The following is a 144,179-nucleotide window of genomic DNA, read 5'->3' as shown; positions in this document are numbered from 1 at the left end:
GCTTAAATATTTGCATTCATTACTAAATTTTTTTTAATCAGAACTTTTTGAGTCAGCGTCATGAAAAATATCTTCAAAACAAACTTTCTCAATGGGAAAGAAATCATGTTTTCCTCTGATCTCAAACTATTCAATTAACGATCACCAGAAGACCAATTTCAGTGAAATACCAAAATTAACCATCTGGTTTGAGGAACTTAGAGACAGCAATTTCTTATTCATCTCAGAACGAGAAAAACAACAACAACTGGGGTACAACCAAGAGATCAGTGTCCACAAGCTTCGCTTTTCTTTAATTATTAACATTAATAATGGAATTTATAATGGAAGAAATAAAGCTCCTTCGTTGAATAGACTTTTGAACACAAAACATGGTGCATATTGAAATTCTCTAGCCGAGTCTCGTGCATGTGTCAATTACCACAAACAGTCACTACAATAAGAGTGTTGTGTTGGGTGTGACTTTAAAAAAGGGTATTTTATCAAGCTGTGTTGTGCAGAGCTGAAGATGCTACAATTCTCTTTAGGAGTAACCAGGACTGACAGGATTTTAAATCAGTGCATCAGAGGGAGAGCTCAGGTTAAGCAGGGAGACTAAGTTAGGGAAGCTGTGCTGAACTGGTTTGAACATGTGCAGATAATATGATATCACTGTGTTGGCCAGCAAGCACCCACCAATGGGGTAAAATGTCCATTTTTATTGTGCATCTATAATTACCTGAGACCACATCCTCCAAGTGTGGAGGCCTATCTCCCCTCACCACACTCCCTGCCGGTGACTGATGCCCTCAGGGGTCGGTGCATTGTTGGTTCTTGGTGTCCAGGGCTGGGCGTTCAGGTATGTACCAGCCCACTCCCGGTGGCTACTTGGTGGGGCCTGGCGCCTGTTGCTCGGTCAGGCCTCTTCCGGGGCGTGGAGGGCCCTCGGGCCTCCGGCCTCTGTGCCTGCGGCTCGGTTAACTCTGGCACAGCTGGCTGCCGGCGGAGCCGGCGGGCACGCCGGTGCAGCCCCCTCTAGCTTCTGCCCAGTGGCTACTGGGTGACCCCTCGTCTGGGGATCCTCAGCCCTTCCCATGAGGGTGGCACAGATGCCCCTCCGGTGGTCCTCCTTGGGCTCTTGCACTCTGGGGCCTCTGGATGTCTGGGGCCTGGATCTCCTCCATGCCTGCTTCATGCCCTGGGGGACAGGGCTATGGCTCTCTACATCCTCTTGCAGACCATTACATGGGGAAACCATTTGAATACAAGCGCGCTGATCCACACAGGTGTGCACACGGGTGTTCACTGTTCGTAGACTTAAATCACACCTTTCTTGGCTGCTACTTCAAAGCACATTGTGCGCTGTCTGTCCTGCGTGCTGCACAACAACATTCAATATTTAGTATTTACTGCTGTTTACACTTAGCTAGATTAATGTGATGGTGTTGTTTAGTATGTTGCTTTGTTTTTTTGTTTTTTTTGCTTGTTTTCTATTCTTTTTCTCTCAACAGGTGATCCAGGAGATGTTTTTTTCCCCCCTTTCTCACTGTCCCTCTCCCCTTCTGTTTTTCTTTTCCTTCCTCTTTCTTTCTCCCTTTCCTATCCCTCACTCATGTCTGTCCCATCTGTAACAACTGAAAATAAAATAAAATAAATAATAAAAACAAAGGTCGATCAAATGGACCAATACGGCAATGCCATGATGATCCATTTGGCAAAATAAATCCACTGGGTATCCTTGTTGTTCTTCAGACAACAATTCTGACGGCTAAAGAACCAAATGGGACAGGCAAAAAAAAAAAAGAAAGAAAAAGGAGTAACCAGGACTGACAGGATTTTAAATCAGTGCATCAGAGGGAGAGCTCAGGTTAAGCAGGGAGACTAAGTTAGGGAAGCTGTGCTGAACTGGTTTGAACATGTGCAGATAATATGATATCACTGTGTTGGCCAGCAAGCACCTACCAATGGGGTAAAATGTCCATTTTTAATGTGCATCTATAACTACCTGAGACCACATCCTCATTTCCTGTAGATTTGGCAGCATTTCTAGTAGATAATGGCAGATGGAGTAAGGATTCATTGACGCTGCCGTTTTGGGAAGGCCTCAGCATGAAAATGAAAACAAACACCTTGTAGTGCAGAGAGCACAGGATATGTAGACGAGACCTGGAAGGAGAGCGTGAGCATTTTGAGTTTATTTTGTATTTTTGTATTATTTTGTATTGTCTCTGAGTTTATTTGTGATATATTGTCTGTCATCCTCAGACCTTTGTTGGTGTCTGTTAACCCTCCCTCATGTCTCCAAGGTATTGTCAAGTATTTGTACAGTATAGTGATTAGTTCCTTGTTAATTTGGTTTTCCTGTTTAGTTCACGTTTTGCACCAGCCACAGTGAACGGCTTGCTTTTCGTTTAGTCCAGCCTCTGCGTTTGGATCCTGACGGAGAGTGTGTAAGTTGTGGTTCTGCTCCTGATTCATATAAATTATCCCATTTAAAATCATGACAATTACATCTAATTTGAATATTATGATAGGTTACGTCACATCACCTGGCAACCACCCAACAATGGACTAAAATTACACTTATATAGCAAAGTAGGACCTGAGCATTGCAGGGTACCCAAAAACAGGCTAATTACTGTGCTTCATCACAAGTTCTTAGTAAGATTAAATACAAATTTGCCAGCCACAGCTGTCTTACATTAACAGCATTACCATAATCATTTTTTATGCGTTTGGAGTGAGGAAGCTTAATTGGGATGTGTTACAATCAAAATGAAATTTTTAATGCCAGAATATAACTGTTGCTGTTATGGAATTTTCCAATTTACTGTTTTACAAACAAAAACAACAACAACAAAAGAAAAGTGTAGGCTGTGCTATAATACACATTACTTTACAGCTGGTACTGTAGAAAACTTGTGGTTTTTTATATATATATATATATATATATATATATATATATATATATATATATATATATATATATATATATATATATATATATATATATATATATATACTTTGATATATATATATACTTTGATATATATATATACTTTGATATATATATACTTTGTTACCTGGCTATATATTTATGTCAGCTAGTGTTACAGTTTTTTCTGATTGCTTAAGCACATTTTTTGTAACTATTGGCTATTTTTGCAAAACTCTACACACAAATAAGAAAACCTGTCACCCAATTATCAAAACATTGTAGTTCTCTTGCAAAAGCGAACACAGCTAGATTAACTCTTCACACCTTCGTAAAAATGGTGTTTTCGTATCAAACAGTACACACAAGCCATCATCTACTAAGCACACAATGCGCTAACTGCACACTGATGGTATGAATAAAAAACACATCTGGCTTTTGCTTTCTCTGTGCACAAGGTAGGCTATGTCAGTTAACTTCAAGTACTATTATTCACACACATCAAAACAAACATAAGTGTTTATTTCCAAGTATAGGATTATTTGCAATCGCCATATTGACTATATGGGTTTCTTGTTCTGCAGTGAACATGCTTCCTCTGCCCCCAGCATCTGGTCGTCTAGCAATTCTGTAAAGTAACAATTTCAGTATTTTTACATCTATGGTATTGTTGTGCTACAAATCTTAGTGCAAAGTGACTGTACTAACTGATTCTCATTTCAAAATGTCCTTATGATGCTTGCTACAGAGTAGTGGCTCGAGTTAGGCTGAACCCGTTGGCCAGCTTCCCTCAGGGTCATTCCACGGTTGATTACATGGTCCACTATTGTAGCTCTGATGTCATCAGCAATTCTATTTCTTACTCTTCTTACCCTTCCTCTCCCCCCTCCTCGTCCTCCTCTCCCCCCTTCTCATCCTCCTCTTGCTCCTCCTTGTCCTTGTCGTCCTCTTCATCCTACTTCTTCACCTCCACGTCCTCTTCCTCGGCCTCCTCTACTTCTCACTCTTCCTGCTCCCTCCATTGTACTCCACACACAGAGCTTACCTGTATTATAGTGCTTAGGCTGATTGCAAAGTGAACTAATTATCTAAAAAAGTTTTCACAAGTGAAAGTGTGCCAGACAGTTGGCAAAATAGTGTTAATGATAGCCATACATGTGTATAATTTTGCTAGGAGTGTGTTGGAAATTTGGTAATTGAGTGTAAGCAGTGAGTTGTGCCTACAGTTTTGCAAAGTGTGTGTTACAAAATTGCAAACTGAGTGCAAAGCAGTGTTTGTGCTTTTAGATTTGCAAACTCAGTGAGTGGTTTTGCTATAAGTATTAATAGTTTTAGGAATTGTGCTATAAGAATCACAGTTAGGGTTTAAGCATTCAGAAAAAACTGTAATACTAATAGCTACATGTGCTCATTACTGACCCGGTTTTTGGGAAACAGATGTCCTCAAACAAAAATTCTGTATCAGGTCTAGTTAGATATGGCAGGAAAAATGACTTCAAGCAGAACTTTTGGGGTCACAGTCAACAATACAACAAAAGCAAAAAAAAATACCACCAGTTTTGATTCCACTCTCTCAAGTCTGTTCTTGTGCTGATATCGAGAGGGGTTGGCAGGTATCAGGTGCTGTTTCTTGTCTCACTTTATCTCTCGATCAGTCCTTAATACTGTGCAGTATCTGAACACACTGGACCTGACTTTCAACTCTGAAGTTAGAAAGCCCCATGTAAGTAAAGACCATTTAATCATGTGCAGCACATACGTTGTAGGTTTAAAAATTATTCACACCTTAATGATTCATTTTGTCGCCATGGTCATGTCAGGCTCTCCAAAAGCAGTCCAGATTAAAAATAAACAAATTAAAGGTAACTCATATGTTTCCTACAATTTGATTAATGTACTGAAAAAAACATGTTGGCTTCTAGATTTACTTCAGTATGTTTATAGTTAAGTTTATGCTTGGGTAGAAACACTATTGCAAGTTTCAGACACACAAAGACTTCTTATACTTAGAAATTGTAATTTCTTTGTCTAACTTTAATGTGACATTTAATGTCACAGTTCATCTACTCAACTTCGTATTTTGAAGCTCGCAAAGTGTAAATGTGTCAGATTTTATCTGGCATGTGCTGCTTTGTTAAAACAAGTGGAACTCTAATAAATACAAAGTAATGTGACATTTGTTGCTGCTATAAACCACCATTAGCACCTCTGGTGTGATGGCTATCTACCATCCTGTTAGTTGAATTTACAGTGCTGTTACAGCTTCAGCCCATTTCTTTATATTTTGTTAGGAAAATGGGAAATGGATGCAGTGATTTGTTGATTATTGGACAAATAGTGAATAAGGCAAAAACAAAGTTTGTACATTTCTAACAATGTTGAAAGTCAATATTTAGTATGATCACTTATATTCATCAGCACAGCCTGAACTCTCTTAGGCAGCCGTCTCACCATTACTTTTAGTGGTCTTCAGGAATAGTTCCCCAGACTTGTTGTTCATTCAAATATATGCAGTGGCTGATTTTTTGTCCCAGTTCAGACCTGAATCTGACAAGACAATACTCTTCTGGGTTCATAATCTCAACAGTTTTTTCTCTAACACAACTGGCTGAAATGCAGCCCCAAAAATGTCAAATTTGGAATCATCATTACATCAGACCTGTTTCCACTAATTTTCAGTGCAGGTCTTATATAATTTGGCATTTCTCATCCTTTTCTCCCTGATTTCCTTCCTTAAGAATGGCTTCTTGACAGCCACACTTCCACTGAGACCATTTCTGATGAGGCTTCAGTGAACAGTAGATGAGCTGAAGGACAGATGCATCTCTCAGGTACTGTGAAGCTTTTTTGTTTGTTTGTTTGTTTTCTTCTTCTTTTGTACTCCAATCCATTTTCTTCAAATTAAAAAAAAAAACACTGTACACCATGTACATCATATCTCAACATCAGCATGTTGAGATAGGATGTCTCCTGGATTACAACCCAAAATCCCTGTTTTGAAGACACATGAAACTCTACACATATAAAGGCTAATTTATATCACGGAGCCCTGCTCTCAAGAACACTGTCTGTGACGCTGGGTTTAAGAAATAAGTGCTTTAAGTCTAAGCTGAATTTGAGTCACCAGACTGACAAGCTGAATAAGGAAAGATTATTGTATTTTATATAATAGCACTGATCACATCAGCTACTTTCGCCGCTCAGTATAGTCGGACAGGAGAGAAAAAAATCAGATGCTGACTTAAGCTTGTCTGTCATGATCTGGGTGAGTCTGAGTAACTTTCCACAGCATTGGCTCTCCTCTCCTGGGTGGAGCCCTCCTCACTCCTCCTTGCTCCTCACCTGTTGGCAATTACTCCGCAGTATTCATGACCAGCGCTCACAATGAACCTTCACCGGATTGTCTGCTTACTATAGGCAGTCCTCTGCCTCACATTCTTTCTTGTCCTCCTCAGCGTGTTTTGCTTAACCCTCTTCTCCTGTTCCCTAGTCGGCACCTGGATATATCTTCCAACTCTCGCCACAGTCAAGCCTCGGGATTCTGGTCTGTTTGCTGCTTGCAAACTGCCATCCTCACCTGCCTTCCTCCCTGCGCACCCACATCACACTCTTTATTCACTCGGATGTAGTTCACCTCCTCCTCAAGCTAATCTCCACCTGCAGCCACATAAGACATCTTAGTTGTTAAATCTTGGATTCATTCACAACGCTGCGGACCATTCTGATTATTATCTCCTTTGTTCCAGTGTCCCTGGTCCGCTATAGTTTCCATCGGCCCATTCCTCCCCCTGCCGTTCCTGTGACCTGACTCGGTTTATGTTCTGGCCTTAGCTCTGCACTTCTCATAATACCTAGCTATTGCTCGCTGTTGAATTTAGTTGCTATTAAGCGTTCTCTGTCAAGAAATAAATAGTAAAATAAATTTCTGTTCAAAGTCACAAAGCCTCCGGTTTTTGGTTCTGTGCTTGAATCCATTCCTTTTCACGGGTCATTGAGCCCTGACTTTGTCCATCTGATGAACAACCTGTTACCTGACTCAAACGGGCTCTCCTCTACAAAGTCCTCTTTTATAAAGTGCTTTACAAACCCAAACACTACTGCTAACAGACGGATTTTCCCATTTGAGTGCAGCTAGCCAAATGACGACCAGCCAGCTAAAGAGACAAACAGTGAAAATGGACAGCATATCCGTGGTTTAACATCAAACTCATTATTCCAGCCGGGGCAGCACAAAAGTGACCCCCTTAAACTGATTTGTAGTTTTAGTTCTGGCACTAGTTAGCTAACAAGTCTATTAGCCACAATCAACCAACCAACGACATGGCATCACATCCCATGCTGACAGAAGATGGCGCTAAACATGTTTTTACAACTTTAAGCACTTATTTCTTAAATCCAGCTTCACAGACAGACTTACATCTAGAGGGCTCCATGATGTGAATAAGTCATTTCATGTCCTGTTTAATTTTAAATCGCTTTCCACCATTCCACGATTAAAATGGGTGGATGACTGGATATGTAAAGCGCTTTGGGGTCCTTAGGGACTAGTAAAGCGCTATACAAATACAAGCCATTTACCATTTACAGGCCATTTAAATAGATATAGAAATTAACTTTTGCTAAGTCCTTCTTTACCTGCTATTGGAATCTTTTTATAACATTTTTCAATGAAAATAGGCACCGACTTACAAAACAGATGGTTGCTGTTAAATAGTAAATACTTAATTTTCTAACTGATAGCTCACTGTTATGACATTATAATCAACATGCATGAAGAAACAACTGAAAGTTGCTGGAAGAAGTACTCAGATATACGGGTGATTGTTGTTGCATCTAACCGTAATTAGTCATAAAAGTAATATAAACCAACCTTAATACACTAAATGGGATAGAAGAGAGTCAACTTAATGAAAATCAAAGGCATGTGAAGCTCATTACTCACTGTCACAGCGCGAGTGACAGCTACATCAGCCCTAAAAATGTACACTGTGAGCCATTTATAAATAACAGTGATAGGAACTCAAAATTGATGTCCCACTTGATGTCAAATCCCTCCCACCATCCCTGCCATGTTTCTTTTCTCTCAACAGCTGGTGCAGATGCAGCAGAAGATCCCATGTGCAAATACGTCAACATAATAACCTTTTTTTTTAAGCTGTCTTCTCCCGGAAAACACACATACCTATGATGAGCTCCCTTGTCCACCTGTCACCAGCTGGCGCGTAATCCTTCCTGGGAGCATCTTCCATTCAAGGTTATTTTAATTGGTTGCTGGTCTCCCCAGAGAAGGAGCTGTGTCTAACAGAAGACTCTGTAATGGTTTGCCATGGGAGCTGTGCATTAAACATACAGTCCAAGTCACCAAGGAATACTTGAGCACATCCAGTAACATTCCATATGGTTGCCGGCTCTTTGGGTATCATCAAGTAAATGCGCCACATTACCTGAGGTCACAATAATTAATCTGTTGATGTTTTACTATTTCTTCATCTTTAGACTTCGGTCACAAATATTCAGAGAATTGATGGAGTGACCTTGAATTGGATTTTGGGTATCAAAGTACATTGATTGTTGTTCTTGTTTTTTAAGCACTTACTGGCTGGAGAATGAGGTTACACTCATTCAGTTATCTGTTTTTATATCAGTGGGAAGTTATCTAGACTTTAGCCTAGACACGTCCCTATGTTGTAATTTCTATATATTTCACTATAATTCTGCCTTACATACTTTGCATTTCCTTATTTCATGCAAAAGGTCTGGTGGATATATCTGGAAAGCTAACTAAAGTATAGAAACTTGCTGTAGGGGTAACTGATTTGGAGGCAAAGAAACAGTGCAGTAGCACGCATATCTGAGACTCGTACAAGAATGAGCAAAATCCTATTTATGTGGTACAGAAACCTTGAGAGAGACTGACCTAACTATTGTAGCTGACGGGCAACTCATTGTTACCAAAGACCACCTTTTGTGCATTCATGGTCCTGACCCAGTCTTGTCCCTGACACAACCTTGTGTTGTGCATCAGACACCACACAGCTATCTATTTTTAATGGATTAATTCTAAGTTTACGAGAATACATCAGTTCTCACAATGGAGTTGAATGGAATACAGTAATCTTTTTTGGTTTTCAAATAATCCCGAAAAATGACTGCACCTTTAACAATATTCCTTAATCATACATATAATAAATATATCACACTTCCACAACAATCAAGGACCAAATGATAATATTAAGTCTGCTAATGTAACTTTAACAACAAATAAAGTGGCCAGTGCCCTGAGCTTTTCTACTGTCTGGTGCAAAACTTGCACCATTTTTTTCAGACTGTTCTCTGTAAACCATAGAGATGGTTTTGTGGGAAATTCCCAGCAGATCAGCAGTTTCTAAAATACAATCAAAAGCCACGTCCTATTCAAAGTCACTTAAGTCATCTTTCTTCCTCATTCTGAACCTCAGCAGGTCATCTTGACCATGTCTATATGCCTATAAGTCTTCATCTATATAAAGTTGAATTACAACAAAGGTCTTCTCATTTTATATTATAAGAAGATCTGCAATGACAATTGCATATGCTTGCACACGCCGTTCACTTTGATGGAAGACTGACTTTAACAATAAAACGGAACATAACAGACATCAGTGCTGCAATTGTTGCTTTTCTTCTTTTATAACTCAGATTTGTTTGCCAAGAGTTGGTCTGTTTATGATTCATCCTTGATGTAGATGCCCCCACAGTGACTGCTTCTTAAACAAGCCTTTGTCAGCTATCTAAAAAGAACAGAAGCTTACAACACAAAGCCGGTAGTTTCTTTGCCGCAGTCAGGCCTGGTAGCCAAATTTGTTTGAAATTCAGTTTTAAGTCAAGGCCGTTGTCATTGTTTGGTAGGGCTACAGTGAGTTACATTGTTTCATATTACTTGCAGGCAAGAAATAATCTGTGTCCAAAAGTCCTTATCAATAAATCAGATGTTTTTGTAAACAACTTGAAGTACAGATATCTTTCACACACACACACAATATCATATATGAAAGTGCATGACTTGCCCTCATTCTGTTGTTCCATTAACTGCAAGCGTGTCCCTGAATATGCCCTGCCTGGTTAAATCCACCCCAAGCCTCAGAGACAAACAAGTAAATAAATAATAACAGAGCTGCTCTTCAAAACTGGGTTTAATTATCCACAAGGAGCTTAACGGGTGGGGGGTGAGGGGGCCTTCCGAAGGGTGACAACCTTTGTGCCTTGAACCCTCCCACATACACGCAATCACATGCACACATAGAAATCCACATCTAGCGGATTCAAAGCCATTCATCATGATGTCAGTGAGAGGCCTGTGGGTTGGACTCGGGGGGAGGTAAAAACCTCTCGAATTAGAATTCTATTTCACGAGTTTACTCGCCTCTCGCTTGTCTGTGAGGTCTGGTACTGTTAGCTTGTGTGTGTGTGTTTGTGTGTGTGTGTGTGAGAGAGAGAGAGAGAGAGAGAGAGAGAGAGAGAAAGAGGGGGAGATGAAGAGGCCATTCATGGGGACACAATGTACCGTACAAACTCCCTGCTTCCATAACAAACTGCAGCTTCGTTGTTTTCAGAAAACAATAATAATTTTGTCAGACTCAAATATGCATTGTTAGGCACATAAAACATCACGATCGATGCTTTTGTCCAGTGTGATCTTGGGCCCCCAAGACTGACTCTTTCAGACAAGACTGACTGAATCTAAGGATGCAGACAAAGTTATGCTTGATCAGTGTGTGAACATGTTCCATGACAGAGATCACAGTCAGCAAACCAAATGGAGACAGGAGCTCAGTTATGCTCAGACACGGTAGGGATCACAAAGTGATCAGTACCTGAATTCTATGTCATGTGATTTGATTGTATTGAATTATGCACCAACTATTGAACCATAGGTTAAAATCATTGGTTCCAGGTACCAGCGAGTTCTTCCTCTTTCTGTTAATAAACAACACTTATGATATTGTGAGAAGAGGTGAGCACTAAACGTGATTTAGAATTGTCCTTAAAATCAGAGTCGCAGCATAATCCTTTCCTCGCTCAAGGATTCAGAGTTATTGTTAAAAATACAACTTTTCTACAGAGCAAGGTTTGTTTTTTACAAGAGCGGTTTTACTACAGTCAGTGTATCATTTTTATTGCTGCACTTCCTGTTTACAGCCCAAAAGCAAATAGTCTTACAAGGGAATCTGCCTTATATATTGTCATCAAAAGTTTTGTTTGTGGAAGTTAAAATAGTTAAAATATGCCACTCTGTGTACTATCCCTCATTATTAAAGTTTGTAGTTCAAAACAAATGGGAATTTTAAATATAAAAACTTACCCATGCATCAATTTTCTTATGCTTAATAATATTGCCATGTTGTGGGTGCAGCAGCTGAAGCACAGAGCCCCAGATCTCCCTCTCCCTAGCCACCTCCTCTAGCTTGTTCACGGAAACACCAAGGCGTTTTCAGGCCAGCCGAGAGATATAGTCTCTCCAACTTGTCCTGGGTCTGCCCCGGGGTCTCCTCCCAGTGGGACACCTCACCCAGGAGGCATCCTTGTCAGATCTAGTCCATGTTTCATTTGTACCTGCATGAAAACTTGCATAATTTACATATTGCCAAGCAGTGAGATCTGCTAGCAAGCCTGTTTGTCCTGTTGTCAGAATAACCAATAACCAGTATAGGCTGGGATGTCTGCACAGGGATGTCTCCCATCAATAGAGGGAGGTGTAACACATTAACGCTCGGTACTCTGATGGTTATTGAGACTGCATAAAAAAGCTCCAGTGCAGGGAGATCAAAATAGTTAAAACGGAGTGGTTAAAAGGTCAAACACCACCAACACATTTGCATAAGGAAACAGTGAGCTTAACTTGAATTCAGGCACACACAAAAAAACCCACATTTGCACAACCCTAGAAAATTGGATTCACTTGCATTCTCTCTCATTCTCTTTGTATTTTCTGCTTTTCCCCACACAGACCATATGCTCTGGGTGTAAAGCCAGCATCTTTAGACCCTCTGTCACAACAAGGACAAATGTGCTGCAGCAGAAGATACCTCATTTAGAGATTCACTTCAGTGCTGCACCACAGACAGCCATTTATAACCTCTTCCACAGATCTTCACACATTCACACACAAGCATACATATACATGCATTGCACATAAGGCAGTGCCACCGCTGCCTGTGTAGAATATTTCCTACCTAATATTTCTGATGTTATTAATTCTGCACCGTGACACAGTTGTGTTTGCTAAAGGTAGCAGCTGAAGAGTGATCTAGCCTGGACCCTGTAGTGGTTTTATCAAATTATCCCTGACACCTGAGTCCATTCTCAGACTTATGTGCGAACTCATTACTGTCCAGATTTTTGTCAAAGGTGACTGTGTGCTTTGACCCTTCCCCTTCCCCTTTGAAGGGAAAGGTGAGCTGCCTGCACTCGATGTTGAACTATGTAAATGAAAAGCACGCTATCTCTTTCAAATTGTGGATCTTTCATGGGTGAAATAGTCTTTCATGTTGGCAGGATGCAAAAGGCCAACGAGAAGGAAAAAAACTGACAGACAAAACTTTCAGCCATGCTCATTAGATGGTTTTTTTTATTTTGTATTTTTTTCTTGTTTGAAAGTCAGCTAGTGGAAAAATGACATTTGCTTCTGAAGCGATATGAGGAAAAAAAGGTTAACATTCAAAGGTGGAAAAGTTGGATCTGTGATTACACATCAAATAGGTAATAATGATGTTACTGAACAGTCTTACATCACCAGTGAGGTAACGTTTAGTACAGTACATGTTCAGCTGCTGGTTATGCTCTGGAATTTTGTTATATAGCAAATGATGATTGTCTTGAAAGGCGTTTTAAAAATAACATTTTACTTACTTACTTCACCGATCTGTATTGGAATTTCTTTCATTTGTTTATAATGCATTGGTGCCACTGGGTTTTTAGCACATCTGCTAAATGTCTCAGTGTTTCACGCCTCATTCACGCCGTTAAACAGCTGGATGAGTTTATCCCAGGAAGTTGGGGAGGAACATTCACTCAGGAAGCCTGGCACCAGTGTTGGAAGACTCCACAGGTAAATGGTAAATGGCCTGTATTTGTGTAGCGCTTCACTTAGTCCCTATGGCCCCCAAAGAGCTTTACACTACATTCAATCATCCACCCATTCACACACACATTCACACACTGGTGATGGCAAGCTACGTTGTAGCCACAGCTGCCCTGGGGGGCACTGACAGAGGCGAGGTAGTGGAGTCTGTTGTTTCTCTTTAAGGATGGGGGACAAGGGAATCAACCACTGCAGGAGGTAACAAGGGAGAGTGAACTCTTTCTCTGGGGGAGACCAAAGGTGTAAAACGGCTGTTTTGCCTTTTGTTCTGGTGGCCGCGTGCTCCGAGATGGGTGCTCTCTCACCGAGCTTGGTTATGTTCTTTTTTATACATGTTATATTTAGGATATTAGCTACCGCTCACCGTTTGTCTGCAGGTTTTATTAAATGAAAACTTCCATAACACATCCTATAAAAACGTAACCAAAAGCCCACCGACATTTTGAGTGTGAGGTTTACTTTGGCAAACTTTGATGGTCACATGTGCAATGAAGTCCAATAACAAAGAATGGTCAACATTTATTAAACAGTTAATCAAATCAAGGTTATAATAGTTAACTAGCACTAAACGCAAAACTAACACTGGATGTAAAGACAAAGATGAGATTTAGCAATTGAAATCAAAAAAAGAAAATGGTTTTGTCTCTTTGGTCATTTTTTAAAATCACTCTCAGACCAGATCAGTGGGGGATCTGTCTTTTTAAAATAATAATAATAATAAGACAATATCCATCTCCTCTGCCTTATTCTTTGTCCTCCATGGGTCATCCCTAAGGGTTTTCATGTTGAGTGTTAAAAAAAAGCAACAAGATACTGATGACCAAATATCAGGTTCCATGGGCGAGTGGGTAACTCCACAGTCTGTGATTAGTGTCTGTGATTTGTTTAGAATAGAATTCAACTTTATTGTCATTGCACATGCACAGGTACAGGGCAACGAAATGCAGTTTGCATCCATCCAGAAGTGCTTTAGCCATGATATAGATATATTACAATATATATTAGCAATAATATAGATATGTAAGTATATTACAGAAATGGGTCTATTATGGTATGTTATAATGTACACGGTATGAAGTATGTTATGAATATTCTATAACTATAAGTATGTACAGGCTGTAGTGAGTACAAGCTATGTACAGGCTATGAACAGGATATAAATATGAAATAAAAAACTATACAGAAATCTGAGATATACAGTTATTAACAGTTGTAGGATTAAAAATTATCGTATGTACAGAATGAATATTTACACAGAACTATACAGTAGTGCAGTTAAGATAAGTGAGATATGTGGATAATTTCTACAGAGGCTATATAAAGTGCTGGTGGTTGTGAGTGGTGGTTCAGTCCATGTTATTATTGTGTGTTTGAGGGTACAGCTGTCCATTGTGTGTGTGTGTGTGTAGGTGGTTGTGGGTGTGTGTATGTTCAGTCCATGAGTTTAACGTGGGTCAGATGTCAGGAGGCAGAGTTCAGGAGTCTGACAGCTGTGGGGAAGAAGCTGTTCCGGTACCTGGTGGTCTTAGTCCGGAGGCTCCTGTAGCGCCTCCCAGAGGGCAGGAGGGTAAAAAGTCCATGTTTAGTATTCTGTGTGTAGTTAGCTAGTTAGCTATGTTTACTACTGTAATTTCTTAATTGTCTAAAAACGCCAACAGAAACTGAGTAATATCAAAATGTTGTAGATTAAGTACCGTAACTTTAAAACTAACATTTGGATATTTGCATTTACTTCAGATTAAAACGTATGCTGCTTGCAAGCAGGCACAGACTTAAATGTCAACAATGTAGATATATTGGCCTTGTTTCAAAGCCCACTTCAAATTCCACATCTAATTACATGACTTGCTCATGGGAGTGAAAGACAACAAGACCTTTCTATCAATTCAGTCTGTGCTAACAGTCGTTCCTCTTAGAAGATTAATCTGTAGATTGTCTAAAACCTTTTTAATGAACAAGTCAATCACTTAAGTCCTTTTGAGCTTGTGCTGCAAAGCTAGCTCAGTCAGGATCTTCTCCTTAATCTCAGCTTTTTCATGTTAGTCATGGGATACAAGACTTTATTGACGAGGGCCTTCAAAAGATCTCAGCGTCAACTGCATGTAAGGCTGTAGCAGTGCATGTTGCAACTGAGCCTGAAGGTGTGTCATTGATATTGGACCCTTAACTACAGGGATAAAAATAGATAAAAATAAGATAAGGCAGTAAAAACTAGATTAACTGGGACTGCAGAAAGAAGAGAGAGGGCAGGGGAGAAGATGAGATGAGAGGTATTCCCTTGAGACCTGGAAGCATGCTGAGCCGAGGCCCATTAGTTCACAGCTGCCCCCATTAATCTACTCTCACCTGCAGGTGTACATAGCCTATATGTAGACAACTTGCTTATGTAGAAATACACATCCATATCTTCTAAGGAGAAAGTAGATGTATTAACAGTAACATTCAGTTGTTATTCTGAATTCTGGGTTTGTAAGTTTATTTTTGGTTTTAGTTATTACATTATTTTCGTACTTGGTTTTATTTATTTCTTTGCTTTAGTCAACTACAATAACCTTCATGAGAGAGCCCGCATTGCTTGCATATATACAAAACTACAATATTTGCAAGTGATGCAGTCCTCAGCTTAAAACACCGCTAATGTTACAAAGCGCAAGCCAGTTGTTTGCCCGACACAAACATGGTTTATTAATAGGAAATGTCTTAAGTAATACACAAAATTATGTGATGGAGTATTAACAAAACTGTGGGATTCAGAAGAGAAAACACTTTAAAAGAAAAATGGTGATGAGATAGAAACATTAAGCTGAAGCAGCAGCACAGACACAAGACACCTGTTAGAATTAGGCAATGACTAGAGGTATTTTAATAAGACAGGTACACTGTGACCGATTCTGGTTTTATCTGTGCCGAAACATTGGTGAGGCAGTTCCGATGTTACCAGTTGTGCTGTTGTATCGCTCTAACACCAGAGTTTGTCAAATGTAGAACAGACTTCACCTTGATTTATAGTTGCCGTGAATTTATGTAGAGCCTACGTAAGTGGCTGACGTCGTTTCCAGTATTTAGGATTTCAAACGAGTTTGTGTTTAGGACGTGCAGATGGTATAGATCTAACACAGAAACATAAATTCTCTATAAGCAATGAAGAAAGCATGAGGCCGTTTAATTTATGCTTTGTAATAATGAGAGTGGCAGCATGCTGTGAGCAGGAGAGGGATATGAGTAGAGCTGGGTTTCGTCGCTGATTTCTAGAATCGATTTGATTCCGATTCACAAGGTCCTGAATCGATTCGATCCACGATTCGATTTGAATCTGGGAAATTTTGCCTCAGACAGTCAGAAATATTATAATTCAGATCAGTACATTTACATATTTTTGTATCTATAAAAAGGAAGCTGACACTTTCCGGACTTTATCAAAGGTGTGAGCGTCACAGCAGATGCCTTTGTGTCAAAGTAGCTGAAGATAAAACACAGAAAAACATGAAGGTGATTTTCCTGGCCTGGGATTTTATAAAAATATTCTGCAGTAGATCAAAAACAAAAGAAAACCATTAATCAACTTATGAACATTACCTCTGAAGTTACAGAGGTTTTATTAGAGACACGGCTAAGCGTTTTGCATTTTGCATAATTTTAAAAAGTTTAAATTTGTTCAGAAGCCTATTGAACGGCAGAAATTAGGTTTTCTTTTCGGAAGTAAGTAAAAGAAAAAAAAAACATTGGCTGACAGCGCTGTAAATAATGGTAGACTTGTAACAAGCAAGCAAATAATGCAGAAAACAGATTTCGGGGATAGACGGGAAACTGTTCTTGAAGTACAGAGAGAAAGAGAGAGAGAGAGCTGTGCATGAAGTGTGATTTTATTGTGGTGGAAGCAAAACAGCAAAAGTAAGAGGGAATTCATGACGATGTTTATGTGAAGCTTAGTTTGGATCTTCTTTTGCTGCTTGTTCGGTCAATATTGTTTGGAGAGAGATAAAACTAGCAGCTTTAGAATCAGCGCAAAAAGGGCGTAAACCAGGGGTGTTTCTAGGATTAGAGCTTTGGGGGTGCTGAGCACCCAGAGAGCTGCCCATCCAGGCAAGATAAACTTTACACGTCACGATGAGACTTCTTCCCTGTCTCTGTCAGTCCCTGCATCCTTAAATGTCTCCAGTTGTCCCAAGTTCTCTATGACTGTCTCCTTGGTGCATTTAAACCCCTGTTCCTCCCTGTCCTCATCGTCTGTTGTCTTTGTTTCCGTTATCAGTCATCATAATTTTACCAACTCTGTGCAAGTCAGCAAATTTCTTTATTAAATCATAAGATTCTTAAATTCATCAAGTCTCTCTGTGCCTGGGTCCTCGTCACAAAACATGACATCACTGTTTTGTACATTTTAACACAATTTATTACCTTAATTACTGGGGGAGAATTATGAATGATGCTCATAGTGAGTAAAAAGTAAACTGAGTGCATTTTTTGGACACAGATTTACTTTTAATGTGTATGTATAATATAATACAGATACATAAAAACACTCCCAAAACAGAATAAATTATTACAAATAAATTATTACAAAATATTAATAAAAACTATAAAAATGGAGGCAACTTTGCCTGTGGTAGAATATATACAATGTATGAAAAATCTTTACTGCAGACACTAACTTAATAATACTAATTTTGTGTTGTAAGATTTATGACTTTCATGCTTTCATAGTGGTACTTGGGAGAACTTGACATTTTTATCATGTGGTACACACTGTAAAAAGTTTGAGAAACACTGATAAGTGTATGTGTGCTTTTGGAAAACATTTAAAGCTGCTGTACAGAATCTTTGAAACAAGCTTAAAACATTTTTAGAATATAAACAGAGCATCTGCTTCTCTTTACAGCTCCTCACTCCACCAGGGCTGTTTGGATCTTTCTGATAGTGTGATGTACGTACTGTGGCAGTCATACAGACAACTGGACGGTCCAAAAGTTGGCCTACCTATTACTGGCTGAGGTTTCAGTAGAGTTGTGGCTGAACCACATAAAAATATATCATTAATTTTAATCTCCCCAATCAATGATAATGTTATGTTGGAATGTTGTTAAAGAGGGTCAAAAATGTTTCAACCCAGTTTGTTTTGCAGATTCTGTATAGCAGCTTTAATATAGGGAGAACAAAACTTCCAGATTGTGTGAGTAAAATCAGGTTTTTTCTCTTTGTCAGTTTAACAGTTTCTGTTGTGCCTGTCACTGTTCCCTGTCTGTTTTCTTACCTGGTTCTTCCTGACCTTGTACTTTCTCCTCACATTCCCCTCTTTCCTCTCTCCCTCTTTGGACTGGCAATCATACACAAATAGATTGTATTCAATTAGATGAAAAATTACATTAATATGAAAAAGATTCTATTAAGATCGCTAACAAAAAGTCCTCTCTCAGTGTACTTTCAACCAAAAGGCAAATAACCAAACCACATGAACATCTAATAAAAGATATAAACATTGAAACACTGATCCAACATTATTCTTGATTGACAGATCATTTGATTTTACACTTGAATGTGGCTCCTTTTTTTGAAAAAACTTCCTTATATCCATTATGAACCTGGCTGTCTCTCCGTACACAAACACACACACACACACACACACACACACACACACACACACACACACACACACACACACACACACACACACACACACACACACACACACACACACACACACACACACACACACCAGGAGTTATAAGGTTAATGGGCATCCAGTCAGCATTCAGTTAGCTAGTTAGTATCCATTTCAAACAGGACAGTGGCAATAACAGCAGGCTACGGACAATTTAAAGTTTTAGATTTTAAATAGGCTGTATACATTTCAAAGGGAGCAACAGGACAGTCAAATGTTGCTGATTTTACTACAGAGCGATCTTGTTTTACTTGAAACAAGGAAGTTCTGAAGAAGTTTGTAAGTTGTAAAGTTGACTTACTGGTTGTCAAGGGGAAGAGAAGTGTGTTTCAGATGTGTCCAAATTTTTTAAAATTTAGCAGTTTTAAAAATTTGAGTTTTTTGTCAATTTTCAGCATATAAATCATTAAGCTGACCTTGAAGTCCTTGGTGGATGTAAGCTGGATTTTAATAGATTATTAGCATGACTCCAGTCTAATCCCCTACCAATTTTTTAATCAATTCATTCAACACTGTAGAGACAAAAACATAACCATCCTGGTGGCACTTCTTGCCGTTTCAGATCAATGTTTTCTGTCTCGTTTGTATTAAAGACGTAATTTAAAATACATATCGGTGCCAAATGCTATAAATATGTTGCCTTACAGTATAGCGATCAAAAAACCAAAAGGTTATTTCTTGATGCATCTTGTTTTTGCCTTAAAAACAGACTACGTCTGTGTTGTGTTTTTAAAACTTAAAAAGAAAAGGTTGTAAAACTGTAAATTTTCAGCCTGATATTAAGTTACTTGAGACTCTGGAATATCTTTGCACAGCTACTGTAACACTTAAGGTTAATGTTTTGAGTCATTTAATGTTTTTGAGTGCTTTGAGTTTCTTATACCACACACCTGCTGCATTATACTTTAGGAGAAAGGGGCTGCAGAGTTCTTTTTTTAGTAGTTATGATGATGTGAAGGGAGAAGATGTCAGAAATAATACTGCTTTTTAGACGAAAGCACAAATAGCGTTTCAGAGGGAGTGAGCAAAAAGAGATAAAGAAGCAGAAGAGGATAAAGAAAAAGTCAAACACACACTGACAAAATTCTCTGACTCTGCTCGAATTCCCAATATAAATTCAAAGATGCCAAAGACAGTTGGGTAAGATATAAGAAAGAAGAAAAAATAAAGAGGTCTAAGGTGAAAACGTTGCAGAGAAAGTACATTCAGACCCCCAACATTTCCCAAAGAACTCCAACTTCTTATCTCCACCTATAGATTCAGTACATACTGTACTGTGTGTTCGTCCTGATGTGTTTCTCTACCAGTGTCCTCATGGCAAGCATGGGCTTCCATCATGATTTTCTTTCTCCTCTATGCTCTCCTCACTCTACTACATTTTTTTTCTTGCCCTCTCCTCACTATCTCCTGTCAGCGCTGCTCACTGTTTTACCCATGAGCCCTGGGCGTCCCTGGCAGCTGTTCACAGCACTAATGGGGCACTGAGAGAGAGAGGCACGTGTAGAGGAAGAGAAAGAGGCCCCATGGGCAAAGCAGCACGCTGGTCACACAGCAGGTAATACTATCAGTAAGTTTACACGTGTGTCAAGTACCTGCTTGAACCAGCCATTCAGACCAGCCCATCAGCAGCAAATTCAAACAGTAACTCATTGTAGCATTGTAATGGAGTTTTCTCTTCTAGTGTGTACGACTGAAAAAATCTGCCTGTGACACTGATCCATATTCCGTGCATGCTTCACAGCACCCGCGTGTAGTTATAGAAAGTGAACAATATAAAAAGCCATAAATACAGAAAAGAATCAGACTTGGATTCTACCCCTGTGGATATCAAATTAAAAGTGGTGACATCGCTGCAGCCACTCAATATTTGTAGCCGGCTGTATGTACGCTTCAGGCAACCAAAGTGAAATACCGATGCAACAATGTGATGTAAACTGTGATAAACTATGCCGTACATAAACAAAAGTAACGCTGCCGCATCAGTCCTTGAGGTGCTTTCTACACTCTAAACCACCGTAGAAGTTTCCCAGAGTGTAATTGTTTGAGCAGGTTAAATGAAGATGAGAAAGTGCAGATATGGGCCTTGCAGTGAGTCACGTTGTATCTGTTCTGCTTTGTTTAACTGGGTTGGATAGGGAGTTGGTGAACAGGTGCATGGGATTTCATTTGTTGTTACTAAAAATCTAGTGTGCAATCTGCAGTATCTGACAAAGCAGTGTTCTTAACCACCACCATCTGCCTGACTTTGTACACTCTCCAATATTCAGAAGAAAATATGTTCAACTTAACAAACACCAGATTTCACATGATAAGTTTTACCAAACGAATCCTGCCTGAAGCTGGTTTCAGTAGGTATTGGATTTTTTGTTGCTTGGAATTGGAGTTGTTATATTTCACTGTCATCAAAGTGCCAAGGCTGTGTTATCATTGAACAAGAATGCCTTTTCAATTCAATTCAATTTTATTTATATAGCGCCAAATCACAACAAATGTCGCCTCAAGGCGCTTCATAGATACAGAGAAAAGCCCAACAATCATATGACCCCCTATGAGCAAGCACTTTGGCGACAGTGGGAAGGAAAAACTCCCTTTTAACAGGAAGAAACCTCCGGCAGAACCAGGCTCAGGGAGGGGCGGCCATCTGCTGCGACCGGTTGGGGTGAGAGAAGGAAGACAGGATAAAAGACATGCTGTGGAAGAGAGACAGAGGTTAATAACAGATACGATTCAATACAGAGAGGTCTATTAACACATAGTGAGTGAGAAAGGTGACTGGAAAGGAAAAACTCAATGCATCATGGGAATCCCCCGGCAGCCTACATCTATTGCAGCATAACTAAGGGAGGATTCAGGGTCACCTGGTCCAGCCCTAACTATATGCTTTAGCAAAAAGGAAAGTTTTAAGCCTAATCTTAAAAGTAGAGATAGTGTCTGTCTCCCGAATCCAAACTGGAAGCTGGTTCCACAGAAGAGGGGCCTGAAAACTGAAGGCTCTCCCTCCCATTCTACTTTTAAATACTCTAGGAACAACAAGTAGGCCTGCAGAGCGGGAGCGAAGTGCTCTAATAGGGTGATATGGTACTACAAGGTCATTAAGATAAGATGGGGCCTGATTATTTAAGACCTTGTATGTGAGGAGCAGGATTTTGAATTCAATTCTGGATTTAACAGGAAGCCAATGAAGGGAAGCCAAAACAGGAGAAATATGCTCTCTCTTTCTAGTCCCTGTCAGTACTCTTGCTGCAGCATTTTGGATTAACTGAAGGCTTTTCAGTGAGTTTTTTGGACATCCTGATAATAATGAATTGCAGTAGTCCAGCCTGGAAGTAATAAATGCATGAACTAGTTTTTCAGCGTCACTCTGAGACAGGATATTTCTAATTTTAGAGATGTTGCGCAAATGGAAGAACGCAGTCTTACATATTTGTTTAATATGTGCGTTGAAGGACATATCCTGGTCAAAAATGACTCCAAGGTTCCTCACAGTGTTACTGGAGGCCAAGGTAATGCCATCCAGAGTAAGAATCTGGTTAGATACCATATTTCTAAGCTTTTCAGCGCCGATTACAATGACCTCAGTTTTATCTGAGTTAAGAAGCAGAAAGTTAGTGGCCATCCAAGTCTTTATGTCTTTAAGACATTCCTGCAGTTTAACTAATTGGTGTGTGTTATCTGGCTTCATGGACAGATAGAGCTGGGTGTCATCTGCATAGCAGTGAAAATGTATGCTATGTCTTCTAATGATGCTGCCTAGGGGAAGCATGTATAATGTAAACAGAATTGGTCCTAGCACTGAACCCTGTGGAACTCCATAATTAACCTCAGTGTGTGAAGAGGACTCTCCATTTACATGCACAAACTGGAGTCTATTAGATAGATATGATACAAACCACTGCAGTGCAATACCTGTAATACCTACAGCATGTTCTAATCGCTCTAACAGGATATTATGGTCAACAGTATCGAATGCTGCACTAAGGTCAAGAAGGACAAGCACAGAGATGAGTACACTGTCAGAGGCCATAAGAAGATCATTTGTAACCTTCACTAAAGCTGTTTCTGTGCTGTGATGAACTCTGAAACCTGACTGAAAATCTTCAAATAAACCATTCCTCTGCAGATGATCTGTTAGCTGTTTGACAACTACTCTTTCAAGGATTTTTGATATGAAAGGAAGGTTGGAGATTGGCCTATAATTAGCTAAGACTGCTGGGTCTAGAGATGGCTTTTTGAGTAAAGGTTTAACTGCAGCCACCTTGAAGGCCTGTGGTACATAGCCGATTATTAGAGATAGGTTGATCATATATAAAATCGAAGAATTAATCAATGGCAGGACTTCTTTGAGCAGTTTTGTAGAAATGGGGTCTAAAAGACACGTTGATGGTTTGGAGGAAGTAATTACTGAAGTTAACTCAGAAAGATTAATTGGAGAAAAAGAGTCTAACTTAACATCAATGGTACTAAGAGTAGCTATAGATAATATTACATCTGTGGGATGATTATTGTTAATTTTTTCTCTAATGATAAAAATTTTATTTGTGAAGAAGTTCATGAAGTCATCACTAGTTAACGTTAAAGGGATGGTTGGCTCAAAAGAGCTCTGACTTTTTGTCAGCCTGGCTACAGTGCTGAAGAGAAACCTGGGGTTGTTCTTATTTTCTTCAATCAGTGATGAGTAGTAAGCTGTTCTGGCTTTGCGGAGGGCTTTCTTATAAAGCAACAAACTATTTCTCCAGGCTAAATGATGATCCTCTAAATTTGTGACACGCCATTTCCTCTCCAGATTACGAGTCATCTGCTTTAGGGTACGTGTTTGAGAATTATACCACGGGGTCAGGTACTTCTGATTAGAGACCTTAGTTTTCACTGGAGCTACAGTATCCAGAGTCGTACGTAGTGAGGAGGTGAAATTATTAACAAGATAATCGACCTCTGTTGGGGTAGCGTTCAGATAGCTGCTCTGCTCTGTGTTGGTACAGGGCATTGACGATGATAACAGTGGCTGGATTATATTCTTAAACTTAGTTACAGCGCTTTCAGAAAGACATCTACTTTGATAAAGTCCACTCTCCACTGCTGCGTAATCAATTATTGTAAATGTAAATGTTATCAAGAAATGATCAGACAGGAGAGGGTTTTCAGGAAACACTGTTAAATGTTCAGTTTCTATGCCATATGTTAAAACAAGATCTAGAGTGTGATTAAAGTGGTGGGTGGGTTCTGTTACTGGACACCTTTCCCTGTCCAGATAAGAGACAGGTAAAGAATTTAACTGGAATATTCATAGAGCACCAACATCAGGATCACCACAGTGAGCCAGAGCATGTGAGCAGTAGCGGTTTTAGATACGGGCGACACGGGCGGTTGCCCGGGGCGGCATCGTGGTGGGGGGCATCGGCAAAAAATAAATAAAAATGCTGGTACTCGTGCTGCCCCGACGTCAGCCAGCGCATATTGGGAATGGCATAGGCACCGATCGGTTTTCTGTCGCCCATTTCCTGGGAGTAAGGGCGCCCTCCGTTTGCGAGGTGCGCCTGCTGCTTGCGGCGCAGAGAGGAGAGGGCGGCTGGAGCAGCATCTAATAACCAACTCACAAAATAAAACATAATAAATACAAAACAAAACCAACAAACACGAAAACACCAGACATTATGATACAGCCTTATAATTTGCAACGATGTTTTTTCGAAATTCTATACACGAAAAGTTAGTGTGAGAGCCCTCGGTGCGCCTGCTCGCTGCTGAAGTCAAAGTAAACTTTATTGTCATCTCTGCTACAGTCCAGTATATAGAGAGACGAGACGACGAGGCTCCAGTTACAGCAGTGCAAGTAAACAAACAATAAATATAAGAAGAGTAAGAAAATAAATATACACTTTAGGACTAGGGGTAAAGGGATCAATAACAATTTAAAATTTACAGTTTGATGATTTAAAGTCTCACACACAACCCGTCGAAAGGGGAGGGGGGCCCTGCTGCTTCCAAATAGAGCGCATTTCATTTATAATGTTGTAAATCCAAGCCTGTACTGTAAAAATGTATTCATGATTTGAATCCTGGGTTGTGTGAAATCTCAGAAATGCACCTTAGACAAAGTGAATCTGTAAACTAAGGTGTAGGTGTGTTAGATCATGTTGTGGTGATCCTCGAGTTGAGGGATGGGTGTTCATACTGGAGTGCAAAATTAAAACCAATGGAAGATGGGCAAGAAAAGAGGGAGTGTTCGCCCAGGGAGTGTTCGCCCAGGGCGCCAAACAAGCTAGGACCGCCACTGCATGTGAGCCAGTGCTGAAGAGGGCAGGTCAGCTTCACACTGGGTTGTTACCAACTTCATGAGGCCCACTTAGCAGAACGTTAGGCAAACTATAACTCTTTCCTGAGGATATTGAGAGATTCACAGGCCAGACGGGATATATAATTCCCTAATTACCTATAGGAATCAGGTTGTGATCATCACTGACATGATTTAAAAGTGAAGAGAGTAATCCACAATTTTCTACTGAACACCATCACCCCACACTTAGAGTCAGATCACGAGAGTCTTCACACAGTGGCTGTATGTTAATATTCATTTTTAAAAAGTTACAAGGTGAATGCATCTCAAGGCACGGCACAATCTGGCTTGTGCCATATGGTGACAAAAAAAAGTTCTTAACTTCCTGCCACAAATATTTATTCAATATTTATTCAGAGCAGTTCATAGGAGGACAAGTGTTATCTGCGCTATCATCCAGCATTATCTTCCACAACATAGCCCAGGGCTTGTCCAAGTCCACAAACCATATGTAGAGTGGATGAGTCTTTCCTTTCCAGTCACCTTTCTCGCTCTCTATGTATTAACAGACCTCTCTGTATTGAATCATATCTGTTATTAATCTCTGTCTCTCTTCCACAGCATGTCTTTTATCCTGTCTTCCTTCTCTCACCCCAACCGGTCGCAGCAGATGGCCGCCCCTCCCTGAGCCTGGTTCTGCCGGAGGTTTCTTCCTGTTAAAAGGGAGTTTTTCCTTCCCACTGTCGCCAAAGTGCTTGGTCATAGGGGGTCATATGATTGTTGGGTTTTTCTCTGCATCTATGAAGCGCCTTGAGGCGACTTTTGTTGTGATTTGGCGCTATATAAATAAAATTGAAATGAATTGAATTGAATGAGTTAAGTCTCAGAGTCCCTCCAAGCTACCTTTAATGATGCTGCTCCTCCTAAGCCTTTAAGGTCAGTAGTTGGTCATAGAGTCCTTTGCAGTGGTCATGCATAAGCTTTTCTAATGACACTTAGCAGCGTGGCACCCCTTGTGGGACCTTTGGATGCCACAACCTGTCAAAGCATTTGAAGGTGACAACACGGTTGTTTGGGGATGATGCCACAATTTGCTCCAGCTATTTGGGATTATTTTGTGACCTCCTGAGCTCAGGTGTGGTGCTATAAAATACTGGAGCTCAAAATAACTTGCACCAACACATGCACATGCTTGGTGGAGCTGTGGCAACAGTGGATGGACATACAACGTGGCAGGTTTATGTACATTAGTCATTTATGACTGAGCATGAAATTAAATTTAAGACTAATTTTACCACACTAGCTCCTCCTCTCAACCTCAGGTTCATCTCTACATCTCTAACAGTCAGTGTCAGACGCTACAAGTCTCAATTATTTTTCACCACTGAATGGTTATTCTCTCGTTCTTTCTCTCAGAAACACATAAAATGATTCTGGATTGGTGGTAGAATAGTGTAAATTCTAACTAATTTACATTGGGGGAGAAATTATAATGTGCTTAATGTTTTATGCAATGCTTGATGTAATTTGCCAAAATCTATTTAACTGTAAATACATGCAAATTTTCTCAGAATTGTCAAGAAATGAAGAACCTTTAATATGAAATGCAAACAGGAAATGTTCAGTCTGTATACCACACATAAGGTGCAAGTACCATGTATTTATGTACAATTTGCAGGTAGCAAGTCAGGTTTTTGCAGGAAACAATGACACAATTAAGTACTCTCTGGGGTTATTATAACTTAACCTCGACTGTGACTTCCAGGTATTTTACAGGGAAGGAGACAAAAATTGTACTGTAAGTAATTTTAAGTATTGAATTATTCATTTTAAGTACAGCATAAGTAATTACTAAATAAGCGCTGAGTAAGCAATTTTGTGCATAATGGATGCTTTACTATTATATTATCTTAATATATTAAATAACAAAATGATACAGTGATAAGTACTTTGTATAAGCATACACTCATCTGAGCCTGTATTGGAGACAAGGTGAGTCATTTCCATTAAACTTTAATTAAAAGTCATCCCAACTAGTAGAATACCACACCAAGGCTTTCTCCTTCTCCAGTGATGCCCACCTGTATAGACAGAAATTGAGATTTTCAACACTCTTTAATACATTTTTCCACTTTAGCATTAAAATCAAAATAGATTATTTGTCATATGACAGTTGGCATAAGATCCACTCTCCCACAACCATGAATTGGACAAGCAGTTATAAATGTAAAATGAATGTTTTTCATTATCATTTGGAGACCCAAGAAGTACAATGTACAATGTTGAAATCATGTATTGTATTTTTGGCTTTTTATACAACCAAACCATTACTACTACACGTACTGGCCACTCCATTAGGTTCGTCATGCAAGTAACTGGCTGGACCCCTTTTTCCTTTAGAACTGTCTTACTTATTTGTAGTACAGATTCAACAAGGAAAATATTTTTCCACCATATTGACATGACATCCACATCCATGATGCAAATATCATATTTCACTGCATCAAAAAGATGCCGTATTGGATCAAGACTCGATGGGTGTCATTTAAGTACAGTGAACTGACTGTCATGTTCAAAGAACCGGTTTGAGATTATTTAAGATTTTAGATTTGGCAAGTCCTGCTCCTGCTAGAAACATCCACACCAACATGGTATTTTGACACAGAGAAATGATGCTCACTGCATAGCTTCTCTTTTTTTGGACCATTCTCTGTAAACCTTAGAGGTGGTTGTGATTTCAAAACTCCAGTATAGCAGAGCAACCATGCAATGAGCAGAGTCAATTCAACTACTTTTCTAACAAGGGGCAAATGTGCAACAATTTTAGAAGTTGTATTACAAAATGAATGTAAAACATCAGACCTAAATATAACACCATCAGCCTTGTATGGCTTTGTTTCCTTAATGCCATAGCTTTAATCATCTGTGTTTACTTTGTGTCAACATGTCAATGTTTGCATAATATTGTCAGGCGTTGTGGAGTGGAGGCGAGGAAGAAGGAACCCAAACGCAGGACTCGCAGGTAGGTGAAGCTGGGTGATTTATTGATGATGGAGTGAACACACAGAACAGAGGAAGGACATGGCTGGCTGGACGACTGACTGAACGAATGAACGAAGGACGGACTGACTGACTGGCTGACCGAACACTGGCGGAAACAACAACATAACCTAAACATCATCAATGACACGACAAAGAACGAGTAGAAACAGAAGACTTAAATACACAGACTGATGAGGATGATAATGAGAGACCGGTGAGTACACAGCTGAACATAATCTGGCTAATGGCACGAGACGAGGTGACAGGAACAAACAGGAAATGAAACAGGAAGTGGCAAAATAAACTGAACATGAACAAAACGGAAAGCACTGGGTCACCGACCCAGGAACCCTGACAGTACCCCCCCCCTCCAAAGGCCGGCACCCGACGGCCAAAAGAAAGAAAAACCAGAACAGGCGGCGGCCGCTGAGCTGGTCTGGTGGGCGGCCGCGCCGGTGATGACATCCAGAACGTGGCTGGGGCGACGGTGCGGCAGCCGCAGGACCAGGCGAAGCAGAGGCTGGCGACGCGGCAGCCGCCGGACCAGGCGAAGCTGAAGCTGGCGACGAGGCTGAGTCCGGCCCAGGCGAAGCAGACGCTGAAGCTGAAGCTGAGTCCGGCCCAGGCGAAGCAGACGCTGAAGCTGAGTCCGGCCCAGGCGACGCAGACGCTGAAGCTGAAGCTGAGTCCGGCCCAGGCGACGCAGACGCGGAAGCTGAGTCCGAGGCTGGCCCAGGCGAAGCAGACGCTGACGCTGAGGCTGGACCAGGTGACGGCACGGGAGCCGGGGGTGACGGAGCCACAGCTTTAGGGCCAGCGGGCGCGGAAGCCCCTGGCTGGAGAGCGGCAGGGCCAGCGGGCGCGGAGGCCCCTGGCTGGCAAGCAGGAGGGCTCACAGCTGGCTCTGGGTGCTGTGGCTGCAGGTCCGGGAACTGAATTGACTGGACGGGAGGCGACTGGACTGACTGGACGGGAGGCGACTGGAGGACGGGAGGACGGGAGGGGACTGGAGGACGGGAGGACGGGAGGGGACTGGAGGACGGGAGGACGGGAGGGGACTGGAGGACGGGAGGACGGGAGGGGACTGGAGGACGGGAGGGGACTGGAGGACGGGAGGGGACTGGAGGACGGGAGGGGACTGGAGGACGGGAGGGGACTGGAGGACAGGAGGGGACTGGAGGACAGGAGGGGACTGGAGTGAAGGCTGAAGAGCAGGTGAGTGAACTGACTGGAGTGGAAGCTGAACAGCAGGTGAGGGAACTGACTGGAGTGGAAGCTGAACAGCAGGTGAGGGAACTGACTGGAGTGGAAGCTGAACAGCAGGTGAGGGAACTGACTGGAGTGGAAGCTGAACAGCAGGTGAGGGAACTGACTGGAGTGGAAGCTGAACAGCAGGTGAGGGAACTGACTGGAGTGGAAGCTGAACAGCAGGTGAGGGAACTGACTGGAGTGGGGAAGCTAAGGGATGAACAGAGGTTGGCGATGCTAATGGCTGAGCTAATGACAGAGTTACCGAGGGGGATAAGATTGCGGCCTGGGCTAATAAGGCTGGTGCCTGAGCAGGGGACACCTCAGCTAGCCTAACCAGGGACAGTGCGAGGGCGTGAAAGGTTGGATCAGGAGGTGGATGAAGAGGTGAAGTAGTAGGTGGGCCGGTTAGCCCTTCCAAGCCTCCAGGGAGGTCAGGCTGGGTTGAGGCTGCCCTCAGCCTGGGCGCTGGGACAGGCACGGGAGGTGGCTGGACACCAGTCACCCCCACCCGGGAAACAAGAGTGGATGTGGAGGTAGACTGCGTCGCAGCTGCCTTCCTCCTGGGAGCTGGCACCGGTGTGGGTGTAGGCCGGGCCCTAGACATCTGAGGAGGTGAAATGGCTGAAGAAGAAGGCCAAATCTGGGCTGCCGTGCTGGTGGGGAATGGCTGAGTGACGGGTGTGGAAATGGTGACCGGGTGTGTGCTACTGGCAGGTTTATCAGAGTTCGGTCTGTTTTTTCTGCCACCACGATTTACAGTCTTTGTGGGAGCAGCGCAGAAAAAAAATCTTCCCAGTCGACATCCTCCAGGAGGGAAACTCCCCATGGATCGGTGGTGGATCTGTTATGTGTTTTATGGGAATAATCAGATGATGGATGTGGAAAACAGTTAGTGGAACTCACCACCAGGAGTTGTTGAAAATAGTCCATATTATGGCGGCGTGTGCGCCGCTTTCTTCGGGAAGAGGAAGCGGCCGGGGTAAACAGCTGAGCCTCTGGCGCGGTAGCCTCCATTGAGTCGAGGTGGGAGGCGTAGCCGCGGTGCCGTGGCGAAGGTGGAGGTCCGGCGAATGAGGCGGCGGGTGTGCGAACGAGGAGCGGAGCGGCGAGAGAGGGAGCGGCCGAAACGCGGCATGAAACGTCCGCTCTCCGCGGCAAATGCTCCGGGGCAGGTGAGGCAGCAGGTGGGGGAACGCGGCGTCTCCGAGGCCCGCCCAGAGCCAGGCGAGTCCCCTCGAAGACGTGCTCTCGCTCCGCGAAGAGCCGCTGTTTTCCCCTGACCAACTCTGCCCAACGGGAAAGCGCTGCCACCTGCCGCTCGTTGAGGTCCGAGTCCGCTGGGTCCCAATCGTGTCTTCGTGGCACGGGTCGTGTCATTCTGTCAGGCGTTGTGGAGTGGAGGCGAGGAAGAAGGAACCCAAACGCAGGACTCGCAGGTAGGTGAAGACTGGGTGATTTATTGATGATGGAGTGAACACACAGAACAGAGGAAGGACATGGCTGGCTGGACGACTGACTGAACGACTGAACGAATGAACGAAGGACGGACGGACGGACGGACGGACGGACTGGCTGGCTGGCTGGCTGGCTGGCCGAACACTGGCGGAAACAACAACATAACCTAAACATCATCAATGACACGACAAAGAACGAGTAGAAACAGAAGACTTAAATACACAGACTGATGAGGATGATAATGAGAGACCGGTGAGTACACAGCTGAACATAATCTGGCTAATGGCACGAGACGAGGTGACAGGAACAAACAGGAAGTGGCAAAATAAACTGAACATGAACAAAACGGAAAGCACTGGGTCACCGACCCAGGAACCCTGACAAATATTTTACAAGACAGCAAGATAGTACCATAACTTTGCACATACTATAGCTAAACAGTTGTCTGTGACAGGGTTGTCTTGTTCACACTGTCATACTTGGGTGTCTCTGCTGCAGACTCAGGGCTTTCTAGCATCTTTTCATAATAAACTTGTACCTGTGGACCACGTGGACCACAGGGATAGCCACTAAAAGAAGAAACAAATATTAAACAGATTCATCCTATTTACTCATTTTGTTTATTTTAGCACAAATTTGATGCTGAATATACTGAACATAAATAATCATTTTGTCCATCTACAATGGTTCTGTAGATTGCCAATATCTTGATCGAAAGGGCTAGTTTTAGTGCAGCGCATAATATGAACCTAGTAAGCAGTTGTGAACTGGGACTACTTTGTGATGGTACAGCATAGTGCATCGCCCGTTACAGGGTCCTAGCACCTTAGTCGCTCCGTAACACAGCCTGTGCCCTGAAAAGTACAGGGTACTTACAGCGTAATTGTTTTATTGTTTCCTGCAAAAACCTGACTTGATTACAGGGTATTTGCGCCTTATTCCAGGATCATATTATAAAGTGTTACCGTTTTATTGTGCTCTTTCATGTTATGGGGCACATTAGTTGATGTGGTAAAGCAGTCAACACACCTTAAATATGATAATAACACATGACCATGTAATTTTTCTTTATATCATATCATATCAAATTTATTTGTATAGCACATTTAAAGACCAAGGTACACCACAGTGCTTTCCAGTAGAACCATGATACAGATAAAATCACAATATAAAATATAAAATAATTACATAATATAAATGCAGAGCCAGATAAAAAACACACTAATTAGCCTTAAAAGCCAAGTTAAATGAGTACTTTTTTTAGACATGATTTAAAAGATTGAATAGAATCTGATGCGCGAATGTCAATAATTTATATCCCATATTAAAAAGATTATCGAAGTTTTAAAAACTGATTGAATCTCATTCAACTTCTCTGGCTAAATATAAATAACTGGGTGTCCAACAGGGGTGTCCAACTCCAGGCCTTAAGGGCCAGTGTCCTGCAGGTTTTAGATGTGTCCTTGATCCAACACAGATGATTTAAATTGATAAATTTCCTCTTTACAAAAAAAAAATTAAATCCTCTTTCTCCACTGAGCCACTCTTTCAGCTTCAGGTGACAACAATCTTTGAAAAAAAAATGTCTTCACGTGCTGAGTTGATCTTTATGCTGTTTCCTTCTGTCACTTTCTGGGAAGAGACCAGCTTAATAAAAACAATTATTTGCTTCCTTGTCTACAGCTTCTTCTTTTGGTTTGTAATCATGTTAGACCACTTCACAGTCAGTGTACTTGTTTGCTGGCTATGCTGCCCTATTGATGTACTTATTCCCAGTAGAGAGTAAATAAAATTGCTTTTTCTTTTGTTTTTGTCATGGGTCACAGGGGCAGACCAGCTTAAATGCACACTTACATGAAATATTTCTTTACAATGAACAGTGAAACTGGATCCTATCATAATAGCTTTGAATCTCGTAATTCAAAGCTATTGCGATAAATCAGCAAAGGCAACATGTGCAGGCAATACAGATAAGATAAGATAAGATAAACTTTATTAGTCCCACACGTGGGAAATTTGTTTTGTCACAGCAGGAAGTGGACAGTGCAAAAGTTATGAAGCAAAAATTAGAATACAATAAGAATAAATACAGTACACAACTGTACAGAATAGAATAAAATAAAATAAAATAAAATTCTTTTATTTAATTTTAATAAAATAAAATACTATATACAGTAGAATAAAATAGAATAAAATATACAATAAGATAAAAATAGAATACAAATGCTATATACAACTGAGTAAAAATACAACGATGCCAGAAAAGATTATTGCACATTAGCATATGTTGCTAGGAAACCGGCATAATCACATGTCCATCATAAACACAAGGTAAGAACAGCGTAAGTAAGTCCAGGGTTGTTAAGTAAGTTTGGCAGATGCAACCAATATAAAAACCACTTTCAAGACTAAACAAAGTGCAATTCTGTCTTTATCCTTAAAGACCTCATGGTGATAACGCTTTATAGATATTGATCTGTGGGCAGTTTCTTGTAAACTTAATGGCATTTCTAACAGAAGTTTAATCATATATGAACAGACTACAAGTGAGTGTTTGTTCATTTGCATCATTGTTAAACCACAATACTTCAAGGAACAGATACAATTTAAATTAAAAATGAGGAGAGAATTATGGATAAATTTTTTTTTGCATGATAATCCAGAAGTTTTCAAATGTTAGGAAACATAAAAAATGAAAAAGTTAAAACTTTCACATGCTACATCACATATAGTTAGAACACTAATGGAGGTCCCAGTTTGGCAATAGATGCGGTCCTGCACAGGAGTGATTCTAGGATCAGAGCTTTGGGGGTGCTGAGCACCCAGAGAGCTGCCCAGCCAGGCAAGATAAACGTGTCTCTGTCAGTCCCTGCATCCTTAAATGTTGTCCCGAGTTCCCTCTGACTGTCACTTTGGTGCATTTAAACCCCTGTTCCTCCCTGTCCTCATCGTCTGTTGTCTTCGTCTCCGTTATCAGTCATCATAATTTTACCATCTCTGTGCAAGTCTGCAAATTTTTTTATTAAATCATAAGATTCTTAAATTCATCAAGTCTCTCTGTGCCTGGGTCCTCGTCACAAAACATGACATCACTGTTTTGTACATTTTAACACAATTTATTACCTTAATTACTGGGGGAGAATTATGAATGATGCTCATAGTGAGTAAAAAGTAAACTGAGTGGATTTTTTGGACAGAGATTCACTTTTAATGTGCATGTATAATATAATACAGATACATAAAAACACTCCCAAAACAGAATAAATTATTACAAATAAATTATTATTTATTTGTAATAAATAATATTATTATTATAATATAAAATATTAATAAAAACTATAAAAATGGAGGAAACTTTGCCTGTGGTAGAATGTATACAATGTATGAAAAATCTTTACTGCAGACACTAATTTTGTGTTGTAAGATTTATGAGTTTCACTCTTTCATAGTGGTACTTGGGAGAGCTTGACATTTTTATCAGGTGGTACACAATGTAAAAAGTTTGAGAAACACTGATAAGTGTATGTGTGCTTTTGGAAAACATTTAAAGCTGCTGTACAGAATCTTTGAAACAAGCTTAAAACATTTTTAGAAACAGAGCATCTGCTTCTCTTTACAGCTCCTCACTCCACCAGGGCTGTTTGGCACTTTCTGATAGTGTGCAAATGTGATGTACGTACTGCGGCAGTGATACAGACAACTGGACGGTCTAAAAGTTGGCCTACCTATTACTGGCTGAGGTTTTAGTAGAGTTGTGGCTGAACCACATAAAAATATCATCATTCATTAATCATTAATTTTAATCTCCCCAATCAATTATAATGTTATGTTGGAATGTTGTTAAAGAGGGTCAAAAATGTTTCAACCCAGTTTGTTTTGCAGATTCTGTATAGCAGCTTTAATATAGGGAGAACACAACTTCCAGATTGTGTGAGTAAAATCAGTTTTTTTCTCTTTGTCAGTTTAACAGTTTCTGTTGTGCCTGTCACTGTTCCCTGTCTGTTTTCTTACCTGGTTCTTCCTGACCTTGTACTTTCTCCTCATGTTCCCCTCTTTCCTCTCTCCCTCTTTGGACTGACAATCATACACAAATAGATTGTATTCAATTAGATGAAAAATTACATTAATATGAAAAAAATTCTATTAAGATCGCTAACAAAAAGTCCTCTCTCAGTGTACTTTCAACCAAAAGGCAAATAACCAAACCACATGAACATCTAATAAAAGATATAAACATTGAAACACTGATCCAACATTATTCTTGATTGATGGATCATTTGATTTTACACTTTTACCTGAATGTGGCTCCTTTTTTTGAAAAAACTTCCTTATATCCATTATGAACCTGGCTGTCTCTCTGTACACAAACACACACACACACACACACACACAGCAGGAGTTATAAGGCTAATGGGCATCCAGTCAGTTAGCTAGTTAGTATCCATTTCAAACAGGACAGTGGTAACAACAGCAGGCTACGGATAATTTAAAGTTTTAGATTTTAAATAGGCTGTATACATTTCAAAGGGAACAACAGGACGGTCAGATGTCGCTGATTTTACTACAGAGCAGGACGGTTTTCAGAAAACACGTTTTCAACACTGCAGGTTACCTGGTGTAATGTTTTTCAGCTACAAAGAAACATGGTCTGACTCCTACCTAACTATATAAAGTGTAACTGAAGGTTAAATGCAGCTAATATGTCCTGTTTTAAGCCAGGCACTAACACCTCCGCTCCGCTGCGTCTCAGCCACCATCCTAGAGCCAGAGTAGGGGAAAGGCGAGCTGGAACAAACCATTTTGGGAGGGGGGGTTATCTATACTTTTGTTGTTAAAATGTTACGTCTCAAACAAGTACAGTACTGTATGCTTTTTATATTTTTAGTAGTGTGTCACACAAACAGCAAATATTGTCAAAAAAAGTAAGAAATCTTTGGGGTGCTGAAGCACCCCAAAGATTGGTCCCGCATCTCATTCACATCATGGCTGGTATGATAGCAGAGCCTCTCTAATGTGTAACTGATGCACAGTGTTGGGGAGTAACGGAATACATGTACCGCCGTTACGTATTTAAAATACAAAATATGAGTAACTGTATTCCGTTACAGTTACCGTTTAAAAAGGTGGTATTTAGAATACAGTTACTTTGTTGAAATAAATGGATTACACGGCGGTACTTCCCTGTTTCATATTGTGGCGGGTCAGGACTGTTTGGGTTTTGTTTGACAGCTACGTTCTGTTGTTCCAGGTGGCAGCGTTACGGTTGCCATGGTTACAGAGTGCCGCTCTCTCTCTGCGTGTTTCCTGGGTGAGAGAGCGCCTGTTGTTGTTGTTGTGCTAAGCTAATAGGCAGAATGCTACAGGTATAGCTCTAAAGAATGTAGCATCATAGGCAGTGTAGTCCGTGCTGCAGGGAGAATGGACTGCCATACACGTTACGTGTCTGTGAGCGAGGGAGGGAGAAAAAGGAAAAGTACGAGCTGTCATCGCGCAAAAACGGGAGCTGGAAGCATGTAAATATAATAATAACCACTGCAGCCAAGAAGAGAGCCTGACGAGCCCAGTTGTAAGTAAGCTATTAAGACTCGACTGTACACCGTGTTCGTGTTTTCCTCCGAAACAATAAGTTCTGTTGGAGCAGCCTTTCAACGCCTCTCTCTGTCTCTGCTAGCAAACTTGACCCAGACAACAAAGTAAAGCTAGTTTTCAGCTACGAGCCCGACACAGAACCCACCGTATTAGCCAGAGGTCCCTTTACTACGGTTCGGAGCCGCGGACCTTCAGTAACAGTAATAAATCACAGCAATAGTACATTCATGTAGTTGTAAACAGCATGATAATATATTAAGTAATCCAAAGTATTCAGAATACGTTACTCTCATTGAGTAACGTAACGGAATACGTTACAGAATACATTTTGGGGCATGTATTCTGTATTCTGTAATGGAATACATTTTAAAAGTAACCTTCCCAACACTGCTGATGCATATGCTCTATAAGCACACCAGTGCATGTAGGATGAAGTACTTGTGACCAGTAATGTTAAAGTAATGTTTTTAAGACATTTACAGGAAGAGTGTATAAGTAGTTCTATAGTTGCTAAAGTATTTGAATAAACAAAAAACATTGAAATCCATTTAAACTGTGAAATCAAGGTAATTATAGCCACTGTTCTCCGAATTATTATTATTATTGTTGTTGTTGTTGTTGTTGTTGTAGGGTCTTTACTTTACAACATAAAGCACCTTGAGGCACCTGTCAATATGATTTGGTTCAATATAAATAAATATTTAATTCAATTGAAAGAAACAGATAAAGTGTAAAACTGCTAAAGAAATTCTCCCTTCGATGCTCATTTTTCTGGTGAAGTATCCTGTAAACCACCATACTTATTTGAGCTATTTTAGCTTATTTCAGCTAGTGCACTGCATACAAACAGTAGACATCTGTTATAATTAAAATGTTAAATGTGTTGTTCAACACTATTTCTTAGGCTGCCCTGATAAACAGTTCATTTGTTTGCTGAATCAATTTAACATTCCTTTTACATTCACACTAACGCTGATAAGTTCAGGTACCCAGACACAAATGTTTTCTTTTTCACTTATGTATTTACAGACTGTCTCTCACCTGTGCAGACAACTTCCCAATCTTTTGTGTTCCTTTCCTGCTGTGAGAGCTAAAAACTGCTTTGTCTGATACTTCTGGAGAAACTTTGAGGATCTTAGTGCTTGTACATCAGAAACTAGGCCCAAGTCAGCCTGGGTCTGGCTGCTCTGCTCTGCTTTGTTCTGTACTCCTCTGTTCAAGACAGATATAAATGGACAGATGGCAGAGGAGAAGCAGGCCACAGTGGTGAGGCTAGATGTTTTATTAGCTTTGTTCTTTTTGATGGGGTTTATTCCCTGATAGAAAAGCCTCATTTTGTGTTATGAAGAATTTACGTATCACATTAATAAAGCATATTAGGTCTAAAAATTCAACAGTTAAGGTCAGATGCAGAACAAATGAGTCATCTATATAATATTTATCCAAAAATGACACTGTTAAATTGCAATTATGCTAACTGACACTGTGTGAGAGGGGAGTGTGTCTTCTAAAAAGACTTTCGGTTTGACTTGCTATATTCAAAAAATATTCAAGCCATGCTAAAATCATTAAAAAATCATTTCTCCACATTTGTAATAAGGGTTCTTTTTGCTTAATAAAAAATGACAAACTTCTTTTGCATCTGAAACTTATTTTACATTTAAGCAGTTCAGCCTTACCTTCAGATAAGAGCATCAATGATTTGCAAACCACACACGGCCATATTTTATTCACTACAAAACATATGAAACATATCAAATATTTAAACTGTGACATTTTACTATTTCATGAAAAAAAAATAGCTCATTTTGAATTTGATGCCAGCAACATGGCTCAAATAAGTTGGAACAGGGGCAAGAAAGGGCTGGAAAAGTAAGTGGTTGTGGCGTGGGCGTGGTCTCTGGCCAGCTGCAGAGGAGGGGTGACGCAGTGAGCTCCCGCAGGGGCGGGGTGAACAGGTGTGCTAGGATCTGAATGTGATTGTGACTCTTTACATAAATAAATAAAAGTATTGCTGTCATCACACTCGTGTCCAGTGTATGTATAACGGGTCAAACGTTACAGTGGTTCTAAAAAAGAAACAGCTGGAGGAACATTTTGCAACTAATTAGAATAATTGGCAACAGATAAGTAACATGACGGGTATAAAATGCACATCTTAGGCAGAGTTTCTCGGAAGTAAAGACAGGTAGAGGTTCAAAAATGCAAATCAAAATGAAATGTTCTAGAACATAAAACACTGTGAGTACTCTGAGTAATGGCAATGCCCGACCTGGTGTCTTTGGATGCTCAGATTAATTATTCAGTCAGAGTTGACGCCCACCTTTCTAAACAGTCAGCTTTACCTTTAAGGCCCAGGTGTTGACTGAAACAACCACAGTCCAAATATTTGGCCACATCCCTACTACATCTGTATCAAGGGTAGGCAACTCCAGGCCTCAAGGGCCGGCATCCTCAGGTTGTAGATGTGTCTTCGAACCAACAGAGCTGATTCAAATTGCTACGTTACCTCCTCAACATGTCTTGAAGGCTGTGTCCCATTTCAGGGTCTGCACGCTTGAAGTACGCGCACTACGCGCACTACGTGTACTACGTACGGTGCGTACTATAAGTACGAGAAGTGCTGAAGTGAGAGGCTTGTGAAATGGGACGGTATATGCTTCGTCGCGCTGTTCAGGTTGCCTAGCAACCATGATACTAACCGCGAGACACGTTACATACAGCTTTGTTTGACAGAAATGAAGGAGAAAATTGTTTTGTTGGTCAATCATTTTTGTCATGACATCACTTTGATTAGTTGAGTATCTGAGGCTGAGACCACAGGACTGTAAAACATGATTCAAGGGCTTCATTTCTGTACAGAACAGTCATTTAAGATTAGCTAGTAAATAATAATTAGTTAATGTTGTTCATGAGATTAAAGTCATCTCACTATGGTAATGTAAATATAATATGGCCAATATTATAGTATTGTCAGATTATTATGATATATATATATATATATATATATATATATATAATCTATATCACTGACTTTCAGCTTGTTGTGTTTGTGGATATATGACGGACTTTAATTATCCATAAAATCATCAGATTCTCTGTAAGATTAAGGTCGACTATATGTATATTTAGAAGTAGAGGCTTTAAAACCAAGTTAATGCTGAAAGTACAAACATCACTAGTGTCACATAACTTTGCCGACATGTGGCCAACAGCAATGTTTTAATGTTCTTCATTATTAAACATTCGCACATGAATAAGTGACGTCATATTCAGTACTTACTTTTGACAGTTCACTTTTCGGCCGCTCCCTTCTGCCGTATTTTGCGGCAAAATTATCCACACCCACCGCCGCGCTATGAATTGTGTGATATATGGGACCACGAAGCGTGCACCGGACCACGCTTGATATTTGGGGAAATCGACGGCGCATTTGGAGTATGCATTTCAAGTACACTTCGAATTGGGACAGCCGTCGTCGCGTGGCGGTGACGTTACCGCACTTAAAATGCGTACTTCAAGCGTGCAGACCCTGAAATGGGACACAGCAGAAGTTCTCCAGAGGCTTGGTAATGAGCTAATCATTTAATTCAGGTGTGTTGACCCAGGGTGAGATCTAAAACCTGCAGGACACCGGCACTCAAGGCCTGGAGTTGCCCACCCCTGATCTATATAGTGGTGGCTTATGACACCAGCTATCAGCCACCTACAATGCAGTCTTGAGATCCCTTCCCATATGCTTCAACCCCACTCACACCTTTCCTCAGGGGACCCCTATTGATGGAGCGAGGCAAGAATCCTCTGGGCGAGAGCTGAAACATCTTCACGAACTCAAAGAAGTCCGGTCAGTTGCTTTTTTTTAAGCTCTTGAGACTGCATCCTGGCCACTGTGCTCACCCAAGTCACGAGCTACTTTTGATGGTTAACCCAATGTGTGTCCTTGTGCAACAGACCTCTCCTGTATGTGTCTTTGATGTTGTAGACAGTGCAGGCGAGTCTAAGAGTCTGACCATTAAGGAGCATATCTTGTATCACCTCTGTTTACGCTTTACCACTCGAGAAAACCACCATCAAAAAAGTTGCAGTACTCCTGACATGAAGTCAACAACAGACTAAGGACAATCATTTGTTGAAGATGCCAGTATGTGGGTGTTATACAGTATATGGAGGTCCTACTGCCTCCTTTCCGTTCACACACAGCAGGAAGCAGGAATGTCTTGGTTCTCCAGGACAATGTGATGTCTCTTCTGACAGCTTTATTTACTGTGATTTTTGCAGCTCAGGCAAAAAGTAGAACTGTGTGTCAGCTTTCAGAAAGGAGAACTTACAAGAACTTTATTTTAACTGACTTTTAACTGAATTCAGCTCAACTTTTGGTCCACTTAGGTTAAACTAAACAAAAGTTTGTGGACGAGGTGCAGAGATCCTGACTCTTGTTATGTTAGGGGCTTTCAGGAGCCATGACATTGAGCTGCTGACAGAGTTTGTGTATTGTTTCTTTTTCCCCGGTGATAATAAGAACGAAAAGATGACAACTGCCAATGGAAAACTATTGCATAAGGTGCTCGGTGCACATTAAGAAGAGTTTTACCTAGGAGTGCAGACGACCCAGAGAGTGTCTGTGCAGGAGCGTGAACTACTTTGCAGTCTATGAGCTCTTCAGTTTGCTCTGGGGTCCACAGTAGTTTGGCGTGATTGAAATTCTGATGGTACAATCTGAATAACTGCCTGGTCAGAAGTGCTTCAGGCAAGATGTACCCTTAATATAGGAAAATACTGAAAAAAGTTAATATTTTGTCCTTACGGGTTGGAAAGGTAACCAGTTCCAGTTCAAATCAGCGAGAATGGAGATTGCAGACTTGGGATGTCTGGAGTCCAGTTGTGCAATGTGCTCCTCTGATAAGCATCCCATTTCATCATTTCTTGCCTGTGGGTGAGATGTAGATGCCAGCTGAAATTAAGAAGTGAAATTGTCTGACAGAGGAGACCGGTTCCCAGGATTAATGACACGTAGTCGGGGGTGGGGGGGGAATCATAAGCCAGCATCAATTTGAGGCTCACAACAAACACACTGACTAAACCAGAAAAGCAGGAAACGTAAAACAATTTAAACCTGTTCAGTGATTTTTAGAACTACCAAAATTATTTTGTTGAAGATTCATTTTAATTACAGAACTTAAAGGAATCCACTATAAAACTCTTGAGCCCAAAGATGTCTGACTGACAGGTAAGAAAATAATATGAGCTTCAATCAGCAATGGTTTGACATTTTGGGACATAATTTATTGCCTAGAGCTAGATAAGATTGCTAATTCTCTCAGACATAGTATGAAGCTATAGCCAGAATGCAGCTCAGCATAATGATTGGAGGAAAACTCAGCAAGCCTTACTCTTACTTACACTGTCGCCAAAGTGCTTGCTCATAGGGGGTCATATGATTGTTGGGCTTTTCTCTGTATCTATGAAGCGCCTTGAGGCGACATTTGTTGTGATTTGGCGCTATATAAATAAAATTGAATTGAATTGAATTGAATTGAACTCTGGTGAGTTACAGAGAAGAGACAGCATAAAACAACCTAGACACAGGACTGACGGCTTAAGGAGTTAAAGGTCCCAGGTCCCTGGACTCTGTTTAAAGTGTCTGTCAGTCAAACGGCCACAAACACACTGAGAACAGTCAGAGAAACAAAATTAACAGGAAGTAACTGAAAATCAATCGCAAACACACTCAAGAAAAACACAAAACAGCCCTTAAAAAGATCACGAATGGGCTAAATGAATAATAAAATGAATACAAATTATAAAGTTGTAAAAACTGCAAAGATGTATAAGAGATTTAAGGCTTTCATAAGTGTCTCCCTTTAGGGGCCCCTTGTCTCATAATGGATTGACGATTAAAGATAATGATTAGTGAGCTTTGGAGGTGCTGCTGCTCAGTCTGACAGACCAGGGGTGGCTAATTTATTCCCCCACAGGGCCTTGTGAGAAACTGGAACTGTTGTGGAGGGCCTCGGCAATAAGCTGAACACATTCTGTTCAACATTGATTTAATCTCTTATTAAACCACTACCAGTAAGAGAAGATGTTATAATTAGGCTCTAATTGTGCTCTAATTGTGCCCCTTTGGGAAAATTAATTGCACATCCATACTTTGGATGATTGCCGCAAAGCAGGAACGAGATGATGACGATTTCTGTTTCTACATTACTGCTGACTGTGAACCAACCACTGGCTGTAGGTTCATGAGACTAGTACAAATAACGCTTCTAAACACATTTCCAATAACTTTTCCACAGTGTACTGACACTGTGTGTTACTGCATAAATATTAAACTGTGTTTAAGGCAGTCTAATACAACCACTGTGGGGAGTGAGGCAGACAAACTGATAATATAATGATCATGAAGATGGAGTGTTTGCATGTGTATGTGTGTAAATGGGAAAACTGACTGCAGCCAGCAAACACTGGAATACAAATAATGCTTAAACGCTTTAACGTCAGTGATTCGGCTTAATCGATGGCACAGGTGTCTGAACATTATTCTTTTGCTTTTAGGCTTGAGCTCATTAATAAAGTGGCAGGTGCACGGTGGCGTCAAAGTTCTACAAAAACATACACGATACACGATACACGAGCAGCCGGGACATTATAAAAGAGAAAACGTTGCAGTTTGATTGGTCCTTTAGTCAAGAACGACAATATTTAAAGAACCTGTTTGCGGGGGATTTATATTAAAAGGTTTGTCACTGTCAGCTCTCATTAGAGCTGAGTAATTATTGTTGGTTTGATCGTGATAATCATAAACACGATCACTACCGAGAACTTCACATACTACATTAGAAGAAAACGCCCAGCCTCATGATCAGACCTGGGGAGTATCAGCTAACACTTGCTAGCTACTTAGCTTAGCAAGTTGCTAACAGTAGAAAGCTTTAATAAACAGTAAAGCAGTATATATTTTCCGGAAATAAACCATAGCAATCTTCTTAACATGTTTTTAAAAAATATTTCATTTTTTTTGCTTCCAAATAATCTTTTGTTATTTAAAAAAAAAAAGAAAGTTATGTAAGTTTTCTACTTAAATGTTTTCTTTAACTGGGGTTAAACGTCACATTTAGCTGCTGTTAACCCTCTCAGGCTCAAATTAAACTTTTTGTTGCTAATGTACAACCAAGTCCTGCAGTGGTACTTCTGAGTAAAAAAAAACGCATAAATTATGTATGTGGGGTAATCAGGTTGTTAGTTTTTAACTGTTGCAAATCGGCAACGCCTGCCTCGAGAGGGTTAATTAGCTCTGTGGACCACGGGCTTGATGATGCACCTGGATCATCTCACACTGGGAAAAAAGACGGTGGAGGGAGTAGAAGCTTCACACAGAGAGATATCTAGCCAGAGGGAGAGATGAGAGAGGCTTCCCCTTCCTCTGTAGAAGCTCACACACAAGAAGCGTTGGGGTTTTTTTCTTCTCAGTCTTCCTCAAACCTGAAAGTTATTTTTGTGTTTGTGCCAATGTTGTGATTCACTTTAGGTCCCAACACCAGGCACGTGCAGGGGGGGGGGGGGGGGGGGGGGCTTGAGCACCCGCCCCTTTCCTGATGGATGCCCAAAGTGCCCTTTTGTTGAGGCAACTTTTTTTTTTTAAAAATGTATTTATTTTTTTTAATGTGTGTGGGCGTGCGGAGTCCTGTCTGTGCCCCTCAACAATAATATTTAACTATTAATCACAGTTTTGCTAAATAAAAGGATCTGGCTTGCATCAGTCACATGATCACATTTAACCAATGATCGCCCTTGACGGCAGAATGCGCTGGTTACGAGCCGGGAACGAGCTCACAAAGAGCACGCGCATTTTTTGCGGTCCGGAGCTGTAGGAGAAACACAAGTTAACTCAGAGACACAGACTGATGCGACAAAACCAGTAAGTAGGTGTACAGTGTACACTGTCTATAGCACACAGGAGTATTAGCTTATTATGTACACGTTGGTATGTTGAAACAAACGAGCGTGCTGCGTGTGCAACAGCGTGACAAACATTACCTGTCCTTTTATTAACTGCACAAGTAGTGCTGGCCATAGCTGCTGGCTACCTGTGTAAGGCTGTCATGGGTCTGTAGCTCTGTCCACCGTTTTAGGGAACATATTAAGTTTTAAAGTAAGTTTCCGAGCTTTTCCTGCCTTTCTGGAGGGATTATATTTCACTAAAAAACGATCTAATATGCATGTCCACATAATTATGCAGTATTATAATTATAATATATTAAAAAAACACACGCTGTATTTTAAAGAACATACATTAAGAAGCAGCAAATTATTGTATCTCTACAGTTTAAAATTTAATAAGCTTTGCCCCTGGACAGAGTGGATAGTGAAACAAATGGAATCATCATAAATACATTATTTCATATTTATTGCTTCTCCCTCCTCATTGCTTTATTATTGTAGCTCTAGTAATAAATAATAATGTAAGGATTCTGGATCAGCGCCATGATGCCCATATTATATACAGTATTCTGAAGAAGGTCTAAAATGTCACTGTGTGTACGTGCATGTGTGTGTTTTATTTAGATGGATTTAAAAAAAAAATATTACTCATGATATAACATTGTCCAGACATGGCTGGTAAGGACATGAGGAGGAAACAGTAGGAGCTGTGTGAGGCTACTAAAGGCAGTGCTATAACATTTTTCTGTCATCATTAAGTGCAAGAGTTGTTAGGTGTGGATAATTAGATTATAGTTTATTGCAATAGCAAGTTGTGCCTTGTTCTCAGATAGACAGCAAGTGGAGAGATATGTATGAAATGATGGGATGGAAGGAAGAAGAGAAACAAAGAGTGATTCACAGGCAGAGCCTACATTATTTCTCACAGTTTTTTGTTGCCTTATGGTTCCAAGCGCTGTCACCAATCTTTGCATTTTGTTATTATCTCATGACACTTGTTTAATCAGCTACCATCTCTCCTATGGACTTTTTAATGTCTACAGTCTCAGATCAACACAGCCCTGCCCTCCAGCACTATCCACAGCAACCCCTCTACAGCAACATTGTACCCATCAGGTAAAACATCGGCTACGTTTGCTTTGCCTTGTTGCCCATATTAGATTCTTGATGAATGTGTGTTGTTGTTATTCAGCCTGGTTCAATGTGCCCCTTTTTAACTTTGAGCACCCGCCCCTTTAAACCTCTCTGCACGGCCCTGCCCAACACCTATATGTAGTATTTCAAAATTTTCCTTAATCTTTTAAATGTTTAACATCTTTGTTTGGTGTCTATTTTAATAGTTTGGATTGCTTTTTTCTCATAAACTCATAGGAGCAGAATAATTCTTCCTCAAAAGAAGTTAAAATAAAAAATTAACTTTTTATCAATGTTATGTTTAGTTTCCATATATTAGCTGTACAGTCCTTATACTAGCTTTTACAACTTCAGCTTTGTCTGAAGAAACAATACAGGAGGTTATTACTTCCTGCCGTTATCAAACTCTTGAACTCATCTACTTTGGTTTGAACCAGACGATACACAGCTCACTGTTCTCCGTCACGCCACGGTGTGTATTTGCATACCTACCAGCATCTTTTACCTGTTAATGTCTCAGAAGCATTAGTCTTAATACTAGTGTCCCTTTACATTTGTATCTCTATTTCTACACTTCTTGCTTTGTTGTCTGTGGTATCTCTGCTGCTCTGACAACTCAATTTCTCTTTAGTACTAATAAAGTTTCTCTGATCTGACAAGACTAAAAGTATGTGTCATACTATGATTTACTTATAAAACTAGCTTAATTTTGCATGGATGAATGGAAATCACAGTTGCTTCAGTTATACTTACGGTACGGCAGAAAGAAAAGAAAAGCAGTAAGGATCTCAGCCACCTTGTTAGGATGCACACTGCCTCTCGCTCAGTAACAGTAGAATGAGACTTCTTCTATGTCTTTTTCTTATTGGCGTACATCTGACAAGAATCATGGGTGAGAATCTTTTCAAAGTAATGTCACCTTAGAAATGATTTTTCTTTTAAACACACATCAAATGTAACATTTCTGTCCTCTCCCCCACTGTACCTGTGAGGGAGAAATCTCAAATCAAATTTGAGTTTTTGCAGCTCCCTACAAGGTGAACAAACTATCGACTCTTTTCTATCAAAAAATGTTTTAAGACTCTTCACTTCTGAAAGCAGCAAAACTCTCTCTCTTCATAAAATGTCATTTTCTCCTCTGCACTTGTTACTTCCTGCACCATCTGTCTATAATGGCTTATTTTTGAAAGGCTTTTCTGTGCTAATGTACTGTAGCTTGGTTTGGACCACATTTCTAAATCACTGAAGGGTCAGTTTCTAAAACAGTGGCCTCGAGGGCTCCGTTTCCCTCTTTTACTGAAGCATTTTCCCATTTCTCTTCCCACCATCCAAGTCCTCACATCTCCCCAATCAGCTGCTCCTCCTCATTTCTCCAGTTTTTAAAGGAAAAAAAGCTCCCATTTCTTCCTCTTACCCTTCACCACCTTCTCCTGCAAACTCCCTTATCACGCTCCCTCCTCCTCCCATCTCCTCTCCTGTCATTTCTTTTTCTTTACAATGTGATCTTCTGTAAGGCTTTTTTCCCCCGTGCCTTGACAAAAATTGCAGTGCGTTTGCTAAAGTTTTCTCTTTTTCTCCACTATTAATACACGTCTTAACTAATTACAGTCAAGAATTTGCCACAAGGGAAATCATTTTTCTCCATTTTGTAAATTAGTATGTAGAAATTGCTGTCAAAATGCTTGGCTGACAGAAAGTGTAATGACATATAAAGGAGCTTTGTGAGAGGTTTTGTTGGCACAGGAATATCATTAAAGCAACTATGCAGAAAGACAGGATACGCATGAATGTCACTGCCTTCTTATATTAAGGCACAATTGCTTTTCAAGAACATGGAGCCGCCCTGTTTAATTTACATGAACAGACAGAAGTCGCTGCGGCACAAAAAAAAAACGTAGACAGTGTGGTCTTTTTAACCTGCAGCTGTGTGACTGTAATAACATCACACCCCTTCGTCTTCCTTCCTTGAAGCCACCGCTCCTGCACATTTCACGCGAGCACCTGCTCCATACAATATGTCTACAGAAATCCAATTACATCCATGACTGGAGGTCGGCAGTGGGAGCGTGCACGTAACGTACAAATGTTAGTCATTCATGCGCCCCACAACGGGTCCCTGAAAATTTCACAGCTGATGTTCCCATATTTATGTCTCATTATGCCAAATGACAGGACATACCGCTCAGCATAATTGATTGCATCATGTGATGTTCAAAGCAGTATTGGGATTAATTTCAGTGTGAGTCAGTATTATGATTTAAAAGGTGAAGCTTTAAACAGCATGTATTGAACTAAGCTAAAAGGTCATTAGTTGTAAAAGGTTATATAATCCTATAATGACCTACAAGGTCACGGGGACATTGAACACAAGGCTACCTATGGCCATGATTAATTGCTCTTGTGGGCGTCGAAGTTCATTATTGTGTCCACACTCTCAATGGCAAAACACGCTCTGTGTTTTCACTCAGCCACCCAAGTAGACTTGGGAGTCAGTTTCATATACTCTCCCTAAGCTTTACTGATTGGTCCACCTAAGGACAGGACACAGTTTACTGCACTGTTACTGAAAATTCTTGAAAATAAATCAGTTTTTCTTTAAAGACTGTCTTCAAGTGAATCCAGATTTTTATATTACCAATACTCTAAATCTAGTTCTGCACTGCTCCTCATTGCTATCTGGCATTTTAGCCTCTTTCAGTCCAACTTTTTGTGCTGATTTGCCTGTATTCATGCTGTTATTTGTTTGACCTTACTGTTTTTATATTTTATAGAGTGCCTAAAAAAGTATAGCATCAAGTCAGTTAAACTTCTGGGATATTGATCTGGTCATTTAAGTAGCAGAGGCTGTTGTTAAACAGTTTCAGCTGCTTTGGTGTTAATGAAATTAATAACCGGTGTTCCAGTGGGGCAACAATGAGACAACTCCTCAAACAGAAATGGTTTTAAAGGTGGAGACATTTTCCCTCCTCATCTTTTCTGGGTGTTTTTCAATAGTTTTGCATTTGACTAGAGTCAGTGTCACTGCTGGTAGTTTGAAGCGTTACCTGGACCCTACAGAGTTTGCACCAGTTGTTCAACATGTGCCTCCAAGATGTCACATTAATACATACCATTGCCAGAAAGTTTGCTGTGTCTGCCTTCACAGCCTCAAGAGCATTGAGGAGACTGCAGGAGACAGGCAGTTACTCTAGGAGAGCTGAACAGGGCCGTAGAAGGTCCTTAACCCATCAGCAGGATTAGTATCTGCTTCTTTGTGCAGGGAGGAACAGGAAGAGCACTGCCAGAACTACAAAATGACCTCCAGCAGGACAGTGGTGTTAATGTGTCTGACCAAACCAACAGAGTATGTAGGCAGTTCCTAATGAATTGATACTATTGACCGCACCCACGCTCCCCTGACCTTAATCCAGCAGAACACCTCTGGGACCTTATGTTACACCACAAGGTTGCACCTCACACTATCCAGGAGCTCAGTGATGCCTGATGTGTTTTTGCAAATGTTCTTTTAATATTTTTTGAGAAGTACAATTTCCAGTGAGCTAAATGGGCAACTTTTTTTAAACTGCAGAAGAAGACCTAAAAATATTCACAACTAAAGTGTTAATTACAAACCAGTTTGCATTTGTCCATTGCTGTTTCACACTTCTTGGTCTAGAGCAAACCAGGAGTCAATTTACAAACTAACTGCAGAAGTGACAACTTGTTATTTTCACCATGACTTTCTCTATCTTCCAATAAAAGTTTAAAAAAGACAGCACTCACATGTCGTAAATAAAGGAAAATGACCTCATCATTAAGAGAAAACGTACTACATGGGGAGAGCAATAAAGGGGCAAGAACTCTTCATAATGTGGCTGAGAAACGTGAGGTTTTTAAAGACATCCTCACCATCAAAGTAATTCAGTAAGAGTCGTCAGTATCATTTGTAGAAGTCAGGACCCATTAGTTTTTCTTAGTATCCTCGTGATAGCAAAACTAGGTATCAGTAAGCAAATGACAAGTGTGTGTTTGTGCGTCAGAGACAGAAATAGGAAGGAAAGAAAAGAAATAGAGGGATCCATGTAGGTAGTGCACCTCCATTTCTCCCTCAGTCCAGTCTCCAGTCCCTCCATCTTTTGTGATGTTTTTCTTCCCTGCTCCGGCTTCTCGAGCATCTCTCCTGTGCATCTCTCTTTACCCTGTCATCCTGTCACTACTCTCGCTGCTCCACAGCCAGCCGATCCATCGCGCACTCAAGGTTCGTTCCTGTGCTACAGTGTGTGTGCTCAGCTCCGAGCTAAAGTTTCAACTCCGAACTACAAAGGAGATGGCGAGGAGCGAAAACGACAGGTTTCAAGGAGAAAAATATACCTTTTCTTAAGAAAGAAAAAAGAAAAAGGGGGGAAGAAAGCAAAGGCAGATACTGGAATCATATTCTCTAAAGCAAACGGTACACAAACACACACTGACACATATATAAATGCACATTCCTGAGGATTGTTTTTTCCTTTGGCAAAAGTTACATTCTTTATCTGCTCTTTTGGAGGCTTCCCAGCTGGGTTTACTTTGTCTCTCTTCCCTTTTTATTTACCCTCTTCTATTGAGATAATTTCTCAGGGGAGTCCTCTATGAACCCTCGGCTATTGTGACCAACACAACTGGAACACCAGACATAGGGAATGAGAAACAATAATGTGCACGCACACACAAACACACCGCCAAGTTGAATAGAGGGCATACAGGGCCAGCTCTCATTAGCAAGCAGGACTTCTCTGTGTGCAGCAGTAAAGCAGAGCGTCTTTCAAGAAACATGACAGTGAATGATGTAGAAGGAAAAAAGATCAAATATGCTTTTTTAATTTAATTTGTGACAGTGTATCCTATAGGCAACTTTGTTCCATTATATTCTGTAGTCCAGTTTCATTGCCCATGAGACAACCACAATATCAATAAACAAATGAGCCAGTTATATGCACTTTTAAACCCTAACGCACTGGAAACAGATTGTAAACCCTCAGTCACCAAGTGCTCTGCGCTGCAGCTCCTGACACGAATATACAAGATGAAGGTGAATTGATAGGTTTGTGTGATGGATCAATACGGTCAACACGTCCAACGCCTGGGATTTATTTTCTTGCGGCGTTGCATTGTCAGAACATCTATAATCACGGTCATAAACATGGCCTCATTGACTCAGATTGATCCGCCACATGTAACAGCACAAGGCTGAGGGAGAATATTAATCCACAGCACAGCTGATTAACTTAGATTTACATTGTCTTTATTGATTGGAACCTATATTTAGTTATTTTAGCCCCCAAAACGTTGATAAATACTAAACCTGGAGATCAATTCAACAATAGCAGCTCGTGTCCACCAACTATTTAACTGTCGTTCAGAAATGTAAAGACTGAAGAAGGGCTCAAACCAGCTCTTTGGCATTGCAGTCACACCTCTATTGGCTCAATAACCCCGGACTTTTTCTTTTAGCATGCTGATGTTTTTGTGTAAAGTTTCTCTGCACCTATCGACCGATTTTTCTTTGGTGATCTCATTTGTTTTCTTCATAGAAATAATTTCAGTCAAATTAGGTTCAGGATTTTTAACACTTATTACAGTAATATACCAAAAAATATTGGGCTTACAACCAAATGTCGCTTTTAAAATTTGATGATTCAAAGTAACTAGATACAGTGCATAAAGTACAAAGAAAAAGTCATCATGAGACATCCTGTGGAAAATGCTTTGCAGTCTGTGACGCTCTGAGTTCTTTGACTCACGGTTATCAGCGGAGGCTTTGTGTCTTTTCCCTGGTGAGGCTCTCCTGTTCACTTCACACAGCCTTGGCTCTTGTTTGATGTGGCGTCTCTGCCACTGATCTGCAGTCGATGCATTGCGATCAGCTGATTGACTCACCCAATTGACCGTGCTTCACTTCTTCAACATTAAAAGCTCTTTGTTTGCACTGGGTAAGACAGTAAGGTGGTCGACGAAATGTTGTAAAATAAGTTTTGTGTTTTCTACTTACCTACTGTCCTAGTGAAGTTTTTTTCATCCTCTCTCTTTCTCCTTCACACACACACACACGCAAAGCTGTTTCCTTCATAGACATTACCTGCTCCAAAGGCACAATTTTAAGCAATTTAACGCCTTTCTCTACTGCCAACAGACCGGATGTTGTGCTTCATTTGAAACACTCCCCTCATCCCTTGAAGTGTTTGCTGGGATGTGGTTTCACCTTACCTGCTCAGCGTCGTGATTTCTTCCATTTCCACTGGCTTTTTCCAACCTCTCATGGAAAAGATTATCCTTAATCGTGCTGTTTACAATAAACACAACTCAGGTTTCAAACTACTGTTTACACTCAAAACCTCAGAAAAAGGCAGTGTCTGAAATGTCTCTCACATAAACATATTTTGTCTGTGAAATATGTAATCAGTTTTTGTATGTCTGTATATGTTAGGTGGGGATGACATTTTATTATGAATACCGTACTAGTACTTGGTTGAACCCTGGTTTGCCCTCAGAAGTGCCATAATTTCTTGCAGGCAAAGATTCAAAAAGGTGGTGGAAGCTTTCCTCTGAGGTTTCGGGCCATATTGAAATGACAGCATCATGCAGTTGCTGCAGATTTCTCATCTTCAGCTCTGTGATGTGAATTTCCTGTTCCACCACATCCCAGAGGTGCTGTATTGGATTGGTGACGACTTGGTAGATGCCATTTAAATACAGTGGACTGACCGTCATGTTGAGCAAATCGGTTTGATTTAAGTTTTGTTTTTTTGGTGAGTATATGAATTGTAGTCTCAGCTTCCTGTTCTAAGCTGACACGAGTGGCACCCAGTGTGGTCAGCTACTGCTTCATGGCTTGATGTGTTGTGTCTTCAGTAGGGATGAGTATCGTTTAGGTTTTATCCGATACCGGTGCCAAACCTGTGGCAGCACGGTGGCACGGTGGTTAGCACTGTTGCCGCACAGCAAGAAGGTCCTGAGTTCAATTCCAACATCAGGCCGGGGTCTTTCTGTGTGGAGTTTGCATGTTCTCCCCGTGTTTGCGTGGGTTCCCTCCGGGTACTCCGGCTTCCTCCCACCGTCCAAAGACATGCAGCTTGTGGGGATAGGTTAATTGGATAATCCAAATTGTCACTAGGTGTAAATGTGCGAATGAATGTGAGTGTGAATGGTTGTCTGTCCCTGTGTGTTAGCCCTGCGACAGACTGGCGACCTGTCCAGGGTGTACCCTGCCTCTCGCTCTATGACAGCTGGGATAGGCTCCAGCGCCCCCCGCGACCCTGAAAAGGATAAGCGGAAGCGAATGGATGGATGGACGGTGCCAAACCGGTACTTTTGAAACAGTGCCGATGCTCAAACCGGTGCTTAAAGAATGGAGAACACAAACTTTGTCCAAAAACCTCTCATGTTCAGCTGTTTTTTTGTAAAAAGATAACAATGTTAGCCTTTTCTGTAGCTATGGGGCATATATGGTATCATTCTTGGCTGGAAGCAGTGCTAACAATGGAAAAAACACAAACTTTGTCCAAAAACCTCTCATGTTTAGCTGTTTTCCACTTTTTCTTTGGTCATTTTAGCCTTTTTGGCCAGGGTGAAGGGAGTATCTGCCATCAAACAAGAAGACAGCCGCATGTAGCTATGATGATGTTTGCTAGTTCACCTTACATGCATTAATGTAATAACGTGGTTAGCCTACTCAACGTAAATTACACACGAACAACATTAAGCTACTCACGCAGAGGAGAATGGCTGCTGCTGCCATCATCATCCGTCATCATTTCTGCTACACCGGCAGGGCTAGGGGCCAGGAGTCTCCTCTTTGGGTTTTTGGGGGATGTTGCTAACTCCGGGTCCGATAACAGGCAACCCACCCGCAGTAGATGTGCTCGGTGTGAGGTCTTGCAGCAAGCTATCAAATACGGCGCATTTCTCGGCTTTAAAAAAAAAAACGCTATGCGTCGCCAGGTGTTTCATCAGATTCGAGGTGTTACCTCCTTTGATAGTATCACAGTATCAGCTTAAAGCACTTGTTGCAGGCTGCTGAGTTTGCATCTTTTGCTGTGAAGTACAGCCAGACTTTTGACCGCTTCGCCTTGGGCATTTTTAATCTGTAGCTCTGCTCTAAAAGAACGTACGTATCTGGGCCTGCCTACTATCCTCAGAAACGTAAAATGATTGGCTAGAATCTAAAGTGTATGACATCTCAGGGAAAAAAAAGCACAGAAATAAAGCACCGAAATGTGCGCTGCTTTTCAGTCTGGTTATTACTGTTTATGACAGAACCGGTGCCATCATGGCACCGGATACCGGTACCCATCCCTAGTCTTCAGAGATGCTCTTCTGCATACCTTGGTGGCATATGAGTTGTTGGTTATATGAGTTACTGTTCCTATCAGCTCAAAGTAGTTTGGCCATTCTCCTCTGACATTAACGAGGCATTTGCACTTACACAACTGCCAGTCAATAGATGCCTTGACCATGTTGGCATGGATTTTCTTAATGAACTGAGTAGGTGCCGTGGGATTCACTTGAATTAGATTAACAAGCAGATGAATAGATGCACCCAATGAAATTGCCAGTGTATATATACCAATAGGGCGCAAGAGGTAACTGAATGGTTTGATGAAAATAAAATGAAAGAATTTATTATGGCTTTGCAGTCTCCAGATCTCAAATGGAACACATATGGGAAATTGTTTTTCCTGGTGTAACATCAAATGTGCAAATATCTTTTGGTACAGCCACAGACATCCCACCTACAGCAGAAGCATCACTGCAACCTTTCTCCAATCCAGCTCTTCCAGCTGTGTCTGACTTAATGTCATATCTGTTGTCATGAATGCCTGCTCTGTTCTCTTCAAAGTTGGTGGTCCAACTGTAATATCACATGCTCTTTGGCTACCAACTTGTGATTTATGAGTCATTAGTCAACAAGTACATCCTGGGTAATCTTCCGTGAAGAGTGAATGACTGTAATTTACCAGACTAATTGTTCTGATCAATATACCAAACCCATAAAATAAGTTATGTTCATCTGTTGTACCTTCTGTTGTTCTATGCTTTAATGCTGTCACTTTAGCGATTACGAGTTCACCATTGTGACAATTTTAGTAAACACATAGTTTATAGTTTGGGCAAGATTAGGTGACCCTGAATCCTGCAATAGGCCAAGGCTTCTGGGGGCCTCCCGTAATGCACTAAGCATTTCTTTTTCATTCACCTTTTGTCACTCTCTCTGTTTATATACCACTCTGCATTTCACATTATGCTGTTTGTACCATCTGTCATCTGCTGTGACCACCCCCCCAGACGGTCACAGCAGATGACCGTCCCCTCTCTGACCCTGGTTCTGCTGGAGGTTTCATCTTGTTAAAAAGTCGTTTTTCCTTCCCACTGTCACCAAATGTTTTCTCATAGTGGGTTGTCTGATTGTTGGGGCTTTCTCTGTATTATTGTAGGGTCTCTACCGTACATTACAATGTGCCTTCAGGTGGCCGTTGTTGTGATTTGGTGCTATATAAATGAAGCTAAACTGAATTGAATCTTGCTGCTGCTCACCTCACCTTAGCTATTGTGAGCTCACTATATGGATTTCAGTAAAAACAATGAACAAAACAAGTTAAAAAATAGTTAATTCTTTAGTAAAAAATACATTTATAAATTCCGCAGCATGATCTTCATTTCCATCCATGACAATAACAACCAACTGTACAGTAGGCATTTACAATGAAACACATTCTGGGAAGGCAAATACATCAAAATGAGGAAAAAATATGGCCATTTGAAGGAGAAACAGCAAAACTAATAAAAAATAAAGATTTTAAATGAACACAGATTCAGGAAAAAAACCAAAACAGATCTGACTGTTTAACAGAAACAGAACATCAGAGTTTCAACACCCTAACAGGAGAACTTTGCTTTGGATTCACCAAAACACCACAAGGTTAACTTCAGTCCTTCTAATACAACTACAGCAGCTCGGTATGAAGACAAACAACACGTGAACAGACTAAGGAGGCAGCACTCACATGCAGCTGTCCTTATGCACTGCTTTCAGTCAGCTTCACCGCGTGACTTTAAAGGGAAAATGGCAAAACTGGCCCCGAATCAGTGCTTAAGGACAACTTTATCTCACTTTGGGTCAGAAAAACAGTCAACAAACATTTTACACTGAAACACAGCTTTTCTTTTGATTTTTCTTTTTCAATTAGCAGGATAGATTATAACAGATAAAATCTCTGCTTTTGCTACTGGATGGTACTGACGGACAGGCTGGGAGGTTAGAGGATTGACAGCAGCCCTATTGCACATGGGAGAAAGCTTTTACTGGAAGTTTCTACAATCAGTCCTGTACATCCTTTAAAAAATATATTTCAAAACTTATTTCAAAGCCTCTTAATTTTTCAGGTTGTTATGACTCTATGTTAGCTTTTTTATTCTTTTTTTTTTTCTTTCAGTCGCATCCTTGGAGATTTGTAGACATATTGAGCTCTGGTTTGGACCAAAGCCAGAGCATATGTGCAGTCTCACACATGAACACACATATTATGTGTTTTACATGTAATATAATGTAATTCAGAAAGAAAAATAGATATTTTGGCAAAGACAGCTTAAAGAGGAGCACCACAGAGATCACGGGAGTTAATGTAAAGCACTGCTTTCCAGCATTGGTTACTTTTGTAACCAATACTTTTGTGTGGTTGGCCACACAAAAGTATTCAGTCTACCTTACTGTAGATTCTCCTTCCTTTCACTGGCGTCATCCCCACATACTAAGAATAAATATCAGGAGGAGCCCAACTGCTGCAGTGACAATACAGTCAAAAAAAAAAAGAAAGTGCCATGTCATCGAGCAGTCAGTTCACCCAGAGCAGACGCGTCCTCTCAGGATTAAATTATTACCCCTAAAGCTGCTGACCAAAATATCACAGTTGTGGTCTTAAGTGATGATTATGGGATGGGATCTGCGCCTTGGGATAAATTTCACAACACCGCTGATATTAGCTGCCGGTGTATTCTGGGTGCACGGAGAAAACCGCACGCTGGCAGGACTTTTCGGTTGATGCGCAGGATTCTGTGTAGGCAAAGTGCTTAGAGGGAAGAAATGAGGAAAGACTAAACCTGCAGTGAAGAAAGTTTCCACTGGATGAGTATTTTTTGTTTTTTTTGCCACATGTGGCAATAGAGACAGAAGAAAATGAAATATTTTTTAAAAAGATGGTGTCACAAGTAATGGAAATAACAGTCTTCTCTCATCTCTGAGGACTATGTTCAAGATATATTAAACAATATCATACACACATGCATGCCTCCTCATAAAGAGCATATTGTATATACCCTCGAATGTAGGTGTACAAGTGTACAAACTTCTTCTGCCGTCTTATATTTCCATGAATTGTCTTGATTTGATGCTTATCTCCATATTTTCACTTTCCTTTAATGGGCAGAATAATCTCCTGTACAATACAGAGTTGTCAGCCAATTAAATGGCTTATTTTATTGTGCTTGGATGTTTCAGAGGTACTGTGTGAGCTTTCACAAATTATTTTCCAAGTGATGCAATAGCTGCTAATACAGGAGGTTTAGCTTTAAAGAACTGTACGCACACGGTACAGTTCTTAGGTTCAGTGCTGATATTGTACATCATGTGAGCTCTCCAGTAAACTGTGCATTGCTTTGAGACAACACAAAGACTTTTTTTGTTTTTGAAAGTGCTCCTATGTATATTGCGCTAGCCATCTCATTTTGGCCTCTTTACATTTCCTTTCAAACCATTTCTTTTTCTATGCAAGTAACTCACAAGACAACGTCTGAGTGTGGCAGCACCCAGAATCTGTGAGACATTTCAGGCTAACCCGCTGGTCCTGAAAATACAAGTACAGTCATTTCTTGCCCTTGGGTGGGCACACCAAAGTAAAAATATGACCCTACACATCCATGTTAAGTACAAACACAGCCATAATGAAGTTTGGTATTTTGTGCTCCGTTCTCTAATACAGTCTTGATTGGAAGTGTGACTGAACCAACAGACAAAAAAGGTCAGGAGATGATTCATCTCTGATGATGTTTTACTGCGGATGAAGTTCCAGTCAGAGCTCAGCAGCTTGAGATTTCTGTCACCGTCTGCAAACAGAAAGAACTTTAGAGGTGGCGAAAAATGATGAATCATGAAATGTTAAGACAAGACTTCACCTTTTTTGGGGCTTTTAAGTGAGATGAACACTGTGCTGGCATTAAGGACAAGAGTGACAAGCAGGCGGGAGATTCATCTAAATAACGCAACACAAAGAGCTATTGCCGTTGGCTCCCACTTCTTTCACAAACCCCCCCAAAATACTACATATTTGAAGCAAATGTAGACAAATATAGAGCACCATTTGAAATCATGTAAATAAACCATTTCAGTTTGTCTCGTCCTATCTATTAGATGTGTTTAAATCAGCATAAAAAAATTATAAATCAATGTTTGAACAGCGAGCATCCGTAGATCAGTCTGATTGATCTCAAAAAGCACTTCAGTGCCTGTTGCACACAGCTCCTTTATCAGGCATGAAATGCTTCCCTGCTGAGGCAAACCGAGCACACATGTTGATAAACCTGCGGGACGTGCAAATGTCCCGCAGATAAATTATCTTTATGTTTGTTTGACTTTGAAAAAAAAACAAACAAACAAACAAAACACAAAAAAACCCCAATTATCTTTATCAAATCACATTCAAATGGTGAACGGACTGCTACAAAATAGCTCCCTCTGCTGTTGTGAAGTCATGTTATTGCCGCTCAACTCGTGCGTCGTTATTTTTTTTTAAGGGCTTACACCCCCTCGCCCTCCCCCCTTCCAACACCTCCTAAATCTAGAAGCCACATATGAGCCTCTCATTAACGGCACATCAGCATTGCATCACAATACTGCCTGCTTACATTTTCCATATACTAAATAAATCTGCAGTAACAATCTCAGCAGCTCCACTAGGAAGCAGATTTTAATTATACGTTTTACAAAGAGATACGAAAAATAGCATTATGTCAGCATGAAGTTCCTATTAAAATTCTAGTAGCAATCTCTAGAAACTATTAAATGAGCATCAGTGTCAAATTGAATGAAGGGAACTTTTTTCCCCCTCCAGTGTAGATAGGGTCAAGGAAGATGAATAGTAATTGCTGGGCAGTAATATAAGAGTACGGTCCATTCAAAGTAATATATGCATTCTGGGAAGTCACAATCATTGCAAAATCGTAGGAAACACTACCTTTGCCTTGTTGTAGATCCATAGTTATCCAGCATGTGAGTGCTGGCCACCTCCAGGTTCCAGTCACACATCTCCAGCAGCTTTAGACACTCTGATCTGCTCCTCAGGCCCAAACAGAACAACTGTTCTACCTGTAGAGAGGCAGGTCACACGACATTGTTCAAGTGACCAAAGAGTTATCAAGAGGGAAAAAGATGGGACTGTTAAAGAGAGTTCAATGGGAAGAACAGTGAGTGTAAAATTATTTCTGTCTTCGTCCAAGCTCAGCTTGTTCAAACACATTCCTGTAGCTTAGCAGAATGTGAACCACGTGGTTTTTTCTGTGTCTCACAGACGTTCCCACCACCATCAAGGAACACTCAAGTGTTCCCTTGAGTCTACTGAAGTCCTCACAAATTGTCCATCCTGCCACGTTGGGCAAAACCACAGCCAGTTAAGACGGTGTTAAAACCCACCCTAAAGTGTCTACATGCTTTTTCATTTGTAGCTGCTCGCTGCAACTTTTCCTCAAGGATGAATAAAGTTCTCTTATCACATCTCGATATGAGCCTATAGGGTAAAAGTGTAACTGACTGTATTCATTTGCAGATATACCCTGTTATTACACAAACAACTGACCTGAGACTTGATGAAACAGATCTGGTAAGCACTGAAGTGTTTACTGCTGAGGTAACGGATTTTCACGCAATCTTTGTTTTGATGGCCTGAGCCGTAAAATGTTTTTTCCTTTTATTTGTGCAGTTTTATTTTATAAAGGTGTTTCTGCCAGTTGTGTGTATGCAGTACTTTAAGACTATGGAACCTGACCTTAAAAACAAACTTTTTTTTTTCCCTTTTGCTATTGAGCTTTTTTACTTTTGTTATTTAAAATTCGTTTGAAACTTTATACGGACTTTTTTCCATCTTATGACAAAGTAAAGATTTAAATAAACACCATTAAAAATAAACACCGAACAGAATTTTCCATTTAGGGTTTGTAGCCATACTTATTACTGATGATCCATACATGCAGTTATTACACTTTACATGCATATAGTCATGTGCAAATTGGAAATAACGCCTTTCAAAAATAACATTTCAATATGCAACAACACTAGAAAAGGGGAATAAACAAAAATTAATAAAAAGTCAGTAAAAGTATCTCAAAAAACTAAAAATGACTGAAGCTTAAAGGAGCATTTTTCCTATAATTTCTGAAACAACTCAACAGTCATAGTGTGCCAACTATGGCAGGAAATGCATTAGCTTTCAGTAAATGCACAAACCTTTAGATAATGCACAGCTTGCTGAACATTCCAGTTGTGGTTCTGGAGGGCGGCCTGGCATTCCTCCATCGTCACACCGTGAACCGCCTCCTGCACCTGAGACACACAACAACACTGAAGTTTAAACCCCTGATTCCTCACTTCTTCTTTTTTTGGGGTCACAGTAATTTTTTGGTATCTTTTTCTGATGATGAAATCATCTAAGATTAAAGCTCCATGTACATCCTTTAGGTGGACAGTGGATTTACTGCTACAGCTGGATTTAAGCATCGCTGCACAGATCAAGTTTTAAACGTTCGCATCTCTTTTCAAAAACCACCTTGCTCAAATTTCAAGAAGATAAGTCTGACACAGTGTTTCTGTGTGTACCGAGACTGTGGCAGCATAATAACCAGTTTTGGTTTTTTTTGTCAGTACTTCTCTTCGCATGAACTTGATTGAAACCCATGTTAACAATTTCATGTTACCAACCACTGCAGTTTTACGCAGATATTACGGCTAGTAAACTCATAAGGCGCTATATACATTATATTCTTATAATACTCTGTCTTGCACTGAACTCCTCTGCAATGCAGCTGAGATATCTCACATTCTTGCTGCACTACTTTTTGCAGCTGTATCAACTACAAAATGTCAAGTGCCTGAGCCTTCAGAGTTCACAGCATTTCTGACTCCAGCCAAACTCGAACAATGCTAGAATCAATTGACCAACCTAAAGAAACAAATGAAACTTTGAAGTTTCTTCAATCTGATTCTCACCAAATATTTATATGGCCTTTGTCTCATAATGAATGCCAGTGTATTTTTAATAAGTTATGAGAAAATTTTTGAGAATGCAAAAGAAAAAGCTAAAACATGTATTCTAACAATTTTTCTACTAAAAGTCATATAAAACATTCAATTTCCAATTTAATTAGTTAAATTTGATGCATAACACATTAATAAAGATTGCCTCCAGTTGTAAAATTACACCGTTTCTTAATTTGGTTGTCACGATGATTTGAAGGTGAAATAGAAAGTTGATCTTTTCAGAATCGTGTCATTAAAAGCTGCTGTATCACCTTTAATTCCTCACTCTTGCTGTCAGTGCAACAGGAAAGGAAACACACCGCCGTACACCCACCGTGCTCTTCCTTACAGACAGCATTTACACATTGAATATGGAGCTCCAGAAAACAGCATTACAATTGAGAGGAATCAAGCAAGCCATTCATGAAATATGTACTGCAGACTATTTAAAGCTTGTTTAGACCGATGCTAATGAATTACACCGAACAATGGGCTCATATTTTAGTTCTCTGATGTGTGATAAGGGATTTAGGATAAGGAACCGATGCTTTCATTGCCTTAACACCAGTGATACTGAACTACAAACAGATGACTATCTGCTTAATACTTCTTACCAAATGACAAAAAGTAGCATTAAGAAGGACAAGTATGTATAGCAAGCAGCACATCTTCCTGCAGGGGTTTCATATCCATCATGGCCAACACTTTCAGTGTTTTAAGTACTTTGCAGTTCAAATAACATTTTTTAGAGGCACTTCATCCATCTTAGACCTTACCATCTTGACCCTATCAGCTGAGTTCCCTCCTCCGTCTGTCCTGGTACAGAAAGCAGTGACTGCTGGTGCTGTCAGCCCGTCTGAAGAGACGCGAGGAAGACTAACTGAACTCTTCATCCCTGACCGTGGCCAACCCAGATTGCTGTTATTATTGGAGGAGAAATTGGCTTTCAGGTCACCACCCGGCTGGACCAGCCCCTGCACCTGGGTGTGCCCCTGCAGTGTGTGACTGCTGACCACCATCGGTCTGACTGTGGCTGTGTTGGCTTGCCGTACATGCTTTTCTTCCACATCGTTGGCAGGAAGGCTTTCAGCCTCCCTGAAGAAGCGATCGAATCGATCGAGATACGGTGGCCTCTCTGGCAGAAGGTAATAGTGGGTGTTACTGACTTTACGCCCGTCACGGACGATGGGCAGGATACAGGGGCCCTTGCTAGCAGCGTCCCTCCCCTGCACCTGGGCCTGGATCACTTTGGGTGCAGCATATTTGGGGTCTGAAGCAAAGCTGTGTGTAGTAGGCATGAGTTTACCCGGAGAGGTAGAGAGGTAGGAGCTGTAGGTGTGTGTGGGTGGGCAGGTTGTAATGGCAGCCTGCATTGTGTTGGGGCTGACAGAGTAGAGCCTCTGCTGGGGGGAACCCACTACCAGACCCATTGGGCTTGGAGTTCTTGATCCAGGCTGAGACAAAGGGTCTCTGGGAGGGATTTGAGGTGGTCGTTCCTGTCCTGCGCCTGAAACGTTTTCCGTGGCTTCAGTCGGCACTGGAGAAAGGGAAAGGTCCCTTGACCAGCGGCCAGAGGTGTAGTCACCCTTCTTTATGGGGCGAGGGGGGATGGGAACTCGTGGGGGGATCTGGGGTCGGTCCTCGTTACAGGAGAGGACACTCTGCTGTTGTCCCTCATGGGTTTGGAGACTTTGAGGAGTCTGGGGACACAAGACTGAGCTCTGCAATGGCGAGCACGAACGAGGAGCACTTGCTGCCGGTACATTGAGCCTCCTCATGCACTCTTGTTGAAGTTCTTGAAAGATCTCTGCAGACTGTGAAAAAGAGGTGGACAGGCCTTGGCTGTGCTTGCTGGGGAGAAACAGGTTGTCTTCCAGACCTGGTCTGTCTGAACCTCTGGAGACTAGAGCCTCATCATCGACCTTTTGCCCTGAGAACAGAGTTTCTTCTGGATTGCGGCCATCACTATGCTCTGCCTCATTCTGCTGCTCCGAGCTGTTGATGGAGCTCACCTTTCGGAGAAAGAAACAAACTCACTGTAATATTACTTCAGGCAACAGAAAGACAAAAGAATTCCACTTTTATAAAATTTTGACATAGTGTTAAATGCATTCTGTAGCCCTACCTCCATATCATCCTCATCTTGTGCTACATCGTCATAAGCTGGGGGTGGGGGTAATGGCCGTGCATCCCAGTCCACTACTGGCGTAGGGTGAAGGGGGCGGGGCAATGATTTGGATGGGCTTTGAGGTGGAGTCCTGTCCAGGAGATTTTCGGCTTCCAAAGCCAACTTGGCCAATAGAGGAATCGGAATTTCAACCACGGGAGAGGGGGACGGTGTGGATATTGGGTACTCTTCCCCAAAGTCAATGAGGGAAACTTCACTGTTAGTGTTCTGGCATGAGCCTAAAGTCCTGCAACCTCCCTGTTTGGAAGCAGAGACCCACACGGCCGGTTTAAGTTTGAGGCCTTTGACAGAACCCGTTTTCCGAAGTGATAATCTCTTTAGTCCCGCAGAGGTCAGATCCTCCTCCTCATTTACTGGGTCATAGGAAGGTTCTGGAGATGAAAACACAACATATTCTTGATGCAGTTTAGAGATCATTGACACCAAGATCACTTTAAGATCACTTAATACCACTAAATGCAAGACACACAGCTCCAAAAAAAAAAAAAAAAAACTCGCCAGGTGTGACTGGAGAATACAATGCACAGCAAGGACACTGCACACCTTTTAGAGGGACAAAGGTGTAGAAAAGAACAGGGGGGGGCACTGCAAAGACAGGCAAGGAAAAGATGAAAAACTCTGAGATGTACCTTTGAGGAGTGGAACTAGGAGGGAACAGAGGGGGCAGGAGCAATGGGTGAAGAGCTGCTGAGAGAAACCAGACTTACTCTTGATTAACACTGCTGGTTGAGGAGGGCGGGGAGGAGGCTCCTCTGGGGAAAAATAATAACAGATGCCACCAGCGCAAAGGAGAAACAAAGAGGGGAAGAAATGACAGCAGTAAAAGATATTAAGACAAGAATAAAAACAGCAAGCGCCATTACATCTTAAAGCTCTGTTAGGATAAAAGCAAAGCGAGCTCTTCAGTGTCTTTTTGCACAGCAGCAGCAGATCTTGAAATTTCAACCAGCAATGCATAATGGAAATAAGAAGAAGAAAGAAGCACTCTATAAAAATTAGGAATATGATCATCTGCTCAGTCTGTCAGTGAACTGAAGAGGTATTGAGGCAAGCTTTTTGGTAACAGTTATACATCATACAGGTATATATTTCTATAAAAAGCTCTTTCACTCACTTTTAGCTCGTCCTGCTAGCTGTGTGGGCTGTGCAGCACTGAGGTCCAAGCCCAGAACGTCAGGAGGATCCATGGGATTCCCGAGGTACAAACTGTCAGCAAGAATGAGACATGTTAATGCAGGAAACATCAGTGGACTGCATATAACTAACTCACAGCAGGTGCTGTAAATCACGTTGCAAAAGCAGCTTAAGCAGCCCGCTAGTGCCATCTATTGGTGAGTGCTTACTATCACTACAGCCCAACCGAAAGACCATTTAAAACATTTCTAGATGCATGATATGAATGCCATTTTACGTTCATTAAATAATCAAACTCAGCTTGAAAATTAATAAACAAAAGCTGTCCCTTACTCATCGATCCTGTCAGGGAAGCCCCAGCAGCGATGGGGGTTGGTGTCTCCATGTCCTGTGTGGATGAAGCTGTTCTTGAGTGGACGACTGATGTCGTGTGCAGACAACCCTGCTACAGAAGTCACCACATTCCTGGGGAACTGTCCGACCTTAAGGGTGCGCTTATTTTGACCTCGCCACCAATAATTCTCTGCCCTGAAACGTATTAGGACAGATAATTATATTGGGTATGAAAGCAGACTGCCACTTTTTGACATTGAGAGTCAAGGATGTGTTTTTTCCAGCCCATACCATCCTTGCATTAGCTACGGGCCCATCTGTTGGAGGTAAATGTGGGGGTTGCAGCTGGTACCAGCTGACACTGAGTGGCAGATGGAGTAAAACCTTGAATTCACGCTCACATTCACACCCGTGAGCAATGTAAACTTGCTGATAAACAAACACATCTTTGGACTGTGGGAGGACTCTGAAGTGCAGCCTTGCACACTTCTCTGCACTGCACTGTGTTTGCATTCAAGACAATATTTATCAGTAGTGGGGTTGGTATGTTGCAGAGGAGAGTTTAGACCCATTTTGGGGGTCCTCACTCATTCCCAAATTTAATCAGAGCACCCCTAAAAATATTAATAGTACTAATAACAGCGTATTTTAGTATTATTTTCTGGAAATATCTTCAAATGTCTATCTGTCTATTTATAACAGTACAGGATAGAATAAAAACAGTAGTCTGCTGGTATATCAGGAGCTGCCAACCAAGGAGCTGCTGTACTTTATTATTTTACTTAGAAAAGAAATATTTACCAATTCCAGTCAAATTGGGCTCCAGTGTTTGTTTACAGTACAGCATCAGATCCAGGTGACAGCAAGTCAAAAGGAGATTACCTGTCTATGTCCAGAAGCCTGTATTCACTTTGAATATTGCTACAAACTGATATGGATCATGTAGATCAGTTTGTCTTTTATTCACTGTAACATTTAACTTTTGGGTGACGGCACAAAGACTGAGAGAGGATAGAGAGGGAGAGACGAAGACAGCAAAGAGAGCAAAAAGAAACAGGTAAGAGTGGACATGTAGTCGAATTCACCAGAAATGATAATGCTGTAGCTTCTCTTTTACCCACATTCATTCATGATGAGTTCACATATCTAAGCAGTGTGTTTTCCTGTTGTCTGTACCTCATGTAATAATTATTATAAGATTATATTTTTGTCATTTTCTAGTCGAGTGAGGAGGCTAGGGAGAGAAAAGACAGAGATTGTAGAAGAACCGCAAGAATGAGGGAGCAATATCAAATGCTATTTTTCACAAAGTAGCACTTAAAACATGCCAGTGGACATTCTAAAGAGAGCATATTGATATATGATGCTGTGTGCTGAGTCTGCTTAATAAATGAGGGTTTGTATTAATATAAAATAGCTATTAGCAGTTTGCTTCGTTTGCAGGTCTATGGACTGGCAGTGTGATTTTCCAGTGTCTGTACTGAGTAAATGGTAAATGGACTGGTTCTTATATAGCACTTTTCTACTCTTCTGAGCACTCAAAGCGCTTTACACAACTTGTGCATTCACCCATTCACACCCATTCGCACAAGCACATTTCTCTAGGTGCTTTCTAGATAACATTCACACACATTCATACTCCGATGGATGCATCGGAGTATGAATTTGGGGTTAGTATCTTGCCCAAGAATACTTGGCATGCAGACTGGAGGAGCCAAGGATCGAACCACTAACCTTCCGATCAGTAGATGACCTGCTCTACCACCTGAGCTACAGCCACCCACACTGAGTGAGAGTGACGAGCTGGTGGACTGCCTCTATGTTGTTAAGAGGCTGAAATTTTTTTTGCATGTTTTTCATCTTTTCTGCTTTGCCACAAATGGTTCTTTAATGACTGAGCCTTTTTATCGAGTTTGATAACTAAAGGCTCCACCCTAAAACGTGTGGAAAAGATTGAAAACTCTGATTGTTGACACTGAATTATTGTCACACATAACAACACATCCCCCAACTAATTAGGTTGCCTTTGAAGATCCCATTGTAACGTTTATCCAATTGAACTGAGGCCTGCACATGCGAAAAGGGTTGATTAAATTTGTCTGATCCTAGAATCGCCCCTGATGTGTCGGTTTAATTACTATTTTAAGACCTTTTATCACCCACCTCCCCTCTATGATGGTGATAATGTCATCGACCTGGATCTGGAGTTTGTCAGGCTCATCAAAGTCCTGGAGAGCACACATGTCTGTAGGCATAGACTGAAAAAAGAGACAGACAGAAAAATATAACAGATTTAATAAGCAGCCTGTTCACTTTTTTCTTTGAAATGGCACCACTAGGTGGAGCTAATGGTAAATTTATATAATAACAACATGATGTCAGCAGAGAAGTTAAATGAATGTAGAAAACATGCATGTTTAAATCCTAGAGCAATGGTTAAATGACTGCTAACGCTACCTCGAGCAGGAACTCGCGTAGAGCAACAAAAGTTGGTCTGTCATCAGGTTTCTGAGCCCAGCACTGCAGCATGACGTTATAGATATCCTGTGGACAATCCTCTGGCTTAGGGAGGCGCTCACCCTCTTTATCAATCTTATGGAGAATCTAAAGACAAAGGAGTACAGCTACGGTATCTAAATCACTGTATATATGAGCAAATTTATGTACTTTGGCTTCAGAATTTTAGTTTTTGTTGATCCTTTTTGTGCGTTTACCTGACTACCATTAAGACCCAGCCAAGGCTCCTGACCGTGTGTGAACATCTCCCAGAGGGTGACTCCAAACATCCAAGTGTCTGTTGCATGGGAGAAGGTTCTGGTCTTTAAACTCTCTGGGGCACACCTGTAACATGAAAAACAATACACTACAGTCTATAAACCAGCTGTGCACAGACTGAGCACAAGTGTGGTGTAGGGATTTAAATGGGGTGTTTCCCTGGTGTTAGGATTCGTTTTGAAAAAACGATTTCTAAACTCTGCCTTGGCTGATAGTTTTAACAACAAAGCAGCAATGAAATGAGTTCATTCCACCCACCACGCAAAGGGGACCTTACGATGCTCCTGCATGACATAGTGCTCGTGGTTGTTAGGCAGCGCTCGCATCAGGCCAAAGTCACCAATCTTCACTCTGTGAGCCGAGGCCAGCAGGATGTTCCTGCAGACAGGGTGGTGATGTTAACAATTACCTGGAAATCCTAAAATGAACCTTCAAGCTGGAAAACACTAAATGAACGAACTCTTCTACATGTAGAACTAATGATCTTAATAATAACTATTTCAATAATAATTGTAGAGGAGACTTGGTCCATATGCATTTTACTGATAGGCCAAGCACAAGACTGCAGATGTAGGATCTATTGAAACTGAGCATGACTAAAAAGATTAAACTCAGTAAATAAATATTTTACTGTAATTTTCGGGTCATAAGCCGCTACTTTTTTCCACTGTGAACACTGTGGCTTATACTTACGTGCGGCTAATGCATATTTTTTTTCATGCGGCCAAAAACATTTTGCCTGGTAACAGTAGACCAATAAAATTGATAAGTAGTATATATACGGTATATATTTTTACCGGTTGTTAAGGGACGTTGTAATGTTGTTTGTGCACTGTTCCGTAAAAAAACCATAAGCAACGTAATTTGCGTGTTACTGATACGTACGTATACTTAAAGGTAGCCGTGTTACAGGCGCTGTTCGAGGAAAAAAAGCATTTGCAGTATGTATTTTTGTATGTTACCATAACGTTTATGTTACCATGTTTATGTTACCTTACGGATTGAATTAAACGTTAAAAATCCTCACGTGTAATATTTCTGTGTAAATATCTGATATTACAAGTGAAACGCATATGGCTTAAAATCCGGTGCGGCCTGTACAAGTACAAAATTAATTTTCTTTCTAAAATTAGAGCATGCGGCTTTTAATCAGGTGCACTCTGTAGTCCGGGATTTACGGTAGTTAGATCTACTAATATGTAAAGAGAACTATTATTTCTAGTAGTTTGGGTCTGTTCAGCTCCCTGTCTTTCCATGTGCAGACATGAAAGCCAGAGGCAGGAAGAGAAACAGCAAGGCGTTAGTGACAGATATGACAAGTCACTGATTAGGTCTTGTGGACAGGCTAAAGCAGCTTAAATGGTGTGCCATAACAGATAAAGGGATTTATCTGTTATGAACTTTTTGGTGTGTTAGAAAGTCAGCAGATCTTTATCTCAGAAAGCTTCCAGCGTACAGGATACAGTGCGTGCCCAGAGAGCTCAGCAAACCTTAACGCAGCAGCTGTGTGTAGTCATTACCCTTTTATTACAGCTTTAACTGGTAAAGTGACTCATTTGTACCGGCCATTAAGGTTTTTCCCCAGACCTCTACGTAGTGTCAGCACTTAAGTGAAAGTGTCTAATTTTGGCAAGACCAAGAACTTGGACCACCCAGTGCTTCCAGCCAGTGACTCATTGTGCTTATGGGCCAAGTCTCCTGTTAATAGCCTGTAAATTTCTGGGTGGAGGAATAGGAGAGGCAATATAAATAATTCACCACAGCAGAAAAATTATTCCTGAATGTGAGCAATGTATTTTTTTCAGTAGTTTTTTACCCTTTTTTTGCCTCTACCAAAGCTCTGCACCCTACCTCGCTGCCAGGTCCCTGTGGATGAACCTCCTCTGCTCCAGATAAGCCATGCCACAAGCCACCTGCACAGCATACTGACACAGAGTGTGGATCAACACTGGGCCTTGAGGACGAACGCAGCGCAAACGCTCCAGCAGAGAACCGAGAGGTGCCAGTTCAGTCACCTACAGCATGCAGGTGAAAAAGAGAAATAGAGCATGGGTGAAAAGAACGGACAAACTCAAAGCTTCTTTTGTCCTTTCGCATTTGCATATGTGGCAAGTATACACAGAGAATATCGGCCCCGAGGTAAAGCAGCTACTGTAAACGGTCATGTGCACTCGCATTTATCTGTCTGTATATTTCTCCCTGTGCGTGTGCATTTCTGTGTGTCCACTACCATCTTCATTGGGTGTGTGAGCACCACACCGTAGAGGCGGATCAGGTTTTGATGGTCCAGCGAGTGCATGACGTTGACCTCACAGATGAAATCCTCCAGAGCGTCGGGCTGGCTGAGCACATCTGTCTTCAGACACTTCACAGCCACGTTCAGCTAAAAAAATGATGAGTTCAAACATCAGATTCTGCTTCTCTTCATACTCAAAGTGTCTAAAAAGTTCTCATAAAAATCCCATTAGAAAACAAAAGAAAAAAAACCATTCATGCACCTGCTTTTATCTGTTCCTAGACAACATGCAAACAAGCAACATGTTTCATGCAAAAGAACTGTGTGAGCACACTCCAGTTATTTCATATTTCCAACATGTTTTTGTTTCGTTTTTTAAATTGTGGATAAATTGTATAACAATATGCCTCCTCACCACCTTCCCCGCAGGTGTCAACCACTCTCCCCTCTTCACGACGCCAAATGAGCCGTCGCCCAGCTTCTCAAACAGCGTCAAGTCCTTCTCTGGGATGAGGCAGGTCAGACTCTGCTGCTGCCCGTCGAGGAGAGCGCCACCACTGGGCTGCGTGGCTAGGACTCCCTCCCCGACGCCCAGAGGTGGTGTGGGAGACAGCTTACGAAACGAGGAAGCCGGTTGACCCTGCTGGGGTATGTCTCCTCCATCTGGACGTTTACCACTAAAAACCTGGAGAGAAACAGACAAAAATGAAGACGTGTGAAAGCAGAGAGAGGGGCACTAGAACATAAAAATATGAGCATAATTTAACATTTTGCATAAACAGCAACATTCTACATCCTGGTTCCCCCTTTTTCTATTTATGTATAATAGCAGGTGGTTGAAAAGCACACTCATGCCATGGTGAGAGTCGGACAAGCAGTCTCAAAACCATTACTGCAAGTTCTTGTGTGTGCAGCGAGGTCTTTTAATGGCTTAAATTTTAAAAATGAAGCTTACACATAAAGAAAACATCATGACGTTTGTGGAAAAAGTAAATAAAATTCCATGCACGTGTACTAACATGAGCACACATGTTTTTGCACACACACAAAATACTTAGACATTTCCTGCCTCTTGGCTTAAGTACTAACAACACAGCAGGAATAACTTAGCTGTTAGGAAGTACTCATTAAGAAGCCCTATTAGATTAAGTGACCTGAATGGCTCTGTGTGCTTATGTTTGTATGCCTGCATTTGTGTGTGTGTGTGTCCGTGTGTGTTAATGATTCATTCCCAGTCTCCTAAATCCGAACCCATAAAAATATGTGTGCCGTTTGGCGCCACCAAGGGAAGCCTTTGTTTAGAGGACTTGAATTAGACTGTTTACCAAAATAGGAGTTCACAGAAACTGGTGGTGATATTAGCTAGCAGGGATGAAATCAAGCCGATAACATGTCAGATAAAACACTAGAAGAGCCTCTCCTACGGTGGTAACACAAATACTACATTACATATCAAATCAGTGATGTCGGATTCACTTAAAAACATCTCTTATTGGCTCATGAACATAAGGTCAGTACTATTATGTCATCAGTAAAAAAGAGGTGTCAATGAATATCTAGTGCCAAACATATTTGACTGGCTGGATATAAACAGTAGCGAGCGGTATGTGGTTTCACATTCACACTGGACCAGACATGACATAATGCTGCAGACCTTTTTTGAAAGACACCACCTCTGTGTGGTCACGGTGTGGTTCGTTCGTTTCAAATAGAGGGCTGGATATTTAAATAATTCTGACTATGGCGCACACACAGACCCATAAACACACACACACAATCACACACCAGTGGAGTCATAAGAGTTGGTGACACACAGATTCGGCTCAAGCTGCATTCACAAAATGCTGTCTTATTAAATTCCCCTTAAAGAGACAGAGCTTTTTTTGCTTTAAGTTATTTCTTCACTTTCCTTTAATAAAAGACTCAAAGGGTAATCAAAAGACACAAAAACTGCGAGGTATGTAATACACTAACTGACGCAAATAATTAACCATCGAGAAGGAATACTGAGGAGAAGCCGTCACAGTTGTGTGGGTGCGCATGTGTTGGATGAGTGTAGCCGTGGTTCTCACAGGACGGTGTTTGCCATCTATAATTACACCTGTCTGCTTCCGCCTCTGGCACTATCCTCAGATAGAGTAATCTGCTTCCTCAGCTGGCTGTGACAGGATGTGTGTGTGTGTGTGTGTGTGTGTGTGTGTGTGTGTGTGTGTGTGTGTGTGTGTGTCCCACTATCTTTATGAGAACTACTTTGAGTTGAGTTTGGGAGCCTTACACTGAGGACATTTTGGAAAATGAGGTCTTTTTAGCTGGTCCTTGCTTAAAAAGCCCTTTTTATGGGCCAGCACTTAAGTTAGGATTAGGTTAGGCTAAGGCAGTTAAGCTGGCATGGTTCAGTTTAGGATTAGGAGCTAGGGAATGCAATGTCAATGAATGTCCTAGCAAAAATAGCCTTGCAAATGTGTGTATGTTTATATCTGAATATGGACTCACTGGCCCTCCTCGTGTGTCCTCTGGAGAAAAATTCCTCTTTATATAAAAAATAAAAAACTCTCCTATAATCATCGCAGGTCTAAAAAAAAAACAAAACAATGTGCTAATTGAAAGGAAAGTTTCTCTTGGCGACACCTCACCACAATGTTTGTGGTCGATTTAAAACCTCTGCACTACTAACAGGCAGTATTAAGTTAAAGGCTGCTTTTAAGCACGACTATGTTAACATCTTTCCCTCAGATTACAACGTACAGATGCCAGAATTCATTCAGAGGGTGCTGATCATATCTGCGCGGAGGGCGCAGGTTACTGTGGTCATGTATCCACACTGTTACACCCAGACGGATTCCACAGTGGCGACATCCTGCCAAATATACCATGCCACCATACTGAGTTCTGATGTGTGCTGTGCTCGTCTATGTCTGTCACCTTGCTCATCCAGGACTTGCGCTTGCACATGGCTTTCCTCCTTTTCACGGCCTCCCACAGCCTTCTCTGCCCTGCGGTCAAGAAGAAACAATAGGCAATAGGTCAGTGGCAAGGCATTCAAATGAGGACTGCAACTGCTTAAGGATCCATTAGGAGGAATCTGAGTGAAAGTGAAAATGAAAATGAATTTCAACACATTTACCACAACAGGAAGAAAACCAAACACCCAGCTTTGATATGAAATGAGACAAAGAGCAAAAAACAAAGGGAAGGAGGAAGAAGAAAAGATAATAAAACCGCAGAGAGCAGTGAGCTGTGCAGTGGAGAGACATGTGAGGGAATATATGAGCATGTGAAGTGGGTGTAATTAGTCCTAAGCGGCTGTGAAGCACAGGCCCTGAGGGCTTCAGTAACTGGATTTAGAACAATTCTGCTGTGATCCACTTTATACACACTGCAGACAAAAGATCTGACAGTTTAATATCCACTCTCACTGTACCTAATTACAAATTGTGACTTTGTAATGACATTAAGTGCATTAGTGACGCAGGATTTGTTCAAGCAACATCAAGGGTGAGCCAAATGACACAGTGCCATTACTGAACACAAGAGTCATACTTAAGGCTATGTATAGATGCATACAGAGAATAAAAGTAATCATAAATATAAAAATTGCTCATTAAGCTATGAAAGGCCAGTACTGCTTTATTAGGAAATAAAACACATGAGCAGAGAAGATAGTAAATGATGATTTTATGAAGTCATAGTTTGGAATCATAAATTCTGTGTCTCGCGCTCATTTCCAGTCTTGAAAGAGTTGATAAAAACAAGCCACTAAACAACAGCCATGCTTTCAGATATCTAGCTACACTAAACCACCGCTCTGAGCTAAAAGCTAATATCTACTTCTACAGTCTACAGCCTGGTAACAAAGGCAGTGCCAACATCAATATTTTAAGACTTATAATGTATGTTAAATATATTCAGCATCTAAATTTAGCATGAAAGAGTTACAACATTTGCTAATTAGCACTAAAACTACAGGACAAACCGAAGCTGATGGGGATGTAGTTCATTTTTAGGTCACAAATTATTAGACAAAGAGCACAGGAGATAAACCGTAGGATTTTTCCTTTGAATAAGGAACATTTATACTAAGTATCTAACACTGGAAGCCACTAGCAGGACAACAAATTTAAACACACAAGAGAGACATGCCAAATGAACATCTGGATGAGCTTCTTTGGCACAACAAAACTGCGGTTCTCTCATTCACTCACTGACAAAAACACACACATACACGCAGGTACTGTGTCTCACCAGGTCGACCCATGCCGATTTTCTCCAGGTCTTCATTCTTTACGTAGTCAAAGTGCGACAGCCGTGTGACGTTAAGGTCATCTCGGATCCGTAAGAAGTACTGCTGCAGCTGCACTTCCATCAGCAGTTCCAGCAACCATTCCGTCCCTTCCTCACATTGCATGCTGCTGCCCAGTTTCTGATAAAAATACAAAGACACACACAGAGGAGTTAAGCCCATTCAATAGTCATTCAACACCTCTCCCAATGCATGCTCCAAAATCCGTAAAATACACTCAAAAAGGAAGTCAGCCATCAACAAACAGAGAAAGAAAGGAAACTGAGCTTGGAGCCAGTTCCCTCTTAACTAAATCATTAACAGCCTATTGCTTATAAAAATCAAGTCACAAACTCAAGATCAAGGGGGCTAAAGCGGCAAACATACTGTAGCATAAGCTACTTATCAAAGGATAAAAACAATAAAAACAGTCATTTTCACTGCAATTTGATGTCACTGTGGTGTCAACAAACCACTTAGTCTTCAATTAAGTGATGCTCAAAACAAAGAAAGTTGTTTTTGGCTGACTTGCTGCAGACTGCTCAGACACGAATATGCCAAAAAAACCAAACAAACAAGAAATATATTATGCAAAACTGATGTCCAAAAGTGTCAGTGAAAAACCAGATGTGGCCCCAAAACGGTTTCACCGCAATTCCTCACGCAACACCGAGTCAGCCCATCAATCTTTAACGTAAAAACAAAAATCATCCATTTAACGTAACCAGGAACCTAAATCTTGATGGGCTTCTTCAGGCTATCGTCTCAAACTGATGCAAGTTCAATTCAAGACAGTAAACAGCTTTGCTGGAGAACAGCTACACCTGCTCAGAACTTTAAGGAAGTAAACTTGTAAACCAAGCTTAACAACACATGGAAAAGAGAAACATTCCTAATCCGCACATAAAGGCAGGCAAAACTTTACGATGGGTGCTTTGGCTGAAGGGGTCACTCCACTGATCAGTATTTAGACTTGGCGAATGAGGAACTTCCTGTGCTGGCAAAGGCGAGGTTACGAGGTCCAGAGAACAGTGTCACAAAGGTCACTGCTTCCTTGCTCGCTGCCATTTAAACTTCCTGAGGGACTTGGTTAGAGGCCGTTTCCTATTATTTAATGACTCTGGCCTTAGAAGCTTAAGATCACACACACACACACACATACACATACTTCTAATGGTGGGCCATAAAATAAAGCCCATATGTGACCAATCCCTAAATCTATCCCTAAATCTACTATGTCTTTTCAGAGATAGCTGTTCTGTATTTTACAGGAATTTTAGATGTGAGGTCTGACTGAGGTCAACTTACTGGGAGGGCTCAGTCCCCAATGGTTATGGCAGATGTTTGTATCCTGATACAGATTCATTCCTATAACCATAAAAATGGGTCAGCTGTCTTTTTGAAATCACAGGAGTCCACTTATTTTTGTAAAAAAGTCCCACTGTCGGAACACTCTTTGAAGTTATCTTTGAAATCCTCCTGTTTGTTGAAAACAAGAAGTAAAACGGTACACTGGTAAGCCAGGAAACATTCTCGCGTGATCCAGTGACAGTAGTGCCTGTGGTTTTAGGATTAACTAGAGCCGCTGTCATTTGAATCCATCTCCATATTTTGCATTTTGCTACATCATGCCTGACTCTTATCCTGAGAAAGACGATCCAACGGCCCTTTTGGCTGGTCCACTGCGGGTTAAGCTGTGCCAGTGGCAGACATGCTATTAAGAGTTTGACGCAAATGTTTTCCCAAACAAGAAACAAATGATTTTTCATTTAATCCTTTCATTTTTCCATGAAAACAAGCCCAACTCATCCTTTACAATCTTCCCCAGCAGCAGTCAACACTGAAGAAAGAATGCCATTTCTCTGGACGGTGCCAAAGACGCAAGTCAGCTTTCTCTTGGGCCTATTTCATGGCAGTGTCATTTGAGGCATGAGGGGTCAAAATCAAGGAGATGAAGCGCTTCTACTTCTTGGCCCACTAGCAACCAAATTATAAACCCATTAAGGCATGTTGGGTTTGTTTTTTCCTAAGACACGTTCATAGAAATAAGCTTTGATACAATTAATTTAGGTGGTTAAGAAAGAGCTTTATACAGGGTGTATCAAAAAGAAACATTTGACTTTAAAGTGCTTTAAATCCGTAGCTGTTTACTGGTAACTAGGGATGGGTATCGGTATCCGGTGCCATGATGGCACCGGTTCTGTCATAAACGGTAGTAACCAGACCGAAAAGCAGCGCACATTTCGGTGCTTTATTTCTGTGCTTTTTTTTTTTCCTAAGCTGTGATACACTTTAGATTCTAGCCAATCATTTTACGTTTCCGAGGATAGTAGGCGTGTCCAGGTACGTACGTTCTTTTAGAGCAGAGCTACAGATTAAAAATGCCCAAGGCGAAGCGGTCAAAAGTCTGGCTGTACTTCACAGCAAAAGATGCAAACTAAGCAGCCTGCAACAAGTGCTTTAAGGTGATACTGTGATACTATCAAAGGAGGTAACACCTCAAATCCGATGAAACACCTGGCGACGCATAGCGTTTTTTTTTTTAAAGCCGAGAAATGCGCCGTATTTGATAGCTTGTTGCGAGACCTCACACCGAGCACATCTACTGCGGGTGTGGTGCCTGTTATCGGACCCGGAGTTAGCAACATCCCCCAAAAACCCAAAGAGGAGAGTCCTGGCCCCTAGCCCTGCCAGTGTAGCAGAAATGATGACGGATGATGATGGCAGCAGCAGCCGTTCTTCTCTGCGTGAGTAGCTTAATGTTGTTCGTGTGTAATTTACGTTGAGTAGGCTAACCACGTTATTACATGAATGCATGTAAGGTGAACTAGCAAACATTATCATAGCTACATGCGGCTGTCTTCTTGTTTGATGGCAGATACTCCCTTCACCCTGGCCAAAAAAGGCTAAAATGACCAAAGAAAAAGTGGAAAACAGCTAAACATGAGAGGTTTTTGGACAAAGTTTGTGTTTTTTCCATTGTTTAAGCACTGCTTCCAGCCAAGAATGATACCATATATGCCCCATAGCTGCAGAAAAGGCTAACATTGTTATCTTTTTACAAAAAACAGATGAACATGAGAGTTTTTTGGACCAATTTTGTGTTCTCGATTCTTTAAGCACCGGTTTGAGCACCGTTTAAGCATCGGCACCGTTTCAAAAGTACCGGTTTGGCACCGGTATCGGATAAAACCTAAACGATACCCATCCCTACTGGTAACAGTCGAAACATGTACTGGTAGAAAGCGAGGATTTAAAAGATTCATGTGGTGGTCGGGACGAGTTATCGTATTGATGTGTGCCATGTATCTGGTTGGGGACACACTGAGCATGTGTAAATGATGCAAGTTTTGTATGTAAAACTTTACATGCAAGCGTCTATGCCCATTACTTTGAAACATATAGCCTTTTGAATTTGGTGATTCTTTTTGATACACCCTGAATCTTCACCAGCTGAGACCATCAAATTATACTTTCTCCAAACAAAACAGGGTCCTTCCTTTATTTAGTTTATGTAAAACGTCATCAGGGGCTTAACTTCTCCTAAAGTAGTAAGTAGAAAATGTACATTTTGAAGATGTGAGGTTAAACTTGAAAGAAATGCTGCATCCCAACCATTAGAAATGACTTCTGTTAAGACTCTGAAGAATCCAACCAGGGCTAGAAATCCAGAACTAACTAGTGATCTACATACTTTCCTTCATTTCACCATATTTTAAAGAAGCATCATGAAATGCTGAAGGATTAAGAAGCTAAGCCTGTTTGCACTAAACTGTCCAAGCTTAGCATTTACTTCAAAAAATATTGAAAACAACCAAACAGGGAGGAAAACAAAGAGAAATAAATGAGGGATGCAGGAATTTAGATGCAGAGAAATAACATGGTGTCATTGCTGAGAAATGCTTTTGGCCTGAACGAATTCCTCAAGGTGGTGCTGATATTCACACAGGCGCATGTACACGTACACAGACACACACACACACACACACACACAAACCTACACCTTCTGGCCAAAATCATGTCCTGTGTTAAATCGGTTCTGCTCTCACATCCTGCTGCAATAACAACCATCCCTGGGGAGAGCCTCAGACCAGCTGGAGAGTCCACACACACACACACACACACACACACACACACACGCACGCAGAGTTACAGACAACTGACCTCCACCATACCATATTCATGATTCATGTATTCTAACAACTAATTAAACCACATGACTCTGACTATAGTTACAAGTATCCATGTCATGCTAAAGAAGATATTCCCTCAATGGAATATGGAGAGTAGACAATCCAGCAGAGCAGACTTACTCGATATACGTGAAAGCGTGCCAGGAAGGGGAATGTCTTTTTCAGCTTGTCAAAGCGTCGCATCCTGAATTCCTTCGTCTGGGATGAATGTAGGTGCAAATAAAGTGCATACACGTTTAAATGGCCCGTGGTTGTTGCTTGTCCTTTAAATCATTACCAGAGCCACAGCACCCTTGGTTTGAGTCTCTGAGGGAATTCTAAGAAGCGCACACAGTTTTTGGATCCGGACCCAAACCTATGAACCCGAGAAGGGGAAGAAAAACTTCCTGAAACCCTGCACGCAAATCTACAGCATTCCATGGCGGGGCAATCCTCCTCTAAGCCCCTTCTACTGCTTCAGCTCCCCACAAGAAGTCAAAGAGGCATTTATGTAGCACTTGAGAATGCAGAAGAGAACTCAAACTGGCTTGTAATATTAGGAAAGAAGGCTGGAGAGCGAATGGAAGCTGCTGCTTCTAGCAGAGAAAGCCTCCCAGCTCTGCCCTCTGCCCAAGTCCAGCCATGTGCCCTCCTCAGACAGCAATGAGCCAGTCATCCAAACTTGCAGAACTTCACAAATAAGTCACTCCTTCTTCCTCCCTTCCTTTCACTGCCTCTGTCTCTCTCTCTCCCCCGTCTCGCTCTCCCTGCTTTGCCTGTGCATATACTGTCTGTTTGCTTTTCGATCCCTCCATCGCGCATGGGACTAAAAATAGGAGCGTCTTCTGCCCGATTCAATCCCCTCAGCAGCACAAACAGACGAGCCAGAGTCGGCGTCTCCGGCTCCACTTTTTAGGCTTTAAAAACATGCATGTCTGCCAGCGGAGGGAGGGGAGGGGGGCCAGTCTGCATTTGTTTACAGGTAGCATATGTGCTTGAGCTTCATGTTGACTGCTTATAATTCTCACTTCTGCATCAGCCAAATTTTCTCTACCCCTTTTATCCTGCCCCCTCCTGCAACTCCACTCCTCACCCTATCTGTCCTGACCCCCGAACCCCCCACCCACCCTCCTCCCCCTGCCGTCCGTGCAGTGCAGAGCAGAGCGTGGTGCAGAGGACAGAGGCTTCATGGTATTCAGCCCGGAGGAGCATTTGATCCAGGGCCAAAGGGTCACATTCAACTGCAGGAGGGGGAGCTTGTTTCCTGTGATGCAACCTCCCAAAGAGACACACACACACACACACACCCCAAGCGCTCTTTCAGCTTCTCCCTCTGTTGCCTTGCAGAATTTCCCAACCTGCTTAGTGTAATATTTTCTCAACTGAAATGTATTGTTGAATGGCAATCAATATCTCTATGATTTACGAGTAGATTTTGCTACTATATATTTTTTCAAGTTTCATTTCACATCTATTTGTTATGATCTTTAATCACTTATAACCAGCACATTGCGTAAGAGTATCTGCTTAACAAACCCAGAAGCATACTCGAAGCACCAATCATTAACCACCAGGATCATTCAGACAATGAAATGGTGTATGAATAATTTCTGAGGTATTAACCACACAATGTGCAAAACAGGTTTACAGATATCTGTTAGTGGATGACTAATAGTTTACCGTAATAGTGAAGAAAAAACCCACATGATTATAATTATGATTACATAAGACCTGCTCAGGTCACTTAACCGTGGTAAACTCGCACACTCCTTTTCTGTCACTGTGACGTCTTTTTTGCACCGACTAAAACTCCTGCCATCTCCCTTCTCCTCCCCATCCTTCACTCCTTCATTAATCCCTTCTCTTTCCCTCCCATGCCTCCTTCTGTCCCTCCTCTTTATCCCTGAGGATCTGGCCAAACTCTTGCATTTTCTTCTTTATTTGGTACTGCCTTTTATTTCCTGCCTCTAATCCTCTAAAAATGTTATCTCTCTTCCACTACGCTGACTATAAACAAACCCGTAGCGGCTGTTTTTCAGACCAATGGTGGCAATAAGCCACATCTGCCTCCGCGGGCAGATATTATTAAACTTTTGCCTTTCTGATTTCACCACTCCTCCTCCCCCTTCTTTCGCTCGCTGTGCTGTTTTTCATAAGTCTACCCCATTAATCCACACTTTGACTTAGCTGTTCCCTTTTCACTAGATTTAGTTTTTTATAACGCTCCCTCTGTCTCACTCTCTCTTCCATTTACTACCACACACTTCTGCTTTGAATTAGGAAGTTTTGTGTTTACTAGTCTGAGGGTGGACAGAAGGCGAGCAGGCAGAGGTGTTATGGGGTGGAAATAAAAACTACAAATGGTGTTTGATCATGAAGTATTGGAGTTTAATCAGAGACGGGAAAACAGGCATTTGTCAGAGGCGTGACAAATGCCTGTGCAGCGTGAGTTTGCATACCAATTTATTTGTGTAGTTTGTGTACTTTAATCAGCTGTCTAAATGGCAGACTTTATTTGAATGTTTTGATTTATAAAAAATATTATTTTTAACTGTAATGTGTAAGTGAACAAATTGTCTCACTTTAGAGTGACGTTATAATAGATTCAACGAAGTCAGCCAGGCAAAGGCAGGCGGCCATACTGTCATCAACACAGGGAACAGTGTGCTAGCTGATGATACCCACATTGGAGTTTCTTTGCTGTGCCCCTTGCCCACATGGAGAGGGATCCGAATGACATCAGCCAAAACTTTAAGAGAACATGGCCTACTGTATCCTGCTGGAAATTCGGATGTAACGTGACATGTAATTAAATAAATCCACAAGGCCCTCACACAGGTGGAAAGTTGCAGCTCATGGTCATCACCTTAACACAAGCCGACTAAGGATACCAAACTTTTTTATATAAAACAGCCTAAAAATTCCAACGCCTTCCGTTTGGATTCCTTAGTTTACAGAGTCTCTATTGCTTTTGTTTGACAGCATTGCATTAAAGTATATTATAGTTACTATACGAGTCAAGCATCCAGAATCATAAGGATCACGTAGACCAATTAATATCATAACTACCCCACTAGACTATTCAGATTTTTGCATCAGCCGTATTTTAATAGATGCCAATATAGAATTTGTCACAGTAAAGTTAGCTTCAGTGATATGATAAATAAGGAAGTAATGTTTGCTTTGGAGCACTTATGTAACTCACAAGACTGTGAAACAGATGTTATGAAATAGCCCACATTCCTGAAAATCAGCAGCAGGACAAAGAAGGACATTACTAACATAACTGGATTTTTACAAAATGTTGTCCATTAATTTATCAAAACAAACAACACTGAACAATTATCAGTTCCTTGTGTGTGTGTGTGTGTGTGTGTGTGTGTGTGTGTGTGTGTGTGTGTGTGTTGGATTGATTAATCAACATGATTCAACAGTAATGAAGGTGAAAAAAGCAATAGCTTTAAACCGCTTCAAACAAAACTCATTATTTTTTAATTAATGGCGACACCAGTGTGGCAGTTTAGTGAAACGGGAAGCTGTGTGTGTGATAATACAGCGTTTGTGTAGAGTACCATCAAATGCAATTTCATCTGATGTTTTGTTAGAAATCAGTGGAAGGAATGTGTCAGAGAGCCGTCAGCTGCCTCCCGACTAAGGAGATTAGAGCGATACGATTAACATAAGTCAATATGTATTGTTGCCATATAAACACTAGGGGGCACAAAATCTTAATATGAGGGGTTTTCATTGCTCTGTGTGTGACAAGCATTTGTTTTTCCACTCTAAAAAGACTTTGGGATTACACAGGTCACACAAACCTTTATCAGTTGCCATTCTGGTTATGTGGGCCCAGTTTATGACCAGTGTCAACAAAATCCAACTAAAGAAAAACAGCCCATTTTACCATGCCTCGAGGTGTCTTGACAACTAGTGGCTGGTGATTAAGGCAAAAAATTATTATCATTTTTTTTATTGCTTGCTGAAATAACGAGAAAAGTCTCGTCCTAATAAGTTCAAGAGTTAATTAGGATTCAAATGCTGAAAGTGAAGAAAATTTTGATTCAAAATTGTAAATATCTTGAAATTTCAAGTTAACAAACTGAAATCTCAGTTTGGATGAATTAGATGAAAACGACGGTCATTTTTTAAATCAGAACCAGATAGCATTTAAAACCATTGCTCTATCTGGTATTACCGTGTAGTTACAGTAAGTCACAATATGACTATAGTGATGGCATTTGTGTCAAACAATACCTATATTTAGTGACTTAAACATGTGATATTTTGATTTATTGGCCAGTATTTTTTTCCTTTATAAAAACAAAACAAACAGATTTCCATAACACCTATTTTGTGTAGTTGCTTACTTATTTACACTGCTCAGATCAGCTGGTTGGTTGGGCGTCCATACATGCGTGGTGCCATAGCGAAGTTGCAGAGTGCCCTCTGGTGAACAAGCTATGCAACATCAACACTCATCAGATGGTTTTTCTCCCATCTCTTCTTTATCTTTTTTAATTTTCATTCATCAGTTGATATAAAAGCAGTTGCTGATAGTTTAGTAAACACCTAATTTCAGTTGATAATTGGTTGATTTTCTTGATTTTTTCTCAGTTTTCACTGTGTTTGGTTTGACTGAGGTTTGGTTTACGCCCTAGTTTGGTTCAAAATACACCACTGTGCAATGTTCATGGTAATAAAGTTAAAGTAGAAAGCTAAAGTAAGCTAAATAAACTTTTTCATGCCGTCTTTTTCCACACAAGTTCTATATATATCACAGCACAATAACCTGATCACCTGTGGTGACGACCCTGGAGGAAGCTAAATGTGACCCGTTTATCAAGATCAATGAAATTATTCAATTAGATAAAACTGTTTGCATTTTAAAATCTAAGTAGTCTGACTGAGTGGCTTTACAAAAGGACACTAATACTATAAAGCCCAAGTTAAATGTTTGACCGTGAAGATTACATTATCATGACCAGACATCAGATTAGGACCTTTCTAGCTAATAAGATTATGAAGAACAAAAGGCTGTGAGCTCTATTACGTTACAGTACTGAAACACACATGCACATACACGCACACACGCATTCTCGTGTTCATATCTTAGTGAGGACATCTAATTGACATAATGTTTCTCTAGCCGCTTACCCTAACCATCAAAAATGTTTGCCTAACACTAGCCTCCATCCAACCACAACCTAATTGTAACTCTGACACTAAAACTACATTTTGAGTCTTAAAAATGGCATCAAACTTGTGGCACTTTAGTGCTGACTAGTGGCTGTTGGTCCCCACACGGATGTCTAAACAGGTACACAGACACACACACACACTTCTAGATTCTGTAATATGATGCTCACTGTACACAGGAAGGCATGCAAAGGCATGCACACTGACTAGATTCATCCTGAGGCACTATGTTGGGAATTAAGTTAGCTTACTGGGCACCAGTGTATTTCTAAACTAAGTTCCAACATTTTGGTAACAAAACATCAAACTGCGTTTTGGGTGCCAGGTGCCAAAAATGCAGAGTGAAGAAGAAGGAGTAGTAGAACTACATTAATCACTTTAGAAACTGTGCTAGAACAATATCTACACAAACACACAAAAACCTCTGACAGAGGACAGCATGCACAGACATACAGAGATCCATCATTCCTAATGTCACAGACAGCAACTATCTCCCAAGGTCTGGCTTTTACGTTTTCCTTAAATCCCTTTACCGTCCACAGGAACTCATTACTCAAAAAGCCAGGAGGGGAGAGGCGGTATGAGGCTGTGAGCGTTAATGTGCCCATGAACCGATTATGAGAAAGATGAGAGCTCTGGATGCCAGTGGCCTGCTTCCAGGTCATCACTTCCAGTTTTCAGGAACATATGTGCTGTGTTTTGTCAACAAATCTTGTTTTGGTAGCTTGACCTAATATGCATAATGCCAGACTGTAAAAAACAACCCCCACAAAACAATGAAAAACACCCGTACTGAGCAATCCTTTCTTTGATCCCTTAAAGCAGGTTAAGAGGGAGAAGGAGGGGCCACTAAAATAAATATCAAATATCATGAATAAAATGATTGAACTCAAAATCACAGCAGGTAGCTCAATCAAAAGACATTACTTATTACATTCATATTATTCCAAACACAGTGGATGCCCAGCCATACTCACGGCCGACACAAATTCATCATTTTCAGATAAGGCTTGCCCGCTAATCCCTTCATCCTCCACAGGGGGAAAAACATCCATAAGATATCTGTGTGGAGAATAAAATGGTCACTCTAATAACATAATAAGTATTTCTAGTATTTTCCATACACCTACATTTTCCGTACATCTACCCTTAAGTGTTTTTCACTCAGTTTCTGCATAAGATGAGGCAGCTGCAGGCTGTGGCGCTGAAAGCTAACCCTAGAAAAACCGCTGTACTCAGCACAAAGCTGCAGCTGTGGAAGGAGACTGATCTGATTCAGCCCCAAACAGAGCACAACAGCTGCAGCGTCCATCGGTTCAACTCTGCTCAACTAGCACACAGATCCTCAACACACAGGACAGTATTACATTTAAACTGCCGCACACATCTACACATTCATTTATCTTCTCCCTATATTTGCTTATCAACAGCAGGTCCCGGAGGGCTGAAACCCAGTACATGTCGGGGAAGACCAGCGCAGGGCATTGCTTGAAGTAGCAGCGGTAATGAGTCAAATTTGAACCCAATTCAATTTAAACACAAGTCACCATAAAATGTTTAAACAAACATAATAAGTAAATTAGTAAAAAATAAATAAATAAATAAAAAATAACATCCTTCATTTTGAAAAAGTTCAAATTGTAATTCTCACCAATAGTGAAATCACTCTGTTCAGGCAATTGTTTTTTTTTTTGGTTTTTTTTTACATATTTTCAGTTTGTGTTTAGTTTTTTGTTTAAATTTAGATTTTTTGTTTTTAAATTTTGAATTAATTTCTTATTTTCTTGTTTCATTTTTACATTTAATGGTAGAAATTACACATTTCAGTTAAGCTTTTATTAGTTTTTGATATTTATTTTGTTTACTTTGTTACAGGATAACTTTAAAAAGTTTAGGATACACATTACAGTAAAAATTGTATAAAAAGAAATACAAAAGGAAACATTGCGCAGGCAGCTTACATATCACAATTTCAAATATGTTATATATAAATAGTTACAAAGAACAAATTTGACCAAATGAACAAAGACTTAACATTTCCCGTGTGTTTTAGACCTAAGTTTAGACTGAAGAGCAGAGGCGATCGTGCCTTTGCCTCAGCTGCACCCAATCTTTGGAAAAGCCTCCCTGCTTCTATTCGTGCCTCAGACTCTGTCCAATCCTTTAATTCAAGATTGAAAGCATACTTATTTAACGTGGCTTTCCTGACCAGTTAATACCCTTTTTATTAAATTTATTATTTTATTATTAATTTTACTGCTGTTTTTATCTTCTTAGTAGATATTTTTGTATTCACGATCTGACCTTCCTCCTGTATTGAGGTTTGATACCCATTTTACTTAACTCTTCCAGTCTATTAGTGCCTCCATTCTGTCCTTGCTAGTGCCTGATCTGCACTCTGTTATTGACTTATGTTGTTTCTCCGTATAACTGTGAAGCACTTTGGCATGCCTTCGGGTTTTTAAATATAAATATATAAATAAAACGGTATTGTTTTGTTTATTTATTATTATTCACAATATGTTTCAAGTCCAATTTTTACCTTTATTGTACTTTCATCTGTTTTTTCAAAATTCGTTTTAGTTACCAGTAATAACTGCTTTAGCCACATTTTAATCACATTGAAAATACAGTAAAGACCAAACTATCAACACTGTATATTTCCCACCAGACAGTTTTTTCTTGTTTTTTTAAGCCAACTCTGAATTTTAAATAATCTATTCCAGCCTAAACATGACAGCAACACACACCCCTGACATATAATGCCCTTGCAGACTGTTGAAACTATTCAGTTTACAACATCTCTACAAAAAAGGGTAAAACGGTGAATTACCGACCTGGTGAACTTATTTATCTAGCTCTGAGTTCAGTGATTCTACACATTTTCTTCTGATGTTGAAAACATTTTTAAAAAAGGCAACAGAGATGCTTCACAATGGTTTGATGTGGAAATTAAACGCCCAGCCTAAAAGCCAAACAAAACAAAACAAAAAAAGAGTCGGGCCTTCACAGCATTTGTGAAATAGTGTGTGTGTGTTTGTGTGTGGCTTTGCAGAATAGGTGGGAGGGTATAAAATGTCATAGTTTGCCTCTCACCAACCTCATTCTGCAGCACTTCATCAGTGACCTCATGGCTCTGCATGCAATAACTCGGCCTCGTGTGTGGGCGAGAAGTGTCGTGTGTTGTGCGTGGGTACGTGGTGGCTGAGCAGGGCGCTACTGACATACATGGGTAAAAGAGCTAGTACTGTCTGACAGATGAATGAGCACTTTGGGAGATCTATGAAGTGGAGTTATGTTCGCACAATCCAACCAGACTTTTTTCCCCTCAGCAGACGTATGTCTTGCCACAGGTGCTACTAAGAACAATGGCCGTTGTAATATTGTGTTTCAGCAAGCCGGGATAGTGTGACAATGAACACGCACAAGCAATGCCACTGAAAATAAAGTAAACTTAGTGGCATCCAGTATTTACACCGGTCTTTGTTTACCCCTTATGCTCTGACGTGTTTGGGGAAGAAAAAGAAAAAGCTTATAAATTTTCCACATTATTTAACACTAAAAATGATGGACCACCTTGATCACCTGATCAGGTGCTACTAATCCATCAGTATGCAAACTGACACGAAGGGAAAAAGGATGCTTAAATGTCGGGAAACCCGGCCCGACACTGACTGAGGAGTGAAAGCCATGTCACAGGAAAACATCTGTGTACATTCACCAAAGTGTTTTGGACATGACACTGAACAAGACAAGATACATGCTCACAATGGCAATGATTTGAAATCAGAGACACCTACGAAAGCATAAATCATCATTTCATTTCCCTTTGACAGGTTCATACTGCTGGCTGAAATTAGTCCATTACCTACTATTACTTACTACTGTAAAATAAAGGGAACTGCACAGGTCTACCTCTTCATCATCGCTAGGCAGCCTTTGGTAATCCGACTCTGTCGTCTCCTGCAGTCTCTGGTATTCTGCCGTCTCCCCCATGGTGGAGTTCTGAGACCCAGCCGGTACCTGTTCGGGTGCTACGTGTCCTCAAATAGCTGCAGCTCCAGCCCAGTGAGCAACCCACACACTCAGTCGGTCAGTCAGCTCGCTTCGACATCCATGCAGGAAGACAAGTGCGATATTCTGGGCGTCGTTCACGGAGCGGCGTTGCATTATTCCGCAACGCCTGGCACAATACGTCTTATTACTCTGCTAACTCTGCTGTCACTCCTGCATCCAGTAATACCACCTTCATTGTCTTCATCGTTTAGGTTGAGTCAGCATTTGTTTAAAAATGGCCGGACAATGAGTTCTTCATTTTCACACCTTTGTGACAGGAACTGACTAGTCTCTGAAAACAAAGCTGCTGATCCTCATGGAAACAGTTTTCAGAAGTGTAATTGTGCTGATAATCTGCAAACAATACTTCTTAATACAGAATGAATAACTCAATTCAGTTCGTGCAGGCAGGAGTAGCTCCGCTTTTGAGAAGATATACGGAATGCAATCCTCTTGAACGGTCTGTCCTTTTCATATGTCAGCAGCATTAAGAAGCTTCTGGGGTGTGAAAATGATCATTCAGAAGTCATTCAGTGAGGATTATTGTCCCTCAGACAATGAAATTCCAGCCTGGGTCCTTGGAGCTGCTGCAGTCAAGAGGTGGGAGTGTTAGGAGGATGAAGCCAAGGTGTGGCACAGAAGGTGAAAAGTCTAACAGGCTCCGCTTGTATCCTCACATCAGCTTCTAACCTCAATCTCTCTCTTGTGCTCAGTTGTGCTCATCTCTGCTGTCACTGCCTGCCTCTCTCTCTCTCCGACTCTTGCTCACCCTTCCTTAATGCTGACGCATGCTCCTCATATCCAGCGACGGCTCTCCCCGTTTCCATTTCCATGCCCCAGGCACTACCATGACCAGCTTACCTCCTCTTACTCATCGGCAGTGAAAAATCACAGCGAGCAGTGGCAGCGGCCGTCCGTGTGACGTCTTTCATTTTTCACCTGAATTAGCTCCTTCCTTCTTTGTGTGGTTTTTTATTCATACCGACAGCTCGGCTCTAACGATGCCGACTGAAGTCTGGGAGCATTTTGGACTCTGTTTTGTCCTAAATTGACTTCCTGATTGCTCGGTCGATGCCTAATCCCTCGCCTGTTGTTATTGTTTTTCCCCCCTCCTCTCCTTTCGAGCCCTAACCCTCTAACCCGCTTTCCACACGCTTTTTTCCCCACTCGATGATTTGGCGAGTGGTCGCCTCTTCTATTACCGTGGCAACATCAACCCATCCCACCTCCTCCCCGCTCCCGTGTCCTGTAGCCACGGTGATCCACTCAGCAGTGGTCCTGATAAAAGCAGCCAATGAGAATAAGTCAAGCCAACAGGAAAGGGAGGGGGAGGAGAGTGTCAGGCGAGAGGTGGAGAGGCGGAGGGAGCCCTAATGAGGAGAGTTAATCTTCCCTCTGAGAGGGAGAAAAACATGGCCATGCTGCTTTGTCTGTGTTTGTGTGTGTAAAGCTCTCCAGTATAGAGGACATCCAAGCCATCTGGACCTCGCTGTGTGGACATCTGGGTGAAGAGGAAAATAGAATAAAAGAACAACGCATGTGCGTCTGCGTACGCACACACGACACTTCCCCATCGCTCCAACTGATGCCATTGAGGAAAAAAAAAATCTTTAAAGCACTCTGGGACAGCACAGAGTATTTGTTTACGCATGCATGATCTCCTCCTCCCCTCAGTCCATGTCACTCTTTATTCCTTCCACTTTCATATCCTTAACACTCGCCCCTCTTTTGTTTTGCCTCCTCTCGCTCTCTTCTCCATCTCCGACTCCACTCCAGTCCTGTTGATGTCCTTAGGCCAGTTATTTGTGGCCCACTGCACAACATTCATTTTTTGCTCTCATTCCTCCACCTCTTCCTCTGTTCTGTGATCTGGTCCTCCGGAAACAGACTTCCACAAATTTGAGAGGCACGCAACACAACACAACAAAATATTTAAAGTTAACAAATTATTATTTTGGTCAATATTGACGTCACCATGACGTCACCATTTTTTAAAGTTAGAATTTGTCAATTTTCTTTTCTTTTTTTAATTCTTGTTTCTCACTCAAAATCGAAATCCAAAATGTCGTGGTTTACCTTACTTGCATTAGAAAAAAAATTGCAGAATAAACCTTTTATCTCGATGATGTCATTTCCATTATTGCTGGAAGAGTAGAACTGAATATAAAATCAATTATCAGCCGTGATATGCGTACGCCTCCAAAGAAACACATGGTTTGCGCATAATTATTTCTGCAAATGTAAGTGATACGATGTGGATGCACACATTCATAATACACAGTTACACACACTGTAGGTCAGCGATTCTGCATTTACTATAAATCAGGTCCTCAGACACCTACTGTGTCCAGGTTTTTAGTGTATTTATAGGGCAGTAATATCAACTCATACTCTAGCAGTACATGCTGACCTCTCCTCTTTTACCCCTGCTATGGATTCGTGTTTCGTGTTTTATTATTCCATCTCTCTTACTGCTCAATCTTAAATGAAACCTCTTTATATGAATTTACTTTTTTAGTGGAGTAACCAGGATCTGATTTTTAGACGCAAATCTCAAGAGCTTTCAACCTTAATGGCCAACAACATTTCTTAAAAATAGTCATGAGGGGTGGGATTCACAGTGTTGCCTATGATCTTAACAACATTCTGCACGTATTTGAGAACTGAGGTTACCAGCTGCTGTAGTTTTGAAAGTGAGGATTTTAACTGCTTAGCAGTTCAGAGCCTTGGAATTGGTCTGGAATGGATGGAGGTTAATTCAGCATCCAGATGCCAACTCCTGCAATACATGCGGGTGTGTTTGTTTTCCTAAAGTAAGGAAAGTCTGCCCCGAAAGAAAGATGTATGGCAGCACAGGCTTCTCTAAAACTGTGCTTCAATGATGTTTTCATAGAAGTTAAACTAAGCTACGCAGTATCCACTGATTAACACCCACTCTGGGTATTGGATTTTCAAACTGTGGGTTGATAACAAGCAGGCATCCATAGTTTCCACAAGAAACTCAGACTGCAGATACCATTTAGTTATGAATGTGATTTTTTTAAGCATGTTTTACTTTGATACACATTTTTCTAAAATTCCTAAACAATTTTTCCATGCAGACTTTCACAGAGCGCTGAAGTGCACATTTTGAAATGGGGTCACACAGCGAGCCCTCCATCAGTGTATTTCTCTCTTTAAAGTGTCTAATGATACATTTGTCCATTCAGTTTCCAACTTTCTCGAATCATGTAAAACATGTAGGCATACAGAACGAAATTTAAAAAAACGTACAGTGCAGTATAAACAACACAGCACTGCTGAGTAACAGCAGATACCTTTCCTGTTTATCTGAAATGTTTAACTGCATAAACTGTCCAAAGTAAGAGACAGTGAAAGAAAAGTTGAGCCGCAGGAGAGACGAGAAAACAGAAGGGATCTGCGGTGAATTGAGGCCATGATAAATGGAGCGGTGCTGAGCTGCGGTGTTACGCCGGGTCACTGCTGCCCACCAGCTGCCCCCTGATGAAGTTAACACACTCAGTTCTAGGCTGCTCCACAGACTGATAAGCGCGAAGGGCAACGGTGAAGGACGCTGTGAAAATATTTTTCCGCACCAACCTGAATTTAAAAAAAAATCGGTTTGTAGCCGATGATAAGCACCCGTCAACCTTAAAAGTAGAGCTTTTGTTTAGCAGGAAAAGATTGCATTTTTTTCTGGACATGTGGATAACATAAAGTGCATTGCTCATTCACCAGCATCATCAGAATACACTCATCTTGTGTGTGTGTGTATGTGTCTGTGTGCACGTGTCGAGGGGGGACAGAGCTGAGCCTGTTAAAACATGTAAACGCCTTCTCTGTCCCCGTGATGGAGAGCACAGCAGACAAGCTGTGGGTGTAATGATAAAGTGTTCCCAGCCCAGGCATCGCGGCCTGTTTAAACCTACCTTTAAGAGACTGTTAAGCATCCTGAAAGACTAAAAGGACTGCAAATCCTGGGTCCCTCCTCTCTTTATGACTGTTGGTGGGTAGGCTTCAGGCTCTGGGGGCAACACTAAGCTTTTCAACAGGAGCTGGATGAAATCCCTGATGTCTACTCCTGATTGTGGGGCTTGTATGGTGGAAACATAATCAGGGTAGTAACTGGACAGTATAGCTCTGGTGCACTGTATGAGTGTGTGAGTAATATAGTGGAATGTATTACATTTCTTTTGAATTTGTATTATATTTATTATTTGCATGAACAGATGTCCAATGATAGTATCTATCCAAGTCATAGATAAGCTAATCTGCAGAATAGTTTCTGAATTAGTTACAGATTCTAAAAAGAACGACAGGTCATCAGCTATCAAAACTAAATGTATGGCTTCAGCGTGTCTGCATCTTATCATTAAAAAAAATCCATGTGACTCATAAAACCACTTTTACTGTCAGACTAAGATTTCTCAATTATCCAGCAGCCTTCACCTGAAAGAAAACTTTCATTAGGGAAAACATAAAGAATGACTTACACTGTGTCGAGGAATTAAAGCTTGAAATCTTCACTCTAACAAAACAAAACACACTTGTCTCTAAAAGTTTAATCTCCTTTATGTAGCTACCTGCGGTTCAATGAAAGGGATACTTCTACTTCGACCTCTATCTCAGCCTATTGCTAGCATCCTCCTCAGCTTGTCCTCCTTCACTACAACAACAGCTTCTCTCTGTGGTCTTCCTCTTTCCCTTCTGTCTGGCAGCTCATTCTTCAACATATTTAAATGTTCACACTATCTTGGTTTGGATGACCCCAGGTATTTAAACTGACCTACCTTCACCACCTCTGCTGCTTCCATCTTCACCTTCCCATCCTCACTCTCATTCACACACATGTATTCCATCTTGCTTCTATTAACTTTCATTCCTCTTCTCTCCATAGCATAACTCCACCTCTCCAGGCTCTCTTTTACTTCAGCCCATCACCATCGCAAACAAGAAGGTGCCCAGAGCTCATTCCTGATGTAATCGCACCCCCACATTCAACTCATCCATCACATCTACTGCACACCTCACCACTGTCTCACTCTCCTCACACATGTTCTGCACCAGTTTCACATACTTTCTCTGCCACTCTTGACTTCCTCTTTCAGTAACACAGTTCCTTTTTCTACGACAGTGCAGCGCCTTCACATTACCTCTCTTTTACCACTCTGAAAGAAATTTTTGTCTTTTCAGAATCACCGGCAAACAGCTCAGACAAAACATGAACCCTTATTTCTATTCCTCACGATTAATTAACTGCCAGTTCTTGCCGGTTAAAAACAATCAATGCAAGACAAATCAATGAATGATCACATGCAGCAAAAATTAATTAATTAATTAAAAAAAATAAAAGAACACAGGCTAACAAGATCTTCTTTGCTGGCTTAGTTCCCTAATATCAGTACATTTTTCCACCAACAGACCTATTGTCTGTCAAATGGTCAGTGTGATTTCTATTCTTCCACAATAAAACACTGAGTCCTGACAAAGAAGGCTTTTACCTGTAAAGGAAAACTAATATTCTAATAATGAAGTACCATTTCAAAGTTAATTCTATAGACATGCAACTTGGGTTTCTACAGGTTAGTGTTACATTGTATTACAGACCTGTTTCTTCTTACGGTCCCAGATAAATTCTGCTTACAGCTAATTTGGGTTCCCAGCACTAAGAAGCACCCATGTAAGAAGACATTTCTCCTTACAGTAAATGGCAGCGACGTCCACCCACCCACAACTTCTCATCAGAGACCAAATCTTTTCCTCTTAAGGGATGACTTCAGCTCACTGACTGTGAAAACCACTGTAAATCCTACGGTATGATTCACTACTCCACGATACTAAAGAAGAACTTTGACTGCTGGCTCTGCTGCTGCAATGCTGAGTTCACTGCTGCTTGGAAAATGTTGATTCAGCAAGGTCCAGAGAGGAAGCTGATGAAGCTGTGGTCTGGGGTGTCGACAGTGGCTCCCTTAGCATTTTTATTGTTTTATAGTACAATCTGTACCCGTAACACTGGTTTAGATCCACCTGGTTATTAGGGGTAGGGAAAAAAAAGACGTTTGAAGGCATAATTTGCTAAATTGCAACACATGTTATCACAATACTCAGCATATTGCAAAATATTAAAAATTGCAACAACATCATATTGTCAGTGAAGTGTCGTGATAACATGATATTATGGTGCGTCTAGTGATTCCCACCTGGTTTCTCCCATCTATGATCAAAAGCAACATCTCTTCTCACTAAGCCATCACCGCCGGCCGCTAACTTGAGTTTCGAGCAGTAAAAGTCTAAAAGTGGAAACTTAATGAAAATGGTGGTCTTGAAATATGGCCTGTCCCGTGGCCTTGACCCAGCAAACTCACTGTTAGGATCAATCGCAGCTGGGCACTGATTCAAGCCCTTTAATGATTTCCATTCACTCACAATATTTCATAGCTGTCACGAGAAATATTATCCTCAACAAATCCTTTCTAATCACCCCTTTCGTAGAAAGATTTCCATTTCACCTGAATCACGGGTGAGCAGGCACGCTCAGTAAATCCACTGTGGACAGAGGTGTGTGCATGTGTGTGTGTGGGGGAGAGCGATGAGGAGACAAAGACTGAACGTGTGTGTGTGAGTGTGACTGAGACTAAGAGACAGATAGACCTCCAAGCTTTATAATCCTCAGCTCTCATGTTGTCTTTCTAGGAAGTGTTAAAGGGGCACCCGAGTGCGCGTGGTGTTTGCTTTCCACTGTCCCATCAGCCCAAACAGCTGGGATTTAAGAGGGTCATTTAAAACGTGCAGAACAGCACTGAAGGGCAGATAAACCATGTGTATCCTGTTCTCTACTTCATGCATACTTCTGACCAGGCATACACACATGTTTAGAGTAACTCAAGCTGATAAGGATGCTAGGTTAGGACGATAAATAAGGTGTGATAGAATTTAACATGAAGCAAATACATATTGCGTTCACAGAGCCTCCAATTCTTTTGAAGAAAAAAAAAAAAGAGATCAATTTTACTCCCACAAACACACACGTTATATTTTGCCTTGTGAACATTTGACATGGTACTGAAACTCATAACTTTAACCTCCTTCAATAGTTTTTCCCCTTCCTCTTTTTCCCCCTAATTCCATGTCACATGTCTTAGTTTCACATTGGGTAAATCTGAGCTTCCTCTTCCTCTTCACTGTTGTTTTTCAAAAATAACGTAACTACCAATATTACAATCAGCATTTTTAATCAAATAAAAACGCTGCTGCAAATAATCTTTTAAGGAAACGTCTACATATTCACGACTTAAGATCAGAATTCAGGTTTGTGAATGTAAGTAAAAATCCATGATGACTGAGATTTAGCTGTAAATCTTCATGGGTGTGACTGGGACACACAAAAATAAAAAGGAAATAAAAAGGAGGACAGGATCAGAGGGAGCAGAGAATGGGTCGAGGTTCTCGGGTCTCACTTAATCTGCATGTGCGCATTTGTGCCAAGGTCATAGGTGAGGAAGTATGCATACCACCAGAGGCTAAAGCGCTCAGTGCCATCTGGATGCCTGGCCATACATCATGCCAGGGGCTTTGACAGTGTGTGTGTGTGTGTCATTGAAATGACACCAAACATACCAGCTCATTCACAGCCTCAGCTCACATGCCAGACGAGCCGTTCACAGAATGCAAAATGAAAGTTTTAGTTTAAGCTGAGCCGTAACCTTAGACAACACGGAAGATGATTAAATCCATCTTTCTGTTACGGAAACTACAGTACAAAGTACAGAGTTTCAAAATTTACTGCTTTGAATGCACTTGACACACTCTAACAATTATTCTTGGCTAATAATTAAGTGACAATTTATTATTACTTAATCCATTTGTTTTTGTTTTTGTTTTCATGAAAATGTGATCGTTTCCAACAAACAAAGGTATTAAATGTATTTAATTTATGCATTTTATGGTGAGAAGAGTTCAGAAGAATTAATAAATTCTCACTTAATGAGAGCCTGAAGTCAACAAATGTCATCTTAAAAGAAAAACATTTAATTAGCTGCATATCCACTGAGTATTCATCTATCAATCCTTTAATAAATGTCCTAGAACATTTAAAAATGCATTAATCCAAACTAAATGTCCTCTTTTTAAGCACGACATGCTGGCGCTGACGTCACTTTTCTACTTCTAACGTGTAACAAAGTGCTTGGATGAAGCCATTTGGTTAACTGAAACCATACGGTCTGCTTATCATTTCTTCCTCAGGCCACAGGGGGGCAGTGTGAGACAGTGACGGAAGTCACTCTCAAAGCATTTTTGTTTAATTTGAGTTGTTGTACCTGAAAGTTCTTCTTTTAAAGACAGTGTGAGGAAGAAAAACAATATTGACATGACTTAATTCATATTTAGTCATCCATATATTTCAAATGCTGCTTAAGTACAGACAAAACAGAAATATATACAATAAAAATTACATGTACAGTTTTCATCGAGATGATGATTTTCGGGATATTTCTGACGACAACAAAGATAATAACTAAACTACAGCAGTAGAAACAACAACAGATGACAGACTATTGCTCAAACGCAGATGTTAATCATTCTTAGTAATGTCTGTCTGCAGCTGTGATGTCTTCCAATGTCTTCTATTTTTAGAAAAACAAAACCTCCCAGCCTAGAACGGATGTCATGCTTATCCTTTAAGTTGGTAAAGATCACAGGTAAAATACCAGCTTAATGATTTCAACTGATACACTCACCAAGGCCTCATAAACAAGCTCACACTAAGGACTGCAACATTACCACAACATTACACCTCTAACATTAAAATAAATATATAGAGATTTTTTATAAAATATCAAAAGTTTCAAACGGTCATCCCTGTAAAAATACTTAACAAGACATATTTAAGCAGCGTGGAGAGAAAAAGGCTGAATATTGTGTTCTCTGCATACGTTGTACACGTGGGTGTGTGTGTGTGTGTGTGTGTGAGAGAGAAGATGTAGGCTTTGTCAAGGACCTGTCAGAAGAATTGCATCATCACTCCGTGCATTGAGTGTGGGTGTGTGTGGTCAATATGTAAGCTACTCTTCCAGTCCCTCTGATCAGGAGAGTGAAAGATAAGGAACACAACACACTCTATACACTGCAGCCATGTGTGCATTTCTGTGTGTGATGACAATGTGAATTCTTCAGTTCGTATTATCACATGCAGACTGAACTATGTATGCCTCAGTTGAAACTAATACAAACTTTGGATCCTGTGTAAAATGTAAATAAAACCTAAAGAAAAACTTGCAAATCTCATAAACTCATATTTTATTCCACGCAGAACATGTCAAATGTTTAAACTTAAAAAATTTACTATCACTTTGAATTTGATGGCAGCATCACGTTCCAACTTTTTTGAGACAGGGCCATGTTTACCCCTGTGTAGCATCCTGTCTTCTTTTACCAGGAGTCTGTAAACCGAGGAGACCATCTGCTGGACCTTTGGGAGACGAATGTTTCCCATTCTTGTCTGCTCAACAGTCCTGTGTCTTCTTTGTCATATTTTAGATGATAATATTTTTTTGATTTTCTCTCAGCTCTTGGCTGCACTTCAGCACCCAGACTCTTCTACCACGCTGCAGGAATAGCTGTAGTATATGAGGGTCGGGATTGTCTTGCTGAAACATGCGAGACCTTCCTCGCAAAATACATTGATTGGATGGGAGCTTTGTTGTTTTAAAACCTGTATATAGCTTTCAATACTGATGGTGTCTTCACAGATTTTCAAGCTGCCAGTTCTATGGACACGTTTTTAATGCAGTGTTTTATAAAAAATCTCCAGATTCTCTGAATTTCTTTGTGACATCATGTACTGTAGATGATGAGATAATCAAAGTCTTCATAATTTTTTGTGGAGGAACTTTATTATGAAAATGTTCTACAATTTCACGTTTTGGAGGATATTTTTTCAGATTTTCCTTTGCTCATATTTACATAAGAGAAACTCCAAACATGCTATTTATACCCAATTATGTTACTGCTTTGTTCACAAATAAACTAATTAGTTCTAAAAGGTGCTTTTGTTTCTTTTTAGTACCAATTCCTTTTCCAGCTTTTTGGAGACCTGTTGCTGCCGTCAAATTACAAACACTCAAACTTTTCTTAAAAAGGTACATTTTTTATGTTCTTCATGTTCTATTGTGAAATTTGGACTTGAGATTTACAAATGATTGCAATTTGCTTTTATTTACATTTTACACATCATCCAAATATTTTTGGAATTGGGGTTGCAGGTTTTTCCACAGTCGTGCATACACTGTTAAAATGCTAAAATACACATGACCACAGATTCAAATAAACATATGTGAAAGCCCACAGTTCCTGCTGTGAGCATAGCATCCCCCAACCACTAACTGAGGACAACCAATCAGAAGAAAGATGGCTTCAAGGGAGCAGAAACGGCTCGTCTCAGACGGTGGATGAACAGAGGGGCTAGTGGACAGCGTGGCAACCCTTGCACTGATGCTAGTGCATAAACACCTGATCAATGGACCAAACAAAAGAAACTGGCAATGCTCAAACTTTCCTTCTTTGTTACTTTCCATTGGCAGGATGTGAAAGGTTATATGATATGCGACAAGCCACCTGTTAGTCACTCCATAAACTATTATCCTATAGAAGTCGACTTCTTTGTTCCTGGATGCCCTGAAACTTCAGTGATTAATCCTGTCACAGGTATGAAGAAGACGAATCAAAAGAAGATGCAGGTCAGCACCCTGAGGTTTATCTTTTAGAGATTGATTTTAGATTATAAGAGGCTCAAGTCTTCTACCCCAGAGCTGTGTGACTATGTTTCCAGTGTCACAAGGTGATCTATTACAGGGACACTTAGTCAGGAAACCCGAGGCACTGACAACAGGCCGGACATACAATACACCAGGAAGTCACAGACAGCACGCCAGTCCTCAGGGGGTCTGGTAATGTAATACTTGTAGATCAGGAGAAGAGAAGGGATTATTAAAAGAGTGAATGGTGAAAGGAAAAGGAAAAGCCAGAGGAGGAATGAAACCAACAGCAGGTCATGTGACAACTCGCCTGCAGGTAGTTGGACTGAGAAGTGGAGCGGGGGTGGGAGTGTATGGAGTGCCAGCCGGATGTAAGTTCATGGTTAGAATAACACTGTCTCCACCCACACGCGCACACACTTTGACTCCCAGAGGCTCCCTTTCCTCCAAGTTCTCCTCTGTCAGTCTGGGCCCCAAAAGGCCCTTCAAGCATTCAGAGACACTCCACAAAAAGCACACTCACTGATCACTGCTACTATTCTGGGAGCTTCCGCTTTACCTCTCTGCTCCAGAATAGAGCAGAATATCCATTTCTAGACGTCCACATGCTTACTCCATCTCTGTCCGCGTCTCCTCTGTCCTTCAGTCGAGTTTGTTAATCAAATCAGGGCCACAGAATCACTTTTTTGTCAGGAACTATAGGATACTTTCTTAAGAGCATCACAAGCTATCTCTCCTCCACCTCTCATTCTCTTTAAACAGATATGGGATCAAAAACCTCATTAACTTCAGGCCTCTTTGTTGTTCCATTAGACATTTTACTATGTAAATAACAATCAGTGTTAAGAGAAGATCAGTTTAGTAACCCTTGAATAAAGCACTCATTAACAACACCTACTACAGTCAAAGGAGCTTGCAAAGAAAAGCGTCTGGACTTCTTTAAGTTACTTGAAGACGTTTCACCTCTCATCCGAGAAGCTTCTTCAGTTCTAAGGTCAAATGGTGGAGAGTCCCAGATATAAACCTAGTGGGAGTATCCCCCCACAGAGGGACAAAGGGACCCCCTGATGATCCTCTAATCGCCTGAGCCAAGGTGTGAAACTGGATGTGGGTCCCAATCAGCCAGGGTTTCGGGTGAGTTCATTGTGAAACCTGGCCCCACCTTATCATGCGAATTCCTGAGGTCAGATGGCCCAGGATGTGAGTGGGCGTTAAGGCGTCTGGGAAGGGATCTCAAAACTGGATTATAGATGGCAGAGAGTTGGTGTCGTAAACCACCGCCTCTGTTCAAAGATGGTCGCTCACAGTGGACATAGATGGCTTCTTTCACTCCTCTTTCAAACCATCTGTCCTCTCTGTCCAAAATGTGAACATTGGCATCCTCGAAAGAGTGTCCTTTATCCTTAAGATGCAGATGGACTGCTGAGTCTTGTCCTGTGGAGGTGGCTCTTCTGTGTTGTGCCATGCGCTTGTGAAGTGCAGTACACATACTACAACTACTACTTTTAATTGTTTTGCAGATGCCAGGAAACCTAAGGTAGGTGATGGTTTGTTACACAGAAACATCTGGAACACGACAAAAAGATCCGTTGTGGAATCTTTTTTTCCTTTAGGTGACGGTATGAACCATCTATTTACTGTCACACTAAAACACATCCACCGACTGGTCCAAACTGACCAGTAGGCCTGGCCAGACGGATTCTTTCATGACATGAACTCGCAAATCTCAGCAGAACCCAAGTGACTCGCAAAATAAGGCACCAAGTGGAGTTTTAGACAAGGAAATGCGATGTTTGATCAGTTTTACAATCAGAATTCATCTTCTCTCCTTATCCATGAACAGGACTCGAAACAGTGTAGTGCTGTGCTACAAGCACGAGCCAAGAAAGTGATCAAGACAGTGTGAATGCACATGTGTCATCTTAATTGTGCATACAGTCTGCATTGCTTATAGTCTGCCTTTGATAAAGAAACACCAAACCTGACAGCAACATCCAGTTGTTTGGCTTGTTTTCATTAAAGCAAAGAACTCAAACATAAGCAGTATTATTATTTCTCTTTCTGCTGAGTTCTGCAGACACCTGCTTGGGAGTGTCTGGCAGGCATCCTGTGCGTGGGTCTGTGTTTGTGGCAGTGGAATACAAGGGTTTCTATTAAAGCCACCAGTGTGACTCTCACTTCCTCCTAACTCTACCTCATCAGCTAAGAATTCTTATTCAGTGGCTGCGACCAGAAAAACAAACTAAGCTGGGACGTGACCGATCCCTTTTGGTTACCCAAACAAAAGCATTACGAAACAGGAAGCGGTCAGCCACATCTATCTTCAGCTAAAACACACACGCACACTTAAAATCAACATTATGACCACTGATGACATTATCTGAGGAATTTGATCCTTTTCAAAAGGTGAATAGTTCAATTTTAGACCTCCATGAGTTGGTGACCAAAGCAGAGTCAATGTTTGACATGACCTCATGTTTGCATAGTGAGCACATACACACAGACACAGTGTGTCAAAAAGACACAAACATGTGAAGTGTTTAAGCAATGTACACTATGATGAAAACTACGCATAAAAACAGTCACACCCAAATGCAATGGGCACTGCAATAGTGCTATAGTCTAAGATACTGGAGCTATGAGCAAATACGTGCACTGAAGTTTCTTACCTGCACTATTCGACCCACAGAAACACGGTTTTCTTTCCAGTGTTGCCTCTGTCGTTGTAGATCCTTCTCTCAAGTTGACGAAAGAAGGTCAAACGCATGCAGACGAGGGCCCCAATCCATTGAGGTGAGATTATGCTGAGCTACAACTCCGTGGCACTGCAAGGTTAGCGCATCCCTACATGATTTCATCTCCATCCATTGACGAAACCAGACCTTGGAGTTTTTTCCTTGCTGAAGTAGCCTAAAAAAATATATAAACAAACAAAAAAGGGATATGCTTTAACAAGTTTTGACTTCATTAAGCATTACAAAGAGTCTGAATGTTGCTTCAATGCAGATGTGCTGTATTTGCATGAAATGTTACTAGCAGTAGCACCGTGGATGTTTGTGTACCCTCAGAGCTCTCTAATGTAGCGATGCCAGAAAGAGTTGTTAGCTGAGTTGTTAAAACTCAGGAAATTACTTAATTACTTACTTAAAAATTTCTAGGTATACAGCATGAAACAAAGGTTCTTTCATAACTAACAAATAATTTATTTCGGGGCGAGTTCGTTTTTGCATCATTACGCTGCCCTGTGTCCAGTCTAGAGCTGATTCCACAGTTCTTCTATTGGCTGCTCCCTTTAGTGGTCGTCACAGCGGATCATCTGGCTCCATCTCACCCTACTCCTAGTACTCTCCAGGCAGCTCCATATTTAACATCCTTTGGCCAATATTCCCTGTCCCTCCTCTGCACATGTCCAAACCATCTCAGCCTTAACTGTTTAACTTTGTCTCCAACCTAAGCCGTCCCTCTGACGTGGTCACTTCTGATCTTTCCACACATTTCTACTGCCCAAGGATCCAAACCTTGACACCAGCATCCACCTAGGTCTCTCTCTAGCTCACTCTCTCTCTCTCCACTGTAATTCATCACTACAGCTATGACAAGGAATTATATGTGGGCCAAGATTTTACATTTGTGGGTAATAATAAACCTTTACATTAAGAATTAGCATTAGCCTTATGTTTTCATTTTGAAAACATAATACTTAATGACAACTTTGTGGTTGACTTGATTTATGTAATGGCAAATTTAAAACACATTTATTACCACTCAGCACAAACCACTCAGCCTATTTCACTGAAAATGAAACATCTTCTAAGGTGAAGCTGAAGTCAAACTCTTTCCAACAAATCCACCCACACACATACATGACCAAACAGAGTGCTGGCACCAACCTGAACTGAGTTAACATTCCCTGATTGCAAAACACCGCACGCGGTCAGACGAATTAGATTTTTTTTAATGACTCTGCAAAAATACTAATGAGCACAATTCTGGATCTATCAGAAAGGATTTAATGGAACTCCAAAACAGAAGCATGAGCTTCTTCCCCACTGAATCAATACCTAGAGCAGTCTACTACCGGAAGCAACTTCCAATGTTGGACATGACTTGGCATTTTTCCAGACCAGGTCTGGGGGCTGGGGTAGGAATGCCAGAGGGGCCCTCTGCAGGAGAAGGCAGTATGAATGAATAAAATGCGATTCACACAGACACATGAGGACACAGTCCACCCACCACCTAGTAAAGTAGCTGACTGGAGCCTACAGTGTCAGAGGAGGAACACCAGGCTATTCTTTTTGCCTGCATGCGCCCGACAAGCAACTCCTTTGTCTCTGAGAAAACAGACCCCGTATGTAACTGTGGACACTGCAACAGAAAAGTAACACACACTAACCACATACAAGCTCATAGGCGTGAATTGTAAACAAATACACACACTCAACAGTCTGGCAGCTTTTAAGTGATAAATAGCCACGGGAAGGTCAATTATTTATCGACATGAATCTTTCATGCTTCGGTGTCAGGGGCTTGAAACAGTTAGCCACTCATTTTTCTATTGACAAAAAAAATTGTGAAGTGCCAGAGGGCAACATCGCACCATCCTAGGGGACTTTACATTTTTGTTACGCAATAGGGAGAAGCTAGTTTATGGCTGTGGCCCTCACCCTGGCATATAAAGTCACACAACCACCACCCAGTCTCTAGAGGGTGCGGGAACGGCCAGAAATAAACTGCGCACACACAGCCGAGCACAGAGGCCACTTATAACACCACAAATGCACAAGAGCAGCAGTTCTTGTGCCTAACTGAGGTGAGAGGACCAACTACAGAAGCTACTAGTATAAACAAAAGAGGTTTGCTGTTCACTACTTAATGACAGTCAATTTAAGTTGATTTGAAGGTACAGTTAGAATTTTTTGAGATTATTCGAAAGAAAAACTGGATATTGTACTCGTAAATATACTTAGTGTGTAATTACATCTTTCAACAAACTGATGCATTGTTATGAACTTGGAATTAATCCATTAAAAATGCATAGGAGCGGGCGCTGGTTTGTGGAAGCCGCCATGTTGCACCACCATCTTGAATACACTGGTCCCTGCTGTACCAATAGCGTTTTATTTATGTGTCTAGAGACTGGGTACATACGTAGTACGCCTTACAAAGAGCTAACAACAAGCCAGTTAAAAACAGCAGCAACTGGTTATAAGCTAACATTATACCAGCTAAGCTAATATTAGGCTTAAGTATCCTAAAAATCACGTTTCTGGTTTTTTGTCCTACAACGACCACCGTAACTAGGACAACACACTCTAATTAGGAGCAGTAAGAAAACAGAACTGAAGCTGAATGCAATCTACTGACATCTAATAGTTTTTACACACTGTACCTTCAAGTTACCAAATTAATGACTGCCTGAAACAGAAACACTTGTAACTTTTACAGCTGACAGAAATTTGTCTTTTTAAAATCACTAGGTCAGATATTTTAACTGACATTGTAACCAAATACATGAAAAAGTAACACACTTATTCAAATTAGCTGTTAGCAAATGTTAGCATGCCAACACAAAACTAGGACGTTACACAACAAAATCATTCCTGCTAGCCTGGACATTTTCCACAGTGATTTATTAACACAGTGTCTTTGAACCAGACCAAAGTAGCTCTACGGCTAACCTTATTGAAATCTTCTTAGAAATGCTAGAATGGCTAAATACTCTTAATCATTTATAAAATTTGACTTATGACCCAAGAACGATCACTCAAACATTCTGAGATATTGACTAACTGGTGAGTTCAACATCTGATTGACCACAAGTTAAGGCAGCTATCATTTTTGGGTAGTGTTTTGAAAAAAGTTTATTTTTTGTTTTATGTAATGGAAGTTAGCATTGTGGATGAAATTGTATATCAAGTTAATACTTCTGACTCCAATGGAACAAATCTTTTGATCCATTTAGGCACAAACAATTAAATAGCAGAATGTAAAAGTAAGCAGAAAAAATGAGCTAAAATGTTGTTGTAGCACTTAACTTTCGTACATAAATCTTCCCATTTAATAACTCTGTGTTTTTACATAAGCTCATAATTAACTGGGATTCGACAGGCTGAATAGAAACGCTGCTTCTCCTGGGCTTTTAAAGCAGAGTCAGTGCTGATTCATGCTTTATACTGTCAACAGTAAAGCCTTTCTTTCATGCAGACTCCCCCGACTGATGAAGTCAAAATGTCCCCACTCACCAAACAAGTGTTTTGAACTGCATCATTTATACAGACTCTGACACACTGACAATAGAAGCCTTTAGTTTTTATATACATACAACTTAAACATGTAATTATACTCCTGATACAAGCTTCATGTAAACTACATTAAAATTTAATTTAATTTAAATGAAATTAAGCTATAGAATTCAGCAGCAAAGCTCACACACTTGGACTTTTTGGTTGAGAGGATGGAGCAGAAAGAGCCTGAGCCAACTAGCATATATACTCCCCTCTGGACAGAGCTAAGCTGCAGTTGGGGGTCATGTGATACAACACGGGAGGGCAACACTTTCTCTGGCAGACAGTGAGGAAGAGGAAACACTATGAGGGGTTTGGAGAATTGAAACCATTCTATCTTTGTTATAGGAGACACTACAGGAAACACAATACTCTCTATTGCTGTCACACGCATATACATATCTTTAGTGGGTTTTGGAACATATGCTATAGTAAATCAGTCTCCTCCCTATGAATAGAACTGATTAAAGCATGTTCATGTTTAATATTTCTGTTATTTATGGGCTGAATTAATAGTCACTCATTTGGATTTAGATTGTTTTTTAGATTATAAAGACTTTTAAAACTTTTAAATAAATGGAATTTTTCCAAAGAGTCAGTGTTTACAGTGTTGACCCTTCTTCATAACCTGTGCAACTCTGGCATGCTGAATATCAGCTTCTGGGCCAAACCCTGATTGATCGCAATCATTTCCCTACAGCGCTCCAAGTTGATCGCAAATTGTGGGCTTCTGGTTCTCCATCAACTTTTCAAGGACTGACCACAGATTCTCAATCAGATTAACATCTGAGGACTTTCCTGGCCATGAACCTAAAAATGTCAATTAAAATTAATTAGATTCCGGGTCTTATGACATAGCCCTCCACCATGTTGGAAAGTGTGCAGATTGTCACCATACTGGTCCTGGATCGTCAAAGGTGTTTTCTGCATGGTCAATTCTTAAAAAGCGGGTGGACAAGGAAAAGCTGACGTATTTCAAGTGCTGAACAGCAAAGTGTAGTGAAAGTGAAACACAATTTGTGCTACTGTCCAAAATTTTGCAGGACACTTACCAACTTAGACAACCACAGTGACTCCTACCTTTGCTGACTAACATCTTGTACATTGGCATTAGTACTTTGTTACTAACAAGCATGATAAAGAGCCCAAATTCAACTCACTTTCAACATCCCTCACACCTACCACTGTCTAATGCTAACATTAATCTATTAGCAGTGGAGTATGTTACAGCACCGGGACAGTATATGAGAACCAGACTAACAACAAACTGCATACCCCATGATTACTGAAAAAAAAACGCATTTCAGTTGAACACTGTGCCCTCTTCATGTGTTCCTCATTTCTGGCATATTAGACTAAGACGTGACGCACTTTTGCTACTAAATACTTTCACACCAATTCTGCTTTTTCTGTTTGCGATGATCAGTGTTACCCTTTAGCAGCAGTCACTATAAAAGTCATATGATTGAAAAAAGAAATGGAACAATTCAAATTCAACAAGCTTTGTTGTCCGTGAGCTGAGAAACGGCTGAACAATCAAGCTGACTTGAAACACCTCCCTGCAGAAAACTTCTGGCTCACTGCCTCCGGTATCTTATCCCCATCTGCCATTCTTAATTACTGACTCGGACGTGCAGTCTAAACTACACCTTGCGCTACTCTGAGTCATCAAGTATTTACTGAGATTTTTTATTACTCATGCAGGAAGGTGGCACGACACCCATGTAGACTCTAACATCCTGTTAGGGAGCTGGCACTGAACACATCTGGCACTGTTCCTGCACTAACTGCTCGCTCGGCATCGAGCCAGTACTGACAACAGCTTCCTCTTAATCTATTTTACCCATCCAGTCCTCCGTAGCCATGCCCTCTCTGAGCAGCGATGACCGATTCAATGCAAACATCATTAGTTTAAACACATCAACAAGATCCGGTGTAGAGATTTCAGTCCAAGCAGTGAATTTGTTACGTCATTAAGCAGGCGTTTCTTTGACACATACACACAGATATTCAGTGACAAAGCGTGGGACTGGATGCTGCCGAGATCAGTTACAGCTTAATTACGTCTATAATTGTTGCATAATTAAATATTAAACTAAATTTATTATATTTTATAATTGAATGTCATTCTGAAACTAGCAATTAAGATAAACACTTACTTCTGACCTGCCAAATTAAAAGTTAAACAGGACCCATTATGCTTATTTTTAATTACATAGTTCTAGTCTTGAGGTCTATTACAGTACCTTTGCATGATTCATAGGGGTTGGAAAAAAACATACATATGTCCATACAGCATAGTGTTTTGTGTGGCGATATTGTATCATTACAGAAACACTAAATGTTGATATCAATAATTTTTTTAAAATAAATTACTCTGTGCATACTATGAACGCAAAGGCTCACCTCATGCTCAGATCCTTGGATAACGTTAGCCAAACGAACCGACACTAAATCAGCTCAACTGAAAAACAACACTGGACACACTTAGAGTGACAAAACGATCTCCTTATTCAGAGCAAGGTAATGACTCAGTCACACAAGTGAAAATAGGACAGCAACCCTTGGACTCTCAGAGAGATTATCAAAGGTTTGCAAATAATTGCCATCTAATTTATAAATGCAGACAGACTGCCAACATGTTGGCATTAGTCTGAATGAGTCTTAAAGCACAACTTTAGGGGACTCGGATCAACTGGTTGCCATCTGGTTGTATTCCGGTTATACTCCTATAGAACAGGAAGGTTGCTCAGTGTAATTGTAACTGTGAAATGTGAATTTCTGTCTATGTAGACACTTAATTGCTTTATTATCAGAAACAGATTGCATGTAATTGCCAATTTGACTTAGTTCAATCAAAGACTGATCGCAGACTTATAGCAGGCTGACTTTGTCTTATGGCAACATTTATGGCAGGTTTCAGCGACAGTGTTCCCATATGGAAAAGAAAAAAACTTATAAAAGACTTGCATCAGATTTGGCTTGGTTTATATAGTAAATCATAAAAGGCTTATATGATTTACTCATGAAAGTGGCCACTTTCTCATTACTTTCATATATTGTTTTAGTAAGCATCCAAAACATACAAGTTTCATTTATATAATTTTTCAAGGGATTTTATATCTGTCTTCTCTTGTATGCTTTTCATACAAGTTTCACACAAGACAGATACAAACTTTATAACATTTATACATATCTTTTCCATAAAGGTTGGTATGTTTCACAATCTTATTTTGCAACAAAGCATCATTTTATTGGATAAAATGGATATTGACAAGGTTCAACTTTGAGGACATAATTTGCAGTTGATAAGAGGCGATAAATTGCAATATGTTATACGTATTGTGACAATATTGAACTATGGGGTGTGTAGTGTTTCCCACCACAATACATTTTCTTATACTTGATGTAGATGCAGCTTGTCAGTGCTTACAAAGCCTGAAACTAGCCGTTTTGGCTCCTCTGCTGTTAAACAACTTCATTCTGATTAGCTACCCTGAAAAATAGCATACAGAATACATTAAAATCAGTTAGTACCAACAAAAAACGGATTAAACAAATAAGGTAAATGGCATCAAAACCTCACATTTGAGAGACCAGCCACGTTATCTTTAGTTCTTTCAATTTCTACGCCCAGGCAGCTGTACAAATGTGTCCTGTCTGTTACTAGATCAGTCCCGAGGGAGAAGAGCATGACTGATTTTGTGTCAGTTAAAGGTATTCGTGTCATTTGACTGCCATCCACGTCCTACTAGTTTAGTAACTAACGGAACATCCTCCAAGTAATTAGATGAGAAACTTAACAAATAACAACACAACATGATACAAAAGGAAACTAAAAGGAAAAAAACAATTTGTTCTAAAGTATTTAAGGTTATCAGCGCATGTGGATCTGCAAAGCACAAGGACTTTCTCATCAGCAGAGCATAAAACAATGTCAACTTATGTGACAGCACGTACATATGTGACACCATAGAGTAAAAAGGTACACTCAGTGGGAGCCAGGGTTTGATAATATCTACTTCAAACAGTGTGTGATGCTACAGAGTTGCCTGCAAGTTTGAGCATGTTAAAAGTGAAAGCAGCTGTAGCCAAATTTAAGCCAGAGGAGTGAGGAGGTCAAGGTGCAGGCAGGAGATACGAGGAATCATAATCTTCTCTACGCAAATTATAGTGTTAAAGCACAACTGTTTTTTTTTAACTCAGTTTTTGGAGTTAATGTGGTTTTTCTTCATGCAAATGTAACTGAATATGTTATAGTACGTGTACTGTAATCAACTGCACTTATAATTGCAAATAGCAACCACTGAGCAGTGCTATGGAAAATGTGCAAGCCATACTGCTAACACCAGTCATGGTGCATTAATGGAAAGGCTTTACAGAACTAGCTGGAGTTGGATTTTTATACCCAATCAGCTGTGCATCTCCTTCAGAAAAACCTCAACTTTCACATCAACACGAATCAAACAGGTGCTTTGTGCAGTAACAGACTCAGTGTGTTGTAAAGCTACACATATGCGGTGGGTAAAAAAGAGAGCCCCAGCTTGTTGTATAATAACAATGTGTGAAGGCCACAGTTATACTGATCAAGCAACAGTTGTACAGGAAGTCTGACTGAAACTGCAAGGGTGACTCTAATCACATCTTCTCTGTGTTGAACAAATGCATCTACTGTCTAAAAAAAAAGCAGTTTTCACACCATCGCCGCTCCTTTTGAGTCACCTTTATTCTGACTGGCTGCCTGCCGCAAACAGGATGTAGTCACAGTCAAAGCATCCAGGCCAGTCTGAAAGTCTAGCTTCTTGGCTCACTGGAAACTGAACATTTTAATATGTTTTTTTTCTGATAAATTTTCATTTATCAGCTGATGAATGAAAATTTTAAAAGTAAAAAAAAGAAACACCCTTCAACCATGTTATTAGTGGTTTGTCCACCAGAGGGAGCTTTTCCCTGTTGGCAGCAGGTTTAGAACAAGAAGTTGAACCGTGCATAAACAAGTAATACGTGACAACAGGACAAGTTGGTTTTTTAACCTAAATTGTGTTACATTATTTCAGTAAGGATTAAATAACTATCCCTAACAAATTTTAGCAAAACTGTTTCATGTGTCTGAAAGAAAAAAAAATCCCCAGATATTGTTATCAGTCTTATGTATCACTCACATATCACCTGTGAGAAAATAAGAAAAAACATAAAAAGGTTAACACGTTTTTATAGTCAGATGTATATTAAATAAGAGTTCACACTCATGATTGATGTGACATCCAATGACAACAATAACAGATGTCAAAACCTGACCTGGACTTTGTCAGCAGACAGAGGCTCATTCTGATTTTACTGTCAAACCATTAAAATCAATTGGCCACTAAAAAAAAAAAAAAAAAAATCACTTATGTGCAAATGCCTTGCATAATGCTAAGCATAAAGCTATAAACCCTCCTCACAGGCTACAAAGATAATGACAGCTATTACAGCAGAATGTGTGCGATGTGACAGGCGTGTGTGAGCAGTGCAGACATGAAGCCTGCAGAGTGCATCTGCAGTGAAAGGACACATAATGGAGGTATCGCGTGTATGCTTTTTGTGGTATGCAGAGGCCGGGTCAGCTGAGGTTAGATTTACAGTGTAGAGGGTAGCGAGCTTTGTTCTGCTGCCCTCAGGCCTCCTATCCGACACCGGGGTTTGTCATGTGTGCACGCATGTGGGTGAGAGAAAGAAGCGGAAGACGGGGAGATAACGTACAGCAAGTGGGAACAAGAGCTGAGGCTGAGCTGCATAGTTTCACTCTCTGAAGTTCAATGCATTTTTTCTTTTTTACTCTTAAGGGTTGGTTTGATTGACGAGACGAGAGACTCCGTTTCAACATCCCATAATAAAACTGTTCTGTCTTGATGGGATGGCAAGACCACCATCTGTAAGGCAGGAGGTGGCACTGAATGATTTTAGGCAGGGGTGTCAAACCTAAAGCCCGGAGGCCAGAATTGGCCCGACAAAGAAGACATGAATCTGGCCCACTGGATAGCTTTTGGCAATGTGAAGGAGGGCATGAAATTTTAACTGTATTTTCATAAGTTTTACAGCTTTTCCTACTAAAGATAAGGATAAAGGCATCCCCGGTGACGTCCATATTACACCAAAGTAATTAAATAAATGATAAATAATGACAGAAGTGTTATTTTTTTTTTCACTATGGACCAGCGAAGGCACATACAGCTCACTTTGATCTTAAGTGGGCCAGACTAGTGAAACCCTCCTTTACCTCAGATATCTTAATATAAGAAAAAGAATTACAAGTTCAAACATGCATCTCACTTTTTCTACACATTTAATCCCAGAGTTTAAACGTGTAGAAAATAAATACTGCTGTAATAAATCAAGGAAATGTGTCAGCACAGCTCCTCACACGTAAATCATAAGAAATAAATGTGAAAATTCATGAAAAAGTTCTGGCAGCTCTGTATACCTATTACTTCATTACTTTATTTTAGTAAGAATGGCTATGAGAGATGTATTTATCAGCAGGAAAAGTTATGAAAATACAGTTAAAAGTCAAAAATGTATGCCCTGTTGTTGAAATTGCACTTCTTTGTCTTATATTTAAATATCTCAGGGATTAAATGTGTAATTAAAGGTCTTTACACTGACTGAAAGGGGTGTGTCAGTGGTTCGGCCCACTTAAGATCAAAGTGGGCTGTATGTGACCCTCAATGTAAAACGATTTAAGGACCTATGGGTGTCATGAAAACACTAAATTATGGAACATCTTTTGGAAGAATGGTGTTCCACTTCTTGGGAGTATCAATGCCAATGTGCATCAAAGCTGAAACAACTTACTAAAGACACTTTATCACCATTTTTCCTTTAATTTGCCGCGCGCCTTATATACAAGCAAAGGGCTGGAGGATGTTTGCGGATCTTATTTAACTATTTGAATGCACTGGCTTAAATCCCTACACAGACTCCTCATTCTGGACTGTGTAATTATACATTTGCAGTGAGTGCAGGCAATGATATCATCTGTCGTTCTCTCTTGTTATGCGAGTGTTGCGTGACTCCTTCACTGCTCAGGTGTGCTGTATTTATCCAAGTCAGAGCCTAAACAGAAATGTTTGTATCGCTGTGTGAGCAAGTTAAAGAGGCAGAAACAGGTCAAGTGCGCGTATAGAAACGCACTACCTTTTTTTAAAAAAAATAGACATTTTATAGATACTTGACATCACCTTTTGCCCTTTTCATACTTCTATGTGACATGCTTTAGTAAAGAGGACCTGTTAGGCTAACTAAGCACACCTGGGTGCCCTCCTCGTCTGCCTGAGCCTCTGCCCGGACCCTGAGACAGCTATCCGCATATAAAACTCACATACATGTGTCAGGTTGGCCCCCTCTGTGACCTGCGTTGTTGCAACTAAAGTGCTCCGGTCTTTCACAACAGAGACACGGTGACAGCAGCTCTCACCTGCTGCCTCCTTCCCGCCACCAAGCCTATTTAACCGGCTCGCGTTGCATTTGAGGACCTGGACAAGTGGCCGTCTGACAACTAAGTACTTGAACTTTAACTGCAAAGCTAACATTTCCACAACTAAATGAAGACTGCAAGTAAAGTTTACTACTCTGTTAGTAACTTCTGTTTAAAGAGTGCACCTACCTGTCAGTCTCGGTTCCTGTCACCTTACGCTCCTGTAGCCCTCTCTTTAATAGTACTATTATTTCATTGATTAGGCCTCCAAAAAACTTTCTACAAATGAACAGGTGCTAGCATCCCCGAGAGCTCCTTGTCCTGTGGAGTGGATGAAGCTGATGAAAGTTTGCTGAATGCTTACACAGCAGCAGTATCCGAAATACTGCCCGGGTATGAGTGCAGAGGCTGCTGGCGTCGGTTCTGTGCCGTCCTTGTACAACACAAAGATCTTCTATACGTTTACCGATGGATAACTCCATTAAAGAGCAGTCATTGTTTAATTTATCTGAATTTATGTGTATTTATGTATTTATTTTATTTGTATTTGGATAAGAAGGCATTTAAAATATATATTAAAATGAAAAAAACATGCAAAAATACGGAAGGCTTTATTAAAAAAAATAAATAAGGTCCAATTAGTCAACTGATTTTCTCATTCATGATATTTTAATTATAGAACTGAGGAAATAGTCACCTTGCTTGCTCACTCATTAATTAGCTGATAAGTATCGCTTCATAACACCGTCATGCTTTACATTATTATGACATACAATTAAAAATGGCAGAGCCACTAAAGGCACAGTGAGGAGTGCCTGATCTATCTATCTATCTATCTAGTTATGTTTCAAGTTTCAAGCGATCTGCCAGTCATTTCCCTTTTTTACTAAAGCACTACATAGTGTTTCATTTTTGTAGGTTGGTTTGTTTTACCGCAGGAATAAGTAGCAAAGTGAGACGTCTTTTCTTTTCTCACATCTCTGTTGCACATTCACTCTGTCAGCCCACTCTTAAAGAAATATTCTCCCATTTAGATTTTTCATGCTACCACCTTGCTGACAGTTGTCTCTGCAGACTGAAACGAAGCTGCTGGACGTGTTCAGATATTTCACATACAGAGATTCCTACAAAGAACAACTGGGTGTATTTAAAGAGAACAACATAATTAGGGATAGGGAATGAGGTAGGACCTATAGCTCATGTTCCCCTTGATTTTATACCCTGATTCAATTAAAAGCTGCTCAAGTCATCAGAAGAATGCGCTATAATTTGGTGGTGGTGCACGCACTCTGTGAGCTAACACAGATGATAGGTTTTTATGACAAAACAGCTCATTTATAACAAAAAATCTTTTTCGGACGTACGTTATTCCGAAAGTCATTGAGAATAAAACGTTTACGAGCCGCTGACGGTCCGATTTGAATTAGATTCACCTGCCTGAGCACGCTGGAAAAAGCACAAATGCCAAATGATGCACTAACAATTTCTTTACTTTGTGTCCATCTTCTGGTCAAATTGTGTCACAACAGCTTTTTGTTTTTACGGGATCATTTTGAAAAAGGACACTAAATGAATGGGCTTTAATACAGACAAAAAAGAAACGAAAAACGAATTAATCATTGACATGAATACTTATTAACTATTAAGTTGCATAAAGTCAGACTTCGCAAATTCACATTTAAATGGAACATATTCAGCCAATTTCAAGCTTTACTTTATCTGTCTATGCCATCGAGGATCTTTTACATGTTTTACAGTTTAAAATATATCATTTTTCTATTTTAAAACTTTGTTTTTTGACTTTGGTCATTTAAATATTCCATAGGCTATAAATAAAATAGGCATTTTTCACATTGCACATTTGAGGTTAATTTTTATTTTAAATCATTTAACACACTTCAGTGGGCTACATACTTAGTGTTACTATCAGTACAATACCAATAACAGTGTTGGTATCGATACTAGTGATATTTAGATGAGTCCACTCACCTCTACTACACCTCAATGTGAATAATTAAGCAAAACTCAAATAGTTGTATTTATTGAAGAAGAAAACTGTAAGGCCAAGAAAATGTGTTCACAGTTTATTTGTTTTTTTAGCTGAATATTTTAACAATTTGCAAGCACAAAGGAATTTTACATTTTTTTCCAAGTTCACCAACTTTTGATTTTAACAGAAAACAAGAAAATTATCTGAACCTCTTTCAGCATACAGAGGCTCGGCTCTCATCAAAAGGTAAAATGTAGTTTTATTCATTCAAACTAAATCCACAGTGTAGAGTGGTGATTAGTTATGGAAATAATACTGGGCCACAATGCTGTAGCCATGGTAAGTGTTTGTAACACTCCTTTCTTTAAAGCAAAAATTCCTTCAATAGTAGAGCTTGAAGATGGAACAGATCAGCTGGGCCAGATGAAATAGGCCTCAGGCCTAGTGCCCCACACACAATTAGGGGCCAACCGATAACATAAATTTGGCGGAGGGTGGGTTACCAGAAACATACTGTTTCTGCGAACGCTTTGATCGCCTGACTGTGACGTAGCGAACGCTTTGATGTGCCCGTGACGTTGCATTCAACTGAGCCCTTATATAAATCCCGCCAGGACTCATAATCTACTACTTAGCATTAAGTAAATGAGATGTACAGACCGCATCTACAGTCTTTAAGCTCTGGTAAAGATTTAAAAATAAAAGCATTAAATAACATAACATTTAACACTAAATTAGTTTGATGGTGTTGACTGCAACAGCTCAATGTTAATCAGCTGATGGTGATAGAAGCAGATGAGCGTTTTTCATCATGGTTGTTGGTGATGTGTTGGTCGAAACAAGACGGCTCTTAGAGCCGACTCTTTGCTCCTTGTCCGGTCGTTAAGTCTGACGTAGTGATGCGCGAATCATGAATGAATCGTTCAATACTCGAGAATCACTTCACTGACTCATGAATCATGATTCACAAGTCCAACTGACTCACTGACTCATCCCTGTTGCTGTTAGCAGCAATGTATCTAGCTTATAATTAAAATTGTGGAGAAAAACACAACATCCAGTATTGTAACATTGTATCGTAAAATTTCTGCTCTGAACTGGAAGAAAAAACCCTGAGTAGAAGCTCACATCAAGAAAATAGCTCCTCCGTTCACAGTAGCATCGCTCTGCTAACATGCTAACAGACTGCACCCAATGGCACGCAGACATGCGCCTCACCTCTGCTGCTTAAAATGAACAGAAAAGTCAGCCCAAAACAAATCGTTCCCAAATGAAAAGTACAAGTCGTATTGACAAAAGTCTTTCACCGTGAGCACCAGCAATGTCTAGTCTACTGATTTCTCAGTTTTTATGCCTGTGGAGTTTATTATATGGACATGGTGACAGTGTAAAGACAGCCTGTACCTCTGATTTTCAAACAAACTTTCTGAGCCATTTTAACATTGGAGTCTATGGAAGAGTTGGAGGGAGGAGGCTGTGCATTGGTGACATTTATGAAAGAACCATAACACCTATTACAATAATACACACATTGGATGAAAGAGGACAGCGATGGCTGCGTTTTGAGGGTAAAATGATGGCTGTAGAGCGAACATTGTGGACACAGCAGCAGTTTTAAGAAAAGATTTTAAGATTAATTCCCCCCCTCCTCTCACTCTGGCAGTTGAGCTGTCTCACTCTAGCGCCAACATTCCGTCCCATACACACCCATTATAAACTCTGAAACGGCTGAAAAAAAGGATGAAACTTAAACTGGAACTGAAGAAAAAGTATAATAGATATTGAAAATATAAATGCAAGTTGAATAGTTGAATGTTTTGGCTTCGTTTTAAAGTTTGAACAGTGGCTCTATGTCAACGTATGTGGAAGTGGAAAGAGTTTAAAGAGGAGTAAGTTGAATGAGAATTTGAAGGGTCTTTCCACTGAAATACATGGGAAATTTTTGTTGAATAAAGTTGAATAATTTAAAAAAATATAAATGTTAAAAATGAGAAAAATAGAAGCTAAAAGCTAAAAATAACAGAATAAAACTTGACTCACCTAAAAAAAAAAAGAATCCCCATTCAATTATGTCATGTGACAGCCTAATTCCTATGACATCATACTACATATGATGTCATAGGAATATATGCCTTTGATCTGAAAGCCTTAAATAGGGGGGCGGATCCTAAACATTTAGTCAGTTTATTCGCAGCACTCGTGTTCGCAGCATTCAAACGTACGCCTTAGAAACATTTTGAAACAGTTGGCTCTTTTACACAGTCATTTTATCAAGACTACAACATGTCTGAAAGAAAACACAGCAAAAAACAACAAGCTTACGCTGGCTGTCCTCTCGAGGGTGCACAGCCAAATTCCCCATCAGCTGAAAGTAGGCAGGTAAACCAAAATCTAGAGGACAGGATTAAACAAATCCAAGCAGAGAAGATTCAACTTGAAGAGCAGTGCAGACAAATGGAGACCCATAATAAACAGCTGGAAGAAAGGCACAATGGGTTTGTCACTAAATACAGAGAACTGGAGGCCCGAAATAAAGACTTGGAAGAAAGGCACAAGGAAAGTCTCATGAACCAACAGAAGCAGCCCAACGTGGATAACATAAATGAGGGCTGGGGAATAATGTTTAATAAAGCTAAGCAGCGCATTGCAAGCCTGATGACAGAAAAGAAGCAGAACAGGCATGAGTTAAGAACAATGTCCTGCCAGCTTCAACAAGCACAAGCTGTTAGTCTGGAGATCTATGGGAATCTCCAAGATGCTGTCAACTTGAAACAGCAGCTGCAAGTACAGCTTGATGAAGCCCTGGAGGAAAACCAAGAGCTTCTTCAAGAGAAGAAACAGCAGGACATAAAGGAGAAAGACATGGAATGCAAACTTCACAACATGAAGAAACAAAATGATGTCTTGCAAGTAAAGATTAATGAAGCACTGCACAGAAATGCACAAGTGCTTCATGAGAAGAAACAACTGGACACTAAATACAGAGAACTGGAAGGCCGAAATAAAGACTTGGAAGAAAGGCACAAGGAAAGCCTCATGAACCAACAGAAGCAGCCCAACGTGGATAACATAAATGAGGGCTGGGGAATAATGTTTAATCAAGCAAAGCAGCGCATTGCAAGCCTGATGACAGAAAAGAAGCAGAACAGGCATGAGTTAAGAACAATGTCCTGCCAGCTTCAACAAGCGCAAGCTGTTAGTCTGGACATCTATGGGAAACTCCAAGACGCTGTCAACTTGAAACAGCAGCTGCAAGTACAGCTTGATGAAGCCCTGGAGGAAAACCAAGAGTTTCTTCAAGAGAAGAAACAGCAGGACATAAAGGAGAAAGACATGGAATGCAAACTTCACAACATGAAGAAACAAAATGATGTCTTGCAAGTAAAGATTAATGAAGCACTGCACAGAAATGCACAAGTGCTTCATGAGAAGAAGCAACTGGACACTAAATACAGAGAACTGGAAGGCCAGAATAAAGACTTGGAAGAAAGGCACAAGGAAATGCTGGTGAACCAACAGAATCTCCAACACGCTGTCAACCTGAATCAGCAGCTGCAAGTACAGCTTGATGAAGCCCTGGAGGAAAACCAAGAGTTTCTTCAAGAGAAGAAACAGCAAGACATAAAGGAGAAAGAGTTGGAATGCAAACTTCACAACATGAAGAAACAAAATGAAGTCTTGCAAGTAAAGATTAATGAAGCACTGCACAGAAATGCACAAGTGCTTCATGAGAAGAAACAACTGGACACTAAATACAGAGAACTGAAAGGCCGAAATAAAGACTTGGAAAAAAGGCACAAGGAAATGCTGGTGAACCAAGAGAAGCAGCCCAACGTGGATAACATAAATGAGGGCTGGGGAATAATGTTTAATCAAGCAAAGCAGCGCATTGCAAGTCTGATGACAGAAAAGAAGCAGAGCAGGCATGAGTTAAGAACAATGTCCTGCCAGCTTCAACAAGCGCAAGCTGTTAGTCTGGAGATAAATGGGAAACTCCAAGACGCTGTCAACTTGAAACAGCAGCTGCAAGTACAGCTTGATGAAGCCCTGGAGGAAAACCAAGAGCTTCTTCAAGAGAAGAAACAGCAAGACATAAAGGAGAAAGAGATGGAATGCAAACTTCACAACATGAAGAAACAAAATGATGTCTTGCAAGTAAAGATTAATGAAGCACTGCACAGAAATGCACAAGTGCTTCATGAGAAGAAACAACTGGACACTAAATACAGAGAACTGGAAGGCCGAAATAAAGACTTGGAAGAAAGGCACAAGGAAAGTCTCATGAACCAACAGAAGCAGCCCAATGTGGATAACATAAATGAGGGCTGGGGAATAATGTTTAATCAAGCTAAGCAGCGCATTGCAACTCTGATGACAGAAAAGAAGCAGAACAGGCATGAGTTAAGAACAATGTCCTGCCAGCTTCAACAAGCGCAAGCTGTTAGTCTGGACATCTATGGGAATCTCCAAGACGCTGTCAACTTGAAACAGCAGCTGCAAGTACAGCTTGATGAAGCCCTGGAGAAAAACCAAGTGCTTCTTCAGGAAAAAGAGCAACTGGAAAAAATACAGGAGAAGAAAAACACACGCACAATTAGAAGAACTGGAGAAAGGAGGGACCCTCCTGCTTCCTCACTGGATCATGAGGCGGCATAGCCTGGTCTTCCTCCACCACTTTTCTCATCTCCTCACCCCTATACCTCCCCTCTTGCCCTTTCTCTCCTTCCACCTCTCCATCATTCTCCATTTTTTCTTTCTCCCCTCCCTTCTTCATCCTTTTTCTTTCCCCCCCCCCCCCCCCCCTTCATCCTTTTTCTTTCCCCCCCCCCCCCCCTTCATCCTTTTTCTTCCCCCCCCCCCCCCCAACTAGTCAAGGCAGATGACCCTCCCTGAGCCTGGTTCTGCAATAGGTTTCTTCCTTTAAAGGGAGTTTTTCCTATCCACCGTCGTCGAGTCGATTTACAACCCGGATTTACGGTCAGATACTGCTGTTTATGTCAGTGGACAAATGACAACCACAAAAAACCTTCGACGCATGGTCTCTCTCGCAGCCTCGTGTTTGGAAAAATGTGCAGGTAAGCTAAGCAGCCAGTGCATGTCAAAGGGCGGCGCAGCTAGTACTCAAGCCCCCACTGAAGTCTAAAATTACAAGGTTCTTTCGAGCAGTGGGAAAAGCTTTAACGAAGCCGTTTAGGAGCTGCTTTAAGGGCAGCAGCGATGACTAAAAGACCAGCTTGACACCCCCCACCCCCCCACCCCCCCCCACACACACACACACACACACTACAATGCTTCTTTAAAGATCTTGAAGCATTCAATAATTTATTCAAAAACAATGTAATTGGCCAACAGAAGTATATTTCATCTTGTCTCCCTATATTGTCTCTCCATCACCCCCAACCGGTCGCAGCAGATGGCCGCCCCTTCTTGAGCCTGGTTCTGCTGGAGGTTTCTCCTTATAAAAGGAGTTTTTCCTCCCCACTGTCGCCTAGTGCTTGCTCAAAGGGGATCTTTTGATTGTTGGGTATTTTCCTGCTAATACTGTAGGGTTTTCACCTTACATTATAAAGCACCTTGAGGAGACTCTTGTTTTGCTGCGATGCTATATAATCTTAGATTTAACTGAATTTTAAAATCATCTATTATAGCATCAAAGTAAAACAAAATGAAATGTAAAAAAAACCTGACATAAAAAAATAGATTTACAATCAAATAAAAATCCTAATCTCAAACATATTCTGATTTTTCTTGTGTTTTATTGTGTTGTCACGTATGAGGATATTTAGTAGATCAGACTCTACTGTATTAGAGAAAAGAGAAGCAGGTAGAACTGGGTTAATTTACTGTCATTGTCTTTGGCAAACGTAATTAAAAGTTAATTACAAAACTCTTACTGCCTATATTCTACTCAATAAAGTTTATCTTATCTTATTCTGTTTTCATTGCGCCATTCTCTCTATACAGTTTTTGAATTTACATACTATACTTACATACTACACGGCAGTTGGTTTCTGTGCTTCTGCAACCTTTTCTTAGCTTTTCCTATAAGGTATTTGTAATTAATTAAAAAATATATATATATTATTTTTTTGGCTTTAGTGGATTCCCGCTCAGGTAACTCGGCCATTATGCACTACCCAGTAAACAAAATGGCTGAACAGTATCTTAAATGTTTGAACATGAGCTAGTCATACCATGTCACGTAATATTCATGTGTAGTGTAGCAAGCTCACCTTATAGGGGTGTAAAACATGAGGCGTATGAGGTGATTGTTTAAATTACTGCAGTAGATGCCTGCAGCTGGAACGATTTTCTGATCTGAACGTGAACCTACTGGTCACGTTTACGGTAATGTTACCAGATATGCATTGTACTGTAGGAAAACAGCGGTGGATCAGTGTGCAAAAAGCCCCCCAAAAGAAACACACAGCTTCTTTAGCTCAAACACTGTCTGATCTCTCTCTTAGATACTGTGCTGTTCCATCTAGTTATTGGTTACTGATAAATGTTTGGTTATTAATTTATTAAGAGAGTGCAGCTGTTCAGATCAGATGGTGAAGTAGGAAAATGCAGAACATGTTACTATAGCTGAATGCTGTGTAAAATACTAGTAATAAATCTAACTCCCATCTATGGCTTTTACTACTGTGGGGCTAAATAAAAAATTACACACATAATGAAATCTGCTACAATTACAAAGCTTAAGTTTAAAACAATTATTATTTATTAAGCATGTTTTTTGCTCTTTTTTTTAATTCGTTTTGCTAATAATGGACTCAATTTTATTATGAAGTTCAAAGACTTATTAAACTTTGAAACCATGAAATCCAGGAAATTTGATGCTCGTAAATGTACGAGACCCTCTTTATGGCTAGTATCCCCAAATATCTAACAATCCTTTCTAAAAGTACACAAACTTTGTTCTTTTCAATTAAATAGTGCATTTTTAATGTATTCTGGAGCAGGTAAAAATTCCACTAAATTAGCTTTTGCATATTTTTAAGTATAATCAAATTGTTATAGTTTGCGAGTACTTTTAATTTGGAGATTTTGGCACTTGTTTTGAAGTTTGGATAGTGCTTTATAGTAATTTAGTCATCTGGCTTCTTAATAATTTAATAAAAAAAATTAACAAGCCATGTAATAATTTGAAAACCACTAGGGACCACTTATTACTATGTCACCAATTTTTTACTTAAAGGAAATTTAGGATTTATGTCTGTCAAGTCATTTGTTCTGGCATAAGTCACCATTTTGATATATCTTCCTGTGACTTTTAAGTCTGTCAGCTAGTTAGATACATTTTTGCACTGCTAGTGTTTGCTGCTTGGATTAGTCAGTTTACCATATAAACACATGCAGTGCCTTTCAGACTTTTAATTACACTGTTCATTTTTTTAGTAAGAGAATCTTTTATATTGAATTATACTGGGAAAAAACGAAAATGTTTGTATTTTTTTCCTCATGCACTTTCTTTCATTTCCTTATCACGTTTAGATTCTTCAAGATCACAAACACCATCTTTGACATGTAAGTAACTTTCATATTATTTGTGTTACTGATTATTATTATTATTATTTTGAAAAGTGATGGTCTTTGAGGCATCCTTGAAAGAAGTGCATTACTTCATTTTTTTTACTGGTATTCAGTTTATATATATATATATATATATATATATATATATATATATATATATATATATATATATATATATATTCATTTAGACACAGGAGGCAATGAAAATGTAACATTTATTTAAATTTCCATCTTTTATGCTAACAATAATGCCAACAGTGTTCTCTTCACTTGTCCCACAACTCTGACAGTTTTGGTCCTCTGCTCCCCTCACAATTGGCTGATTTCCATCTGAGCTGCTACTGTCAACTGCATTAAACTGATTTTACATTGCCTTGTTATTCTAATCTTTATCTGCGTTTTGGACTCCAAACATTCACACCTGCTGTTAGTAACCAGAGTTCACAAGAGTGTAAGGCGTGTAGTTCAATAAAGTGATCGATGTGTTCACTAGCTGATTTCAATAAACCGGTAACTTATCAAATCTATATTTTATAGGAAGTACATTACTGATAAAAGTGGTAATAAACACGGTAACCAATAAAAATTTAAATTTCCTGTTATAAAAAAATACTGCTGTGAGCTTGGTTTTCTAACAACAGGTGTGAACATCTACAGTCTTTAAGCTCTGGTAAAGATTTAAAAATAAAAGCATTAAATAACATAACATTAAACACTAAATTAGTTTGATGGTGTTGACTGCAGCAGCTCAATGTTAATCAGCTCATGGTGATGGAAGCAGATGAGCGTTTTTCATCATGGTTGTTGGTGATGTGTTGGTCGAAACAAGACGGCTCTTAGAGACGACTCTTTGCTCCTTATCCGGTCGTTAAGTCTGACGTAGTGATGCGCGAATCATGAACGAATCGTTCAATACTCGAGAATCACTTTACAGACTCATGAATCATGATTCACAAGTCCAACTGACTCACTGACTCATCCCTGTTGCTGTTAGCAGCAATGTATCTAGCTTATAATTAAAATTGTGGAGAAAAACACAACATCCAGTATCGTAACAAAAAAATTTCTGCTCTGAACTGGAAGAAAAAACCCTGAGTAGAAGCTCACGTCAAGAAAATAGCTCCTCCATTCACAGTAGCATCGCTCTGCTAACATGCTAACAGCACATTTGAGCTCCTCACCCCCTCCCTTCCTGTGCTGAATCGTAAGCGAATCACTCAGGACTCGCTCACCCCCTCCCTCCTGGCTAACAGCTTCTTCTTCTTCTTGGTTGGCAACCAATGTTAAGGCGCATTACCGCCCCCAGGCTCACATTTCAGTGGACATTTAGATGAGAAAATATATATTTAACACATTTAAGGAAAATACTAATAAAATAAAATAAAATAAAATAAAATAAATGTTTATTAAGCAATTTTGATAGGAAATTGCTTAATTTTAGAAAATTTTTTGCTCTTTTTTGCTCTATAAAATACACACTCTCACACACTCTGTGTGTGAGAGACATATGTCGTGTCCAAATTCATGGGCTGCATCCTCCTGAGGACCCGGCCTTCGCGGTCTACGTGGGCCGGGTCCTCAGAAGGTCGGGTAGGCCGGAAGTAAACGGCTGGGGAAATTGGACAGTCTAGCCTTCTGATTAGCGTCACAGCTGTCTCGGTGGAGTTTAGTAAACTCGGCCGTCTGCTCCTTGCTATCTAAAATATAACAGGACACTGGCGTAAATTCTCGACCGTCTCACACTTCTGTTTAATCAGTTTTCTGTTTGACGTTTATTCAGCTGTGTGAAAATCCCAGAGGAACCCACCCGGGGGATTAATAAAGTTTTATTTTATCTAATCTAATAACTTTAATCTCGGCCAAACCGATTTACTCACGAACAAATAAAACACTGAAAAAAGCCCTACAATATCATTTTTACATTGTCTAAGTGACGTTCTCGGCGGCTTCAGTGACCCTCAAGCTCCCGGCTTGTTATCGAGCTGGTGGGTAGCAGATGCTCCGAAAACGTCGAAGCACTTTTGCAAATATGCGATATCTTGATAAACCGAGCAGATATTTGATGTTTACACAGCTACTTTCTCGCCTGAAAATATGTTAAAAGTTTATTTTGTGACCCAGAAAGATTAGTAAGAGTAATTTTAAAACTTAGTAGCGGCCGCCATTATTGGAAACTGGAGTTTGGCTGGACCGTGCTATGAATTCTGGGATATGGTAGGCCACGAAGGACACACCCGACCCATCCTTCAAATTCGGGGAAAAGGGGGATTTGTCGGCTGCATTCGGAGGAGTCTATGAATTTGGACAGCCTGCGGCGCGTCGCTGTGACTAGTCGGTCTACAAATGCGGCCTCAGGAGGATGCAGCCCATGAATTTGGACACGACCATGGAGAGATAGAGGGAAAAAATACACTAGACTAGTGTACAAATTGGTACTTTTTGCCCGAGTATAAGCGAATGAGTGACATACAGAAAAACACGGCAACTGGCATTACATGAGCAAATAAAAAGTATTTCATCTTAAACTGTTTTGTGGGTTTCATTTTAAGACTACTTTAAGTGTGTTCGTGGGGAGATAAACTATACAGACTATAAACAGAGACATTAAATGAGATTAGATTAGTTAAACGTTAATTAAAATGTGGGAAAATCAACTACAGACAGGTAGATGCTGTGAGCTTTAATTATCCAGTCAGAAAGGATGATTTTAAAGTCATCAACTGACTCCAACTGCCCAGATCTGAAAAACCTGTGTGCCAATCACAATGCTCTACTTAGTTGGCATATACTAACTACTGACAAACTATTAATCTGTGGCAAAACCCTGTCAAATCTGTCTTATTGTACCTATTGAAAAAGTTAATCTTACTACAACTGCTTAGATGCAGCAGACATTTTTAGGCTTAACCTTGGCAGAGTGAGAGAGAGCTCGTTAAGCAGGCAGGTGTGAGCCTGGTTTCTATAGTGACTGCACCCAATGGCACGCACACAGACATGCACCTCACTTCTGCTGCTTAAAATGAACAGAAAAGTCAGCCCAAAACAAATCGTTCCCAAATGAAAAGTACAAGTCGTATTGACAAAAGTCTTTCACCGTGAGCACCAGCAATGTCTAGTCTACTGATTTCTCAGTTTTCATGCCTGTGGAGTTTATTATATGGACATGGTGACAGTGTAAAGACAGCCTGTACTTCTGATTTTCAAACAAACTTTCTGAGCCATTTTAGCATTGGAGTCTATGGAAGAGTTGGAGGGAGGAGGCTGTGCATTGGTGACATTTATGAAAGAACCATAACACCTATTACAATAATACACACATTGGATGAAAGAGGACAGCGATGGCTGCGTTTTGAGGGTAAAATGATGGCTGTAGAGCGAACATTGTGGACACAGCAGCAGTTTTAAGAAAAGATTTTAAGATTAATTCCCCCCCACCTCTCACTCTGGCAGTTGAGCTGTCTCACTCTAGCGCCAACATTCCGTCCCATACACACCCATTATAAACTCTGAAACGGCTGAAAAAAAGGATGAAACTTAAACTGGAACTGAAGAAAAAGTATAATAGATATTGAAAATATAAATGCAAGTTGAATAGTTGAATGTTTTGGCTTCGTTTTAAAGTTTGAATGGTGGCTCTATGTCAACGTATGTGGAAGTGGAAAGAGTTTAAAGAGGAGTAAGTTGAATGAGAATTTGAAGGGTCTTTCCACTGAAATACATGGGAAATTTTTGTTGAATAAAGTTGAATAATTTAAAAAAATATAAATGTTAAAAATGAGAAAAATAGAAGCTAAAAGCTAAAAATAACAGAATAAAACTTGACTCACCTAAAAAAAAAGAATCCTCATTCAATTATGTCATGTGACAGCCTAATTCCTATGACATCATACTACGTATGATGTCATAGGATTATATGCCTTTGATCTGAAAGCCTTAAATAGGGGGGCGGATCCTAAACATTTAGTCAGTTTATTCGCAGCACTCGTGTTCGCAGCATTCAAACGTACGCCTTAGAAACATTTTGAAACAGTTGGCTCTTTTACACAGTCATTTTATCAAGACTACAACATGTCTGAAAGAAAACACAGCAAAAAACAACAAGCTTACGCTGGCTGTCCTCTCGAGGGTGCACAGCCAAATTCCCCATCAGCTGAAAGTAGGCAGGTAAACCAAAATCTAGAGGACAGGATTAAACAAATCCAAGCAGAGAAGATTCAACTTGAAGAGCAGTGCAGACAAATGGAGACCCATAATAAACAGCTGGAAGAAAGGCACAATGGGTTTGTCACTAAATACAGAGAACTGGAGGCCCGAAATAAAGACTTGGAAGAAAGGCACAAGGAAAGTCTCATGAACCAACAGAAGCAGCCCAACGTGGATAACATAAATGAGGGCTGGGGAATAATGTTTAATCAAGCTAAGCAGCGCATTGCAAGCCTGATGACAGAAAAGAAGCAGAACAGGCATGAGTTAAGAACAATGTCCTGCCAGCTTCAACAAGCACAAGCTGTTAGTCTGGACATCTATGGGAATCTCCAAGACGCTGTCAACTTGAAACAGCAGCTGCAAGTACAGCTTGATGAAGCTCTGGAGGAAAACCAAGAGCTTCTTCAAGAGAAGAAACAACAAGACATAAAGGAGAAAGAGTTGGAATGCAAACTTCACAACATGAAGAAACAAAATGATGTCTTGCAAGTAAAGATTAATGAAGCACTGCACAGAAATGCACAAGTGCTTCATGAGAAGAAACAACTGGACACTAAATACAGAGAACTGGAAGGCCGAAATAAAGACTTGGAAGAAAGGCACAAGGAAAGTCTCATAAACCAACAGAAGCAGCCCAACGTGGATAACATAAATGAGGGCTGGGGAATAATGTTTAATAAAGCTAAGCAGCGCATTGCAAGCCTGATGACAGAAAAGAAGCAGAACAGGCATGAGTTAAGAACAATGTCCTGCCAGCTTCAACAAGCGCAAGCTGTTAGTCTGGAGATCTATGGGAAACTCCAAGACGCTGTCAACTTGAAACAGCAGCTGCAAGTACAGCTTGATGAAGCCCTGGAGGAAAACCAAGAGCTTCTTCAAGAGAAGAAACAGCAGGACATAAAGGAGAAAGACATGGAATGCAAACTTCACAACATGAAGAAACAAAATGATGTCTTGCAAGTAAAGATTAATGAAGCACTGCACAGAAATGCACAAGTGCTTCATGAGAAGAAGCAACTGGACACTAAATACAGAGAACTGGAAGGCCAGAATAAAGACTTGGAAGAAAGGCACAAGGAAATGCTGGTGAACCAACAGAATCTCCAACACGCTGTCAACCTGAATCAGCAGCTGCAAGTACAGCTTGATGAAGCCCTGGAGGAAAACCAAGAGTTTCTTCAAGAGAAGAAACAGCAGGACATAAAGGAGAAAGAGTTGGAATGCAAACTTCACAACATGAAGAAACAAAATGAAGTCTTGCAAGTAAAGATTAATGAAGCACTGCACAGAAATGCACAAGTGCTTCATGAGAAGAAACAACTGGACACTAAATACAGAGAACTGAAAGGCCGAAATAAAGACTTGGAAAAAAGGCACAAGGAAATGCTGGTGAACCAAGAGAAGCAGCCCAACGTGGATAACATAAATGAGGGCTGGGGAATAATGTTTAATCAAGCTAAGCAGCGCATTGCAAGCCTGATGACAGAAAAGAAGCAGAACAGGCATGAGTTAAGAACAATGTCCTGCCAGCTTCAACAAGCACAAGCTGTTAGTCTGGACATCTATGGGAATCTCCAAGACGCTGTCAACTTGAAACAGCAGCTGCAAGTACAGCTTGATGAAGCTCTGGAGGAAAACCAAGAGCTTCTTCAAGAGAAGAAACAGCAAGACATAAAGGAGAAAGACATGGAATGCAAACTTCACAACATGAAGAAACAAAATGATGTCTTGCAAGTAAAGATTAATGAAGCACTGCACAGAAATGCACAAGTGCTTCATGAGAAGAAACAACTGGACACTAAATACAGAGAACTGGAAGGCCAGAATAAAGACTTGGAAGAAAGGCACAAGGAAAGTCTCATGAACCAACAGAAGCAGCCCAACGTGGATAACATAAATGAGGGCTGGGGAATAATGTTTAATCAAGCAAAGCAGCGCATTGCAAGTCTGATGACAGAAAAGAAGCAGAACAGGCATGAGTTAAGAACAATGTCCTGCCAGCTTCAACAAGCACAAGCTGTTAGTCTGGACATCTATGGGAATCTGCAAGACGCTGTCAACTTGAAACAGCAGCTGCAAGTACAGCTTGATGAAGCCCTGGAGGAAAACCAAGAGCTTCTTCAAGAGAAGAAACAGCAGGACATAAAGGAGAAAGACATGGAATGCAAACTTCACAACATGAAGAAACAAAATGATGTCTTGCAAGTAAAGATTAATGAAGCACTGCACAGAAATGCACAAGTGCTTCATGAGAAGAAACAACTGGACACTAAATACAGAGAACTGGAAGGCCAAAATAAAGACTTGGAAGAAAGGCACAAGGAAATGCTGGTGAACCAAGAGAAGCAGCCCAACGTGGATAACATAAATGAGGGCTGGGGAATAATGTTTAATCAAGCAAAGCAGCGCATTGCAAGTCTGATGACAGAAAAGAAGCAGAACAGGCATGAGTTAAGAACAATGTCCTGCCAGCTTCAACAAGCACAAGCTGTTAGTCTGGAGATCTATTGGAAACTCCAAGACACTGTCAACTTGAAACAGCAGCTGCAAGCACAGCTTGATGAAGCCCTGGAGAAAAACCAAGAGCTTCTTCAGGAAAAAGAGCAACTGGAAAAAATACAGGAGAAGAAAAACACACGCACAATTAGAAGAACTGGAGAAAGGAGGGACCCTCCTGCTTCCTCACTGGATCATGAGGCGGCATAGCCTGGTCTTCCTCCACCGCTTTTCTCATCTCCTCACCCCTATACCTCGCCTCTTGCCCTTTCTCTCCTTCCACCTCTCCATCATTCTCCATTTTTTCTTTCTCCCCTCCCTTCTTCATCCTTTTTCTTTTCTTCCCCCCCCCCCAACTAGTCAAGGCAGATGACCCTCCCTGAGCCTGGTTCTGCAATAGGTTTCTTCCTTTAAAGGGAGTTTTTCCTATCCACCATCGCCGACTCGATTTACAACCCGGATTTACGGTCAGATACTGCTGTTTATGTCAGTGGACAAATGACAACCACAAAAAACCTTTGACGCATGGTCTCTCTCGCAGCCTCGTGTTTGGAAAAATGTGCAGGTAAGCTAAGCAGCCAGTGCATGTCAAAGGGCGGCGCAGCTAGTACTCAAGCCCCCACTGAAGTCTAAAATTACAAGGTTCTTTCGAGCAGTGGGAAAAGCTTTAACGAAGCCGTTTAGGAGCTGCTTTAAGGGCAGCAGCGATGACTAAAAGACCAGCTTGACACCCCCCACACACACACGCACACACACACACACACACACACACACACACTACAATGCTTCTTTAAAGATCTTGAAGCATTTAATAATTTATTCAAAAACAATGTAATTGGCCAACAGAAGTATATTTCATCTTGTCTCCCTATATTGTCTCTCCATCACCCCCAACCGGTCGCAGCAGATGGCCGCCCCTTCTTGAGCCTGGTTCTGCTGGAGGTTTCTCCTTATAAAAGGAGTTTTTCCTCCCCACTGTCGCCTAGTGCTTGCTCAAAGGGGATCTTTTGATTGTTGGGTATTTTCCTGCTAATACTGTAGGGTTTTCACCTTACATTATAAAGCACCTTGAGGAGACTCTTGTTTTGCTGCGATGCTATATAATCTTAGATTTAACTGAATTTTAAAATCATCTATTATAGCATCAAAGTAAAACAAAATGAAATGTAAAAAAAACCTGACATAAAAAAATAGATTTACCATCAAATAAAAATCCTAATCTCAAACATATTCTGATTTTTCTTGTGTTTTATTGTGTTGTCAAGTATGAAAAAACAATGTTGCATTTGTGCACTCTGGTCATGAGTACTGGTATTGTATTAGAGCAGAATTTAGAGTAGAATTTGATAAAGGTGGTTTGGGTATGAGATGAACACAATTCATGAAACTATTAAATGTTGTTATTATAGACACTAAGTGAATATCTGTGGTAAGTTTAACAGTTTTCAGGGTTTTAGGCACATTGCTGCACATGGATGGAAAGTCTAAAGCAAAAAGCTTGAGTGAAGTGGACATTCTCATCATGGCCTCCAAGGCCTCCTTTGTGACTTGCCATTTTCTGTCCCTCTCCTCCTTGTTGCAGTTTCCTGGGTCCTCACCCTCCAAACTCCATGGACTTTTCAATTAATCTTTAGGAAATGAAAAATAATAGTAATTAAAAAAACACTTGGGAGGTTTAATTTGTTTATTTTAATTTGGTTTTAACCTGTTGTACTTGTAGTGGAAAATGATTCTTTGCACAAACTGAAAAAACCTGGAGGTTGTGTTCTTTTGCAGGAAAAAATTAATGCTTTCTGAATTAGGGTCATGATCAAATTGTAATGCTTTTTAAATCTTGCTTGAGTCAATACCTACTAGACTGCAGTACTCTAAACCTTCATTTGTGTAATTTAAAGTACCACATGGGTTGACTGAATCAAAACATTGATATGAGGAGAAATGTACAGCTTTCACACACATACAATGCCACCTGACATAACTCTCACGTTGTTTAATTCTTTCTTGCATTCAAGAAAGACCTCAAACAGTTGCGGTCTTTCTTGAATGCAAGGTACATTTGGGGTGGTATGCACACACAAATTAACCGATCCGCTGTACAAAAACCACTAAAAGATCCCGCCACATATCATTTTGAGGTGCAATAAGACACCACATGCACGTCTTTGTACCAGATCTCTTGATTCTACAAATGCTATGTGATCTGCTCTGTGATCTTTGAGAGTGACATCATAATGAAATGGCTACAACCCTGCTTCTTAAACAAACTGACATAATGTGCTTTAAGTGACACAAATAGTAATACTGGGAAAATGTCGGTAGCTGTGATCATGTGCTTGTCCAGACCTGCTGTGAAAACATCCATTCTACACTCATCATAATGTAAGTAAGCAGGGGGCTTCTTTCGTCCTAAATTGTTTAGTTAGTAGGGAAGTTACGTTTGTGTCGAGGCCTTTGTCGTTCTTCAGAATGTCATTTAACCAAATACAACCGAAGCCCCCTTTCTCTTAAACAACGTTACTCCCTCGTTATGTGATTCAAGCTTTTGAAAACACATTACAGAATTCCAGGCAGTGTTTTACGTGATCTGGGTCTGAGGTGATTCCGAGGAGAATGCAAGCACATTATGGAGCCACTAAAAATGTTAAAATTATCAGCATTTTGTGAGCATGTGACATATTCGCAAAACAATCGCAGAGTGGATGGTCGTTTCATAAACACACACACACACACACACAGACACACACACTGGACCTCATACAGGTATTCTGCAATTGATACATGATTACGTTCACATACTCACTGATATATCACAGCAGGGCTGTTGTAGAGTGAATGACCAGCAGATGTCAGTATTTCCAAATGAGCTGTTGAATGGGGCTTTGTGTGATCTGTGTTTTGGCGAAGCAATTGGCCGGACAGATTCGACATATTCACAGGGTTTTATCACAGCATCACTAGTACTGTAGTTAGTGTAATGACACCCGATTACAGAAAAAGCAATGTGAATAAATGTGAAACACATAGTCACATCAGACTACAGCAAAACAAATGCAAAAACAAAACAAAACAAAAGATCATGTGAATGTTTCCACGATGAAAAGAAGAAAAGCTTGTTCAGTGATCACTCGGGAGATCCGGGAGTGCTTTACTACTATTGTTTAGTTCATAAGCAGATTTGATAAATCAAACTTTGTTTCATTTTTTCTCTCTAGGAGTTTATTCATCTCATATACCTGTTTTTAAGAAACTCTCAGGTAGCTTTGGGTTTATGTCCAGGCTCAGTGGGCTTTATAAAAGATCCTTTTCTTGTATTTTAAGTGATTACAATATTGGACAAGAAGACATCCCAGCTAGTCCAGACATGACTGTGCTTCTTTAGATGATCCATCACATGAAAAAGCTCTGGCCTCTGATTTTAATACCAGGTACTCTGAGATGCTTTTGCTAAAGTGATATTGTGATGGTTATTTTTCATTTTTATTTCATCCAGCCAAAGGACTGATGTTCTCCATGGTATAGGACAAAGGATGAGCTTAAGCCAGAGGTATACATTGTCCGTCCATCCTTTCATAATCAATAATCGCTACTCCTCCTACAGTATTTGTCATTTTTTAACTAAATATGCACACAATGAGATCCTAATTAGTCCTTACCCAAAAAGGTCAAAGTCATAGTCACATTTGCTGTTTTCTGTGCTTGAAGACCAAAGTCAGGATAGTACTTAATCAGGGAGATGCTCTTTACCCTCGTAGCCCACACTGAGGCTATCCTCCAGAGACTGACAAGCATCCTCTAATCTTTGTGTAAGTAGTTTGGGCTCATTGTCAGCCAGAAAAAAGATGAACATCTGTGCATAAGATGGCCTCACCCCTCCCTCCATCACTATGAATATCTGCACCCGTGCAGTTAAAATAACTTCCCTGGGTTCTACCATCAACACTACCCTCTCACTCAATATGGAACTCAGTTGATGACTCAGGAAGGTAAACACTATCGTGGCCTTATTGTCCTGCAGGGTGTGTAAAAATAAAGTGCTGACTGACCACACAAAGATCAAAGTGTAGCAGCCCTGTGTCAACAGCCCCTTACTGTATGGACGTGAAACCTGGATCACCTAAATGAGGCGGCTCAACTCGTTCAACACGCGGTGCCTCAGAAGCGTCTTTGGATTCAGATGGCAGGACCGCTTTCCAACCACTGGCACACCAACCATCTGTGCTCGGTGGCTTGTAGCTATGATATTGGCATGACATGACGAGGGCCAAAGTATTGAAGATTGTGATATTTAAAATACCACAGGTTCAAATTCAAGATTTGTTTTTTTCTTTGTGCAAGTTTTTTTTTTAAGTGGAAGGCTCACATATTTTCTATCATGACATATCATACATTGGTTTTATGGAAAATTTTAGAAAAAGGGAAATGAACACTGTGGAACAGATGTGATGACTTTGTGGAAATCCATTAAAAAACTGTCTGTTAATCACACCATCATACTGGCTGTCACACCGCCCGTTGTAGTAAGAGGGCCAAGCCATGAACAAGGGAGGGCAAAGGACTTTTCTAGAATTCATTATCCAGAGACCAGATGTCCCCTGCTAGGGAGTTGGCACAGGCCTGAATGGTCCAGGTCGCCTGGGCAAGCTGGTTGCGGAATAGCTCGGCGTTGGCCTCTGGGCTGGCAGACTTCAGAGCGTCGAGGTGGCTGGACAGGCCTTTGAGGGTGTGGGGGCCGGAGCCCAGCAGGATGTGGCGAAAGGGGCTGTCTATCGGAGAAACGTAGGGTGACAGGAAGTTCCTTTCCACCTATAGTAACAGGAGGAGGAACAGGGAGGAGTTTGTTAAAAGTGTTCTGAGTCACCAGACTTTTCTGTCATATAAAAGGAGGCAATTAGCAGCTAAAAAGAAAACTACCTTGAATACTATTGCACTTTACAGTAGATAAAAAGTAATGGAGTAAAATAAAATATGACGTATTCCATTTTAAATTTGACACAAAAGTAACTAAACCACACTAAAATATATAAAATCCTTTGGCCAAAAGCTCAGATAGCAGCTTAGCTTTAGCTTTATTGTTGTCTCCACTTTATAAGCCAACACCTCATTAGCTGTGTGGATTCACCAGTTGAATTAATAATTATCAGTTTAAATGAAGGAATGTTGCGCATTCCATGAGGTATTTCAATTACAGTGTTTTATTTATGTATTTAATTAAAGAAGGCTAATGTTTAGAGTGCAGGACACTATGTCTGTCTACTGAGAATTGCTAAGATATATCCATATTTTCCACAGAGTATCTCAGGAAGAATTACTGAGTGTTGGAAGCCTTACCGTCATGATGCGGTCATTGATCATGCGGCACATCTCCGTGTTTTCCAGGTCGCTGTTTTGGATGTCAGCTGTCAATATGCTAGAGACACGGTTGTAGGAGCCAGAGGCCATGACCAACCACTGCCCAGTCAGGGTCTTGGGCAACAGCTGGGGCTGCAACTGGAAGCAGACAAATATGCAGGAGTGATTTAGTTTTCATAATAAACTCAATTTGGTAACTGGACGTGCAAGATTTGACCAGAGTCTGGGCAAAAGAGTAAGAGAGGTGACGTTACTCTACATCTCTTCAACTTGCTTTCAACTAGATAAATAGATTTCATTTAACTAAATATAACATTTCTTTTTTATGTAGTTGTTAATGAGTCCTTAATTAATAAAATAAAAAATGTAGTTTCAAAATAATCTTCTTTTACTCTAATTAAGTCTTGGATTAATTGTTTACGCTTTGCCCGATTCTGCTCAGAGCCCAAAGCGAACTCAGCATATCCAGGCTAAGACTGAAGACTATAAGACTGAAAACAGCTACAAAATAAATAAAGTTTAGTCTATTTGAAGTCAGAAAAGAAAGGCCGGCAAAATGCCAACTGTGTGACTTAGACCTAATATCTCAACTCTTAATCTCTCAGACTCACTATCACATCTCTATCATCCAACCTTCCTTTATCTCAAAGGTTCTTGAAAGAGTACTGGTAAAACAGCTAAGTGATCATCTCCAGAGGAATTGTTTATTTGAAGAGTTTCAGTCAGGTTTCAGAATTCACAGCACAGAAACAGCTTTAGTGAAGGGCACGAATGATCTTCTTATGCCCTTTATTGCAGCCATTAGAGCATGCTGTAAGTGTGCTGCATTGATTTGAATCATATCCATCTAATACAGTACAATTTGTTCATGTAAATGGGAAGTCTTATTTCACACACCAAGGTTAATTATGGAGTTCCACAGGTTTCTGTGTCAGGACCAATTCTGTTTACATAACAAATGCTTACATAAGCCCTGCAGCAGACTGTTGACCTGGTCAAGGTATACTTCCCCATGGTAGCTGGGATATGCCATTAGGATAGATGGCTTAACTTGTCCTCCAGTAACACTGTGAGGAATCTTGAAGTCATTTTTGACCAGAAAATGTCCTGCAGTGTGTATATTGAACAAATATGTAGGATTGCTTTCTTGCATTTGTGCAATATCTCTAAAATTAGAAACATCGTTCTCAAAGTAATGTTGATATACTAGTTCATACATTTAGTACTTCTAGGTTGGACTACTGGAATTAAGCCTTCAGTTGATCCAAAATGCTGCAGCCAGAGTACTGACAGGGATTAGAGAGAGAAAGCATATTTCTGATCATGGTTATGCAAGAGGTTTCTATTGTTAAAAGGGAGTTCTTCCTTCCCACTGTCGCCAAGTGCTATCTAATAGGTGGTCGTCTAACTGTTGGGGTTTTCTCTGCATTATTGTAAGGTCTTTACCTTACAATATAAATTGCCTTGAGGCGACGGTTGTTGTGACACTGATTTGACACTATATAACTAAAAATGAAAGAGAAGTGAAACTTCTTTGTAATACAGAAACCTTTTAGTTACCTGGATAGGAAGAATTCCAGCTTTGAAGTACAGGCCTGTAATCAGATAGCTGTTGTGTTTCTGGCATTCCAATTACATGTTGTCAACAGCGAAGTCTCAGAATGACCTCTGGTGGACAAACTATGTAACATCAACACTCATAACATGGTTGAAGTGTGTTTCTCTCTTCCCTGTTTCTTTTTTTTAAAAAAAACTTGTTGTATTGGCATCATTGTATCAGTGTCAATACTGATATATCAGCAATGGTCAAGTTGTTCCTGATTTCTGCAGCCCTGCTCTCAACAAGGTAAATACTATCTTGATTTACAAGGACACTGGTGAGCACTCACCCTCTGAACAGCCTTGACCTTCCCATTAATCTGAACCACGTGGCTGCGTATGAGCTGGTTGTACTTCTTCAGGTCCATCTGCAGCAGGTGGTCATGGACCAGCCTCAGCGCTATGTGACCTGCAAACTGGCCCGCTCTCACAGCCAGCTGAGGAACCTGGCTGGCTGTGACAGAGTTCAGGTTTTGTCGGGTGTCCAGGATTGTGCCAAAGTACGGGTAGTCCTGAGGAGGCACACGGGATGTTTTAAGAATTACTCTCAGATCTACAAAGTTGGCATTAGTTAAAAGAGTTCAGAAACTATTTAAGAACTTGTAGTACAGAAGAATTCACTTACTGAACTTCCAGAGTGGAATCTGAAAGCGACTGAGGGAATGCCGGAGAAGGCGAGGAAAGGATACGCAGCACTGTCCATCCTCAGAGGCTCCAGACTTCAAAATCAAATGCAAAAAAGAAGATTGAGAATGACAGCAAACAAAGGCTGTGATAATCATCACTGGCTATACTTCGTTGTCTTTAATTAGACGGACTCACATAACAGACTCCCAGCTGTTCTTTCCAAACTGAGAAAGAAGAGACTGGTTCTTGTCGTTATTCAGCTGAGAAGAAAACAAATACTTTGATTAAACTCTCGCAAATTTCACAAACCAAAACTAACCAGAAGAATTATTTCTACTTGTAATAAGCGCCACCTGGAAGTTTGATGCCTTCTGTTGTGTGTTTGGCAAAGGAGCTTTAAAAAGAAAGTGGGGATTTCAGCAGATGATTAACTCACTCTGGTGTGAGTGGGTGGGATTTGTAGTAAGACTTCATCAAGACCTAGATCTTGATGAAATTGAGTGGGGAACATGATCAGTGCCGTAGGCATATTTGGTGTTTTGGATGTTTCTATTGTGTGTTGCAAGTTTAATTGAAAACTTTGTGTTTGTTGGGGTGTCTCTACTGTCCTTTTTTCTTTTGATTTACTTGTAGTTTTGTTTTAGTTACACCGCCTGGTCGTGCAGACTGTTGTAAAAGATTGCGAGGGAGTCCTGTGAGAGCGGTCCAACTTCTTTCTTTACTTTTTTTTTGGGTTTGTGCCACGTCCCTCTGCAAATCCATTACAGGTGACACACAGCACTTATTCCCAGCTGTGCTGAGACCCAAACTGTTTGCGGTGCTTGGTTCACGGGTGAATTGATCGCAGTGTCTCGAAAACAGGGTGTAAGGATTTGCAGTGCAGCTGAGATGTTAGTAGAATTTGTGGTTAACTGGGAATTAATGGGAAATTTTATGTTTAATTGATAAAACAAATAAAACACATTTATTTCATTTACATCTTAGTGGTCTCTACTGAAGAGATCAGATGTGATGTTACCTCTTTCAGAGTGTTTTGGATCAGGCTGTGCAGCAACGGACTGGCTGCTACTTTAAATCCATCCTGACCTGAAAAAAAAAACAACCCTAATGTTTAGTTTTCATGATGTCGCCTAATTTAGTCTTTTAAGAAGATGCATAAGAGGAAACCTGAACACTAAAGAGGTATAAAAAGTCTCCATCCAGTAAATACCTGTCACAATGCCGTCCAGGTTGATGTAGGCGACTGCTTTCATGCTCAGAGAGGACAAATAACCCTGGAACAAAGAAATAGCCAAAATAAATTTATACTCAGCCACTTTGTTAGGTGCATCTTTTCAAATGTTTGCTCTCTAATAAGCCAATTTATGCATGTAGACATGAACCAGATGTGAGATGAAACTGACAAATGTGCAGCAAATGCTTGATGCTATCATGTCAATATGAACCAAAATCTCTGAGGAATTTTTCCATCACTTTGTTGAATATATGACATGAAAAATTAATGCAAATTAAGTGAAAAGAGGTGCAACCCAGTATTAGCAAGGTGCAACTAATAAAGTGTACTAAATAGCGTGTATTTACATGAACAGAGTACACTCATTATTAATGCAGTTTTGCCTTGCATTTCTCACCTCCAACCACTCGGTGGCGCCAACACTCCCATACTCTCCCGCACTCCAACTGGCAAACACAATGCTCCTCCTCGGTTTGAATCCATCTGACAAAGTGGAAACACATTTAATAAAACTAATGAAGCTGGTGCGTTTTTTAGCTGCTCAGTGACAAACTTTAGCATCTGATGTGAAGTTTACATCAATTTCATTACTGTTACTTATTCATTTGGGGTTTTTTTCCCCCCCAATTCAGTTTTATTTGTATACAGCCAAATTGCAAGCTAAAGAGCCTACAGTAAAACAGAGAACATGCCAACAATCAGACTTGAAGCACTTGGTGACAGTGGAAAATAAAAACTCCCTCTTAACAGCAAGAAAAATCAGGAAGAAAAAGAGGTGGATAAAGAAGCACTCAGTGCATCATGGGAGGCCTACAGCACCATAACTAAGGGAGGATTCAGGATCACCTGATCCAGCCATAACTATAAGCTGTAGCAAAAAGGAAAGTTTAAAGCCTAATCTTAAAAGTAGAAATGGTGTCAGTCTCCCAAATCCACCTGGGAGCTAGTTCCAAAGAAGAGCGCCCTGAAAGCTAAAGGCTCTGACCCCTTTTAAATATTGTGAGAACCACAAGTTCTTCACAAGCCTTCAGACTGAGAGTCAAGTACTCAGCCTGGGTAATTACATACTGTGAGGTCTTTAAGATAAGATGGGGCCTGATTATTCAAGACCTTTTTTGAGAATGCTAAGGTTTTTGAATAAGATTCGGGATTTAACATGAAGCCTGTGAAGCAAAGCCAGTATCGGAGAAATGTTTTCTCTTTCTAGTCCCTGTCAGTATTCTCAGTCCAGCACTTTGAAACAACTGAAGACACACCCTGGTCAAAAACAACCCCAAGATATCTAAAAGTTTTATTTCATTCCAAGATAATGCAATTGTTAGGGCCAAGTACGATAGCCTTGTTTTTCATTTAGAAGCAGGAAGTTAGAGCCAGGTCTTTATGGCTTTAAGACATTCCTGTCGTTCAACTAATTGGTGCGTGCCATCTGGCTTCACTGATACATTAAACTGGGTATCCTTTGCATAGCAATGAAAATGAATGATATGCTTTCCCATAATAGTGCCTAAGAGAAGCATGTATAAAGTATCAACAGGCGCTCACCGTTCTCCACCATGTCAGAGATGGAACGCGCCAGCTCTACGAGGACGCTGGTGCCCACGGTTGATGCTGCAAAGCCCGGGCCCCACGCATCCCTCTGGGCCCCGATGACCACGTATCGATCTGCAGACGGTCACAGGAATTTCATCACTCACATCGTTTCCATATTTCCTGATCACAGGATCTCTCTCATTATTCATCTTTGCTGTACCTGAATCCACAAAGCCTTTGATGACCCCAAAGACATTATTTATCCTTTTCTCAGTAAGGACATTGTTGACTTCCACAGTAATAACATCGCTCTCATCTCCGAGTTTATTGATGCTCCCCCAACCATTTGGCTGAGTTCTACCCCCGAGCTGCCTGTGGGATGCAGACAAACGTCAACCCTTCATTGATGCCCTGTTTATTACAAGCTTTGACAATCTTTCTGATACCAGTTCGGTGTATGTGAGTCTTACCTCAGAATTTTGGTTCCCATGCCTGTTGTTATAGTCTGAGCCAAAATATGTGGCAGGCCTGAAGACTGTACAGGTGGAAACTGGGTGTAGTTGAAGGAAGAGAAGCCTGGGGTGTAGGGATCCCCAGAGCCCATGTGGACCTGTGGGAAACAGAAGAAAAACACAATGCAGTGCAATTGCTTCCTCTTAGCAACAGTATTAGGTTTACAGACTTTAGAGTTCGTAATACATGTCAAATCAGTCTTCATATTCCCTGTCTGTCTTTTTGTGTAGACTTCTACAGAACCTACCAGCAATACTGTATGACCAGGAATCAAACAATTGCCAGGGAGTTATGATTTGTTTGGTAGCACCCTCGCTTGCTCAAAACTCCAGAAAAGCTCCCACTGCATTCCAATTCTTTGAATCTTGAGAACATCAAACAAACTAAGCATGTAGAGCACTTCAGTGGCTTTTATTCCAGTACATTTTAAAACTGCCCTCACTCACATGTCCAAAGAGTGAAGTATCATTTCCAATAGGGTAATCAATGGGGTCTGGGTAGATCAGCACAGCAGAAGCGTTCACTTTGGCTGCATTGGCTACCTATAAGCAGAGAAACAAGGCAATGGAAAATTAAGTTCACCAACAGTAAAGATTTTTGCATAAATCCATCCATCTTTTTGTAATGTTTCATGCAAAAAGAAGTAAACTTAAGTCCCACAATCACTAAACTGGTATCACTAGTATGACCTCAGATTTACAAAGTACCCTATTGCCTACCCTGTCAAATCAGCTGTAAACATGTCACTTCTATGTGTGAATCTGTGCCATTTAGCAAAACAGTCTCTCCTGAATTTATGCATAAAATGTTCTCCAAGCTTTATTTCATCACAGCCTCATGCAGGAAAGAGGGTGAAGAAATGTGTAGGGAACTCAAAACTTTTTACACACAAAAAAACAAAAACAAAAACAAAAACAAAACCAGATTTAAACTGGACTAAAACTTCTGTTTGATATTTTGACATTTTCAAATTGCAATTTAGGGACATGGCAGATTTGCACAGATATTACCCAAGTCACCCCAGGAAAAATTATTCCTGTTTGAATAGTTTACTAATACAACTTTTGCATCTTTTTAAGCATCCCACCTTCTCAGCAAAGCTGATCCTTCCAGCTCTGACCAGCATCACCCTGTTATTCATGTCGATGTTCATGTCCTTCAGCTGTTGGAAGTCATCTTCCTGTCCATAATGGGCATACAGCACTGCACCCTGGAGCCATCAGAAACTGAAATGTCACTCCAAATGTCACTGTACATTTTTCCTACTCATAATTTAGCCTTCTGATTACCCTTGCTGTTCCACTCGCGCTGTAGGACAGGAAACCTGTTGGACGTTCCTCTGAATCGTTCTTGAAAACTATTCTGTTGTATCCAGATGCTGGGGGGTCCTGAACCTTGACAAAGTACTCATCAGTCCAGGTCTTCATGCCGTACTTCTTAAACTTCTTTATCACCTCGTTCCCCAGATCTTCATCACCAGGAGAACCAGCCCGGTGGCTGCTACTGCTCAGCTGACTGTGAACGAACACGGGGAAAACAAATGGAGGCAAGAAAACAGGGCCCAGTTATTCTCTTTTAAAACTGCAATGCACATAAAATTTGTACAGCACTGTACATGCAGTGTGTGGGGTTTCTATTCACCTTAGTGCAATCTCTAAGTTGGATGTATTTAGTTTATCACCAAGCAGTTTTCTCACATCATCCCAGTCCATGAAAGGGACAGCCCCAGTCTCATGGGTAATATCATCTTCAGAAGGTGCACAGGAGCAATTCAGATCCTTATTCTTATGAACCAGGTAGCCAGTCAAATAGCCTGAACGTGGTAGTCATTTAAAATGAGGAAACAATTACTAACAAGGAAAGGGAACACACCCAAGACCAGACCATAGCACAGAGTCAGCATTTTAGAATACCAGTGAGGGACCAAGAGACCTAAAGTTTGTACACTATCAACGCTTACACCTCCAGACTAAATTCATGGCTATAAACTGTCAAACTGTTGCTCAGATGAATACAAGGTCAAAGCTGGGCTATGTTTTTCAGATGATAAAATTATACTTTGTAAGTTTTCACACACACATGGAAAATGTTTAAAAAAAATTGCAACTTTCTAGGCGTATGTATCTCCTCAGACAAACAGAAAAATGCCAACTATGCCATCCTCCCTCTCTTACCAATGACAAATGTGAAGACGATAGTAGCTGCCATGAAGCAGAGGTTCTTGGTTGTACATTCAAAGTTTTGAGCCACGTGTGGTTGGCGGTTTGACTTGTGACTAAGGTGGTCTTCGTCGCCATTCTCTCCAACCTCCTCATTCATGTCAGACGACTGTATCATCTCCACCTGGCTGGTGTCACCTTCCATATTATCAGGCAAGTTGAATCGTGTGTAGGAGTGCGGTTCACTGTTAAACTAACAAAACAGAAACAGAAAAGGTCAGGGTAAGCAAAACATATTATTTCAGTAACTACCAAAGAATATAGAACCTGGGTGGGAATCATAGACAGCATGCCCACTGATCCAGTTCTGTTTTTTTAATATATTTTACCACGAGTCTTCGATTAAACAGTTTCAAACGCATTTCATACCACTGCTATGCTGACGATACACCGTTTTACTTTTCTGTTAATCCAAAAGCCTCAACAGTCTCTCCTGCCTCAGTGAATGTTTCACTGTCATTACTGATTGAAAGTCTTCAAATTTCCTCCATCTCAGTGCCAAAAACTGAAGTTCTTGTGTTCGGCCTCGACAGTTCCTCTAAGCAGGTCAGTCGTTACACCAGAGCAGTTTCAGTGCAGCGCACTAGCAGGCTAGTGATTCGCTACATGCGGTAGGTGGTAAGTTAGATTCAGATTTTCCATTTGGATTTAGTTTGTCTTATCCCCCAAGAGAAAAGTGTCTTGGTTTGTGAATTGGATTTTGGTAGAGTGTCCCTGTGCCAAAGGAAATACTGCACAGTGAAATGTATATTTGAAGTAACCTTTCAGTTAAGAGGTGGAAATGGAAACATAAATAAATAAAGGGTGGGAATCAACCTTAATACTAAGCTTGTTATTTTAAGATTTATCTTATAACACTCAGTGAATACTTACAATTTGGGATATCGCTGATCTTGCTTGGTCCATGGCTGCTTCAGAGGATTCTGAGAAGATAAACCAAAAAGTTAGACTACTCCAGCCACAGTTAAGTCTTTAAATGACAGGCATTTTATCCTCCAAAGAGACTTAAAGGCAGGTGGTGCGTGAATGTAACTTTTTATTCAACTTAAATCCCTCACAGTGCGAGCAGTGGGTTGCTGCTTTTCACTTGCAGGAACATCCAAAGAATATATCCCATGTCTTGTCATTGGTCCGATTCTTCTTATCCTAAAGGCAGAGCTGGCAGGGGAGCAAAAGGCAAGTGTCCTGCACAGGTCAACACACAATGACACCACCGACTCTTTGGTCTCGCCCATCGTGGTGGCGAGGTAGGAATGGATAAACTGTTTCTGTGGGCTGGGTCAATTTATACTCATAAAGAGTTGCGATCAGGAGTGCTTGTAATTGATTGATTGTTTGATTGAAATCTGTGGGAGCCAGAATTCTGGATGTTTGTCGGGGATCAACTATTTCCTTCACTCAATGACAAATGCAAATAAATGTATAACTTTTATGCAATGTGTTTTTTTGTGGATTTGTGGTTGTGTCTCTTTTCATTAAAATAAAAATATCATAAAAATTACAGACTGTTCTTCTCTTTGGAAGTGGGTAACCTTACAGATTCATCACAAATCAAATAATTATTTCCTCCACTGTTAAGAAGTCAAAGTTGTATAAGGAGCTTCAGCTATGGGACAGAATCTATATAAGCTAATCATAAGAATCTCTTTAGTCCATAAGAAACCTCTTTACACATCGAGGAAAGTTTCTGTTAAAGTTTTAACACTGACTCTCCCATAGTTTTCTTGAAAGTAAAAATGGGTCTGGGGTCTTATGTAGTAATGCTTTCCTGTACAGTTATCATATCTGCAGGTACGTGCATTATCAGAGGAAATATTATTTCTGTTAAACATGCACATAATGTCAAACACAGAAACACTACACCCGCGACAAGATTATAGAAGAGAGTTTCTGATCAGTCAGGATTGTTTTTCGTTAACTCATATGTGATACTGCAGAGCCACTTAGAGGCTTTCCACTGCTGGCTGCTCATAGAGGAAGCACATGCAGAATTCTGCTGTGGATTCAAAGTTATCAGACAACGCATGTGACTAAAGTGGACAATGAGTCTAAACTGGAGGGCGTAAAATGCACCTCTTGTCGTTAAAATACAGGGGGAGCTGAAAAAACCCCAGCAACATTTATACTGCAGTGACATGTGGGCCATTTAAGGGGAAAATACGAAAGGAATAGCACAACAACAACAAAAATAATAGTAAATAAATACAAATAAAAAGTTAAACTTTTTCTGCTCAGCAAACAGTAGTTGAAACCTCGACCTGGTTTCCCAGGTCAAAACAGTTCGCGCTACGACTGCAGAAACTGTGCAGCACACGGACGGGTGTTGATGTTGTTTCCACGTAGAGTCGTTGTAGTCACTCAGACCGTGTCTTACACAGTGAGAAATATAGATCTGAAAACTAATCTGATTAGTACATAGTCGTGATCAAACAGCCACATAATGCTCTTTCCACGACACAGACTACACTACACCAGCGTGTGTTTTCCCAAATTAATGAGCAAATGAAACAAATGCACAACACTTTTATGGCACTTACGTTTATCCTTATTTAAATTCTCTCTGATGTGTTGCATGGCGAACTTACTGTGTCAGACTGTTGCCTCTCTGTCCCCGATGTCAGCATCATAAATCGGGGGACGCAGTTCTCTGAGCAGGAAGATGTTTAGCGCAGTTGGGAAAGAAATGGGCGTGAAAGGGCGAGATCACGAGTTTGGAGTCACCGCTCAGTGGTAACATACTTCCTCTATTTTTCTCTAAGGACACTATTTTTATTTACATTGTTTATTCTAACCCTTGAGTTTGGGCGGATCGCGGTCCGGATCTGGACCCAGATGACGTTCTGTGTGGAACCAGACCGTTTATATTTTACTCTGCGCAGCTTTCCACGTACTTACGGTAAGGTTATTTTTAATGTGCGCAGCTTTTTCTTCTTGTGTTTACGGTACTCGACGTACACAGGAAGCAAACGGGTTAATCGCGTACGTCCCACGTGACATTACTCAACCAATCAAATAATTTCTTCGGTTGAATAGGCGCTTTGCGTGTGTGCGAAAACAAAGTTTTGTATTGAATGTACACATTATGGGCAACACTATCACCATAATATTAAAAAAACTACCTAGTGTTATTAACATTTTGGAAATTACTGCTCCTGATAATTATATTTTTATATGAAAGGTGATTAAAACTATTTATAATGAACCCTGCCACTGATAAATAAATAACACAATAAATAAACACATGATTTCTGTTTCAGTGCCACATGGTTGAGGACCTTCTCCCCTGCTTTGACAGGTCTGCACAAATTAGCTCCAATGCCAGGAAATGTGTTTCGTATTTGAT

At 40.6% G+C, this 144,179-nt stretch overlaps 4 protein-coding genes across 10 annotated transcripts; 2 read left to right on the top strand and 2 right to left on the bottom strand.

The window, feature by feature from the left end:
• Positions 1–55,012: 55,012 nt before the first annotated feature.
• tnk2b (tyrosine kinase, non-receptor, 2b) lies at positions 55,013–111,915 on the bottom strand. Of its 6 annotated transcripts, XM_087831469.1 has the most exons (19): positions 111,727–111,915; positions 100,467–100,707; positions 73,583–73,760; positions 72,263–72,333; positions 69,756–70,025; positions 69,335–69,487; positions 68,956–69,119; positions 67,363–67,482; positions 67,044–67,170; positions 66,787–66,933; positions 66,493–66,587; positions 64,330–64,524; positions 63,977–64,068; positions 63,570–63,614; positions 62,800–63,233; positions 61,451–62,686; positions 59,886–59,981; positions 58,621–58,751; positions 55,013–57,493 (listed from the first exon to the last, which is right to left on the bottom strand). In XM_087831469.1, the coding sequence occupies exons 3-19, from the start codon at positions 73,743–73,745 to the stop codon at positions 57,487–57,489; spliced, it is 3,546 nt and encodes a 1,181-aa protein (XP_087687595.1). In that variant the 5' UTR covers positions 73,746–73,760; positions 100,467–100,707; positions 111,727–111,915; the 3' UTR covers positions 55,013–57,486. The 6 variants fall into 6 exon arrangements, with proteins under 6 accessions (XP_087687595.1, XP_087687590.1, XP_087687591.1 ...); XM_087831464.1 differs by lacking the exons at positions 100,467–100,707; positions 111,727–111,915 and adding an exon at positions 86,903–88,249; XM_087831465.1 differs by lacking the exons at positions 100,467–100,707; positions 111,727–111,915 and adding an exon at positions 86,903–88,249 and having other exon boundaries at positions 69,759–70,025.
• A 3,748-nt stretch (positions 111,916–115,663) lies between these two features.
• LOC148097774 (uncharacterized) lies at positions 115,664–118,314 on the top strand. Its single transcript, XM_087832436.1, has one exon. The coding sequence runs from the start codon at positions 115,811–115,813 to the stop codon at positions 118,181–118,183; it is 2,373 nt and encodes a 790-aa protein (XP_087688562.1). The 5' UTR covers positions 115,664–115,810; the 3' UTR covers positions 118,184–118,314.
• Positions 118,315–124,905: 6,591 nt separating this feature from the next.
• LOC148097773 (uncharacterized) lies at positions 124,906–128,995 on the top strand. Its single transcript, XM_087831290.1, has one exon. It carries the CDS (start codon positions 125,132–125,134, stop codon positions 127,973–127,975), a length of 2,844 nt encoding a protein of 947 aa, XP_087687416.1. The 5' UTR covers positions 124,906–125,131; the 3' UTR covers positions 127,976–128,995.
• Positions 128,996–130,690: 1,695 nt separating this feature from the next.
• LOC102776268 (transferrin receptor protein 1-like) lies at positions 130,691–143,647 on the bottom strand. Of its 2 annotated transcripts, none has more exons than XM_087831291.1 (18): positions 143,422–143,647; positions 141,710–141,759; positions 140,792–141,029; positions 140,259–140,430; positions 139,907–140,132; positions 139,705–139,827; positions 139,064–139,159; positions 138,575–138,714; positions 138,325–138,476; positions 138,117–138,236; positions 136,972–137,057; positions 136,551–136,614; positions 136,359–136,426; positions 135,536–135,600; positions 135,339–135,432; positions 135,004–135,225; positions 133,094–133,252; positions 130,691–132,568 (listed from the first exon to the last, which is right to left on the bottom strand). In XM_087831291.1, the coding sequence occupies exons 2-18, from the start codon at positions 141,740–141,742 to the stop codon at positions 132,326–132,328; spliced, it is 2,301 nt and encodes a 766-aa protein (XP_087687417.1). In that variant the 5' UTR covers positions 141,743–141,759; positions 143,422–143,647; the 3' UTR covers positions 130,691–132,325. The 2 variants fall into 2 exon arrangements, with proteins under 2 accessions (XP_087687417.1, XP_087687418.1); XM_087831292.1 differs by lacking the exon at positions 143,422–143,647 and adding an exon at positions 143,374–143,408.
• Between the last annotated feature and the right edge of the window lie 532 nt (positions 143,648–144,179).

This window comes from Neolamprologus brichardi, chromosome 18 (assembly GCF_056152115.1).
Source record: "Neolamprologus brichardi isolate AB-2024 chromosome 18, ASM5615211v1, whole genome shotgun sequence".
In the NCBI taxonomy this organism is placed as follows: domain Eukaryota; kingdom Metazoa; phylum Chordata; class Actinopteri; order Cichliformes; family Cichlidae; genus Neolamprologus; species Neolamprologus brichardi.
Note: the sequence above shows the minus strand (reverse complement) of the source record. Positions and strands in the feature narration are given on the sequence as shown.

Bases quoted from the DNA above. Each gene is read 5' to 3' on its own strand.
- LOC148097774 (XM_087832436.1), top strand. From the start codon at position 115,811: ATGTCTGAAAGAAAACACAGCAAAAAACAACAAGCTTACGCTGGCTGT.
- LOC148097773 (XM_087831290.1), top strand. From the start codon at position 125,132: ATGTCTGAAAGAAAACACAGCAAAAAACAACAAGCTTACGCTGGCTGT.
- LOC102776268 (XM_087831291.1), bottom strand. From the start codon at position 141,742: ATGGACCAAGCAAGATCAGCGATATCCCAAATT. The intron at 136,615-136,971 runs GTGAGAAATGCA...TCTTTGTTCCAG, and splicing joins GCGCCACCGAGTGGTTGGAG to GGTTATTTGTCCTCTCTGAG. The intron at 135,601-136,358 runs GTAACATCACAT...TTTTCTTCTCAG, and splicing joins TCCAAAACACTCTGAAAGAG to CTGAATAACGACAAGAACCA.
- tnk2b (XM_087831464.1), bottom strand. From the start codon at position 86,983: ATGGGGGAGACGGCAGAATACCAGAGACTGCAGGAGACGACAGAGTCG. The intron at 59,982-61,450 runs GTAAGGTCTAAG...TGTGTGTCTCAG, and splicing joins CAGCTGATAGGGTCAAGATG to GTGCAGGAGGCGGTTCACGG. The intron at 58,752-59,885 runs GTTTGTGCATTT...GCCTCTCTACAG, and splicing joins AAGCTGTGCATTATCTAAAG to GTAGAACAGTTGTTCTGTTT.